A 144,179-nucleotide genomic window follows, 5' to 3' on the forward strand; every position below is an offset into this window, starting at 1 on the left:
GGTTTTCATGAGCTGTAAGCCATAATCATCCCAATTATGACAAATCATGGCTTGAACTATCTTGCTTTGCATGTAATGAGTCTATCTCATATATTAATTTCACCTTTTATGTTGCATCACTGAAATAAATGAACTTTTGCACGATATTCTAATTTTTCGAGTTTCACCTGTAATGTCACCGCTCCCAAATAACTGCAGCATTTGCCGTTGTATAAATCCCACTTCCACCTCACCTACATCACCCTCCTGCTACTACTAAATAACTAACTGGAGCTATCACCCCAAATCCTGGCCCTCCATCATCAAACTCCCACCTGCAGAAGCAGCAGTTTCCCTTCTCTGGCAGCAGCTGCAATCCTCACTCTCTTATCTCAATTCCCCTACTTCCACAAGCCAGCCCCCCTTTTATGTGCCCACTCCCTCAACCTACTTGCTGTTACCAAAACCTGACTCCAGGAATCTGACTCTGTCTCCCCAGCTGCCTTCTCCCATGGGGGCCTCTTCTGGACTCACCCAGACCCAGTGGACGAAAAGGGGACAGAGTTTTACACGTTCCAGGTTCTTCCTACACCTGCCTCTCTATCCCTCTGCTTTTTTGAAGTGCACTGTATTTGTCTTTTTTTCTCCTGTTTGTCTGAGGATCACAGTCATTTACTAGCCTCCTGGACCAGTGTCAAGCTTTCTTGATGACTTCTCTGCATGACTACCCTACTTTCTCTCCTCTGAGGTATCTGCCATCATCCTCAGTGTCTTTAACATTCCAGCCAATGTTAACACCTCAGCCACTTCTTAACTATTCAACCTTACCTCCTCCTCTTGTAACCTAACACAATGGACACAAACCACCACTCATTCCAATGGGAACACTCTTGGCCTTGTGTTCTCCCTCCTATGCACTCCCTGCAACCTCTCTAACACCCCTTTTCCTCTCTCTGATAACAATTTTATCAGTTTCACACTCTCCCTGTCTCTTACCTCCCATGCCTCCAACCAGCAAACAGTTACCCATAGAAACCTCAACCACCTCAGCCCTTCCCTTCACTCTGCTCCTAAGTGCCTTTATGATAAAATTGCACCCCTGTCCTGCCCAGACCTGGTCACATCTGTCTACAACAACTTACTATCGTCCTCTGTGGACAAACTTGCTCCTCTCTCTACACACAGAACTACAACAATGCAAACATATGACACCAGAAGTCTCAAGAGACACAGCCGTGCTCTTGATCAAGTCTGATAAAGGAAGTTTGTTTTTCTTCTGAAAATGCATTCCCTAGAGTCACACACACTCGCTTCCCCAGTGGTGTTACCAGGTTGCTCATCCTTTCCTGCACAGCAGTCCTTTCCAGTGAATTTTCAGTTCCAGTGATCTGCTGATCCACAAATTCACCAGCGCACACAGCAGCTGAAGCTCCTACACTTTTTGCTATGCTCCAGGCTTTGCATCCCGCTCTTTAAGGTGCCCATCCCCTCTTCATCTCCAGTGGCTGCCTTTCCATCCAGCTCCCAGTGGCTCAAGCCATCCATCTACCTGCAGTTATGAACTTTTGCGATAATGACATGCCTGCAAACACTTTCTCTCCCTTTCCCCAGTGCTCTTGATCGAGCATGACGTAAAATTAATCCCTGCAAGACATCGCCCTCAACAAATCTGCTCTTCTCAAATACAACTCCGGCCTCCACACTGCCAAACAAATCTACTACACCACTCTCTATCTTTTCTACCCTTAATTCCTTACTTCATCTCCCACTGCCTCTACCCACCAACTTACTTACTGCCCAGGAGATTGCCAGTCTTTTCAAGAACAAGACTAACACAATTCGTTGTGAGATCTCCAGTGTCAAGCTTTCTCCTCCAAACAACATACCAGACCCAACACCACACCCAACACTGTCCTCCTTTGACCCTGTTACCATGGAGGAAGCTGTCAAACTCCTTTCTAAGGCTCGACTCATCACCTGTCCTCTAGACCCTGTCCCCCTACAATTATTGCTGCCTCCTGCCTGCTCTATCTTAAACTATCTAACCCACATTTTCAACCTCTCCACTGGCACCTTCCCACCCCACTCAAACATGCACTAGTTACCCCCATGCTTATAAAAATGTTGCTTGACCCCATGTGTTTAAATAACTTAAGATCCATATACCTGCTCCCATTTTCCTCCAAGCTTCTTGAGCGCCTTGTCCACAACCATATGAGTTGCTACCTCACCAACAACTTATTAATACCCTACAGTCTGGCTTCTGCCCACAACATTTCACTGAAACTGTCCTACTAAAACTCACTAACGACCTTCTAACTGCTACAACCAATGGCCATTACTCCATACTCATACTCTTACACTTTTCCACTGCCTTTGACACAGTCAACCACTTGCTCCTCCTCAGTAAACTCCACTCCCTTGGCCTTTGTGACTCCTGGTTCCTGCCTTGATTACTGTAACTCCCTCCTCACTGGCCTACCTTTACACATGCTTTCCCATCTTTAGTCTATTATGAATACTGCTGCTAGACTTTTATACATCTTACCAACCAATCAGCGACTGCTGCCCCTCTCTGCCATTCTCTTCACTGGCTTCCATTAGCCAATGTATAATATTCAAAATACCAGGACATACAAAGCCATCCACAACACTGCCCCTAGCTATATCACCAACCTCATCTGCAGATATCGTCCAAATCGTCTGCTCCGCTCCTCCCAAGACATCTTGCTCTCTAGCTCCCTTGTCACCTCCTCCCATGCTCGCCTGCTGTCCAGTCAAACTCCACCCCTGTCCGCCTGTTGGTGATCTTTGAAAACTCACTTATTCAGGGAAGCCTACCCCACCTCCACCTAAGAACTGTGGAGCCATCTCCATCAGATCGTCCCCTGCAGCTATCACCTTTTGTAGTACCTGCCCCTTCCTTTAGATTGCAAGCTCCATGAGCAGGGCCCTCCTATTCCTTCCATATTGAACTGTATTGTAATTGTACTGTCCTCCTTTATATTGTAAAGCACTGCACAAACTGTTGGTGCCTTATAAATCCTGTATAATAATAATAATTTCCACATTACTGACTTACCATGCTTGGTTCTACATTGTGTCCCTGCATGGGGTGGCCTTCTTGGCAGTAGAGCATCCAGCAAGGAGAACAGCGATCAGTACAATAGTGATATCACAAGATGTCACTCCATATCTCCTGAGACTAGCAGTCAGAGGCAGCAGTACCGTAGATCTCACTCTGCAGATATAGAGCTATTTATGAATTGGCAAAGGAGTACGCAGGCAGAATTAAAGAACAGAAATTGCACTGCTAACTTTAAGGAGCATTTCAAGACAATAGGTACTTTTTTAAGGTATTATTTAGGCACAGTTGACACAGATGTTCTCTATAACACAGTGAACCCTCAATTCTGAAGTCCAGGTGAACTTCAAGTATATATGGGGTCATTGGAGATTGTTTTAATTTAGCTTTCATAAAACAATGACATACCACATAAGTAGTATTTGCAGTTTAACAAAAACAGCAGTAAATTATTAATCTAGTTAAATGAGCATTACAGATAAATGAGTCATGCTGTACAACAATAGCGTTTTAGTCACTGTGGACTAATATACAAGGAATAGATTATATTGTTTTAGAAGACATCTTAGAAATAAATAATAAGCCCAACAGCATCAAAATTTTAATTACTATCTAATTTATTGATTTTTCTAGTAAACCACTACATTTTGGATGTTGGAGACTGTCTGAATGCCTGAGAGTGAAAGAATATATACTGTGGCTAATGTTTTGCATCGTACAGGAAGAGTTTTCTGAAAATTAGATTAAAGCACATGTAGGATCTCTCATCAAACAGCAGCAATTTGCACGTAAAAAGTAATTTACTTTTTGGGTTATCTTCAGAGCCTAAGGTTCATGTGCCATATAAAGCAGAAACAGAAAATTATTCCTGAATCTGGTAACTATGTCCCTAACATTTCCAAATATGCTTCATTTACTGACACTTGGTAAAATAAAAGACCCTAACTAACCCTGTTTGTGAGTGTGGCAATGGGCTTGTTACCTAACCCATGCCATATTATTATTATTATACAGGATTTTTTATAGTGCCAACGGTTTGCTCAGCGCTTTACATTAAAGTGGGAGACAATACAGTAATAATACAGTTCAATACAAGAGGGATTAGAGGGCCCTGCTCCTTGGATGAAAATATAGTATATATACACACACTACTGAAAAAATTTGATCCCTGTGAAAAAAATTAAAAAATCAATAAAGAATGCATTTTTGTATACTGTAGAATGTAAGTGTTGTATAGGTGTTTTTTTTATATGTATAGGTGTTTTTTTTATACTGTTGAAAGTATAACTTTTTTCAAAACATTGTAGGGTTGATTAAATAAAAGTCTGTTCACTTTGCAAGTGAATTTTGACCAGCGATTACTGAGTGTGGTGAAAATTCACATCGCAAAGAATACCCGATTACATGCAAAAACAGCATTTGTGCTTACAAATGATTGGATGATGAAAATCAAAAGAGATCCACCTCATTCGCTAAACTCCAGGAAAAGTGCAACTTTCTTGCAAAATAAACAGCCCATTTGCTTTTAGTAAATCAACCCTATATATAGTATTATTATTATTATTATACAGGATTTATATAGTGCCAACAGTTTGCACAGCACTTCACAAAATGAAGGTAGACATTATAGTTACAAAACAATTTGGTACAAGAGGAAACAGAGGGCCCTGCTCGTTAGAGCTTACAGTATCTAGTGGATATTTCTACAAAGTTTGTAAATGCTAGCACTGATTAGTAACCCCCAAGTTCAGAATTGTCAGTTTCAACTGCTTTAATCTTCTATAATATTTTTCACATTGCATGTGCAATATTATAATATTTTAATATAAATAAAGTATATTTCATTTATAAATTTGTGTCCAGACATGGCTAAAGTTGTGCTTTATTTTTTACCACTCTCTCTCTATGGCTCTCCATATCATATTATTACAGTGGTTTCAAGATATTATTATTATACAAGATTTATATAGCGCTGGCACTGCTGTACAAAATAAAGGGGGACAGTACAGTTACAAATTAGATTGCATTATTTTTATATCAAATATCATGAGTATTCAACAACTGAGAGTGCCCTATAAACAAAGTTTTTATATATATTTATGTTTAATATGTATATAGATAAATAAACCACATCACTTGTTAAACAAATGTTAACCACTTGGCAACCCCGCTATAGCCGAATGATGGCTACAGTGTGGTTGTCCAGTTCTGGGAGGGCGTCATATGACGTCCTCCCTGAACATGCTCTCCCGTGTGCCTCCAGCTGCGCGCAGCTGGCGATCTCCATGATCACTGTGTCCTATGGACACAGCTGATCACATGATGAGGTAAAAGGCCAATCACAACATCCTTTTACTACGTGATCAGCTGTGTCCAATGACATGCTAATCACCGGGTAAATGCAATTGCTGGTTATCGGCTGCACTTTCCTCACGTTGTCACAGTGTGAGGAAAGTACTGCCGATAACCGGCAATTGTCAGAGAACAGATTGGCACCGATCATCAGGGCACAGATGATCAGTGCCCAGCAGTGTCACCCACCTGTGCCCATCAGTGCCTAGCAGTGCCCCCATCAGTGCTGCCCAGCAGTGCCCATCATTGCTGCTTATCAGTGCAGCGTCATCAGTGATGCCTATCAGTGCCCAGCAGTGCCGCCTATCAGTGCCCATCATTGCTGCATATCAGTGCTGCATCATCAGGACTGCCTAACAGTGCTGCCTATCTGTGCTGCCTCATCAGTGCCCATCATTGCTGCCTACCAGTGCAGCCTCATCAATGCACATCAGTGAAGGAGAAAAATTACCTGTTTGCAAAATTTGATAATAGAAACAAAGAAAAAGTTTTTTATTTTGCACTTTTTTTGTTTATAGCACAAAAAAAATAAAACACTCAGTGATAATTAAATACCACCAAAAGAAAGCTCTATTTGTGTGAAAAAATTCTAAAAATGTCATATGGGTACAGTGTTGCATGACTGCTCAATTGTCATTCAAAGTGCGACAGCGCTGAAAGCTGAAAATTAGCCTGGGCAGGAAGGGGGTAAAAGTGTCTGGTAGGCAAGTGGTTAATGAGATGTAGGGGTCTAATAAGTTGATTTATTCCTTAGTAGCTTTTTATTGATTTAAATTGAGATCATTAAGAAAAACAATGATTTTAGCACAACATAACAATTATATTAGTAGTCATCGTGTTTTTTCTTTAAGGGGATGCAGCTTCCCCAGACTTGAAGATAATTAAAGCCAATGGCTTCATGGTTAGAGGTCTTTTAACTGATGACTGCCCATCCAATGCAGAGGGATTTGCAAGCATTCCAGTGTAACAAGAGAGGTGGAGAATAAACAATCATTGTGTTGCAAACAAAGCAAGAAGGTGGTGAGGGCAGAGGGGGAGGATAAAAAGGATAAGAGAATAAAAACCCACAAACACTTTGCCTTATCTCAGCAAATGTTTATCAGAAGGCCAAGACATTATTTTCACATGAGGAAATCCCAATCTGTTCTAATGTAGCTGGAAATGCTATGGAAAACACATTATAAGACCCCTACTTCAAGAAACTGTTTAATAAGAACAATTCATTTAAATTGCAGATGTATGCTAATGATAAGATATACAGAAGCAAAGGTTATTTGTATACATTTACATGCAGTAATTTACTCAATGCCTATATGAAAGCTGATATGTAGTAATTGGTAGAGGTAGTGAGTCAGTCAACAGTAAATTATTTAACATGCTTAGGACAAACATAAATCTATACTCAAACAAAAAGTAAAAAAAAATGTATATAGTTGAGGCGACTGGTATTCAAGTGGAGCTTGGCACTGTTTCAGTTTATTTCCACATGATTTTCACACAAATTCTGTAAGCAGCCAGAATCACCAGAACCAGACAATGGTGGCAACACCTAGCATTAGAAACTATTGTTTTGGTCAAACTTCATTACTTGTATGAAAATACATTAGCATTGAGGAAATGGAAACCCTGGTCGACCTGGATTACCGAATAATGGCTCTAGTCTATATATACCCTTATAGTGTACCCTTTTTAAACTATTTCTTTTAAATGTGATGCTATTTGGACTCCTGGGGCCGTCAGCATTTACCCCAATTTATGTTACTCTATGTTGAATATATACTTGTACTCCTTATTTCCATGCTGCCTTTGGCACTTTACGTTTGTACCTGTTTTCAAAACCTAATAAAAATCTATTGAAAATTAAAAAATAAATGGAAAGAAAATACAGACTCAATGGACCTCTTTTTCTACCATAACTTTGTTATGTTTCTAGGAGTTTGCATGTGTGAAATAAACATGCAAACCAATAGACAAGTACAATCCTAGAAAGAAAGTTTATCACAACTGTAAGTTAAAGTAATATAAGTTAAAGAGTTTTTTTAAACTACTGTAGTAGGGAAATAACAACAGTTTGTGATTGTAGATGACAATAGAGGCAACAATATCAAATGAAGGTGGCACATTGGGGGAGAACTACTAAAACTGGTGCACTCAGAATTTGGTGCAGCTGTGCATGATAGCCAATCAGTTTCTAACTTCAGCTTGTTCAATTAAACTTTGGCAATAACACTTGGAAGCTGATTGGTTTCTATGTGGAGCTGCACCAGATTTTGCATTCTCCAGTTTTAGCAAATAACGCCCATTTTGTTCCACAGCCTGTACTATATTTCAACCAGAGGTGTGGAAGCCACTAAAAAAATATTTCATAGATAATTTCCTGGATTTGTCATCCAAAAAATGTAACAAATAAAAAAAACAAAAAGATAATAATGTGTTTTTCCATAACTACTCCAGAAAGATATTGATCAGACACTTTTCTCAGATATACTGAATATATAAAATAGTAAGCAATGCTTTATTACAACGACTAATGAGAGCAAGCCTGAGGTTCATTAATTAAAGAAGTATATACCATTCCAATAACACACTATAGTAAAGTTGTCATTGTAACAAAAAAATTATTACAAAAGAAAAAAACTTCCCACTAAATGGAGAAACAGTGGTTACCTCTAATGACTCAAATTGTGGCTGAATTTTAATAAAAAAGTATAAATCTTTATTTTCACATTGATCTAATATAAAATTTTACACAAAATTGTGTTCAATAAAAATGCTTTATTACAAACATCTAAAATCCATCTTTTATACAATAAAATAATTCAAAGGACATGTTGTAACCAAACATATCCTAACTTAAACACTGGTCTATGCATTTTGTGAATATTCTGCTTCTTCAGGACTGCGGTTACATTAGGACATTACTTGGCAAAAGAAGGTCAATCCATCTACAAAGAGGACAGAAGTACAATATAATATATATCAATCAGTTAAAAAATGTAATTCACAAAAATCAAACTATCAATCAAATTATATATAAACATCATAAATAGATGTGTGCGGCTGTCTGCCATAGTGCTTAGAGAAAAAAAAACACAATCATATTAGAAGCACATACAATACTTATATTAAAATTAATATTAACATATATGATTTATGGAATCATCTATTCCATTTCAGGTCATGGGGAGATATCAGGGGAAGGAAAAGAACAAAACCCTCCTAGGAGTGATTAATGAACAAAAATAGTATATATACAAGATCATACAACCCAAGCATATGGAATAATAATAATCCATACATTCACTCACTTTTTATACATTAGCCTGAGAAACCAGATCACCCTCCAGAAAGTAATCTAACTCCAAGGGATATGCATCAAACAAACAACAGGGTTCCACTTCGGTATATTCTCCTGATTGTCCATTTATCACTATAACAAATCAATCCATAAGACAAATGTATCAAAAAGTCGTTTTGGGGAAATATTTAGTAAATTAAAAAATGACATATCTGGTGCAGTCTGTCAATACTAACAACACAGCGTTTACTGTTTATTTGAGCCCCACTGTAACTCCCAGCTACTATGGTTTTGATGCTATCAGTAGATCCATTGATTGCCTACGTCCTTCACTGGTTTGACAGCACTGTTCTTTTTGCAGTGAAATCACTTCAGTGTTGTCACCCTGTGGACATGCAGTTTTAGGCCTCATGCATCCTGGGTTTACACCTTTACAGGTGTTTGGTTTTTTTTCAGCCTGTGAAAGCCCCTCTATGTAAGCCTATTGGGTTGCGTTACTAAAACTGGAGAGTGCAAAATCTGGTGCAGCTTTGCATAGAAACCAATCCAGTTTTTTGGGGGGGTTTTGTCAAAGCTTAATTGAACAAGCTAAAGTTAGAAGCTGAATGGCTACTATGGACAGCTGCACCAGATTTTGCACTCCTTGGTTTTGGTAAATCATCCGCTAATGTAAAATCACATATTCATTTCTACATTGTATTTCAATTGTTTCTAACATACTACATATTAATCTGAATGTTCTTAAAGTGGTATTAAAGTCTCCAAATTGAAACAAAAAAATTCCCCCTGCAAGGTAATATAGTATGCTAGTATGCATCCCATACTAGCACATTATGAAATACTAACCTTAAAATGAAGCCCTCCAGCAGTGCGCTGTCCCAACTCACAGGGCTTCCATCTTCACTTGGTCTTCCTTCCAGGTTCATGGGCTCCGGCCGAGTTAAAATGATGTCACTCCCACGCATGCACATGGGAGCCCTAGCCATGCCACATTGCTCTGAAGGAACGGCACAGATATGCCATTCCCTCAGACCACATGTACTGGTGAGGTCACCAGAAGCTGTTCTCTGGAATATCTTCTAAACGGTGCATGTTTAGGAGATATTCATTTTACCTACAGGTAAACTGTATTATAAGCTTACCTATAGGTGAAAAGGGCACACAAAAGTTTACTACCACTTTAAAGTTTGTAAAGTTACTTTGTGAAGATCCTCAGATATTTACATCCTTGAATTCTGTGACCCATATTCACTATACAACTATGACCAAAACTTTTGACAATGACACAAATAATAGTTTTCCTTAATCCCCTTAAAGTCATTTTTCTCTGATGAATCCCCCTTTCTGATTGTTTGGGGCATCCGGAAGAAACCTTGTCCGGAAAAGAAAAGGTGAGTGCTACACTCAGTCCTGCATCATGCCAACAGTAAAGCCTCCTGAGACCATTCATGTGCAAGGTTGTTTCTCAGCCAAGGGAATGGGCTCACTCACAATTTTGCCTAAGAACACAGCCATGAATAAAGAAAGGTACAAAACAATCCTCTGAGAGCAACTTCTCCCAACCATCCAACAACAGTTTGATGACGAACAATGCCTTTTCCAGCATGATGGAGCACCTTGTCATAAAGCAAAAGTGCTAAGTGGCTTGGGGAACAAAACATCGATGTTTTGAATCCATGGCCAGGAAACTCCCCAGACCCTAATCCCATTGAGAAATTCGGGTCAATCCTCAAGAGGCAGGTGAACAGAAACCCCCCCCAAACTTCTGACAAACTCCAAGCATTATTTATGCAAGAATGGGCTGCCATCAGTCAGGGTGTGGCCCAGAAGTTGATTGACAGCATGCCAGGGCAAATTGCCAATGTCATGAAAAAAAAGGTCAGCACTGCAAATATTGACTGTTTGCATAAACATAATGTTAATAACATAATTGTCAATAAAAGCCTTTGACACTTACGAAATGTTTGTATTATACTTCAGTATACCATAGTAACATCTGACAAAAAGATCTAAAAACACAGAAGCAGCAGACCTTGTAAAAATAAATATTTGTGGCATTCTCAAAACTTTTTGCCATGGCAGTACCCTGTGAGCAGGCACTGCTGTGTCACGCATTCCACAGAGCCTGCCTTCTGAACAGTCAAATGGAATTGGCAGACTGAGTAGTCTAAACCTTTTTATTCTTACATATGAGAATATGCTATTCTCTTCAGCAATACAGTTGTCAGGGCAGGGCTGTGGAACGGACAGGTAGGCCTAGTGGCAGGGTAACGCACTGGCTGACGACAACCACCACCAACAGACTGAAGTCCCTCAGGGCGCGGAGTCTAAGTCCCAGGCTGCCCTTCACCAGGGCCCCTGATGGTGGGGATGGACTTGACGCAACCAGGGACCAGGTCGCGGCCCCCGAGACACCCCAGCTGCGGTAATGGCCGCCGCCAATGGCGTGTAGCTGGTGAGAATGACAATAGCGTAGTCAGACAAGCCGGGTCAATAACAACGGGACAAAACAGTACAGAACAGTAGACAGAGAATCACAGGTCACGGGCCGGGTTCAGCAACGGAAGGTCAGATCAAAGGGAAACACAGAGAATGGTCTTAGTCACAAGCCGAGTCAGAATACCAGAAGAGTCACGAGCGTATACACAGAGCTGTAGCAAGACAAAGACACAAGACACAAGTGCAAAGAGCATGTGCAGATCCCAGGCTTATATGTACTCAGCCACACCCCTCTGGGGGATGGACCTCAGAGACCTGAAGGCATAAAAGATTCCCATCATGCTCAGCAGAAATCCAAGATGGATGCTAGCACATGAAGTAACATAACCTCTGGGAAAAGGTAGGACCTTGACAGTACCTCCTCCTCAAGGGCCCCTCCCCCTCCGCGGCTCAACAAAAGGTTTCTGAGGAAAGCGGGTATGAAACGCGCGGAGGAGGGCAGGAGCATGGACATCCGCGGAAGGAACCCAGGAACGCTCCTCGGGACCATAACCACGCCAATGAACCAGGAACTGTAATCGGCCGCGCACCAATCGAGAGTCCAGGATCCGGCTCACCTCATACTCCTCATGACCGTCAACCCGAATGGGACGGGGCCGAGGCAGAGAGGTAGTAAAGCGATTGCAGATCAGAGGTTTCAACAGTGATACATGAAAGATATTGGAGATCCGCATCCCAGGTGGAAGGGCAAGGGCATAGGCCACCGGATTCACCTTGCGGAGAATGCGAAAAGGACCGACAAAACGGGGAGCTAGTTTGGGTGTGGGCACCCGAAGATTGAGGTTACGAGTAGACAACCACACCCGATCGCCGACCTGGTATGAAGGAGCGGGCAACCGTCTGCGATCAGCCTGGAACTTCTGACGCTGAGCCGAGTCCCTCAAAGCCCTCTGGATCTGCCCCCATGAAGAACGCAGGGCAGCAAGATGGTTCTCCACAGCCGGAATGTCCTGTGGTGAGAACCTCTCAGGGAATACCGCGGGTTGGTACCCATAGTTGGCCATGAAGGGGGACATCCCAGAGGAGGAGTTGACCGCTGAGTTCCTGGCAAACTCTGCCCAAGGCAGGAGATCGACCCAATCGTCCTGATGGTCCGAGATATAACACCGAAGGAATTGTTCTAAGGCCTGATTGGAACGCTCCGCAGCCCCATTGGACTGCGGGTGGTAGGCTGAAGAAAAGGAGAGACTAATGCCCAACTGGGAGCAGAAGGCGCGCCAGAATCTGGACACGAACTGACTCCCGCGGTCCGAGACAATCACCTTGGGCAACCCATGCAGGCGAAAAATCTCCCTGGAAAAGATCGTGGCCAGTTCTTGCGCTGTTGGTAATTTCCTGAGTGGAATACAATGGCACATTTTGGAAAAACGATCGACGACCATGAGGATGACCGTATGGCCCCAAGACACAGGGAGGTCTACAATAAAGTCCATGCCCAGGTGTGACCAAGGACGCTCCCCATTGGGAATGGGTTGCAGAAGACCCATTGGAAGATGCCGTGGAGATTTATTCTGGGCACAGATCGAACATGCCGCTACATAAGAGGCGATGTCGGCACGGAGAGTTGGCCACCAGAACAACCGAGAGACGACCCAAGACAACTGGTTCCTCCCTGGATGCCCGGCAGTTTTGGAGTTATGGTAGGTACGCAGCAGACGGGTGCGCAACCCCTCGGGTACAAAACATCTACCCTCCGGTCTCTCGGGAGGAGCGTCAGTTTGAGCCGCCAAAATCTGCTCCCCAAGGGGAGAAGTCAGACTGGTACGAATGGCAGCCAGGATATGATCCGGAGGTATGACCGAGGTTGGCTCAGAGTCCTCCCTGGACAACTCAGAGTATTGCCGCGATAATGCATCAGCCCTGACATTCTTGGAACCAGGCAAATAGGAGACCACATAGTTGAACCGCGACAAGAACAAGGCCCATCTGGCCTGACGGGGTGTCAATCTTTTGGCCTCCGAAAGATAAGTCAGGTTCTTATGATCGGTAAGAATGAGGACCGGAACTGCGGAGCCCTCGAGCAGGTGCCTCCATTCCTTGAGAGCCAGAATGATTGCCAACAACTCCCTATCTCCAATCTGGTAGTTGCACTCTGCAGAGGAAAGCTTCCTGGAGTAGAACCCACAGGGAAGTAGGGGTCCATCGGGCGACCGACGTTGAGACAGGAGAGCGCCTACTCCCGTCTCGGATGCATCAACCTCAAGGACGAAGGGCAATCCAGGATTGGGATGAGACAGTATCGGAGCCGAAGTGAAGGCGGATTTCAGAGCCTCAAAAGCTACGATGGCCTCGGGTGGCCACTCGTGAGGATTGCTGCCCTTCTTGGTTAGGTCTGAGAGAGGTTTTGCCAGCGTGGAGAAGTTCCTGATGAACTTCCGATAGTAGTTGGCAAAACCCAAAAAGCGCTGAATGGGCCGAAGACCATTGGGACGAGGCCACTGCAGAACTGCCGAAACCTTCTGAGGGTCCATGGAGAATCCCTCCGCAGAAATGATGTAGCCTAAAAAGGCAACTTGGGATCGATGGAATTCGCACTTCTCAAGTTTACAAAAAAGTTCGTTCTCACGTAATCGTTGCAGCACCTGCTTGACATCCTGGATATGGGACTCCATGGAGGCAGAGTAAACCAGGATGTCATCCAAGTAAACTACCACGCACTGCTGCAACAAGTCACGAAGGACATCATTTATGAATTCCTGAAACACTGCGGGCGCGTTACACAACCCGAAGGGCATCACCAGGTATTCGTAGTGCCCGGTTCTGGTGTTAAACGCGGTCTTCCACTCATCCCCCTGTTTGATCCGTACGAGGTTGTACGCCGCCCTAAGGTCAAGTTTGGTAAAGACTGTTGCCCCCTTAAGGCGGTCGAACAACTCAGTAATCAAGGGAATCGGGTATGCATTCTTAGTGGTGATTCGATTGAGACCTCTATAATCGATGCAAGGCCTCAATTCACCACCCTTCTTCTTTACAAAGAAAAAGCCCGCTCCTGCTGGGGAAGTAGACTTACGAATGTGCCCCCGGGAAAGTGCATCAGCAACGTACTCCTCCATGGCCTTATTCTCCGCAACCGAGAGAGGATACACCCTGCCACGCGGAGGAGTGGCACCGGGTTGCAAGGATATGGCGCAGTCGTAAGGACGATGAGCAGGTAAGGCACCAGCGCGTACCTTATCAAACACGTCCTGGTACTCCCCATAATCAGTGGGCAACGCAGAGTCCGAGGAGGCACACAACACCTTAACCGGCCCACGGATGCACCCGGCCCCACACTGTGGAGACCACGAGAGAATCTCGGCAGTTTGCCAATTGAAGGTTGGATTGTGCATCTGGAGCCAGGGATACCCCAAAACCACCGAATAGTGCGGAGAAGAAATCACCTGGAAACAGGCCAACTCCCTGTGAACAGCCCCAACAGCTACTTCAACTGGCATAGTCTCGTGGGTAACCTGCGGTGGTTGCAGGGGCCTGCCATCTATCGCCTCGAGAACCAATGGGGTAACTCGAGCCTGCAGGGGAATGGAGTGCTGGGCAGCAAACGAGCTGTCCATAAACAACCCGCCGGCCCCAGAATCTACCAACGCCTGGGCCGTCACCGAGCCCTCCGCCCAAGAGAGGACAACGGTGATCAGTGGCTTATCTCTGCGGAACGCCGGGGACGAGGAGACTCCACCCAAGATCTGTCCCCGACAGGATCTCAGGTGCAAGCGTTTCCCGGACGGACCGGACAGGACTGCCGAAAATGCCCACCAAGACCACAGTACAGGCAGCGACCCTCCCGACGCCGAGCGACCCGCTCTCCCTCGGAAAGGCGAGCAAACCCCAGCTGCATGGGCTCACCACCAGACAATCTGTCCCCAGGAGGCGTGGGAGGAGAGGGAGGAATGGGTGGGATAGAAAACGCAGGTGCCAGTCGATTGGAAGGCCTCCGCAGGCGTTCCCTGAGTGAAGGCCTCTCCCTGAGCCTAGTATCAATCAGGATCAGGAAGGAAATTAGTGCTTCCAGCTCCACAGGCAATTCCTTGGCTGCGATCTCGTCCTTCAATGCATCAGAAAGACCCTGAGAAAACGCAGCCACCAGAGCCTCATTGTTCCAACCCACCTCTGCTGCCAGGGTACGAAACTCTATGGCGTACTCGGCCACGGTCTGTGAACCCTGATGCATAGACATGAGCAGCTTGGCAGCCGAGGCGGAGCGAGCCGGTACATCGAATACCCTACGGAAGGCATCGACAAAACCGGAAAACTCGTGAATCACTGGGTCATTCCTCTCCCATAAGGGATTCGCCCAGGCCAAGGCCTTGTCTGAGAGAAGTGAGATGAGGAAACCCACCTTTGACCTCTCAGTCGGAAAAGCGTAGGGGATTAATTCAAAGTAAATCCCCACCTGGTTAAGGAACCCACGACACTGACTCGGCTCACCCCCAAAGCGCTGTGGAAGAGGGGCGGAACCAGTCATACCTCTGGACACCGCGGGCGCCGCATCAGCCGCGGCGGTAGGCACAGCAAGCGGAACAGCAGCGGGAGCGACCACCGGCCTAATAACACCAGGAGTAAGGTGCGTGGTGCGTGCCAGCAGAGTTTGCAACGCCTGAGCGAACTGATCCAACAGGAGATCCTGTTGATCCAGTCTGGCGACCAACATTGGAAGTGAAGGCCTACCTGCACCGTCAGGATTCATGGCACTTGTGTAGTGTCAGGGCAGGGCTGTGGAACGGACAGGTAGGCCTAGTGGCAGGGTAACGCACTGGCTGACGACAACCACCACCAACAGACTGAAGTCCCTCAGGGCGCGGAGTCTAAGTCCCAGGCTGCCCTTCACCAGGGCCCCTGATGGTGGGGATGGACTTGACGCAACCAGGGACCAGGTCGCGGCCCCCGAGACACCCCAGCTGCGGTAATGGCCGCCGCCAATGGCGTGTAGCTGGTGAGAATGACAATAGCGTAGTCAGACAAGCCGGGTCAATAACAACGGGACAAAACAGTACAGAACAGTAGACAGAGAATCACAGGTCACGGGCCGGGTTCAGCAACGGAAGGTCAGATCAAAGGGAAACACAGAGAATGGTCTTAGTCACAAGCCGAGTCAGAATACCAGAAGAGTCACGAGCGTATACACAGAGCTGTAGCAAGACAAAGACACAAGACACAAGTGCAAAGAGCATGTGCAGATCCCAGGCTTATATGTACTCAGCCACACCCCTCTGGGGGATGGACCTCAGAGACCTGAAGGCATAAAAGATTCCCATCATGCTCAGCAGAAATCCAAGATGGATGCTAGCACATGAAGTAACATAACCTCTGGGAAAAGGTAGGACCTTGACAACAGTGTGTAGGCAGCTGGGTGTTAGCCCTAATATTCTAGGTAATCGTTTTCTATGCAGAAATCCAGCCTGGAATAGGGTTGTAAAATGTAGGGTGTGTATGTGAAAAACAAAATCAACCAATCGAAAGCCTCGCTCATCTCGAAAATCTCTACGAAAAGTATATTGGTTTACAAGGGCAGTAACATCTATTTTTTAATAAAGCTGCATATAAATTGTGCTAAATTTACGTGTACATGAATAATTAATTTACACTCGGATATGATATGAGTTAGCAAAAGCAGAAATATTTTGGCTACAACTAAAGGGCTTGCTAGAAAGAATAGACCTGAATTAGAAGCAAGAAAATATATGCACCTGAAAGAGCTTAGAAAACTTCTGACAGTCAGACTGGATATGTCAAAGTCCAAAAGGGTCACACATTGTTAGACCTGACTAAACCACAAATAATTATCAGTAACTTTAACATAACAGAAATATTACAGAACAAGAATAAAATATGTTGGTACAACATAAAAGGGTTGATTTACTAAAACTGGAGCGTGCAAAATCTGGTTCAACTGTTCATGGTAACCAATCAGCTTCTAACTTCATCTTGTTCAATTAAGCTTTGACAAAAAAAAACAGAAAGGTTTCTATGCAGAGCTGCAACAGATTTTGCACTCTCCAGTTAATTTGGAAATATATATATTAATTATTGAAAGTGAAATAAAAAGATCAACTCAGGCAAGTCTGCGCTCTGTTGCTTAGCTACTTCCCGCCTCTCGTCTCTCCGGGAGGGCATCATATGACGTCCTTCCCGGATCACACATTGTGCGTGCCTGCAGGGCAGCACTGTGGCGAGATCTGTCACCAACTGTGTACCTCGGACACGGCTGATGACAGATCTGTGCACCGGCTCTGTTGCCAGTACCATGTGACCTGCTGTGACCAATCACAGCAGGTCACGTGACAGTTGTATACAATGGATGGCTTCCTTTCATGCCATCCATTGTATACAAGTGTGTCCAGCTGTGAATGGTCACAGTGATCACATGCACAGGCTGGGCCAATCACAGCCTATCTGTATCATGTGATTAGCCATGGCCAATCACAGCTAATCACAAAAAAAACAAAAACAAAAAACTGCTCACTTCCCCAAAGTAGTACAATGTTACTATGGTAACATTATACTACTTTGGGCATAGTGTAAGATGAAAAAAAAATCTTAAAAAAAAGAAAACATTTTTTATAAAAAATAAAAAACAAATTAAAAAAAATTGAAAAAAAGAGATAATGTTTTTTTGTACTGTCACCAGTCAGTGTCACTGATCATTGCCACACCAGTTATATGATTATGCTGTAATGCACTGATGACAGTATGTAAAAAAAAATTTGTGAAAACATTTTTTTAAATTTCTTCACTTAAAATTATGTCAAATAAATTACAACTTCAAAAAACTTGCCATGCCTCTTATGAAATATGGCGGACTGTCTACTTTGCAAAAAGGGGTCATTTGGGGGATATCGGTACTGTTTTGATATTTTTGGGCCTCAAGAAATCAGATTGGCTGTCAGTACTTCAGGACTGATCAATTTTCAGATATATCCCACAGTTTGTGATATTAATACATATTGTCCTAAATTTATGAAGAACAATTATTTATTTGCAAACGTTTATAACAGAAACAAAAAAGAACGTGAGTTTTATTTCAAAATTTTGGTCTTTTTTTTGTTAATTTAGCAAAAAATAAAAACCCCAGAGGTGATTAAATACCACCAAAAGAAAGCTCTAGCTGTGTGGACAAAATGATAAAAATGTAATTTGGGTACAGTGTTGCATAACTGCACAATTGTCATTCAAAGTGTGAGCGCTCTGAAACCTCAAAATTGGCCTGGGCAGGAAGGGGGTAAAAGTGCCCAGTATTGAAGGGGTTAAAGCAGTGGTTCTCAACCTTTCTAATGCCTCGACCCCTTAATACAGTTCCTCATGTTGTGGTGACCCCCAACCATAAAATTATTTTCGCTGCTACTTCATAACTGTAATTTTGCAGTGGGAGGACTAGCGCCCCATCACTGATGTCAGTGGGATGAATAGTGCCCCATCGTTGGTATCAGTGGGAGGAATAGTGCCCCATCGTTGGTGTCAGTGGGAGGAATAGTGTCCCATCATTGGTATCAGTGGGAGGAATAGTGTCCCATCATTGGTGTCAGTGGGAGGAATAGTGCCCCATCGTTGGTGTCAGTGGGAGGAATAGTGTCCCATCGTTGGTATCAGTGGGAGGAATAGTGCCCCATCATTGGTGTCAGTGGGAGGAATAGTGCCCCATCATTGGCATTAGTGGGAGGAATAGTGTCCCATCATTGGTGTCAGTGGGAGGAATAGTGCCCCATCATTGGCATCAGTGGGAGGAATAGTGCCCCATCATTGGCATCAGTGGGAGGAATAGTGTCCCATCATTGGTATCAGTGGGAGGAATAGTGCCCCATCATTGGTATCAGTGGGAGGAATAGTGCCCCATCATTGGTATCAGTGGGAGGAATAGTGCCCCATCATTGGTATCAGTGGGAGGAATAGTGCCCCATCATTGATGTCAGTGGAAGGAATAGTGCCCCATCATTGGTGTCAGTGGGAGGAATAGTGCCCCATCATTGGTGTCAGTGGGAGGAATAGTGCCCAATCATTGGTGTCAGTGGGAGGATTAGTGCCCCATCGTGGGTGTCAGTGGGAGGAATAGTGCCCCATCGTGGGTGTCAGTGGGAGGAATAGTGCCCCATCATGGGTGTCAGTGGGAGGAATAGTGCCCCATCGTGGGTGTCAGTGGGAGGAATAGTGCCCCATTGTGGGTGTCAGTGGGAGGAATAGTGCCCCATTGTGGGTGTCAGTGGGAGGAATAGTGCCCCATTGTGGGTGTCAGTGGGAGGAATAGTGCCCCATTGTGGGTGTCAGTGGGAGGAATAGTGCCCCATTGTGGGTGTCATTGGGAGGAATAGTGCCCCATTGTGGGTGTCATTGGGAGGAATAGTGCCTCATCATTGGTGTCAGTGGGAGGAATAGTGCCCCATCATTGGTGTCAGTGGGAGGAATAGTGCCCCATCATTGGTGTCAGTGGGAGGAATAGTGCCCCATCATTGGTATCAGTGGGAGGAATAGTGCCCCATCATTGGTATCAGTGGGAGGAATAGTGCCCCATCATTGGTGTCAGTGGGAGGAATAGTGCCCCATCGTGGGTGTCAGTGGGAGGAATAGTGCCCCATCGTGGGTGTCAGTGGGAGGAATAGTGTCCCATTGTGGGTGTCATTGGGAGGAATAGTGCCTCATCATTGGTGTCAGTGGGAGGAATAGTGCCCCATCATTGGTGTCAGTGGGAGGAATAGTGCCCCATCATTGGTATCAGTGGGAGGAATAGTGCCCCATCATTGGTGTCAGTGGGAGGAATAGTGCCTCATCATTGGTGTCAGTGGGAGGAATAGTGCCCCATCATTGGTGTCAGTGGGAGGAATAGTGCCCCATCATTGGTATCAGTGGGAGGAATAGTGCCCCATCATTGGTGTCAGTGGGAGGAATAGTGCCCCATCATTGGTATCAGTGGGAGGAATAGTGCCCCATCATTGGTATCAGTGGGTGGAATAGTGCCCCATCATTGGTGTCAGTGGGAGGAATAGTGCCCCATTGTGGGTGTCAGTGGGAGGAATAGTGCCCCATTGTGGGTGTCAGTGGGAGGAATAGTGCCCCATTGTGGGTGTCAGTGGGAGGAATAGTGCCCCATTGTGGGTGTCAGTCGGAGGAATAATGCCCCATTGTGGGTGTCAGTGGGAGGAATAGTGCCCCATTGTGGGTGTCATTGGGAGGAATAGTGCCTCATCATTGGTGTCAGTGGGAGGAATAGTGCCCCATCATTGGTATCAGTGGGAGGAATAGTGCCCCATCATTGGTGTCAGTGGGAGGAATAGTGTCCCATCGTTGGTATCAGTGGGAGGAATAGTGCCCCATCATTGGTGTCAGTGGGAGGAATAGTGCCCCATCATTGGCATTAGTGGGAGGAATAGTGTCCCATCATTGGTGTCAGTGGGAGGAATAGTGCCCCATCATTGGCATCAGTGGGAGGAATAGTGCCCCATCATTGGCATCAGTGGGAGGAATAGTGTCCCATCATTGGTATCAGTGGGAGGAATAGTGCCCCATCATTGGTATCAGTGGGAGGAATAGTGCCCCATCATTGGTATCAGTGGGAGGAATAGTGCCCCATCATTGGTATCAGTGGGAGGAATAGTGCCCCATCATTGATGTCAGTGGAAGGAATAGTGCCCCATCATTGGTGTCAGTGGGAGGAATAGTGCCCCATCATTGGTATCAGTGGGAGGAATAGTGCCCCATCATTGGTATCAGTGGGTGGAATAGTGCCCCATCATTGGTGTCAGTGGGAGGAATAGTGCCCCATCGTGGGTGTCAGTGGGAGGAATAGTGCCCCATCGTGGGTGTCAGTGGGAGGAATAGTGCCCCATCATGGGTGTCAGTGGGAGGAATAGTGCCCCATTGTGGGTGTCAGTGGGAGGAATAGTGCCCCATTGTGGGTGTCAGTGGGAGGAATAGTGCCCCATTGTGGGTGTCATTGGGAGGAATAGTGCCTCATCATTGGTGTCAGTGGGAGGAATAGTGCCCCATCATTGGTATCAGTGGGAGGAATAGTGCCCCATCATTGGTGTCAGTGGGAGGAATAGTGCCCCATCATTGGTGTCAGTGGGAGGAATAGTGCCCCATCATTGGTATCAGTGGGAGGAATAGTGCCCCATCATTGGTGTCAGTGGGAGGAATAGTGCCCCATCATTGGTGTCAGTGTGGTGGAGGGGGGAATAGTGCCCCATCATTGGGGTCAGGGGGGGGAATAGTGAGCCATCATTGGTGTCAGTGGGGGGGGAGTGACCCATCATTGGTGTCAGTCGGGGGGGGGAAATAGTGTCCCATCGTTGGTGTCGGTGGGGGGAGGAATAGTGCCCCATTCTTGGTGTCAGTGGGGGGAGGAATAGTGCCCCATCGTTGGTGTCAGTGGGGGGAGGAATAGTGCCCCATCGTTGGTATTAGTGACACAAATGATGGGGCACTATCCCTTCCACTGACACCAATGATACTTACCTTGCTGACTCCTGCTCCAGCCTGGGCTCGCTCTCTCCCTCTCCCATCTACAGCCTGCATACCTGGCTGCAGCAGCAAAATTTGCACTTACCTGTCAGCTGTCTTCCTTCTCTGGCCTCTCTCTTCACTCGCTCCTGCAGCTCCCTCGATCTTCTTTGATCTCCGCGCGCTGCCGCTCGGCTCCTCCTCTCCAAGCTCCACCTCCTCGCCGGTGATTGGCCGCCTGTGTGCCTCTCCTGAGCTACAGTTCCGGTGGCCAATCAGCGGCGAGGAGGCGGAGCTGTTGAGTGATCCCGGAGGTGTGGCCAGGTTACAGGGGCAGCATATCATCCCGCCCACAGATCGCCTGAGACAGGAGCGGTGTCTCGGTTCCTAAGACCATCGGAAATATGTGTTTTCCGATGGTCTTAGGCGACCCCTGTGAAATGGTCGTTCGACCCCCAAAGGGGTCGCGACCCCCAGGTTGAGAACCGCTGGGTTAAAGGGATGTAAATATATATATATATATATATATACTGTTTATATAACAAAATTTTGCTAGACCACAAACTATGAAATAACGAACCACTATTCCTCAGCAGGTACAGGAATTCCAACTGTTTATGTACATTAAAAAGATTCAACCAAGAAATGCAAAATCTTATATCTGTAATGCTTCTTCTTGAAAGCTCATGATAATTTTATAATGATTAGTCCATAGGGAGCCAAACAAATTATAATGAAAATGCGAAATATTAGCATACAGTATGCTGACTGACCAGATTCAGTCTTTCTATGTTGGAATAGAATTGTTTTTGCTTTCAAGGGACTGGCAATTTTAATGAAATAAAAGATTAACAAATGAAAATGATCATATTAATATACATAATCTTATTGTGTAAAAATTTGTATTATTTTATTTATATATACATTGGGGAAGGCATATTTTTTCTACTACACTTAAAGATTTGTATTTCTGCTTAGTAGTGCTATTGACGTGCCTTACTGTATGTACCTCTCAGTTCCACAATTTCCCTTATTTTTTTTTTTATCAGTCTAAGGAAAGCTAAGTGGTTAAGGTCCAGAAAGGATAGTGACTAAAGGGAAAATCTATTTTACACGATATATAACACATTAAAGCCTAAGTGCAGCCAAAATAAAAAGCAGAAAAATCAGCACAAGGGACATAATGTACAGCCAGAAGGACATGTCCCTTTTGCTGATGCCTCTTCTTTTAGATGTAATCCTCTGCTACCTATGCACTTACCACTGCAATCTTCCATTGCTAAATGGCTGCCACTGACTCTCATCAAGAGACCCTGACCATGGCTGCCCTTTCTGCCCAGCTGCTCCATTCAGATGATCATACTGCAGCATCTATAAATTAAACACAATCTATAAATGGAGTAGGCAGACCTTTCAATCATCTGCCCATCCTCCATTCACAGATCGCTTTCCATTCATAGAAGCTGTAGTACAGCTTCTATGAATGGAGCAGCTGGGGAAAAGGGTGGGTATAGTTTTATTAACCTTTGCAGCACCAGAAGATTAGTGGCAGAGGTGGAGGCATGGGCATGGACGAAGGAGAAAAGAAGAGGCATCAGTACAAGGGACACATTCTACTGACTGTAAGTTATATCCCTTGTGCTGATCTTTTTGTTTATTATTTTGGCTGGGATAAGGCTTTACCAACATGTTATGTTGTTATGTTACATGTTATGCTACAGCAGGGGCCAACTGACCATTTAGCCACTCGGGCACTGCCCGAGGGCCCGGGGTCAGTAGGGGGCCCCCATGAAATGCCCCTGGTACCTTTCATAGGCTTTTTTGGGTGTGGTTTGAGTGTGGGTGAGGACACAGGGGCCCCATGATTTCCTATTGCTCGGGGGCCCCATGAGTTGTCAGTCCACCCCTGTGCTACAGATTAATGAACTCAAACATTAATGTAATTATACAGGATTTATATAGCGCCAACCTTTTGTGCAGCGCTTTACAATAAAAGGGGACTGTACAATTACAACACAGTTCAATACAGAAAGAGCGTATATGCACTAGATGGTTTCATCTATCTAAACTATAAAAAATATTCTTCACTCTATTAGCTCTCCACTTGGTTGTCTCAATTAAAAGCTGGAGACCTCTTTAGCGAAGCAAACATTGCTTACAAAATTATAAAAAACCCAAGTCCAACAAGGACCACTGTAACTGTGCACATTTATAACCCATCCCATAATATCTATACTAAACGACATGCTAATAGGTTTATTACATTCTTAGAAAGTTGTTAGCATATGATGGGCAGGTTTTGTGCCTAGACATCACAGGGTTTATTTATTAAAGCTGGAGAGTCCAAAATCAGACTCCCTTCTGCATAGAAACCAATCAGCTTCTAACCTCAGCTTGTTTAATGAAGCTTTGGCAATGAAACCTGGAAGCTGATTGGTTTCTATGCAGAAGGGAGTCTGATTTTGGACTCTCCAGCTTTAGTAAAAAAACCCCCACAGGTCAAACCCTACCCACAGGAGTTGATATGCTAATGAAAAATAGGATGTTCACTTTGCATGGGTATTTGCAAAGAACACCCAATGACATGCAAGGCAAAATAACAGTATTTTTGGCTTGCCCATAAATGGATGAAAGACACCAACAAAACTTCACCTCATTTCCTAAACTAAAGGAAAATGCCATTGTAAAAGCCCCTTGCAAAGTGAACAGTCTATTTGCTTTCATTAAATCACCTCCACTTCCCACATCCAAAGTCTTCTATACGACAGAAAAACCTAATTGTTATACCAGGCTTCTCTACCTTGACCTCAACAGTGTATTCAGCAGTCTTTAAATTCTTCAGAAATTAAAAATTGACAACGTATTTCTAAAATCTGTATATCTTTTACAACCAAAATCCCTCATTAGAGGCTATAAACCTGATAAAATAACATTGCATTATCCAGAGCTATCTCTTCCCCTATTTTATTCCTTATACCCATAGAATAATATCACACTATCAATAAATGAAGTATCAGCAACCATAAATGTTTACTTTTTGCCAATTACATTTTGATGACCATCACACCTTTCTCACTAATCCTTCAGATGTAAACAATATAAACAGATAATCCTCCAATGAGCCTTTAAATGCAAAAGTACATAACCTAACTTGAATAGCTAAATTTTGATTTAAAGTGGGGATCTTATTAGATCGTCTTGGCTTTAAACTCTCCAAAGCAAACAACAATCTATGTACTGTTAACTCTATATTCCTACTGTCTAATAAAATTACAGGTGATTTAAAAGATTGATCTGACCTTAAAATATCTTTGCAAGAGCTACTCTGTGTAATTAAAATGAATAAATTACCCATATTTCTATAACTCTATACTAATCCTACACAATGCATTTGTAGAAGAAAATGAAGTAGGTTTTATGCAGCCCAATTATCTCAATTTACATGAATCTACACTTGCTCAAAAACTCCATGGCTGGTTTACATAAGATCACTTATGTCCTTAACAACCAGTGCACAGCTGGTTATTATGGAAAGGGCACCCGGTGGCATCTTTAACAACCAGTGACTCATCACTGCTGTCAGCAGAATGTAAACTCAGATAGATCCCAGTTCCTCCATGTGAATAAGTAAGGTATACATAGTGCGCCTGAAAATACAAACACAGTTTTTGACCAAAAAACATTTAAAATGAAGATGATCGGAGGAGTGCACATGCGCAGGCGGCCAGAGTGGATGCAGTGTTAATCGCTCCACACATTCCCGGCGCCTTAAGGGGTATAAACAGCAGCTCCTGACCCCATTCCTCCCCGCCACTTACCTGGCCTAATTGCGGAGGATGTGGGGGACCTCCCAATGCCCACCTGTCCATCTGGAAAGTCTACGGGCAGCTCCCGCACTGCCGTGGTAAAGAAGGGAGGGGGCGGCAAGATGGCGACTGGCACTGGCTCCCGGAGCTCTTCAGCTGCAGAGGGATCAAAGCCTCCACCACAGTGGACCCAACCCTCCTCCTCTAGCCCTGGGACACAAAGTGATGGCTCTCCTGGCTCCCTGGCTCACATGAGTGTTCTTCCTGCTCCTCCCAGGTCTCTCTCTAGTCTTGCCACGTCTCCATCTCAGGCTGCAGCCCTGTCACCAGGCCATGATTCCCAGGCTTCTTCCCTGCTGGATAGGGAAATGGCTGATATATTCATCAGCCAAAGCAGCGGCCATGATTCAGCTCCTGATTGTCCAGTGGACTCTCCTGCTTATCCATCTGTGCCCCCGCACTATTCAGGGGATTCCATTCTTATTGCTCATTTTGCTGATTTACTTCAGAGGGAATTGGAAAAAGCTACCACTAAATTGGCCTCTGACCTGAAACAGGATTTTAGGGAGATTGGCAAACGTCTGGAGAACATTGAATCTAAAGTTAATGATACCATTCACAGAGTGTCTCAGAATTCCAGCAGGATTGCCAACCTACAAGATCGCCTAGATGAAGCTTATACTAAAATAGATGATCTTGAGAACCACACCCACCAGTACAATTTCTGGATTAGACGGTTACAGATATCTCTTCAGTTGCCCACTGCCTTATACAATCAGCAGTGCCGGATACTGACGAAATCCACATGGAAATAGACCGTATCCACAGAGCTCTGGTCCCCTTAAAACCAGATGGGCATCCTCGGGATGTTATCGTTAAACCTAATTTTTTAAGAATTAAGGAAGCGGTGATGCGACACGCCAGGGAATATCCATATTTGGAAGTAGACAGATACAAGATTCAAGTCTTTGCGGATCCAACGAGACATCTGCTATAGATGGAACTATGCATTTCACCTACAATTTTCTTACAATGGCAAATCCTACTCCTTTTTCTATCCTCCCCCACTTTCACCTCTGTGGTCCTCCTCTCCCAGGAAGAAAAAACCTGCTACCCCATGTCAGGCTGCCTAAGAACTCTGCTGGTTACTAGTTGACTTTCTGTTTGGAGGGACCTCTTCGAGGTCCCTTTCTGGGGCATTGGCCTCCGCCAGTTTTTGAGTTGTTTTTGTATGTTTTGCACCATAGTCATATTGACCTTAAACTGTTTATTGGCTTGACTGTTTATATGCTGGATACATTCGTTTTCCGTTGTTGGGAACCTTTAATGTATATGTCGTATGTAAACCCCATGGTCCCGGGAAGAGTCTATGCGGTCTCCCTAATCGAAAGACTCTCCTATTGCTTCGCTTTGGTGGAGACTCTTCCAGTCCTTGACCTCGTGTCTGGGATACCTGTTGCTTTACTGTTTTATGTTGCATATTGTTATTCTGCCACCTGGTTTGATGCTGGCCATTTTGTGGGCTCTGTATCTTTTGTCTCTTTTCCTTTCTATCTTTCTCTTTCTTACTTTTTTTCATAGTTTCTATTTTGAGGGTCATTTCGGGATCTCCTATTAGATCTTGGATACTCAGTATCTCCCATTGGTGGGTGTGTGGGTCTTACTATAGCTGCTTTGATTTTTTTCAATGTCTACTTTAAGATCTAATAGTGGTGCTATTTGCTTACTTTCCCATAATGTGCACGGATTGGGCTCCTCCAGGTTTTTTCTCGTTATAAGTCTCTTGGTGCTGATATATTTGCTCTACAGGAAACCCATTTTGTTTTGAAAATTGTGTTATTAGATGGACCACCCATGCTTACCGATTTCAAACTTCCATGCCAGAACAGAAATTTCTCTAGAGGCTGTATTTCTACGGTGTACGCCCTTCTTACTGATCATAGTTATAAACTTCCCTATATGGATCACTGGGAACAGGACCTGAATGTTAATCACAATCTGATTGGCAAGACATAGCTTTGGCATCATCTAAAGTTTCCATCAATACCACCTTAATTGAAACAAATTACAAAACACTTTTGCAATGGTATTTGGTCCCAACCCGGACTGCGAGGATGCATCCATCTGCCTCACCGATGTGTTTCAGGATTGCGACTAGATGGCCTCCATGCTTCACGTTTGGTGGCAATGTCCAATGCAACCAGATTTTGGATCCACATGTTTAACTTCATCTACACAGTGACGGGGATGAATGTTCGTAGATCCCTGGAGACGGCCCTCTTTCATAAATCTCTTAAATTACTCAGTTATATGCTGTCAGCAGCAAGAATCACTATTGCTAAACACTGGAAGAGATCAATTATTCCGCTTGAATATGTTAAGAATAAATTGAATTGGATCATGATTAATGACATTTTCACCTGTATTCTACACAACAATACTAACAAATTTGATAAAACGTGGGACCCGTGGATTCAATACATTTCTGTGCCTTGATATCTCCCGATTTGACCCTCTCTTTCCCTCATTCCTGTCTACCCTTTTTTTTTTACATTGTACTATCCCCCCTTTTATTTTTCTGTTCTCCGGGGCTAGTTGAGACTACTCCTTATTCGCCCTACTACGTTTGTCATGTTTTTAGCAACATTTGTTCTGTATGATTATTGGGTTTATGAACACTGGTTTTCTTCCCTTTCCCATTTATCAGGATCCCTGACCCTCCTTTTTCATCCCTCTCTAGCCTCCCTTTCCCCTTTGCCCTACCACTAACTTTATTACCTGTATATAGTCGGATTAATTCTGGAAACTTTCTACTTGAATTACCCAGTTGTTTGAAAGCAGATTCTCTAGTTTCCTAATATATGTCCTCTGTTTATTAAACCATGTGTTTCTTGCGCTGTTTGACAACTACTTTTATGACATGATATCTTTCTAATTATTGGAAAATAAAATGAAGATGATCGATGGCTACCGACCTGCAGGCAAAAAAAAAAAAAACATTGACACTCGACCACTCCCATTGCATGCCTAACGCCGAATGACATTCAGCTTCCCCCCCACTGCTGAAGTAAACAAAGAAGCAGGTCACCTTGTGATGTCACTTGATTATATATGGAATTATCTATATTTGGTCAGTAAGCTGATCCCAGCGCCTTATGACATCATTGACTAAGGCTTTAGAACTTCTGCCTGGCAGCACTATGGTCTTGGTTTGAATCCCAACCACGGACACTACCTGCATAGAGTTTGCATGTTCTCCCTGTGCTTTCATGTGTATCCTCTGGGTACTGCAGTTCCCTCCCACACTCCAAAGACATGCTGGTAGGTTAATTGGCACCTGTTTAAATTGGCCCTAGTATATGTATGTATGAATGTTTGTTGAGAACTTTAGAGGGTAACAGTGGTTCATAGGCAATAGGTCATGAGCATACAGATCAGAGGTCCTTGAAGGCTAAGGACTGATGTGAATGTACGGTGCTATATAAGTACCTGTAATAAATAAATAATTAAATAAATAAATATCCATTTGAAGAGCTCTTTTCTGTCTCTTTTTGTTTATATGTAACAATCAGTATTTTTTTACTAGAAAATTTCTTAGAACCTCCAGACATTATATATTTTCAAAGCAGAAGCCCTAGAGAATAAATTGGTGGGTTTTGCAATGTTTTTGTCACACGGTATTTGTGCGGCAGTATTACAAACACAATTTGTTTGAAAAAATACACTTTTTTGAGTTTCAATGCAAAAAACACACTACATAACTCAATTTTTTTGTAAAATATAAATGATGATGTTACGCCGAGTATATAGATACAAGCATGTTACAGTTTAAAATTGCGCACACCCATGCAATGGCAACAATCGATGTAACTAGCTTGTAGGTTGTAAGGCCAGGCTCCATCGTAAGAGGCGGCCATCATCCCCTGAGAGCCATACAAATAGTGTTAAAGTTTTTTCAATGCCCACACTATGGCCAGACACTCCTTCTCTATGGTGGCATAGGCTACCTCCCGGTCCAGTAGTTTCCTGCTAAGGAAGGCCACAGGGTGCTCCTTCCCCTCCTCATTTACCTAGCTGAGGATGGCCCCCAGACCATAAGCAGAGGCATCCATCTGCATGAGAAATCTTTGCTGTAGTTGGGAGCTGCCAGGACGGGGTCATGGGAAAGGGCCTCTTTCAGCAGGTCAAAAGAGGTCTGGTAGGCCGGGGTCCAAGTTACCATCCAGGGAATGGCCTTCTTGGTGAGGTCCATCAGTGCCTTTGCAGTTATGCTGAAATGGGGAACAAATTTGTAATAATAATTAGCACTGCCGAGAAAAGCCATAACTTGTTTCTTAGTTTTGGGCGTGGGTCATTCCCTTAATGGCTTCTATTTTAGCCAGTTCTGGGTACAGTTTCCCCCCTCTGGCACTTGTCTGGCCGGATAGTGAGGTTGGCCCTTGCAATTTGGTCCAGGACAAGGTCCACATGCCAGAGGTGGTCTTCCCAGGTTTCGCTAACCATGACGATATCATCAAGGTAGGCTCAGGCAAAGTCATGACAGCCCTACAACAGCTGGAAGGTGGCAGGGCATTCTTCATTCTAAAGGGCATTTTGAGAAACTTGAACAGGCCGAGGGGGGAGATGAAGGCGGAGCGCTCCCGACCCTCTGCGATTAATGAGATTTGCCAGTAGCCCTTGTTTAAGTCCAGGGTAGTGACATAGCGGGCTCCCAGCAGACGGTCCAGCAGGTCATGGATATGGGGCATTGGGTAGGCATCACTAACCATGTGATTGCTGAGGCGTAGGTAGTCTACACAAAATCGGATGCTGCCGTCTTTCTTGGGGCCAAGAACAACAGGGGAGGCCCATGGGCTTTGGGAGGGCTGAGTAATTCCCAGATCCAGCATTTTGTTCAGTTCCTCTCTCATAGTGTTCTTAACGGTTCCTGGGACATGGGGCTTGTTGGAGGGGCTGGGTCTCCACATGGTGAGTGGTGATAGTGCTCTTTCCAGGCCAGGCAGAAAAAACGGAGCTGAAGCATTCATGGCCATCTTTTGTCCCATGTTAAGCTGCAGACCCAGGGGAACCTGGTGCACATCAGTTGGATGGCACGCTGCTTTCAGGAGATCCAGCACGGCCTCTTCGTGATCCTCAGAGGGTATCGGGCAGATGACCATGACAGGGGGATTTCAGTCATGGTACTCCTTGATCATATTGACATGCACTGTTTTCTGCCGCCTCCCCCGATCATCCAGTGCAAGAACAAAGTTAGTCTCATTCACTTTCTTAATGATTCGGACCCTCCCATGTGGATTGCAGTTTGTTCTGAGGGTTTGGGACAATCATGAGGACCTGCTGGTTCTCAGCAAACTTCCGGGTGTGAGCCTTGTAGTCATACCATAGCCGAACCTGGGCTATTTTGAGATGGTCAGCTGCGAGGCAGGCTAGTTGGCCCATCCTTTTACGCAGTTCCAGGATGTAGGACACCACAGGGACCCCAGTATCCTGTAGTCGACCCTCTAAGTATTCTTTCAGTAGGGTCAGGGGGCCCTGTAGATTCCTGGGGGAGGTACCCCAGGAATCCTGTAGATTCCTGGGGTACCTCCCGGTAGGTAAAGAGGCGGTGGGGCAGGTACCATTCCCAATCTGGCTCTAGGTCCACAAAGGCCCATACCATGGCCTTCAGGGTCCCGTTGAAGTGTTCACACAGTCCATTTGTCTGGGGATGATATGGGGTGGTCCATATAGCCCGCACCCAAAGGTCTGCCAGAGGAACTGAAGGTCTGACATGACTTGAGTCCCATGATCTGATATGATTTTAGCAGGGAAGCCCAGACGTGTGAAAATGGTAGCCATGGCTTCCACAACTTTGGGTGCTGTGATGCTGGACAGAGCTACTGCTTTGGGATAACAAGTAACATAGTCTACGATGGTCAGGCTGTACCGCTTTCCAGATTCGCTGCGGCGAGCTAAGGGCCCCAGGATGTCAACAGCTACTCGTTAGAACGGCTCCTCAAAAATGGGTAAGGGCTGTAGAGGTGCCCAAAGGCCACCAGTTCTCCCGTGTCACTGGCAGGTATCACAGGTGCGACAGTAGCGAGCTACCGATTGGGACATCCCAGGCCAATAGAAGGCCGGGGCCAACCTCTTTTCTGTTCGTAGCTTTCCCTGATGCCCAGCCAAGGGAATGTCATGGGCAAGGTGCAGCAGTTGGGTCCAGAATTGTTGGGGCACTTCAGCTGTTTAGCAACGGTCTGGGTCCCCCCCACTCAGCAATGTTCTCTACAACTCGGTACAGCAACCCATTTTCTTGCACTATCCTTTTGCCGGGTTCCAGGACTAGTCAGCATTACCAGGGCCCAGAAGCTTGTCAGAGAAGGGTCAGTGGCTAAGTCCCCTTGAAACTTGTCCTCATCCCATATCACCCCAGTAATGTCAGCAGTCGAGTATGAGTCACTACGGGTAGCGGAGTTCTATCCACATGCTGGGGTGCCTCCTTCCTCCCATCGGCTTCCCAAGTGGGCTTCACTTTGCATGATGGCTCCAACAAAGTGACACTAAAGGTCGCCCACATCTTTCCCAAGAAGTACATCTGCAGGTAGTCCTCCCATTACTCCCACATTGCAGCATTTAGACCCCAACCCATAGTCCAGATTGACAGTAGCAAGAGGGATGAAGCGTTTGGTGCCTCCTGCTAGTTGGATCACTATCCCAGGGCCAGGCTGTAGAGCACCAAGGCGCACCTCCCGGGGGTCCACAATAGTGAGCAAGGCCCCTGAATCTCGGAATCCAACTGCCTTTTGTCCATCCACAGTAACCTCTTACAGGTGCTTTCCTTGGAGACTCGGGTAGGGGTTCCCACAGGCTGTAGGCCAAAGACTCCTGGGGGGATGTCCTTGTCAGTGGGAGCGGGACTCCAGTCTGGAGGGGGTGGAGGTAGTTCCTTGGGAGCCTGGTACAGATCCACATAGTGTACTGGCTTGGGCAAGCTAGTCTGTTTCTTGGCAGGGCAGATGACCTGAAAGTGACCAGTCTGCCCACAGCCAAAACAACACCTATCTAAGGCAGGTCTGGGGGCCTGTTGTGAAGTGTCTGGACAAGGTTGGAGCAGGGACCATGGGGCTGGCACTGTTTGGGGGCCCATCTGGCAATGGTGCAGGGCTGGGCATCCTGGCAGCTCGGGGTGCCTTGGCAGCAGGCTTCTTCCATTGTGGGTTAATTAGGAGTGACTCATCCGCTAAGGCTGCAGCTTCAAGACCACACAGGCAACAGTTGCAGGAAGAGGAGAGCAGAGTCAGTGTCCAGGGAGCCACATAGACAATATGAAACTACAAGTCCCAGCAGTTTAGAAAGTGAAGCAGAGCCCATACAAGACTATATTTCTCAGCAGTTCTGCTTATCTTCTAACTTCCTTCTAGGAAGACTTTCAGTCCTCAGCTCCTGTGTGTCCATCACAGGGTTGCTCTCAGGTGCTCAGTTAATTCCAGCATGCTACCGTGATAGGTTGCCACCTGTGCAATAAGTCCATCTGTGAAATTTCCTTGCTACTGAATATTCCACAGTCAACTGTTAGTGGTATTATAACAAAATGGAAGCAACTGGGAACAACAGCAACTCAGCCACGAAGTGGTATTCCACGTTATATGAGAGAGCGGTGTCAGCATATGCTGAAGTGCACCGTGCGCAGAAGTCATCAACTGTCTGCAGAGTCAATAGCTAGAGACCTCCAAAGTTTGTGTGGCCTTCAGATTAGCACAACAACAGTGCACAGAATGAGTTTCTATGGCCGAGCACCTGCATCCAAGCCTTACATCACCAAGTACAATGCAAAGCGTCGGATTCAATGATGTAAAGCACACCACAGCTAGACTCTAGAGCAGTGGAGAAGTGTTCTCTGGATTGACGAATCACGCTTCTTTGTCTAGCAATCTGATGGACGAGAAAGGTACTTGCCTGACTGCATTGTGCCAAGTGTTAAATTTGGTGAAGGAAGGATTATGGTGTGCGGTTGTTTTTCAGGGGTTTGGGTTGGGCTTGGCTCCTTAGTTTCAGTGAAGGGGAACTCTTAAGGTGTCAGCATACAAGACATTTTAGACAATTTCATGCTCCCAGCTTTGTGGGGACATTTGGGGATGGCCCCTTTCTGTTCCAACATGACTGCGTACCAGTGCACAAAGCAAGGTCCATAAAAACATAAATGAGTGAGTTTGGGGCAGAGGAACTTGATTGGCCTGCACAGAGTCCTGACCTCAACCCGATAGAACACCTTTGGTATGAATTAAAGTGGAGACTGCGAGTTAGGCCTTCTCGTCGGACATCAGTGCCTGACTTCACAAATGCGCTTTTGGAAGAATGGTCAAACATTCCCATACACACACTCCTAAACCTTGTGGACAGCCTACAGACTAAGACTGGGATATCATTAAATTTCATGTGCGTGTAAAGGCATTCATCCTAATACTTTTGACAATATATTGTATGTTACTGTGAATACTGGGAGTAGGCTAAAGCTGAAGCCCCTCCTACTGTTAGCAAATTTACCACATCCACAATTCACCATGGTGCACTGGCTGCATCGCCTAATGATTCCCCCCAGAAAAATAAATCTACAATCCTGAGCTATGAGCATTGCCAGAAACATTAATCTTTTGAGATATAATTATTAATTGTTTTCTGATGGATAAACAATATTTTTTTCTATTCTGAGATGATGAGACCACTGTACACACTACACATGTGCATTCCCTGTACCCGGAAGCATAATTCGGATACTTGATCTGATGCCCTTATAGGTATCTCAGTAGTACAAAGGTCAAGCAAATTAACAAAAAGACATGGAAAGCTGGGAAGCACAATCTAATGTAAACAATTACATTAAGATCAGATTGTGTACCAATATTGCCAGATTTGTGAGAGTGGATGAAAAAGTTGATAATTGGGTAGAGACACAGGCCTAAACCAGGTGCAAATAAACAGCTAATATGCAAGAGGAAGACAGATTAGTGGAACATCCTAGAAGTAGTGGAAATGCACAAATAGTAACAGGGTACAGAATCCCATCTAATTTTCAGTAAGGTTCACCATTTTACATGTCATACTTACAAATGTTTAAATCATTTATGTCATTTGAAGAACAGAGAATCTTTGAGCCACTGAAACACTTTGGTTACACTTGATCTTTTATTTGTTTTATTTGTTTTTATTTATTATCTTATTAAATACACATGTATTTTTGAATGTTAAAATTCAGGCATAATGCTCCTACTTGTCCTTTTGGTTTCAATCTGAAGTGCTCTAAAGATCCTTCTGCCCAGTATTAACACAGTTCAACCTTCAACTCTACATTAACCTGTGGAATGAGACCAGAGCCTCCTACCTATTGTTTTTTAGACAGCATCTAATCTGTCTGGATGTCTGATATATTACTAGATTTACCCTGGTAGGATTGAAAAGCTAAAGGGGAAAACCTTTCAGCCTTAATGAATCATTGACACTCTTATCTTCTACTGAGCTTGGTTCATTGTTTTTACTAGATTATAAAGCACATCACTTTTATTACATAAAACAGAGGCATTTTAACTGAGAAAATTAAAGCCATTTAAATAGAAAAATAAAATGTAAAAGACATAAATCAAAGCTAGTTTATATGCATATGATCTCCAGATAAAGTTCTTGGGCTGTTTCTTGATTAAGTTCAGTTCTAATTAATTAACTTTCCATGATCTAATTTCCTGAATTGATTTTTTTTAAATTACAAGTATCCCCATTATTGGAAATAGATATTATTTTATATAGTGTTTTTTTTATTATTGGTCATGGTGCATACATTTTCTAGGCTGGCCAGTAACATGAAAAATTATTCCATAGTAGTACCAACGCTCTCCCCATATTGATTCACCAGTGTGAGACCGGTATGCCAAGTAGTTGAGAGGATTGTCTTTTCCCAGTTAATGTGATGAGTTTTGTAGGAGATGCTCACCTCCTGGGTAAGCTTTCCCTACAGTGTGAGGATTGTTTCATTACAAACTTTAGATTTAGATAGCAGATTATTCTCTAATTTGGAAAGGAATTTATATTACCTGAAAGTTGAGTATAGCTAAATAGTGGAAAATCTATGTGGTAGAGTACATATGAGGTGATGGTGGTGGTGGTGGTGGAGGTACATATGATGTGGTGGAGTGATGGATTTGTATGTACCGCTGACTGCTGGGCAGATTTGTACAAGCTCTCTTGAATTCTCATACATAAAGTCATATGTTCTCTGGTAAGCGTATATACATTATATTGCCAAAAATATTGGGATGCCTGCCTTTACATGCACATGAACTTTAACCACTTGTCTACAGGACACTTATACCCCCTTCCTGCCCAGGCCAATTTTCAGCTTTCAGTGCTGTCACACTTTGAATGACAATTGCGCGGTCACGCAACACTGTACCCATATGAAATTTTGTATATTTTTTTTGTGACAGATAGAGCTTTCTTTTGGTGGTATTTAATCACTTCTGGGTTTTATATTTTTTGCTAATCAAACCAAAAACTGAAAATTTTGAAAAAAAAGTTTTTTCTTAGTTTCTGTTATAAAATTTTGCAAATAAGTGAATTTTCTCCTTCACTGATGTGTGCTAATGAGGCTGCAGTGATGGGCACTGATAGGCATCACTGATGAGGAGGCACTGGTAGGTGGCACTGATTGGCATTGATAGGCATCACTGATGGGCAATGAAAGGCAGCACTCATATATGGCACTGATAGGTGGCACTGACTGGCACTGATAGGCGGCACTGACTGGCACTGTTAGGCGGTACTGATAGGCAGCACTGATGGGCACTGATAGGCGGCATTGATGCGCACTGATAGGCGGCACTGAAAGGCAGCTCAGATGGGCACTGATATGTGGCATTGATGTGGCACTGATGGGCACTGGCAGGTGGCATTGACTAGCACTGACAGCTGGCATTGATGGGCACTGACAGGTGGCACTGATGGGGCTACACTGATGATCAGGGCACACTGATCATCAGTGCCCTGATGATCAGTGTACATATCCCCTCTGAGGAATGCCGATTACCGGCTCTCCTCTCCTCACGAGCTGTCAGCGTGACAGCTTGTGAGGAGAGAAATGCCGATAACCAGCATTTCCTTATTTACATGTTATCAGCTGTGATTGGAGACAGCTGATCACATGACAGAGCCGACGTCTTCGGCTCTTTCGATTGATCGGTGATCCGCTGTGTACGAGGGACACAGCACACCACCGATCACCACGCTGTGCGCCCCCGGAGCCACGCACGTGCGGTTAGAGTGGGAGGGCGTCATATGACGTCCTCCCAGAACGAGAGAACCACCTTGCACATGTCATTTCATTATATGGCGGGTGGGAGGCAGTTAAAGGCATTTCAGATTTAGTCTGCAGGGTTCAATATTGCGTTGGCCCACCCAAAACGATATAACTGTCTTGATGAGCTCATTGTGAAGCATGTATTTAGTGAACTGTGACATGTCTGTGTTTGGACTTTGGATGGACAGCTGTATTATAAGCAGAAATCAGAATGGCATGTAGTACTGCAGACAGCGTCCACTGTATACTGTACATATAGGATACACAACTTGTATAACACAGGTCCGTTAGAAAAATACTAGATTATTGATCTCTTTTAGGCTGTAGGATGCTACAATTACCATGCAGGCATGTACAGGCTTGTCTGAAAATGGCTGCACAGTCCTAAGATTCTGTATACCCAGAGTCCATATCACATCTCACTGTGTATTCCAGAGCTAAAGATGATTTTTGACTGAAGCTATAGTTTGTTTTTTGACTGCTCTGCTTCCCCAATTTGCAAATGTGATCACTATAAATGATCCAGTTGTTGTGAGATTGCTATAACTTACAATCTCAGCAGCATTAGCAGATAGTGACTTGATCCAAATGACATATTGCAGATCATAGAAAGCCTTATTCAAAAACTTGTGCAGATTCACAGATGAACATCAGATCAGGTCAAAAAATCATAGTATGTCCAGCTTCAGCAATTACATGTGCTAAGAACAGAAACTAAAGACACACTGAAAAGAGAGTGGGACCAGCTATATAGAGCATTTCCTAGCTATGGAGTGATGAAGGGACAAAACGATTTAAAGTTAAACAAACAACAATGCATGTATAACACGATATTACATCAAACAGGGACATAGTGCCATACAGAGTAGGGTCAAGTGAAGGCTTGGACCTCTGAAGAATTCTTCTACATTCAACCCACTGTCTCCAGCAGCATCTTTCCAAAGACCGTTGTCTCTTCCACAGCTCCCGGGGCAAAGAATAAACTGTTTCCAAGTCACCCCCATGCCCAGCTTCATAATGACAGCTTGGCAAAACTGTGAGCTTTGCAGATGCTCCCATTCTGACTTGTGGAATAAGCCTCCCTCTGTGAATGTATGACCTGTGCAACACCACAATGGCAGGTACCTAGTCACTATTATTTTGCCCCTCCACCAGCATATGAAATGTAATGTGTCTGTGTCACTGGACCATGCTGTTGCGCATTAGTGAGAGAGCAGTCACCTATACTCCCTGCTCCTTGATCTCATTCTCCAATTCATCAAGACCAGTTGTGCCCCTTTCCCCCCTCCAAGCACCCCAGAGCATATACGACATTCTAGTGGCCTTTTTTGCAACTTGTATGCCTGGGAGGAAGGAACCACACTGGACCAGGGCTTCTTGCAGCTCTCCAGTCCCAAGCTAAGGTGTGGCCAACTCCACACCATCTTCAGTCAGGCAAGGTTCTGGGAAACAGATTTTCTGTTCACTGAATCAGTGGTTCATCATTCAGGACATGTGTAGCATTTTGGCACCTTTTGAAGAGGTGACTAAAATGGTGAGTTGCGATGAGGAGCACACACTCTTTGAATCCCTGATACTAGGATAAAACGATTGATCTACTGACACTACCCCTGAGGTAGTCCAAAATATAGCACTTTGAGGAGGTGCTGCATTAGAACATTTTCCCTCTAAAGATCAACTTGTCTCCAATCCACTGATCCCAGAAAAGCGGAACAGAAGTGGTGTCTACTTTTAGGAGTTTTTTTTTAAAACACAATACACAGGTCCAGTTTCAGGCACCACTCACAGGTAGTACCTGAACCAAATGTTTGTTTACTACATCAGGTCCAGGACTGATGCAGTGAGGACCAGTATGCTGTCTGAGTGGGCCTTTAGTACAGCAAAAGGCTTTATTATTGAGCGTCAAATCTGCCTGTCCCCTAACAGTACAGACTGGTTCACTTTCATTAAAAAAACTCTGCTGGTGATACTAATAGGTCTGCACTGACATGTATTTCCAAACCCACATAGAATATTTTTTCCACTTACCACAACCATTACCAGCTCCTATCACCTCTCCTGGCCTATTCAAGCGCTCCAGCACTAGAAGTGGTAAACACACATTTGGCCTAATGTTTGCTGGGCTGTTCCAATTCTCCAGCACTGTAAAACAGCCACACAAATTTTTCACAACTGCAATCCACAATCTCATATTGCTGCCTACCCAAGATTCTTACATACTGTCCAGCCACTGAACAAAATGTGTGGCTATACACTCACATTTTTATTGCAAGTTAACACCTGCTTTGTTTTTTTTTACATTCTGCCTATTTTTACATTTTCTGTCTGTCCAAGCACTCATGAACTGTCCTGATTCTAACCAATTTCTACCAAATGCATACCTGAAGCCTATACTTTGATTTCTGGGGGAAATAATTAGTGATACAGAGATGGGAATGGGTTTAGGGAATGAGGGGTTGTGGCAGGGGAGTCCCTAGGCAGGTGCGAGGGATGTGCGCCGCACCAGGTGACACCTTTTTGCATGGGGGTGACACCAGACCCGCTCCACCAGGGGAGCACTGACCAAGGGCCCGGGGTCACTACAGGGCCCCTGAGAGACTCAGTCCATCCATGTATGTGTCGCTGCTGAAATAAGCAAGCATTGAGGGGACAGACAGTGAGGCAGGCACTTCGGACACCTCTCCTCCTCGGAGTTTCAGCAGAGGGGCGGGTCCACATCCCTGCCACGGGTGCTGAAGTCGGAGAGCTGGAGGGGCGGGCAGAGTATGCAGCAGGTCAGTGTGTAATCCCCGACCCTGGTGACAGCACTGCAGCTTCATGTAGTAGGTAGGGGGGAGAGAGAGAGGGGAGGGGGGGGAGAAAGAGGGCAGAGAGGAGGGGGGAGAACACGGGCAGAAAGAGAGGGGGTGTCACCAAGTGTTCCCGCACCGGGTGACACCAACCCTAGGGACGCCACTGAGTTGTGGTTTTGAGGTGTTTTTGTGCACTTTGTTTTGACATTTTATTAACCTTTTAGGCAATACATTGTGATACTGAGAAAAAAGCTCACAAACTATACTAATAAACTGTTGTGCTACTGGCTAATTGATATAATGTTGAGAATTGAAGCTTTACTTTTTTATTAAGAACAAACCCTCTATAGCTTTTAGCTTCGCTACTTTTTTTTCAATACAGGTCTATTAACTCTGAATATAAAAAAAAAACAGATGTCACAGCCAAAACTACCTAAAAAGGATTTTTTTAAGCTGAAATTAATCAGATTGTGGTGCTGTATTTAAGCCAAGATATATGTAACAGTTAAAACATCAATTACACATCCAAAATATCTGATGGCAAAATATGGTGTAACACCACTTACAGCTTACCCACTTTCCCACCGCCCTATAGCAGTACTGCTACAGGGCAGCAGGGCTGTACAAAGTCATGTATATATACATATATACAGTGGGGATCGAAAGTTTGGGCACCCCAGCTAAAAATTTGTATTAATGTGCATAAAGAAGCCAAGGAAAGATGGAAAAATCTCCAAAAGGCATCAAATTACAGATTAGACATTCTTATAATATGTCAACAAAAGTTAGATTTTATTTCCATCATTTACACTTTCAAAATAACAGAAAACAAAAAAATGGCTTCTGCAAAAGTTTGGGCACCCTGAAGAGTTAATATCTTGTACTGCCCCCTTTGGCAAGTATCACAGCTTGTAAACGCTTTTTGTAGCCAGCCAAGAGTCTTTCAATTCTTGTTTGAGGTATCTTTGCCCATTCTTCCTTACAAAAGTCTTCTAGTTCTTTGAGATTTCTGGGCTGTCTGTCACGCACAACTCTTTTAAGGTCTATCCATAGATTTTCAATTATGTTGGAGTCAGGAGATTGTGAAGGCCATGGCAAAACCTTCAGTTTACGCCTCTTGATGTAATCCCCCGTGGATTTCGAGGTGTGTTTAGGATCATTATCCATTTGTAGAAGCCATCCTCTCTTTAACTTCAGCTTTTTCACAGATGGCATCAAGTTACCATCCAAAATTTGCTGAAATGTTATTGAATCCATTTTTCCTTCTACTCGTGAGATGTTCCCTGTGCCACTGGCTGCAACACAACCCCAAAGCATGATTGATCCAACCCCATGCTTAACAGTTGGACAGAGGTTCTTTTCATTAAATTCTGTGCCCCTTCTTCTCCAAACGTACCTTTGCTCATTCCGGCCAAAAAGTTCAATTTTAACCTCATCGGTCCACAGAACTTGTTTCCAAAATGCATCAGGCTTGTCTATATGTTCATTTGCAACCGGGTGACACCAACCCTAGGGACGCCACTGAGTTGTGGTTTTGAGGTGTTTTTGTGCACTTTGTTTTGACATTTTATTAACCTTTTAGGCAATACATTGTGATACTGAGAAAAAAGCTCACAAACTATACTAATAAACTGTTGTGCTACTGGCTAATTGATATAATGTTGAGAATTGAAGCTTTACTTTTTTATTAAGAACAAACCCTCTATAGCTTTTAGCTTGGCTACTTTTTTTTCAATACAGGTCTATTAACTCTGAATATAAAAAAAAAACAGATGTCACAGCCAAAACTACCTAAAAAGGATTTTTTTAAGCTGAAATTAATCAGATTGTGGTGCTGTATTTAAGCCAAGATATATGTAACAGTTAAAACATCAATTACACATCCAAAATATCTGATGGCAAAATATGGTGTAACACCACTTACAGCTTACCCACTTTCCCACCGCCCTATAGCAGTACTGCTACAGGGCAGCAGGGCTGTACAAAGTCATGTATATATACATATATACAGTGGGGATCGAAAGTTTGGGCACCCCAGCTAAAAATTTGTATTAATGTGCATAAAGAAGCCAAGGAAAGATGGAAAAATCTCCAAAAGGCATCAAATTACAGATTAGACATTCTTATAATATGTCAACAAAAGTTAGATTTTATTTCCATCATTTACACTTTCAAAATAACAGAAAACAAAAAAATGGCTTCTGCAAAAGTTTGGGCACCCTGAAGAGTTAATATCTTGTACTGCCCCCTTTGGCAAGTATCACAGCTTGTAAACGCTTTTTGTAGCCAGCCAAGAGTCTTTCAATTCTTGTTTGAGGTATCTTTGCCCATTCTTCCTTACAAAAGTCTTCTAGTTCTTTGAGATTTCTGGGCTGTCTGTCACGCACAACTCTTTTAAGGTCTATCCATAGATTTTCAATTATGTTGGAGTCAGGAGATTGTGAAGGCCATGGCAAAACCTTCAGTTTACGCCTCTTGATGTAATCCCCCGTGGATTTCGAGGTGTGTTTAGGATCATTATCCATTTGTAGAAGCCATCCTCTCTTTAATTTCAGCTTTTTCACAGATGGCATCAAGTTACCATCCAAAATTTGCTGAAATGTTATTGAATCCATTTTTCCTTCTACTCGTGAGATGTTCCCTGTGCCACTGGCTGCAACACAACCCCAAAGCATGATTGATCCAACCCCATGCTTAACAGTTGGACAGAGGTTCTTTTCATTAAATTCCGTGCCCCTTCTTCTCCAAACGTACCTTTGCTCATTCCGGCCAAAAAGTTCAATTTTAACCTCATCGGTCCACAGAACTTGTTTCCAAAATGCATCAGGCTTGTCTATATGTTCATTTGCAAAGTTCAAACAATGATTTTTGTGGTGAGGACGTAGAAGAGGTTTTCTTCTGATGACTCTTCCATGAAGACCATATTTGTACAAGTATCTCTTTATAGTGGAATAGTGTACCACAACTCCAGTGTCTGCCAGATCTTTCTGGAGGGATCGTGCAGTCAAACTTGGGTTTTGAATTGTTTTTCTCACAATCCTGCGAGCTGTTCTGTCTGATATTTTTCTTGGTCTTCCAGATCTTGCTTTAACTTCCACTGTTCCTGATGACTGACATTTCTTAATTACATTCCGAACAGAGGATATTGACATCTGAAAACGCTTTGCTATCTTCTTATAGCCTTCTCCAGCTTTGTGAGCGTCAACTATTTTCAGTTTCAGTTTTCTAGACAACTGCTTAGAAGAACCCATGGTGCTGATTGTTGGGGCAAGGTCAGATGAGTCTGGGCATTTAAAACCTTTGAGATTGACATAACTTGGTCTTCCCAGACAGATGATTGAGAACAATCCATGACACTGGCAGGTCTCAGCTTGGCAAAGGGGGCAGTGCATGCTATAAATTCTGAAGGGTGCCCAAACGTTTGCAGACGCCATTTTTTTTGTTTTCTGTTATTTTGAAAGTGTAAATGATGGAAATAAAATCTAACTTTTGTTGACATATTATAAGAATGTCTAATCTGTAATTTGATGCCTTTTGGAGATTTTTCCATCTTTCCTTGGCTTCTTTATGCACATTAATACAAATTTTTAACTGGGGTGCCCAAACTTTCGATCCCCACTGTATATATATATATATATATATATATAGATAGATAGATAGATAGATAGATATCGATATATAGATATATATATATATACACGTGATTTTCATTTGCAGGTAGGGGGCACGTGCGCATACACCGCACTACCCACACCACCATTGGCTGCTGGACATGTCAATCACGGGGTCCCGGCCAGCGATTCTCCGGCAGGACTCGGTGATCATCGGCACAACTGACAAACAACACAGGTCTCTCTCCTGCCAGCAAGGACATGCTGCTTTGTATTTCTCTGCACAGCATAAAGCAGCATTTCTCCATAGTAAAACACAACATAGCACATACTGTAAAACACACACAGCATACAGTTAACCCAGATGTTAACCCCTACCTGCTCAGTGTCATTAATACAGTGTCAGTGCTTATGTTTTATAGCAAAAAGGTAAAAAATATTGGGTGGTTTTTTTTCAGAATTGTCGGTTTTTGTTTTTAGCACAAAAAATGAAAAAATGCAGAGGTGATCAAATACCACCAAAAGAAAGCTCTATTTGTGGCGGAAAAAAGGAAATAAATTTAATTTATGTAAAGCATTGCATGACCACGCAAATGTAAAGCAGCGCCGAACCACAAAAAATGGCCTGGTCAGGAAGGAGGGTAAATCCTCTGTAGGGTAAGTGGTTAAAGGCATCTCCCAAGATTGTAGTTTAAAGGATTGTTGTTTTCTCTGTTGTCCTTGAAGTTAAATTAAAAGGACTTTCTCCCATCTGCATGGTATAATCTTTTTTTTTTGCTTTAAAGCATAAGATCACCTTTATACAAAAAATAATAAATGCACATTTTTTGTAGGTAAAAAAATGTGCATTTTTTTATTTTTTGTTGCAGGAGCCTCTAAAGCATTGCATCAGCGATCAGCAGATTGCTGGTGCCATGCAAGTTTCCTACAGATCTCTCAGTATATCTGCTTGCTGGTATGGGATGTATGGGCAAGCAGATATACAGACAGGAAGACTCAATGAACTACAATGGTACTGCACAGCCCCGTGGTAGTTTATTGAGGACTACAAGCCGACAGCCACTACGGCTGTTGGGACTTGTAGTTTCTCATTCACAGAACACAGTGAATGAGTGACGCGGCCAGGCGTTTTAATTTGACAGCTAGTGATGCGGGGAGAAGATCCTGGTGCATTCATAACAAATTACAACGTGAATATGGGTGTAACATGTAACATGTTATGAAAGGTGAACTTAACCATCAAGTGTCCTCTTTGCAGTGTCCAGCTCCTCACGCCATTTTTTGAAAATGTAAATGGCCATAATTTTGTATCAATAGTCTCCCTTACAAACCTCAATAGGTTTCACTGCTAACTTCAGGTTTCATGGAGTTCAAGAAAGATTAAAAAAAACCTCAACAAAGCAAACCCAGGTAGATTTGCTTATCTGTAAATAAACAATAAACAGAACATCAGACAAGAAAACTCCAACTCACCTGATTGCCAGCAATGTCTGTTGATTGTGAGCCACCCTAAAGGCTCATGTGCACTGTAGCTCCTAAACTGACATTCAGGAGCTGTTCAGTGTTTTTTTTCAGCAGCCCCTGAACTCTCCCTAATGTTTTCCTATGTGTCCATGTACACAAAGTCGTTTACAGTCATTTACAGGCAGTTGAGTTTACAGTCATTTTTTTTTAACGCACCAAACCTTTTTTTAAATGTTCCATGTTCAGATGCTGTTCAGAGCCTTTTTTCATCATCAGAAATGCATGCAAAGCGTTTTCCATGTATTCCAATGGACCCGGTACACCAGCACAGTCAGTTCCAGTTTTCGAGTGAAGGAAAAAATGGTAGAACGTGCTGCATTATGCTCATGATGGGATCCATAGTGAATACAACCAGAAAAGACAGGTAATCTCAACAAATACTGCTCTATCTGCTTCTGCTCTCTCTATTCCTCTCAAAATGTCTGAAATAGTTAATTATTTACAATTTTTCAGTGCATTCTGGGCATTTGAGAAGGTCTCCTGAGGTTATCTTTTAAAAACGCTTCTAAACGCAAACGCACATAAATGCGCATAAACGCAGTATGCAGTCACGGCTTAACTGACTTTTTTTAACCTATGTTTTCCATCAGTCAGTTTCCATTGTTCAGAAGAGTTTTCCAAACGCCCCCTGTACATGAGCCCCAACAACCTTCTCATGAGTTAAGCAAATGGTCATTTGCTGGTTTTTCCTGCTGATGCAAACAACACTAATGGTAACAACATTTTGTCGCTTGTTTAAAAGCAAAGTACATTTTTTTCTCATTAATTTATGAATTCCATTCACAGAGAATAGTTTCCTCTGTTTTCAGCACCTTCAAGAATACATTAAAATAAAAGCATTTGTTTAATTTTTTTTTTTTCCACTTTAAATGACCTGGAACAAAGTAACTCACTGCCCATTATATCTATGGATGTGTTTTTAATATATATTTGTCATGATCTTAGACCCCAATTCTACATAGATAGTTTTGGGTGACCTTCCCACTTTGTGAGTCACATAATAAAGGCTCAATGGCTACAACAAAAAAATAATAGAGGAGCTCAGCTAGTGGAAAAACAAGATACACCGAAAGAGGAGTCAGCCTTTTATAGTAAGTTAACTATAGCAGCCAGAGGAACATATCTAATGAATTGAGAGATAATGATTTAATTGTATCTGGACATTTTATTCTGTTTCCATAGAAACTACAAGAATGCCCCAAGTACCAGAATGAGTTCATCATGCTAAAACAGAAAATAGTTGGAACTGCTGCAGTATATGCACAATTAGGCAAATATTTCTCATCAGCTCAAGTGTCATTACATAAAATGACACATTTTTATGTCTTACATATTATATGATCAGCAAATAATTCTTATTGAAATGTGAAAAAGGGCACAGTGGAATTGTCTTTTCCTTTTTTTTTCAGGAAAGAGGACAAAATGATAATAGAGGAAAGCTTGGTGATCGGGGATGCAACTTCAAGTACCAGGAAGAATTTGGATGTTCCACCCTCCACACACCATTATTTCCCCTTCAGCCTCTTATTGTGGGATCCATCACTTTGCACTAATGGGCTATGATCTGTATTGCACCTTTATAACAGACCCCTTTATGTCTAGTGGTCTGTGGTCCACAGATTCCGATTTTCATCCCCTTAACATTGGAAGTCATAGCCTATACGGAAGATATAATTAACTCCTTCTTTCCCCTCATATTGGTTATCAGTCACAGATATAATAATGCCCTGTTTCTTCATCTTCATCATGGTGGTCAGTAGCCGTTGCATCTCCCTTTGGAGGTAAGTAGCAGCTTTGAATAACCCCTAAACATTGGTAGTCTGTTGCAACTATAATGTGTCCATCAACTTTGCTTGGTAACGCGGGTGAGTAACATTTACAGTTATCCTGGCACCAAATAAGTTACTGCCAAGCTTGTGCACAGCAGGTAGAAAAATCAAAGACTTGACTTTATTTTCTGCGCCTCTGCTACTGTCTGCTACAGGTATCGGTATACCTCTCATTTTCTGCAAACAAGGGATCAGCTGCAGCTAAGCTCGATTTGGCAGTTGGATCTATAAGGATAAAGTCCCAAAACCAGCTACTTGCATGACCTTCAAAGCATGGGGTGATAACTGACTATTTAACATGGTGAAAACCATAATCATTCGTGTTTAGATGCTGACATCTGACTATATAGATATATATATATATTTATATTTATATACAGTATATATAGTATATTGAAAGGTCAACAAGTGTCCTTTACTGCAATAACCACAGGGCAAACCTCATTTGTGATGATCAATAAACTACTCTACTCCTTTACTCATTTATAACAAAATCTATACACTATATATTAAATTTGTCATATTTACATAGCTAGTCCACAACCCCACATGAAAAGAGGTCCTTTATATACTTACAGTTTAATGCCCAAATTGATATAAAGCTCAAAAATGTACACCAGCACATGACTCACATGTAACTGTCTTCCCAAAATCCCCTTTTATATACCTTGCACCAAATGAAACTTAAAACAGATCAAATGCATAGAGGAACCAAAGGTCAGAGCACCTAAAGGTATTCCCGAGAGCAAGAGCTCAAGCATTATGCAAGACTAGGAAATGGCAGATCTTACCATCGTATGCCTGCAACAGGCAAGCCAACGGCCAAAATCCAAGTTGCAGTCAGCAGAGGGCTACATGCTTTCATTCTACTTCAAGCCCTATTAGATCCCAATGGCAGTGCCACCAGATGCATCACTTCCAGTAGGTGAGGCCATTAATTTCCAAAGAGAGCAAACTGGGTCCCAAGTTGGAGCGCAAACCAGACATCTACATGTACCAAGCATGCCTAGCCATTACTCAGATCTCCCACATGTGGCACATGCTCTAAAAGGACCTAGTAACATGAGATATATTTTCCAAGAGCCAACCCACCTATTCCAAGAAAGTGAACATATTTTTGCCATAAATGTGAATGCAACAACTATTCTGGGAAAATAAGTTGGTATAAAGCGAGGGCTTTTACAGAGAGTAGATTTGGTGAGCAAAATGTCATCTGAGACATCAAAGGATATAAACAAGCCCTGAAGGTTTTGAAGGATTTGGTTGTTTTTCCAAGAAAAGACTACATTTGTTGCATTCTTCGCTCTAGCTATACATGCCAACTAGAAGCTTCCTTAAGCCAGCATTGATGAACTTGATGGTAAGCAATGTCAGAGTTATCCAGTGAAATGTTTTAGCAGAATTAAGAAGCATTTGGACATACAGGCATCCACATCAGCAGCAGATGATGTGACCACAACTGTCACAGCCATACAGTAGCATGATAACGTTAAGATCAAAGGTTAAGAAAAGAGTAAAAGCCGAGCTAGGATAAAATGTAGTACTTGTTGAAAGAAATGAAATACATGTAACATATTAAAAATTCATAGTGTTGGAAACCTGAAGATAACAAAATTGCTGCAATTGGAAACACGCCTGCAGCATAGGCCAGAATTGATTGAATGTGTTTATTAGGCATGACAAGGTACTTTACAAAATATATTAGGTATCTCTGACTGCATCACTGAGAATGCTACTTTAAAAAAAAACACATTCAATGATATTGGGACCAGAGCAAGTAAAAGCCTTAAATCTAAAGGAAGAAAAATCCAAAAGGAGGACCTGATTTAAGCTTTATTATCCCAAGCAACTAAACTACAAGCATCCAGAGATGAGAAAACTTTTATTTTATGCATCTAGAGCATTATTGGGTACAGAGAAAATTAGCACAGATTGAAAAACAGCTGCTAGCAACTACAGTCTATTCTGACAAGACTCATTGGTCAAGCTTGTTTTAAGAGTACAAAGAACATTGCTGCAGTTGCAGATATATGATTTGACGGTAAGCTATATCCCCAGAAAACTGATGGCCATTGCAGACACTCTCTCCAGAGCTGTAGGCACAAAAACATGGATAATGAAGAATAATGTTTTGATTAGAAATTAGTTTATTCCATGTATGCTACAGAGCCAATTAGTCTTGAACTGTTACAAACCTTGAAGCTCATCTGAATTCACAGAAATAGAAATGCAGTTAGATTACCATTGAACTAACAATCCTCCTTTTTTTCTTATCCACCATCCTTTTTTCAGCAGTTATGTAGTATGCCTAAATATAACTGGTAGACTAAGTGCATGTCATAATCAGCACTCAGTAGAAAGCCTGATACACGGCCTCCTCTTTTTATGCAAAATAAGTCTGGGTGAACACATTTCTGCAGAAAGGATATGCTGTTAATCAGCTATGCCAGCACAGAACACTGGAAATGGGAGGAAGGAAGCAACAAGTTCACTAAAAATTGGATTTGTGACTTACCAGTAAAATTCATAATGGGACAAAATATCTTTGATCATTTCACTGAAGTATATGCAGCTACTATCAGGTGACTGGACACTGACAAAAAAGAGAAGGCTTCAGGGACATTCCCTTATATAACCCTTCCCATCTAGCCTCAGTTTTGTAGCAAGCAATAGAGTGTTCAAAGAAAGGATCCATGTCCTGTAATGTATTCCAGGAAATGGATTTTACTGTTAAGTCAACAATCCTATTTTCTTAGTCGTACAATATTGGACACAAAATCTTGGAATGTCATTACGTCATTTCCGGGTCCGGGAATAGCTAAGTTAAAGCGCGGATTGAAGTGCAAAGCAGCCATCTTTAAAAACATATATGCCTGAAACACTGGTGCTGGTTTACAAGCACCTGTATAAGTGAGTGGAATCTGTTTGTCTATGTGCTTTTGATTCCTATTAAAGTACTACACTTAGATAAGCTATTCACTTGTCTGATTCAGTCATTGGCCGGCTGCATTCCCGTGGGAGGAATATCTAAAACCAACTTAAAGTATATTACTGAAAAACCTATTGGAATCCCTTATATCTGGCTATAATCCATGAAGATTTAGAAGGAGAAAAATGGAGAATCCAACAAGAAAGGGTGGTTGCCTATATAACCAAAGGCTAATTTGACCACCATAACTGGGGTCAAAGGATCTGGTGAGTGAGTCATCTACACTTCACGGTTATGAAGATCACAGTCACATTTATTTTTATATATATATATATTTATATTTTTTTATATAACTTTTTTTTCAAATTTTTTTATTTTTTTTTACCCTCTTTGGAACTTTCTATTACTCTGTTTTGGGACAGTTACAAGAGTTGTCATTATATTCATGTTTTTTTATTATTTACTTCACATGTTCACTATTGGTTGAATTGCTATACGGAGGAGTTACAATATCTTTTTTTGGTCTAAGCACACTTAGCCACCCATGGCCACATCACCCTGAATGCACCTGATCTTGTCTGATCTTGGACACTAAGCAGGGTAAGACCTGGTTGGTACCTGGATGGGAGACCGCCTGGGAATACCAGGTGCTGTAGGCTAAAATTTTTTGCATGGACCAAAATCGAGATAACCCTCAGGTGGTACTAATCTTGTACTTATTGCACTATATGAAGTTTATTGTTTGGGCAAATGTAGTGCCTATCTATTTATAATTTATTTACAAAATCTTTAGTATTGTTTAAACTGGGGTGACCAAAAGCAGCACAACTGAGGGTTGGGCAACACAGCAGTAATTCCTAAAGGCCCAAATAACCAAGAAAGCAGTCTGTAGTACCTAAAACTCAAAACTGGCCTCAGAGGAGGCCGAAAATCCAGTTGGTAAAACAACTGATTAACAGAAGACCAGGTCGCAGCTTTACAAATCTGTGAAACCTGGGATGTTGATGCTGAAAAGTCCATGAAACACTAAAAGATCTGATAAAGTGAACACAGAAGAGAGGAATCCTATCCTTTAGACCATAAGCTTGAATGATAACTTGTTTAATCCACCTAAAATTAGTGCAGGAACCCTCAGGAAGTACAAAAAGCGATCTGATAGCCTAAAAGAGGCACTAGCTGAGAAATAGATTCTCACAGAGTGTACCACTTCAAGACAGTGGAGAAACATTTCCTTGGGAGCAGTTTAGGAGCAGTACATAAGACGGGAATGACAATATCCTGGCTGAGCTGGAAGGAAGAGACACCTTAGGGAGGAAGGAGGATTTGGCCACAGGACAACCTTGTCCTTGTGCAGCACTAAGAAGGGCTCCTTACAGGATAAAGATACTAACTTAAAGACCTTCCATGCAGGAGAAGTGATAACAACAAGAAATGCCACCTTGTAAGTTCAGACAAGGTAATATTCCTAGCAGGTTCAAAGGGTGGCCTCTAAGGGGCCAAGAGAAATCTGGGTCATAGGGGCACATACAGAGAGAGAAATATGTGCAACATCCTGTACAAAGGCTTTAACTAGTCAGTGAGAGACTAAAGATCTCTGAAACAAAACAGCCAAGGCTGCGATTTTCCTTTTGATGGTACTTAACCACTTGCCTTTCAGAGGATTTACCCCCTTCCATTTTTTGTGTTACGGTGCTGCATTACTTGAACTGACATGCAACGCTGCACCCAAATGAAATTTACGTCCTTTTTTTCCCCCACAAATAGAGCTTTCTTTCTGTGGTATTTGATCACCTGTGCGGTTTTTGTTTTTTGCACTATAAAAAAAAGACCGACAATTGTGAGAAAAAAACAATATTTTTGACTTTTTGCTATTAAACACGTCCAGTAAAAAAATTTTAAAAATCAAATTTCGTCATAAATTTAGTCCAAAATGTATTCTGCTACATGTCTTTGCTAAAAAAAAAATCCCAAACGTGTAAATTAATGTTTTTTGTGAAAGTTATACTGTTTACAAATGGCAGTATATATACTGGGATTTTTTTTGTATTTTTTATTTTTACTAGTAATGGCAGCGATCAGCAACCTATAGCAGGACTTCGGGACTGCGGCAGGCATTCTGACACTGGAGGAAACTGACTTGGTGTCACTGGCATCCCCAGTGACACCAATACAGTGATCAGTGCTAATAAAAAGCACTGACACTGTACTAATGGCACTGGGCAGGAAGGGGTTAACATGTGGGGCGATCAAAGGGTTAACTGTGTGCTGTGTGTGTTTTACATAGTGTGCTGTGTGTGTGCTTCACTGTAAGCACGCTGCTTTGTATGGCTGTGCACAGCCATGCAACACAGTGTGCAGGAGCTGAGAGGGGAGAGAACTGTATTGTTTACAAACAGTTATCCCCCCGTCAGAGATGTTCGGCAATCACTGGGCACTGGAGAGTAATCACCAGCCGGGACCCGGAGATTGACAGCCGAGGCCACGAATGGCATGCGCACCTCCTACCTGGAACTGCAAATCCACGTATACATACACGTGATTTTGCACATCCATGCCGCCCTGTAGCAGTACTTCTGATGGACGGGTGAACGGGAAGGAGTTAAACAAGATGCTGATCCAAACCAGACTAGAATTTGGATAGGATGCATCCCACAGTGCATTGCCTAGGGCAAAATTTTCCTGACTTGCATTAAGCAATATAGGTCTTCCAGGTACAATGGTAAACGTGGAGAAAAGTCGACTTCCTAGTCTTCAGGAGGGTAGGGATGACCAAGTCCAGTAGGATCTCTTCACACCATAGCTTCAACAGCCATTCCATCAAACTCAGAGACTGAGAAATAGGATGATGCACTGGCCCTTGGTGATTACTTCCTCAAGTTGAGAGTCAGCTGAGGCTCTGCAGAGTTTAATATTTGCTGAAATGTGACTAACAGAGAGAGGTAGGACTGATCTTTAAGAAAATATCATCCAGATAACCAACAACATGAATCCATTGAGCACAGAGATGAGTTAAGACAGGGGAAAGCTCCTTGGTGAAAACTCGAGAGTCATGTACAAACCAAAGGGAAAGATCATTTGGTTAGAAACCATGGGGCCTCATACAGCTAACCTGAAAGGGCCCCCTTAAGAAAATGAAAAAAAAAAACAGTTTACTATGCTTCAGTTATGAATGAACACAGTGAGTGATCAGTACCGTAATGTGACATCATTATCGGACCATTCTCCCAATCCTGAAGGATCCTATTGTGTGCTTGCAGCTGCCTGTGGGAGGGAGAGGAGGGAAGCTGGCACCGTTGTGGCCCAGGCAGCTGGGTGAATCAGATGCACACAGGGAAGGTGATTGGCATAGTGGCAGGGGCAATTACTGGAATCAATACCCTGTATGGCTCTCTGCTGCAGCTGAAAACCAACGGTAGTGTCAGGAGCCGACTGGCGGTAGCCTCTAGCAACCCACAGGCCGGAATTCCTCAGGGCGCAGAGTCTAAGCCTCAGTCTGCTAGTTCACCAGAGCCCCTGATGGTGGGGATGGACTTGAAGAAGCCTGAGACCAGGTTGCGACCCCCAAGTACAACCAGCTGTGGTAGAGGTAGCTGCCAGTGGCAAGTGGCAGATGAGAGCCAGATGTGAAGAGGTGGTAGCGTAATCAGACAGGCCAGGTCGGTAACAGCGGAGGCAGATGGTACAGAGCGGCAGGCAAAAGGATAACGGGTCACAGGCCAGGTTCAGCAACAGGAGGTCAGGCAATCAGGATCAGGCAGAGAGTAGTAAGAACGAGCCAAAGGTCAGAGCAGGAGACGGTCAACAGGATCAGGATCAGGCTGGGTCGGCAACAAGGCAATCACTGGACAGAAACGAGCAGGAACACAGGAACAAGACCATACGGCAACTTGGGGATGCACAGGGCTGGTTTAAATAGTGGGCCCTGTGCTATCATTGGTGCCAGGCGTGCGTCCGCGATCGCGAGTGCACATGCGCGGCCGCCGCTGTTGCCTATGCCCTAGTGCCCGCTATCCCTGACAGGTAGGGAAAGGAGAATAATTCAGCTTGCAGATGCTGCAGAAAGAGCCATACAGGGGTTGGGTTCCAGTAATTGCCCCACCATGGTGCTGATCACCATCCCTGCCCACATCTGATTCACCCACCTGCCTGGGCCCCACTGCTGGCCTGGGCCCCCTACTGGTGGACTGGTGGTACCCCCTTATCCATGGTCCTGTTGATCATAAAACACAGATAGCATTAATGAGGAAAGATGTTAATGAAGAAAACATCCTGAATATCTATTCAAGCCAGATTAGTCCCCAAAAGGAGGGGGGCATTGAGCAACCTTGTAGTTTCCATGTGGAACTTTCAAACCTGTAGGAACAATTTGAGAGTCTTTAGATCCGGAATGGGCTGAAATCCTCCATTTGGTTTGGGAACCACAAAGGGGTTTGATTAGAACAGCAAAGCAGAGATAATCACCCCTTAAGACGGCAGGAAGATCCATAGCAGGGAGAGAGGTATGTTGAAAGCATGAAAGAGTCACACACTTTCATAGTAAATTCGACTTAATCTGATATTGTTTTGTAGTGCATTTCATAGTCAGAAAACTCTTCTGCGTGTGTGTGTGAGGCCTGTCCCTGTATAGGAATGGCCTGGGAAAGTCTTAGTAGGCTTAGGCAGTTTAGTGGACCCTATGTTGAAGACCTTGGCATTAAGTAACCCTAATTAGGAGTACAAAGTGTTAATATGCATTGGTATCCTAAAGTTTGAATGAAATTTCAGCCTCAAGTTTCTCATCCAAATCTGATTCCTCAGACAGAGAGGGGGATCATCCTCATCTACACTTCCTCCTGGTGTGTCTGGCTCATGAGACTGAGTATTGGGCCAAAGGAACAGGAGTCTGGAACTAGTCCTGGAACAAGAGGGGCACCAAGAAAGATGAAGTGACAGGTCATGCAGTCTCAGAAACTATCCTGAGAGTCCCTAAGGCTGTGAAGGCACACTAGAGCACCACTGGAGGATTTTGTGTAGGCTAGTTAGCACGACACAGGCCTGGACTAATCTAGAAAATGCCAGAAATTTCAGAATGAAACTGGCGCTTCCAGTCTCAAGCTGCAACACATGGTTGCTGACTGTACCCCACAACATCGTCTGGTCAGATTAGGTTAGACACCCTGGACAGAAATATTTAAAGGGCATCCGCCCTGCACTTACCACTGAAGTCTTTACACAGGCATGATTAGAGGGGGTCAAACTACATCCTGGCTTTGTGCTCTATGATGTTCATACCCCCACAAGGGTCTTCAGGGACAAGGCTCTGCCTGGCAGACCACTGTCCTGGACCTGTATAGTACCCTACAGTAGACATGAACATTTTTTTATTTGTTTTGTTTCTTTTCAATTCATTATTTGACTAATTTTGTTTCATTCCATTAGTTAAATTTTTTTAATTAATTTTTTTAGATTAATTTTGTTTATTTGAATTCGACTGAATTCAACATTTCAAACGGATTCCAAAATAATTCTAATAAATTTGAAAATAATTCCAACAGATTCGAAAACAATTTTAACAGATTCAAAAATAATTTGAATGAATTTGATAATAATTCAAACGTTACAATCCATATGTGTTTTTGATGGTATATGGGCTATATGAAGAGTTGCGTGACCATATTGGAAATTTCTATTTCAGCAAAATTTTCACAGTGCTTTTGTTGATCACTAATCACTTGACCATAGTACAGCTCACAATTTTTTTTAAAGTATTTTAATCTTTTCTAATCTATTCTACTATTTTCTATTATTTTATATTCTAATGTATTCTGTTTGAATTCAAATTCATTCTATTAAAAATTCAAATATAGGAAGGCAGTTATATTATTTTTATTTTAGTCTATTCTATTGTTTTTCTATACTATATGATTCTATTCTATTGTTTGATTCTTTATTCTAATATATTCTATTCTTTGATTTTCTATTCTATTCTAATTGATTCTATACTACTCCTTTATTTTCTGTTCTATTTTACTCTATTATTCTCTATTCTATTCTTTGATTTTCTATGCTAATCTTTTTCCATTCTATTCTAATTGATTCTATTATTTTCTATTCTAATCTTTTCTATTCTAATGAATTCTATTCCTTTATTTTCTATTCTATTTTGTTCTGGTTAACTCTTTTATTTTCTACTGTATTCTGTTCTATTATGTTTTTTTTCGCTATTCTTTTCTATTCTTTTATTCTCTATTTTATTCTTTTCTATTTCTTTATTTTCTGTTCTATTTTATTCTATCTTTGTCTTCAAATTCAAATTGGTTTTCGAATTTGTTTTCGAATTTGACTTTGTTTTCAAATGTGTTTTCGAATTCGAATAGATTAGAATTTCAGCTGAATTTCGTTTTATTATTTCAGATTTGTTTAAATTAGTTACTATTGTAATTCGGAATTCGGATACATCTGAATCTCTGAATAATGGAAACTTTGTCCAAAATTCGATTCAAAACAAACTGCACACGTCTACCCTGCATCTAACTTTGCACACTGCTCTACATGCCAAGGGAGTGCCTAAGTAGGTTCCAGTGCCATAAGCAACATTTCAGGCTGCCCTGCTTATTCTACTCCAGCAGAGTCTGGGTACAGCTCCCTAAGTCTCAGCTATTGAGCCAACCATTCCGTAAGCTACAGAAGAGGCCACAGTGGCTATGGTGTAGCCAGAGAACTTGATAGTAGAATCCTAAATAAGAAAACCTCCATGGGAAAGAGGTCAATATAGAGAAGGGGTTCATCAAGGACACTAGCAAAGTAATGAAACTAGCTGGGAGTAAGAGAGGTTATATAAGGGGGTGTCCTTGCAGCCCTTTCTTTTTGACAGTATCTAATCACCAGAAGGTGCCCTGTATTGTAGAACTAAAGCTGGCCCCAATGGGCCACATTCAAGGTAGATGGGGAAATCCTCCTCACTGTGCTATTGTATTTTGATAGCAGGACTCCTCCATTGCCAGAATGCACTGATCAATCAGCCGCATGCGCTGATAGAACACAAATAAGTAGATCGACTCTTCTCGAACAGGAACAGCCAAAGATGGATCAAAATTCAGCCGATCCCTGCTGAACTGGCCAGATTTGGATCCATCTATGGCCAGCTCAAGAAAGGTATTGTAAGCAGGGGTGGACTGACCATTTGGAAACTCAGGCACTGCCCGAGGGCCCGGGGTCAGTAGGGGGCCCCATGAGATGCCCCTGGTACCTTTTTCATAGGCTTTTTTGAGTTTGGGCAAGGACACAGGGGCCCCATGATCCCCTATTGCCTAGGGGCCCCATGAGTTGTCAGTCCGCCCCTGATTGTAAGGTATATTCAAGCCAAGAGGTTCAGTCAGAGATACATTGGGCTTTAAAGGATATGCATTTTTACGTTATAAAACACTATTTAAATTGTCCCAGGCTCCACATTATCAACTTTACTACAACCTAGTACTGTTTATATGCAGAAAGGTCTGTTTGTACTGTTGTGCCTGCACAGGGCCAGCAAAGTCTTTATTTTCTCGCAACTGTTAAAAAAGTATTTATTTTCTCCAGAATTATTCTTTTCTAACTAGAAAGGATGATTAGGAGATAGACTACTGTAATCTGGTTTATAGAAAATTATAGGCCAGTTTTCCGCAGACTACTCCTTTGAGTCCCCATGGTTATCTTATTGTAGGTATTCTCCAATATTCATAGGAGATGGACACCAAAGAAAACACATGCAGAGCAAGCACTGCTGAACAATATTTTGCAAAGTAAGAACCAGTCAGTACACTTTAAATCAAAAACACTAAGGCTACTTTCACACTGATCCGCTGCATAAATGCCTAAAAAAATGCATAGGCGTTTTTGCCTCGTTTTTTAAAGGACATGTGACTTAAAACTGCACAAAAACGCTTCTCGGAGGCATTTTTCAGGCAATTCCATTGATTTCAATGGGCAGAGGTGTTTTTGGGGTGTTTTTTTTAACTCCCCAAACATGCCCCAAAGGTGATGCAAGCAGGAGTTTTTACATCGCACCGCAAGCACAATGCCTCAGTGTGAAAACATATATAGATATACATTCACATACATAGAGAAGCAGTTTTCTTGAGCTTTTCAGGCGCTTTTTTTTAACGCAAAACTGATTGAAAAACTCCTCAGTTTGAAAGTAGCCTAAAAAAGGGTTAGGTGCTATTTACATAGATATTGAATAAATGGTAAAGAAAAATGGCTCAGTCAATGAGGAAAACAGACTAGCCAATTAAGAGACATGACACAGCTGAATAACCATGGCACATGCTATCCATGAATATGGTTGATTTTATGGAACATGCATGCTGCTATTTTTAAAAAATTCTAGAAGTTTTCAACCAAGCAAATAAACACTTAAAAGAGTAAAACCATTTCTGTGGGAATAAATAGCAAATAAAAAAAAATTTAAAATTTACATTTGCTGCAAAAGCCATACTGTAATTGAATATTATTAAAATTTCCTTTCCTTTTCAACCTGCAGCACTGTAATTTTCTATAAAATGCAATGCATTATGGCATCCTGGAGGCAATCTGTACAGAACACCCCCAGAAATGCCATTTCCTGCTTGTGTGATTGACTCACAGATTTTCCCAAAAGTCTGCACTAAGATGCAAGTCAGATTTTAGGCACCCTCTGCAACAAAAATTTCATTTTTGTTAAGATGCTTACAAAGGGTTAAGCACTTCTATCAATTCAGACCCTGCACTTTTCCACATTAGAACCCTGCAAGTGCATCAGCTGATTGATAATAAAAGTAACTCCTTTTCAGATTCACTTTGCACATTGACATGACCATACAAATAGCTATTTCTTAATAGCAACAAAAGGTAGGAATCTGTAACAAAATTTGTCAGATATTCTTGCAATGAATATTGATCACCTTAAGGGATATTTTTCTTCTTTTTCAGCAAAAGCGGAGTTACTCTTAAAACCCATCAAGCTAATCCTGCCTTTGCAAGGCGTATGCCCTACAAGATGTTCTTCAGCAGACAAATTTATATCTTTAAATCACAGTGGTGGATTTAACAAGATAGCTCTAGTCTTGGGAATTCATAATAAAATGGGCATGCAGTTCAACATCCAGCTGATCTATATTAGATTACCCAGCAGTAGAACTGTTGAAATCCCTGCTAAATTTAGGATTATTTATTCACTTGAACATATTTAATCATAATTAAATAAATAAATACTTTTGTTAAAAGACAGATGTGCTTTGTTGAGCTATCACATTAAGAGCTCTAGGTTACATGGTCTATAGGTATGACATATGTTGTGTGTTACTCCTAGAGTCCATTAGTTGTTTCTCATCTTATGTTATTCTGCATGGAGGTAACCTGTGATCTGTGAAGAAGTCTTCAGTAAAAGAGTTATATTTGTGTCACCATTTATTGCCCTGTTTATTTATTTATTTTATTTCAGGTACTTATATAGCGCCGTCAATTTACGCAGCGCTTTACACATATATATTGTACATTCACATCAGTCCCTAACCCTCAAGGGGTGTACAATCTAAGGTCCCTAACTTAGATTCATACATACACATATTAGGGCCAATTTAGAGAGGATCCAATTAACCTACCAGTATGTTTTTGGAGTGTGGCAGGAAACCGGAGTACCCAGAGAAATCCCACGCAGGCACAGGGAGAACATGGAAACTCCAGGCAGGTGGTGCCGTGGCTGGGACTCAAACCAACCACCCTAGTACTGACAGGCGGAAGTGCTAACCATTTAGCCACTGTGCTGCCCCATCTCTAACAAACCTTTAGTAATCTGCCCAACAGTATATGACCAAATTATTTCTAATTTCAACTTGTTCAGTGAAAGCATAAGAATACTCACTTCCGATCCCACAATGCGATGTCCCGGAGCTACCTACCTGGCCGCTGACATCTGCGGGTGGACAACTTCCGGGTCCCGAACGCCGGCCACTGTCATGGGCCGGGTGGGGATGATGTCACTCCCGCACATACGTGGGAACTCCATCAAATTCGTCATTGCCGAATTTGTACAGTGAGCTGTGCCTGCGCAGCTCACTGTACAAGGGTGGACAGGCAGGTAGGCAGCTTTATTCCAGAAGAGACAAAGCATGTCTTCTGCATTAAAAATTCTTATTTTTATTTTTCATCTAAAGTTCCATTTTATGCTTTACAATAAAACCTAGCTGATTGGTTTCTATGCACAGGCGTAGCAGATTCTGTGTGCTCCTTTTAGTAAATCTCCCTCATAGTGACCTACAATACAACAGATGCAACTCATTGAAGGAAGTGCAAGTACTAAAGTGCTTAGTACAGACTTCAGTAACCCAACATTACTAATCAGAATTCACCTTCCTGAAACAACTCTAGTAGAACAAACTACCTGCTGCATTAGCGAAATGCCAAAAGGTTTTTTGGGTCAAAGAGATAAGACAAGCACCTAGGAGGCAGGAAAACAAGCGCATGCTTTCATGTTGGAGAATTAGCCAAAGGATAATTGATTGTGAAATATGAACAACAAAGCGTCTTCTCTCCTTTAGTCTGGGCACTTGTTACTCCAAAATTATTCGAAGTATGGACCTTAATGGAGCAAAGTATAATTTTCTGAGTTCAGAAGTACCTGGGGGGGAAAAGATAACATTTAATATCATTGGCTTTATATTTTTTGACATTATGTTGCTGTGGGCAAAGTCCATTCGGGTTTTGCAAATATTGATTCTCATTTGTCTGTGTGAATGTCACAGTGCCAACCTAAGTAAACCTGTGTGTATTGTATTGAGATTCTGTGCAAGCGGGTTAGAAATCTCCAGTGTGATACAAGCAAATCATGAGTGAACTTGTGTTGAACAAGCCTTGTTGAAACAGTATCTGATATATTGGGCAGTATGGACCCTATAGAGTGGATCCCAAGAACATCACCTTGGTGAGAATTTAGCTCTGTTGGACAGCATGATCACTTCTGACTGCCTGAGCTTTTATGAATCCAACCCCTCCCGCACTACCAATGTGTCTTGCTTTTACATTTAACTTTGTTGGTGATCTTTGGTATAGCCAAGCTCAGACATGTTCTGAATGTTACTTCTATGCCACAAAAGGACGTTAGTGCAACTGTTATCAACTTCAGGGTTCAACGGTGTCTTAATGTTATTGTGTCCGTACACTACATTTGTATTTATTAGAATTCCTCTTTCCCAGCACATAATTTAAACATGGCTATTGTTGCTAGAGGTAAATCTCTATAGATCAATTATTCTCTTCCTTTCCAGTGATTAACTACTAAAGGGACACGGCACCAGTCATTATGTAGCTAGAGCACCAGACCCCAAAGCTGCTGTAGAAGCTGACCTATATTGAAACTAATTACAAGCAATCTCTTGGCTGTCTTTATATTGATTAAAGTTGATGTAACGTGCACACATACCGCAGGCAAGCTTGTACTATAGGGAAATCGCACCACCATGTGCTTTCATACCTTCTTCTCCTAGATCTAAGTGTGTATTGTATGTTTGAACTGACCAGTGATATAGAGGGGTATGTATTAATGCTTTTTATTTGCAGTGGTGCCTTTCTGCATAAAAAGAGACAGAGTAACTTTATAGTATACATATACAACCTTTTTGTGAATTATAGAAATAAATAAAATAAATAAATAAATTGATTTTAAACGTATATTATGCAACAAAGTCCCACTAATCAAAAAAGTGTCCAAAAAGAAAGTCCAAAATAGTGTCCACAAATATCCCAAATTTATTCACTCTTTTCATCCACTGAAAGGATTGGCTCCAATTTCATCCAAAACGCACCTCGAAGTAAAAAATATAATAATATCTAGTGCATTACCTCAATAATAATAATAATAACAATAATCTCCCTGTGCAACCAAAATACACTTCAAAAAAACCTTTTGTGCAAAACAAGAAAAAAACAAAACAAAAAAAAATCCAAATTATATTCTTATAGTGCATATAATCATACAAATCAAACTGTGAGCACTCTGTGGTCACTGCAATTCAGTGTCTACCATCAACCAACACACAGTAGTACTAAATACTATTACCCTCTATGAGTATTGAAATGCTCAAACAATACTATGGAAAAGTATTCCTCCACATTTTTCCAAGGTCCTCAGAGAGATAAGAAGGGTCTCAGAACTAGTATTCCAAGCATAGGGATAACTTTTTATTCATCACTTACATTAAGATTTAAAATTATCAGCTCCAGACATGGTTTCAAGCTTTTTCAACCAAACACCATAGAAAACCATGTGTTGAAAACCAACAAAATGGCCGCGGCGACACTTCCGGTCTACGTACGTGCGTCTTGACGTCACTCCTCTAACGCGTTTCGTCACTTTCGGACTTCAATCGTATTCCGAAGTCTGGAAGTGACGAAACGCGTTAGGGGAGTGACACCAAGACGCACGTACGTAGACCGGAAGTGTCGCCGCGGCCATTTTGTTGGTTTTCAACACATGGTTTTCTATGGTGTTTGGTTGAAAAAGCTTGAAACCATGTCTGGAGCTGATAATTTTAAATCTTAATGTAAGTGATGAATAAAACGTTATCCCTATGCTTGGAATACTAGTTCTGAGACCCTTCTTATCTCTCTGAGGACCTTGGAAAAAACTTCTTGGAAGATAATGTGGAGGAATACTTTTCCATAGTATTGTTTGAGCATTTCAATACTCATAGAGGGTAATAGTATTTAGTACTACTGTGTGTTGGTTGATGGTAGACACTGAATTGCAGTGACCACAGAGTGCTCACAGTTTGATTTGTGTGATTATATGCACTATAAGAAAATAATTTGGATTTTTTTCTGTTTTGTTTTTTTTTTGTTTTGCACAAAAGGTTTTTTTGAAGTGTATTTTGGTTGCACGGGGTGATTATTGTTATTATTATTATTATTGAGGTAATGCACTAGATATTATTATATTTTTTACTTCGAGGTGCGTTTTGGATGAAATTGGAGCCAATCCTTTCAGTGGATGAAAAGAGTGAATAAATTTGGGATATTTGTGGACACTATTTTGGACTTTCTTTTTGGACACTTTTTTGATTAGTGGGACTTTGTTGCATATTATACGTTTAAAATCAATTTATTTATTTATTTTATTTATTTCTATAATTCACAAAAAGGTTGTATATGTATTATTGTACTTTCTAGGGAGAAAGTATTGACTTTTTGAGGGTTTAAAAAGGATAAGGGTATACATTGATTGAATAAATTTATAGTATAGCTATTGTTTTAAAATTTCAGTATTACTGCAGCTTGATTACACGGTGAAAAGTATATTAAGCATCTGGATGAGGTTCAAGATAGAATCGATATAGGATTTGGCTTGAACTTTCACTGGTCAGTGTTTGGCGCATGAGCAAACGGATGGGGTGTTAACCCACCTGCCGAGCAGGACCTCCAGCTGCAGGGGGAAGTCAAACATTTAGTAGAGCGATTACTACTGCTGCTAAATGTAACAGCTCCCCCCTCAGGGTTCCTGGTTGCTAAGAAGTCAGTGGCCAAAGGAATCCTAATAACCAGTGATGCATCACAGCTCCATTCACCTGCTAACCAGGGCATTCCCAGCCAGCACCTAAATGTAAACAAATATCATGGCTATACCCATATTTGGTCATTGCTTTCAGCCAGCAACCCTGCCCCTTTGATTGCAATCAAATTGCTGACTCAGGGAACTGTCAGTTGCAGCCAGGGGAGCGAAGAGAGTGGATGTGTAGGCATTTTGGTTTCAATGAGTCAGTGGGCATCATCCATCGAGATTGACAATGGATTTACATCATTGCGCATGGGACTTTTTTAGCTACTTCCCACCCAGGCCAATTCTGACATTTCTGTCCTACATGTGAAAATCATAATTTCTTTGCTAGAAAATTACTCAGAATCCCCAAACATTATATATATATATATATATATATATATATATATATATATATATATATATATACAGGGTGATTGAAAAGTAACTCCCTATTTTAAACTATTTGTAAATTGTTTATATGAAGTTACTTTTTTCTCAATTTTTTAATGTATGTTCCTTAATCTATGACAATTAAATCTGTATTGTTGTTTTTCTTTTCAGATTGATTATTTTGTTTTAAAATTCGAAGCCCCATAAACATGCCCAGTGAGGGGCACGCTACGAAGTTTGGAAATCAGTTGTTCAAGTGCAAAGATGGTGGAGGACCATCAAAGGAAAACATGCTCAGATCGATGCAAAGACCATCAAGAACTGTCATGCAAAACTCATGGCGACAGGTTCTGTAATGGATGCTCAAAGAAGCGGTCGCCCTTCCAATGCCAGTGACCCGGAGGTAGTGAGAACAATTCAAGAAATGTTCACTTAGAACCCAAAAAAGTCCATTCGACAAGCAGCAAGGGAAAGTGGCCTCTCTTTTCACTGTGTATGAACTGTGCTCAAGAAGAATTTTAAATAAAACTCCATGTTATGCGTGTTCTTCTCATATTCATTTTTCTAAAAATAATAATTAAAAAATAAATTATAAGATTTTTAAAATAAGGAATTACTTTTCAATCACCGTGTATATTTAAGCAGAGGTCCTAGAGTACAGGTGTCAAACTGGCGGCCCTCCAGCTGTTGCCAGACTACAAGTCCCATGACGCATTGCAAGAATGACAGTTACAAGCATGACTCCCAAAGGCAGAGGCATGATGGGACTTGTAGTTTAGCAACAGCTGGAGGGCCATCAGTTTGACAACCCAGCCCTAGAGAATAAAATGGTGGGTGTTGCAAATTTTTTATGTTACACGGTATTTACATAGTGATTTTTCAAATGCAATATTTGGGGGAAAAAAATACACTTTAGAGGATTTTAATGCAAAAAAATCACAATACATAGCCCAATTTTGGTAAAATATAAATGATGATGCTATGCCAAGCAAATCGATACCTAACATGTCACTTCAAAATTGTGCACACTCGTGGAATGGCACCAAAGTACAGTATTAAAAAATCTCCATAGGCGACGCTTTAAAAATTTTTACAGGTTACCAGTTTAGAGTTACAGAGGAGGTCTAGCACTAGAATTATTGCTTTTGCTATAACATTCATGGCAATGCCTCACCTGTGTGATGCGAACACTATTCGCATATGCTGGCGTGACCTACATATGCGTTCACCACTGGGGGACAAGGGAGCTTTAAAAAAAAAATTGGTATTTGTTTGTATTTTTTTTACATTGCCCTTTTTTTTAATTAATTTTAATTCTTATCACAAAAAATTTAAACATCCCTTGTGATAGAAACAAGGCATGACGGGTCCTTTTTATGGAGACAGCTTTGATCAATAAGACTCCAGATCTCTACTCTAGTTTGGAAAGCATAGGATCAAAAATTAAAAAACAATTTTAAAAAATGGCAGTGTTTACATTTGTCAGAACCAGAAGTGACATCACTTCCGGCCACCCAGGACCATAGAGATGATCTATGATGACCAAGCAGCAACCCCAGTTGCACGGGAGAGCCCAGAAAGGAGCCGGTGGACCACTAGGATGGCTTTTTAAATACAGGGAATTGCTGGCTGAAAAAAAGATACCGAGATGATGCCTGTGGTTTCAAGCATCATCCCGATATCTCCACTTCAAGTGAAGGACGGCATATGACATCCTACAGATGAGAAGTGGTTAATGAAAGACTTGTCAAACATGTTTGTGTGTATTTTGTCTTTTTTTTTTGCTGTTGTTAATGGCTAATGAATACCCTCCTTACCTATGCTGAGGGAATGTGGCCTGGTATGATTTGTAGGGAAGAGGAGTGGCGTGCTTGCTGCCTCTTTCCTGGCTTCCCAGGCTGCATGCCTGGATTAATACATAACGAGATATATATATATATATATATATATATATATATATATATATTGTGTATTAGACCCTAATCAAGATTAATGGTGTCAGGAATGGACTGGCCAGCAATAGTGGGACTCACCTGCCTTATGAGCTGCAGTACCAGGGCTGGCCAGCGGGTGCTCCCAGCAATCAGAGACTCAACCTTGCAGCCAGTCAAACACCTGGAACTAATTATACTGGTGTATTTAAGGGACATTCAGACCTGCAGACTCTGCCTTGGTGTTGTGTTTCTCCTGGGCCCTGTATCCTGTTCCTGCTCCCTGTTCCTGTCTGATTCTCTGCTGACCCTGCTCTGATCCCTGGCTTGTCTGACCATTCTCCTGCTCCTGATCCCTGGCTTGTCTGACCATTCTCCTCTGCCTGACCCTCTGTACCACGCTGCCCGCTACCTGCTGAACCTGGCCTGTGACCCAGACCATTCTCCGCTTGCTCCCCCTGTACCTACCTGCCCGATTGATATTGACCCGGCCTGCCTGACGACGCTTGCATTGTATGTACTGTTATCTGTGGGTGGTTGGTTTGGTTTGTTTGCACTGTGTTATGTTTTAGTATTGCACTGCGTTTATGTTTGTATTGGTAGTGTTAATAAATTACATTGTTTATAACATATCTGAAGTCTGCGTTTCCCTGCGTCAGTCACACACCTCTGGTCATACCCAGGAGCCCTGACAAATGGTCTGGTATGGTTATTTAGGGAGAACCCCAATTTTTCTTGGCACAAGGTCCGCTTTAATATCCATACTGGACTCTAATCAAAGATAAGGGTCTGGTTATTGATTTTGGGGGGACACATGTTGGTTCCTCCCAAATGGCGCACCAGTAGAATGTGTAGGAAAAATCTTTGGCCTTGGGGTCTGGGAGATTTGGGGGGGTCCCCACATTTTTTTTTTTTTATAATTAAAGAAGGTCCTTAACCCATCAGCTGGACCAGTATTTGCTCCTCTGTGCAAGGAGGAACAGGATGAGCACTGCCAGAGCCCCACAAAATGACCTCCAGCAGGCCACTGGTGTGAATGTCTCTGACCATACAATCAGAAACAAACTTCATGAGGATGGCCTCAGGGCCGACATCCTCTAGTGGGCCCTGTGCTCACTGCTCGGCACCATAGAGCCCGATTAGCATATGCAATTGAACACCAGAATTGGCAGGTCCGCCACTGGCGCCCTGTGCTTTTCACAGATGAGAGCAGGTTCATCCTGAGCACATGTGACAGACATGAAAGGGTCTGGAGAAGCCATGGAGAATGTTATGCTGCCTGTAACATCGTTCAGCATGACCATTTTGGTGGTGGGTCAGCGATGGTCTGGGGAGGCATATCCATGGAGGGATGCACAGGCCTCTACAGGCTAGACAATGGCACCCTGACTGACATTAGGTATTGGGATGAAATCCTTGGACCTATTGTCAGACTCTATGCTGGTGCAGTGGAGCGGGGGTTCCTCCTAGTGCACAACAACGCCTGGCCTCATGTGGTGAGAGTATGCAGGCAGTTCCTGGAGGATGAAGGAATTGATAGCATTGAATGGCGCCCACGCTCACCTGACCTAAATCCAGTAGAACACCTCTGGGATATCATGTTTCGGCCAGGTTGCACCTCAGACTGTTCAGGAGCTCAGTGATGCTCTGGTCCAGATCTGGAAGGAAGTACCTCAGGATACCATCTGTCATCTCATTAGGAGCATGCCTCAATATTGTCTGGCATGCATACAAGCACGTGGGGGCCATACAAACTACTAAGTTCCATTTTGAGTTGCTGCAATGAAATTTCAGCAAAATTGACTAGCCTGCTGCATCATTTTTTCACTTTGATTTTCAGAATGTCTTTAAATTCAGTCCTGTGTAGGTTGATAATTTTAATTTCCATCAAATGATGGGGCAGCCTTATGTTCCTAACACATTACCCAGTCCATATCAGTATAGATATCCAGCATGATATTTTTCCCCATTGAGATCTGATGTGTTTTCAAAGTGTTCCTTTAATTTTTTTGAGCAGTGTATATACAGTTAGGTCCATATATATTTGGACACAGGCACAATTTTAGTTTTTTTCAAGTATTTACCAAAACATATTCAAGATATAGTTATATAATTAATATAAATTGAAAGTGCATACTTTCAGGTTTAATTTGAGGGTATATGCATCTAAATTGGAGGAAGGGTTTAGGAATTACAGCTCTTAAGAGTAGCCATCCACTCTTTTTCAAGGGACCAAAAGTAATTGGACAAATGAATATAATCATCAATAAAATGTTAATTTTTAATGTTTTGTTGAGAATCCTTTACTGTCAATGACTGCCCTAAGTCTGGAACCCATGGATATTACCAAAGACTGGGTTTCCTCCTTTCTGATGCTTTGCCAGGCTCTAACTAAAGCTTTCTGCCTAGTTTTGTCTTCAGCAAGTGAAATGCATCCTCAGCTGGGTTGAGATCAGGTGACTGACTTGGCCCTTGCAGAATATTCCACTTATTTTCCTTCAAACGCTCCTGGGTTGCTTTTGCAGTGTGTTTTGGATCATTGTCCATCTGTACTGTGAAGCGCCATCCAATCAACTTTGCTGCATTTGGCTGGATCTGGGCTGACAGTGTATCTCTAAACACTGCAGAATTCATCCGGCTGCTTCTGTCTTCTGTCACATCATCAATAAACACCAATGACCCACTGCCACTGGAAGCCATGCATGCCCATGCCATCACACTGCCTCCAGCATGTTTTACACGTGACGTTGTGTTCTTTGGATCATGAGCTGTTCCAAGCCTTCTCCACACTTTTTTCTTCCTGTCATTCTGGTACAGATTAATCTTAGTTTCATCCGTCCAAAGAATGCTTTTCCAGAACTGGTCTGGCTTTTTTTAGATGGTTTTTGGCAAAGTCTAATCTGGCTATTCTATTCTTCAGGCTTATGAGTGGTTTGCACCTTGCGGTGAACTCTCTGTATTTGCTCTCGTGAAGCCTTCTCTTGATTGTAGACTTTGACAATGATACACCCACCTCCTGGAGAGTGTCCTTCACTTGTCTGGATGTTGTGAATGGGTTTTTCTTTACCATACAGAGGATCCTACGATCATCCAGCACTGTTGTCTTCCGTGGACTTCCGTGCCTTTTTATGCTGATGAGCTCACCAGTGCGTTTTCCTTTCCTCAGAATGTACCAAACTGTTGATTTGGCCACTTCTAATGTTGCTGCTATCTCTCTAATGGATTTGTTTTGTTTTTGAAGCCTTACAATGGCCTGTTTAACTTGCATAGACAGCTCCTTAGAACGCATGATGTAGGTTCACAGCAATAGATTCCAACTACATATAGCACACTTAGAATCATCTCCAGACCTTTTAACTGCTTAATTGATGAAGAATAATGAAGGAGTAGCCCACACCTGGCCATGAAACAGCTTTTGATTCAATTGTCTAATTACTTGATTACTTGAAAAAGGGGGGATGGCTACTCTTAAGAGCTGCAATTCCTAAACCCTTCCTCCAATTTGGATGTACATACCCTCAAATTAAACCTGAGAGTGTGCACTTTCAGCCCATAACCATTATATAACTATAGCTTGAATATGTTTTGGCAAATACCTGAAAAAAATTAAAATTGTGCCTGTGTCCAAATATATATGGACCTAACTATATATATACATATATATATATATATATATACACATATATATATTACACAAAAACTTTCAAAATGTTTCAATGAAGCTCAGTCCATCTTTCTCAAGACAGTTGTCTGACTGTTGAGGAAGATGGACTGCGCTTCATCGACATGTTGAAAATTAAATCACTGCTCTTTATACACACAGTATATACATAGTACTATGCAAACGTTTTAGGCAGGTGTGAAAAAATGCTATAAATTAAGAAAGATTTTGGATATAGTGTTAATAATTTATTTTTATCAATTAACAAAATGAGTTAAAAATTTGTAAATGAACAGAAGAGAAATCCAAATCAATATTTGGTATGACCAAACGTGTGGAAGGTACACTTCCACAAAGTTTTGAAAGAACTTGGTAGGTAGGTTGTTCCAAACATCTTGGAGAACTAACCATAGATCTTCTGTGGAAGTAGGCTGCCTCAAATCCTTCTGTCTCTTCATGCAATCCCAGACACTCAATGATGTTACGGTCAGGGCTCTCTGGGGGCTAAACCAAGATCTTCTGAGGAAGACCAGAAGAGTTTATAGCCATTTTAGGTGGCCATACCCAACTAGTGTTCAGCTGGTTGAAATTCAGTGAGCTTCATTTCCCTATGCCATGGCTGCAGATACAGGATGCATTCCCTGTATTGTTACCGTTTTTGGAGGTTATAAGATTAGTGAGTTGTGACCATGCATGCTTCAGCTACAGTACTGTGCAGATGTTTTAGGCAAGTATTAAGAAATGCTGTAAAGTAAAAAAGCTTTCAAAAATATGTTTATATTTATCAATTTATGGAATGCAATGTGAGTAAACAGAAGAAAAATCTAAATAAAATCAGTATTTGGTGTGACTACCCTTTGGCTTCAAACAAGCATTGGTGCTTACAATTGCACACTTTGTACACTCGCACAAAATCAAGGATTTTGTAGGATTTGTGTCAGGTGAATGATTAATTAATTATACCAAACAAATGCTAATGATTATCAATTTCATATGTAGAAGGAAACACAGTCATTAACTGAAACAGAAAAACAAAAACAGCTGTGTTAGAGGAGGCTTAAAACTAGGCAAGGAACAGCCAAACTCTGTTACTAATGTGAGGTTTTGGAAGACAGTTACATGTCATACACCATGGCAAGATTAAGCACAGCAACAAGACACAGGTAGTTATACTGCATCAAATGAAATAAATATAAAAAATAGTGAGCGCTCTCATAAATGTCAGCAGCTGGAACACTTTAGGCAACCATAATGCCTCAAACATAAACAACAAATCTCAAAACAACAGAGTGCAGCGCTTAGAAAGATGAAAAGTCAATAAGGTGATAATCAAGTATCCACAATAGTACACTGTAGAAATACGAATTCCCACGGCCTCCACTCTGTCAAATTAACAGAAATGCGCACTCACCGGAAACGCATGGGTTATGCGCATGTGTGATCATGCATCACAGGCAATGGATACATCAGAAGTTAGGCAGCCAGGCATCTCCCTCACGGTGGGTCATCACAGACTCCTAAGCCAGGTCCAGGGGGTCCCCTTAAGGTCAGCCAGGTGTTTCATGAAAAAACCTTCTCTCAGGGTGGCAAAGTGCTTTCTCAAATCCCCTCAGCCACCACAGTGGCCCCAATTCGATGTTCACTTCTTATGCAGAATTCCGGAAGAATATTCTCTCAAGCAATCACTGCTAAGTCTCTTCCAATTATAAGCACTGGTCCAAAAGCATTACTGTCAAAGCTGTGCCCATGGTGGTCACCTTCCACCCATATATGCCCATTGGGAATTTTGACAAATCTTGTCTTGTGTCCAACTGTTTTTACAATATCTCCTTCCAGACCAATCACTTGTTTAATAATCTTCTGTTCTGGGTTCTTTGGAGACTCTTACAGAGTGATTTCTATATGTAGCTTTCTCGGGTTTAGCTTCCCAGCTGGGTTTTCTGGGCCACCTTGGCAGTGAAGGATCCAAGCTTGGTTTTGCTTCCCACTTGTGACCAGCAGCAGGTGGGATAATTAAGGAAGGACTGGAGTAAGAGGCTGCTCAGACCTGGGACTCAGGAAGCTAAACCCGAGAAAGCTACATAAAAAAGAAATGGCAGAAATGTTTAAAGAACTGGAGAAAACAATAAAACAAGAAATGGTAAATATTCGCAGTGATCTGGGACACCTGTTGGAGAGAGTTGAGGAAACGGAGGAAAAAGTTAAAGCTCAGACCCAGGCTATATCTGAACTTGAAAAAAAACTAACTAATATAGGGAAAGCCCAAGAAAAACTGCTATATAAGGTTGAGATACAAGAAAATAAAGACAGGAAGAGGAACATCTTGATACGTGGGGTCCCAGAAAACTCAAAGGGAGAAAATCTGCAAGAGGTGGTTTGTAAAATATTTAATACTATAACAGACAGCTCTGAAATGGATGGGTCTAAAATAGAAGGAACCTTTAGAAAAGGAAAATCTCTGAGAAACCTGGGGGAAGAAAGGCCGAGAGATATATTAGCTAAATTCTATGAACTTCGGGATAAAGAAAAAATCTGGAAGAAGTCCAAGGGAAAATCAGTAATTAAGTATGAAGGAGGAGATATACAGATATATGCGGATCTGGCTCCAGAGACTTTGTGGAGAAGGAGAATTTTGAGACCCCTATTGGAAAGGTTGAAAGAACAAAATGTGCAATATAGATGGGGGACTCCCGAATGCCTAATAGGATGGAAAAATGGGACTACAGCATACCTCAGGTTCCCAGAAGATTTGAAAAATTTCTGTGACAGTTTAAAAATCCAAAGAATGGAAATTTCTGGCTGGGAAGAAGAACAATGGGAAAATAGAATAAAGAGAAAAGAGGACTGGCAATGTGTGGGGGGGAGGAGATGGAGGGGAGGGGAGAGGGAGAGAGGGATAGAGGAAGAGAAATAGGTCTCCTTTGTCTTTTTCTATCCCCAACCTATCGCCCTCGTTTTTCTTTTCTGTGCCTATGATAAATCTGGGAGGGGCTTGGGGGATAATGGGGAGGTTAGACAAGGGGAAAGTCGTCCATGGACGGAGTCTTAGCCCAAGGATCAAATCAAAAGTGGACTTTATAATCCATAAATGATTAGTAGGCAAATGTTAGGCCTAAAAAGAGGGGGGAGGGGGGAGGGAGGGGGGTGGGTTGGGAGAATAGGAGGGAGGGAGGAGGGGATGGGAGTTGGGTGGGAGGGAGGGAGGGGAGGGGGGAGGGAGGGGACAAGAGTTGGGCAGGAGGGAGGGAGGGGAGGAGATATTGGGTTAATACTCTGCAGGACAGAAGGGATAAAGAGGAAGAGGCAATCCGGAAGAGAGATGGAGTTAATTGGGAATGATGGAAGAAATACAGTTTATAACCTATAATGTGAACGGGTTGAGTTGTCCAGGGAAGAGATTTAGGTTGTTTAATGAGTTACATCATAGGGCTACGTCAGTGGTATTTTTACAGGAGACGCATTTTGAGATAGAGGTAAACGTGAAATTGAAATCCAAACACTATCCAACATGGTATTATGCAGATTCTCCAATTAAAAGAGCAAAAGGGGTTGCAATAGGTTTTGCAAAGAATATGAGATTTGAGCTGGAGGATAGAAGAATCGACCCTGAGGGGAGGTTTTTATTCTTAAAAGGTAGACTCCAGGGGATTGAGTGTACTTTAGCCAATATATACTGCCCTAATAAAAACCCGGAGATGTATATGAAGGGTCTGCTGAAAAAATTAATGGAATTTAAAACAGGGCGCCTGATAGTAGCTGGAGACCTAAATTTCTGTATGGACCCACAAAAGGATAATACCTCTTCTGTGCAAAGAGAGGGGAGTAGGTCTCTGAGAGCTCTGAAAAAAGTGATGCATGAATATCAACTAGTGGACACTTGGAGAATAAAGCATATGAAAGACAGAGACTATACCTTCTTCTCTAATGCACATGAGATATACTCGAGATTAGATTACATCTTAATAGACCATCAACTTATAGATCATCTGGTTAAAATTGACATAGAGACAAGGACGTTCTCGGACCATGCCCCGGTTGTAATGAAAATGGGATGGGGAAGAAGGTGGACGGGAGGATTAGGGTGGAGGTTAAATGAGGGTCTTCTTCTGGATGAGGATGTAGTTCAGAAAATCGAGAAAGAGATTAAGATATACTTTAAGGAGAACGAAACAAAGGAAGTATCGATAGCTACAGTCTGGGAAAGCCATAAGGTATTCATAAGAGGAATCTTGATTGTGGCAGGAGCAAGGAAGAAAAAGGAAAGAAGAGAGAGGGTTAGTGGGCTCTTAAAAGAAATATTGGACTTGGAGCAGATCCATAAGAAGAAAATAACAAAAGATACGAGACAGAGGTTACACTGTTCAACAGGTAAAAAGTTTTGGGCATAAAATTAGCTAATCTTACATAATTTTGGGGTGCTGAAAACGAAAATGACCCTAAAAAATGTTGATTGGCTCTAGTTTCCATGATATATTCACCCATCTAATGACGTAAGCCATTCAAAATTATGATGCAACTTCAGCTGCATATTGCGCAATTGATACTGGTGACCAATAGAAAATTGCATGTATACTGAGATGATGCAATATTAGCCTTTAATTGCATCACTTCACTGCATAAAAGCTGCAGTATCTGTAGCTTATTGTAGTTCAACAGCGTCTTTACATTTCGTTTTATGCTTATATAGGCTACTCAGTAATGCCTCGAACTTGTGTGAATAAAGCAGATAATTTCTGCTATATCTGCGGTGAAATAACTTTTATCTCACAAAAAAGGAGGATAACAGGAATGATTAAGAAAGCCTACAACTTGTATTTTGGCTGCAAGATAGGAGACCAGGACAAGAGCTGGGCACCACATATATGCTGCAATTCTTGTGGGACGGCACTAGAGCAATGGTTGAATGGAAAAAGGCATCTATGCCTTTCGCTGTGCCAATGATTTGGAGAGAGCCAACAGATCATGTTAGTAATTGTTACTTTTGTATGGTGCCTCCAATTGTAAAAGGGCTAAATAAGAAGAAAAAGTTATCTGTGCACTATCCAAATATTCCATCGGCAATACGTCCAGTTCCTCATGGAGAGGGGCTACCAATTCCTAAAGCACCAGAATCCTTCGTGGTTGAGTCAAGTGAGGAAGAACCTGAAGCGTGTAGTCACGTGCAGTTGTAAGAGATAGCCCTTTCCTTGAATACAAGAGAAAAGCCAAGAGAAGCAAAACCGACACAAACTGAAGACAAAACTAGTGAGAATCCTAAGTATTAAAATGATTCAACTTAGCTTACGGCTATAATTTTTCTTGGTAATCCTATGCAATATATTATGCCATTTAGGCTTTGTTATGTAGTCAATATCACTTGCTTTATATTTGTGGAAAGACATCTATCTATATAATTATTGTGCATTATGTAGCCATTACGCCTATAGTAGAAAACTTTCCGTTTACAGAAAAACTAGAGCCAATTGACAAATTTCATTGTTATATTTGAACTCAGAATGTGAAATTCATTAAGAAATGGATCCTTTTGTTTCCAAAACTGGCAAAAAATAAAAATTTGTTGAACAGTGTTATCGGATAAAAAAGATGAGCTAGAGAGGTTGATGGAAGAGGAGAAGAGAAGAGTATACAACAGGGTTTTGAACGAAAGATATAGATGGGCAGACAGACCAGGAAGATATTTAATGAGAGCTTTGAATAAAAAGAAAAGTAGGAACTATATAGAAAAGATAAAAAGTTCAAAGGGGGAGTTGGTCCACTCAAATAAAGAGATTATTAAAGAGTTTACAGAGTATTACAAAAAGTTATATAATATTAGCCCCCAAGGCCCCCTAAAAGAAGCCCAAGAGGGAATTAATGAAAAAAAGATGACATACTTAAAAAATGCGGGATTACCAAAACTAAGTGAAGCAAAGTTGAACTCCCTAGATGCAGAAATCTCCCAGGAAGAAATTAAAATAGCATTAAGAAGCACAGGGGGGGGGGGAAATCCCAGGCCCGGATGGATATACAGTTAAATACTATAAGAAATTTAGTGAAGTACTGCTACCCAAGTTGGAGAAATATATGAATGCTTTGGGAGGTGGGATGGAAGTGAGGAGAGAATCTCTACAGGCCCATGTAGTACTTATTCACAAAGAGGGAAAAGATCCATCTCAGTGCTCCAGCTATAGACCTATCTCATTATTGACACTAAACTGTATGCAAAGGTGTTAGCAAACAGGTTGACGGATCTGATGCCTGAATGGATCCATGGAGACCAGGTGGGCTTCGTACAGGGGAGAGAAGGTAGAGATAACGGCTTGAGAACCCTGATGCTTATTCAGAAAAGTAGAAAAGGGAAAGCCCCGGTGGTGCTCTTGTCAATTGATGCAGAAAAGGCATTTGATAGAGTGGACTGGGGCTTTATGATGGACAACTTAAAAGTGCTGGGGATAGGTGATAGAATGCGAGAGTGGATAAGTAAATTATATAGGAAACCAACTGCAATTATCACGGTAAATGGGGAGAGATCAGAACCCATCGGAATGTCTAACGGTACAAGACAGGGCTGTCCACTGTCCCCTCTGCTATATGTATTGTCACTCGAACCTCTGTTGTCAATAATAAGAAATAGTGGATCGGTAAAGGGAATTCAGATAGAATCCATAGAACATAAAGTAGCGGCCTTTGCGGACGACTTATTGTTCTATGTGGGGAATCCCCGAATAACTCTCCCAAATATAATGAAGATTCTGAAGGAGTATGGTGAACTATCAAATTTAAAAATTAATCCAACGAAAACAGAGATCCTGAATATTAATATACCAAAGAATGAAAAAGAAAAACTACAAAAAGAATTCCCCTTTATATGGAGAGAAAAAGAGATAAAATACCTAGGAATAAAACTCACTGCCTCATCTAAGCATTTGTATAGATTAAACTATATCTCTTTGATAAATGAGATCAGGGAAGATTTAAAAAGACTAGAAGGAGGAAATCCATCCTGGATAGGACGTATAAACCTAGTCAAAATGGTAATTATGCCTAAAATACTGTATAGATTTCAAATGGTACCAATTAAAATTCCAGAAGCCTTCTTTAAGATAATGAAAAAAATGTTAACAAGATATATTTGGAAGAATAAAAAACCTAGAATAGCATATGAAACATTGAGTAGGACTAAAGAGAAGGGGGGATTGGGCCTACCAGATGTCAAGAGATATTATGAAGCAGTGGTATTAGCAAGAATATATGACTGGACATTTAACTATAAGGGGAAAAGTTGGGTAACAATTGAAAATGATCTTAGTGCCAATAGATTGAGTCAGATGATATGGGTTCCACCACAGTTTAGGGGAATTAAAGAAAGCACAAGTATTTACACTTTAAATGTCTTTAGAGTATGGGACAATTTACACAAAAACATGAAATGGGAATTTAATTCTATATTAATGCCTCTCACAAATACTGAGTACTTTCCCCCGGGAAAGAATGAGATATCAGGGAGAAAAAAAAAAAAAAAAGAACTATCTTCAGCATAAAGAAGAACAAGGAGTCCTGGAAGTGATGGTTTGGCCACCACAAAGCCCTGATCTCAACATCATTGAGTCTGTCTGGGATTACATGAAGAGACAGAAGGATTTGAGGCAGCCTACTTCCACAGTAGATAATAAGGAAAAAGTTGCAGAGCTCTTTCTGCCCTCACAGAAGATGAAACATCTGAACAATGTGCTACACAGGAACCTGTGTCGCTCATTTCAAACGGATAGCAGGATAACGTCTCACAGACAAGGTGTCTCAGAGCCTCCTGTCAGTGAAAGCAAGAGCTGCAGAGGGCTGGCTGCCTAAGTGAGACACCCAGGGTGGTTTGTTGCTAGCATCAATCATCAGCAGCTGCATCACATGGTTGGCAATTATCTTGGGTCAAGAATAGATGAAGAGACCCTCTGAATGAACAACTGAACTACTGGGTCATGAAGATGGACCACTGGCCAGAGCTCTGAACATGCAATCAGTTTTGTGGAAAGGCTTTGTGACAGACAAAGGTGTGCATCTGTTCACAGACACTGTTGATCAGCTGACATTTGTGAAAATGGACCAGTCTTTGATCAGCAGCAGATACCAAACCTCTGCTGCAGATGTTGCTGATTAAATATTTGGGGGATCCTACCACTCTGCATTTTTTTTTTTGCTGCATCCAAAGATTCTCCTTTTATCACAGAAGGCCACAAAAATTATTATACGTTTCAACCATTTCCATGTCTGATCTCCATGAGCACCATCAGACACCATTAGCATATCCCTCTACCTGCCACTGTTAAAATCTCCAGCCACTGTTGTAGGCCTGCCACTGTTACCATCTAAAAGATGGGGCCATGGCTGGTGTTCTTTTCAATTTCAATCTTAATGTGGCATCTTCAATTTTTTTGCAGCTGTTTCACAGTTGAAACTTCTGTGAACCCTGTGCATTGAAGGATTTTATCTGTGGGGTTACAGTGTTTAGGCACCATCAACACCCAAAATCCCATATTTTTTATTTTTTTTGCAGCTGTGTGATGGTAGCACAAAACATACAATTTTGGCCAGATTCAATCCTCTCCTCTGCAATAATATTCATGTTGGGTTAAAGTGCTTTGTCTTTATTAATACACAAAACCTACATTTTGCAAAGCTTCATCTACAGACATTAAAATTGTTCTATTGTTGAGCTGGGGACATATCACAATGGCCATTAATTTTTTGGTTGAATTGCAGTGTATCATCATTAAAAATGGATAACACATTATATTCCTTGTGTTGTTCCTCGGTTTTGAAATTTGGAATAAACACTCTTAAAAGCGGCGTGGCCTAAAAATGATCCCTTATATAAAACTGCGCAGCCCCACTATTTACCTCCTGAAATTCTAGCCTATAAAATGTGTTTTGATTTATGTGCAGATATTTATTCAAAGCATTTTTCTCCTCTGTCCCAGGAAGAAAAAAATTTTTTGTGGATTTACAGATGGAGGCATCCTGCCTGCTCTCTTTCTCTCAAATTGCTTCTGATGAGCCCTTTTTAAGTTTTCTATGATTGGTATAATTTCTAGATTATGTGTCAGAGAAATAACAGTATTATGGATTATTGCTAGGTGAACTGTAACATCCTTCTGCATCCTAAACCTCCTTCTCTTAAAAAAAAGCATTAATTTGCATCCAATCTGTTAAACAGTTATATATTAAATTTTAAAAAAATGTTTTATTTGCTAGCAGAAACAAGCCACCTCTCTGCCTCCATATTTGCCTAATTTCGAAAAGGATTAGATTATGTTGTTATAAATTTGTACAATTTCAATGACTGGTGTGCACCTAAATGCCGTTTCCTTTACAATTTCAGGCTAAAATAAGCAGACTCCACGGGGTTTATTTACTAAATCTGGAGAGTCCAAAATCAGACTCCCTTCTGCATAGAAACCAATCAGCTTCCAGGTTTCATTGCCAAAGCTTCATTGAACAAGCTGAGGTTAGAAGCTGATTGGTTTCTATGCAGCAGGGAGTCTGATTTTGGACTCTCCAGCTTTAGTAAATAAACCCCCACGTCTCCAAATTGGCTTTCAATTAAGGATTTAGGATGAAATTCCCTTTCAAAAACCTGTATATTTTTGTCATATCACCACAAATATACAGTCTAATTAAATGATTTAAAGTTATATATGTCCACCCTGTCCCTCGGAAATAGTGACCTCTCCAAAAAGGATATAGCAACTGTCCTGGCAAATATTTTAGATTTCCATCTGTTGCTTGAAAAAAAAATGAAATGCAAGGTGCAATCTGCTTGTTTTCTCTCTTACAAATAGTAGACAGTGTGAATAGGTTTTATTAGGTGGGCATCAAATCTGTAAAATGTGTCCTTCCTCACTCTATGGAAAAGCAACTATATTTTTTGGCAAATTCTAATCTGGTTCCTCTCTCCCTCATAAATTACATACCTGACAATGAAGGCATCAAAGTTGTGCAAAGTATGCTGTTTTATACAATTTACTGGTAAAGTGCCTTCCTGCTGTGGAATGTCCGTAACAGTCTGTTAGTTGTGTTGCTAAGCTGTATGCTTTTTCCATCCTCAGTGAGCTAATTTTTTACTTCCTGATAATAATTGCCTGCTCATTCTCTCAGAAATTGCAGCCTGTCCAGAAAGGCTTTCTAGCTGTGGTGCAAACCTATATGCTTTTATCATTGTCAGTGTTCAAGAAAAATACCTTAATATTCGTTCTTTGCAAACCTGAATGCTATTTCCTGCTGAAATTGCTGAAATTCATTGCTGTGTGCAAAAAAGACAATAATTTTTTTTACAGTTACTAAGTGCCTACTCAAGCTTTTGGAAATTACAGCCTGTCCAAACAGCCTTTTTAACTGCAGTGCAAGCCTGTGTGAGATATGTGGGATGTTGTCACCGTCCAAAAAAACACTAATTATTTTTAAGGGATGCTAAATGTCTGCTCAGGATCTCAGAAATTGCAGGCTTTCCAGCTATAATGCAAACCAGTATGCTATTTCCATTGTAGGTGTTCCAAAAAAGACTAATGTTTATCTTTTTTTGAAAGGATGCCTGCTCTATCACTCAGAAATTGCTGCCTGTCCATACCAGCTTTTTAGCTGTGTTGCAAACTTATATGCTATTTCCACAATCAGTGTCCAAAAATAAACACTAGTATTGTCTTTTAAAGGATGTTAAATGCCTGGCTAATATCTTTGAAACTGCAGTCTGTTCAGACATGCTTTCTAGCTATGGCGCAAACCTTATACTGCCATCAGCAGTGCCAAAAAACCCATATTTTTTCAGATGCTTAATGCCTGCACAATCACTCAGAAATTGGGGCCTGTAAAAAAGGCTTTTTAACTGTGATGCAAACCTGTATGTTATTTCCACTGCCAGCATCCAAAAAAGAGCCTATTTTTTATAGTTGCTAAATACCTGTTCAAGCTCTCAGAAATTGTAGCTGATCTGAATAGGTTTTTTAGCTTTGGTGCAAACCTGTATGTCATTTCCATCATCAGGGTCAGAAAAAAGATACTCTTTTTTATGGATGCTAAATAACTATGCTGCAAAATTATCAAGTTTTCTATCTTTAGTCTTCCAAAAATGACACAAATTTTAGATTTCAAGTTCCAAGCTGATTTTTCTCTCTGCTTACAAAATTTGCAGCATATACAATAAAGGTTTAAAAGGTGTCCTTTAAATTTCTTCCATTTTTTAGTCTTCAGAATAGCTCTAAATCTTCTTTTTTTTATGTGTAATCTGCCTGTTCCCTCCTTCTAGAATAGTAGTATAGCAAAAAAGCATTCACAATTGTATAGGTCTACAATCTTAGAAAAGAAGACATTGTGATTTGTTTGTTCCAGATCAGGTCTGCTGAATCCTCCTTTTGACATAGAATGTTAGCAAATGAAGAATACATACTGTCCAGCTAATCAGTTCAGTTTTTCTGGTTTATTTGTTGGAAAAAGCACAATCCAAGTGTGTGTTTAATATTGCCTCATTTGTTTCTCTTAGAATGATGCCTAAGGCCCCAAACTGCTTGACAGCTCTCCAGCTACTGTGTAAAAATGTTTACTTTTGTCTCTGAAACATGGCATTCAAATGCTCAATTATATCTGCTACAAGAAAAAATCAGCTGTTTTGGCAAAAACTACCTACTAAAAATATGGGGGTGGAAATTGGGTCAGATTGGGTTGTTGCTGCAGATTATGTTGCTTTATGTAAACCAAGAAATTTTGTAAAAGCAAAGTAAATGAATAGACTTGCAATTTATGTGTTACAGAATATGTTGTCACCACTGACACTGTCCCCAAGAGTCATGACATTGTGTAATTCCACATACAGCTTTAAATCATCTTCCAACCAATTTACAATATTTAAAGAAACTATTTCATTTTTGCCATTTGAGTTGCATTGAATGAAAACATTTAATATTTTGTTTCCTTTTCTACCTGTTCCCAGTTCACGACGCCCTTTCTTTGTCAATTCCTTGACTTTTAGCTTAGAAAATGGCCATTACTGAAAACAATCCGAACTTAAATAGCATTTGCCAATCCAAACCTGGATATGTGTGGCTGATCACTAGAGTTTCATTTACCAGCTGAAAAAAGGAAAAAGCATGAAAAAAAAGAAAAATAATGAGGACACCTCATCTAAGGTAAGATTCAATATATAACTATTTTGTTTTGGGATTCATATACACTTTATGTATTTATACAATCCCTACCAAAAGGGCCATCAATACAATAAGTCATTGCAAAGAGTGTTTTCATAAATACAAAAAAATAAAAAAAGCAGTGCATCTTCAGCTTTCAGCAGTTTTTGCCATTGGTAAATATATCTATTTTGCAAAAGGTACAAAGACACTAACCTCTTTTCCTGTCCTAACAAGAAGTGAAGGAAATTCTCCCCAGTAGTGACACAGGTGGAAATAAAACCATACTCTAACTTTTTGCACTCTATTCAAACCAAAATAAAAGGTTTCAGTTAGGCTGTAATGGAAACATGGTAAATGAAGACATTCATATTTTCTCAACTCATTACTGCAAAAACAGTATTTCGTGGCTAGTAATGCATTGCACAGCACCTCTAGTATGCCATCCCATTTAAATCCTCTTATACCTAAATAAATAAAATCTTAACTACCATTGAATCCCCCTGCAGATCTGCAGAGTAATCACACCCTCTAGAGACAACTGTCCACCACATTACAAGCTATTGTCAGTAATGGAAAGACACACAAAGGCAGGCCACTCTTTTAAACGTTTCTATGCTTTAGTCATGGGAGAACAGCAAATAAAAAAAATCAATAATTACTGACAAATATTCTAGCATTGCATTGCATTGTACTGCATTGCCCCATTGCGTCAATGCAGTTTGACTAAAAACAATACACGTTATGTGGATAGATGCTGACAGCATCACCTGATATAAAGTTAGCTATTGGAGGAAAAATCTACATACCGATACACAAAAATTAAACTATGGCAAAGAAACAAGTATAAACCTAAATTCTGTTAAGGTAAATAGAATATAGAAACCAGACCCAAAATACACACTCACTGAAATAAGTTACCTTTAACCATGCACTATCACCAACCTCTAGCACAAAGAAAAAAATTTAAACAAAAAGGAAAATTGTTTAAGTAACATGTTTCCAGAGCTATTCCTCTCTTTAATATGATGGATTTTACTTTCTGTACAAGAAGCAGCTATATTAATCTTGGTCACCAGACAGATTGATGAAAAAGCTCTTGGATTTTAAACTGTACTATATAATTTCTTCCAAAGCATGATAGCATCTTGTCTGAAAGTGTTATCTATTTTAAATAGACATGAAAAATAATATAATGTTTGTATTCATTTTTCAGGGTGATCAAAATTCCACTTTTTACTCCAAAATATTTACAGTGCATGTATTTATAATTAAAGGAACATTACTCAAAATAATCAAACCCCCCCCCCCCCCCCATTTTTTTGTGTTATTAATCCCTCCATGGAGAAAATAAGATGTAAGAGCATACCTTATGTTGATGCTTGTTTTCATTCCCCTTTTGGGGTCCGGCCTTGTTATGCTTGCAGCATAATTAGCTTTTGCAGTTGAGTGTTATTCATTTTCTCCTATAAGGGAAGCTTGCAGGTCTCCTTGAAGCAACCTTGATGCACGTGCTCCCAGCTGGGTCTTCATATTAATGGATTCAATAAAATTTCAGCAAATTTTGGATGGAAACTTGATGCCATCTGTGAAAAAGCTGAAGTTAAAGAGAGGATGGCTTCCTCAAATGGATAATGATCCTAAGCACACCTCGAAATCCACGGGGATTACATCAAGAGGCGTAAACTGAAGGTTTTGCCATGGCCTTCACAATCTTCTGACCTCAACATAATTGAAAATCTATGGATAGAGCAGTGCGTGACAGACAGCCCAGAAATCTCAAAGAACTGGAAGATTTTTGTAAGGAAGAATGGGCAAAGATACCTCAAACAAGAATTGAAAGACTCTTGGCTGGCTACAAAAAGTGTTTACAAGCTGTGATACTTGCCAAAGGGGGCAGTGCATAATATAAATTCTGCAGGGTGCCCAAACTTTTGCAGACGCCAGTTTTTTGTTTTCTGTTATTTTGAAAGTGTAAATGATGGAAATAAAATCTAACTTTTGTTGACATATTATAAGAATGTCTAATCTGTAATTTGATGCCTTTTGGAGATTTTTCCATCTTTCCTTGGCTTCTTTATGCACATTAATACAAATTTTTAGCTGGGGTGCCCAAACTTTCGATCCCCACTGTATATATATATATATGTGTGTGTGTGATTTTGCACACTCGTGCTGCTCTGTAGCAGTATTACTGCTATAGGGTGGACAGGAAGTGGTTAATATTTGGTAGCACACCCCTCGGAAAAAATAACTGATATCAATCACTTCCTATAACCATCAATGAGTTTCTTACACCTCTACTGGAATTTTGGACCACTCTTCTTTCCCCAACTTCTCCAGGTCTCTCAGATTGGAAAGGTTCCTTTTCCCCAACTACTGTTTTGAGATCTCTCCACAGGTGCTCTATGGGATTGAGATCTGGACTAATTTCTGGTCAGTTCAGTACTCTCCAGCACTTTGGCAGAAACCATTTCTGGGTGCTTTTTGACGTGTGCTTTGGGTCATTGTCATGCTGTAAGACCCATGACCTCTGATGTAGACTGAGCTTTCTACAACTACACTACACCCCAGAATTCTTTGATAGTCTTCAGGTTTCATAAAGCCATGCACACGATCAAGATATCCTGTGCCTGAAAGCAGCAAAGCAACCCCAAAACATCAGTGAACCTCCACCATGTTTGACTGTAGGGACTGTATTCTTTTCTTTAAAGGTCTAATTTTTTTTCTGAAAACAGTAGAATGATGGGCTTTAACAAAAAGCTGTAGTTTTGTTTTGTCAGTCCACAGCACATAATCCCAAAAGGATTTTGGCTTCCTCAGGTAAGTTTTGGCAAACTCCAATCTGGCTTTTTTAAGTTTTAGTGTCAGCACAGATTGCGATGTATAGTGGGAGCTGACACAGTTGTACCCTGTGCCTGAAGGTCAGCTTGAGTTTGTCTGGAAGTTGATCGAGGTTCTTTATCCACCAATCGAACAATCCTTCATTGATCAACGTTTTCTCTTTCATTCATGTTCAGGGAGATTAGCTACAGTGCAATGGGTTGTAAACTTCTTAACAATGTTGCACACAGTGGACACAGGAACATTAAGATCTGTCAATTGATACAGGAAACTTTAATTAAAAATTACAGGAGCATCACAACCTTGGAATACAATTATTTCTTACAATTTTGAGAAGGTGCCAATAATTTTCTCCAATCCATTTTTTGGGGTTTTGCATGGAATGTCAGATTTGGCTTTTTGTTTCTCCACTTTTTTTGTGCCATACCAATACAAACAAAGAAACAAAAATGAGAATAGCTAAACATTTGTAATTGCAACAATTTTCTGGGCGAAATGCAGGGGTGCCAATATTTTTGGCCATGAATGTACATTATAATTACCAAAAAAATCCTGTGCTTAATCCTTACAGCCCCTACACTGTGATCCTACAATACTGACATTTTGATGCTAAAAGAAAAATGAATCACTAAGAACCACTTGGAATCCTGGCCAGCTGCATTTTTCTAGTGCTGCCTAAGGCAGCCTGTCGTGATAATGCCTATTCTTGCAACAGCCTAAGTTACCATTACCAGTCAAGGACTTAGGATGCACCTCCAGTGAGATATATAGAAATAACTGGATTTTTATATTCAACTACAAAGAGTATTGCCCAGTCACTTGACACAAATAGAAAGCCATTTATTTTGCATAATAACTCATATTTGGTGCAGGGAACAAAAAGTCACTTCAACTAGATTCATAATTTGCACTCTGTGAGAATACCCCAGTGTAAACATAGATTGCAATACCGTCATTCTGAAATAAAAGTCAGTGAAAGAAATATTAGGTAAACGGAATCACTAACAAAGGTGTTTGGCCTGGCAATTTCAGTGTCAAATCACATTTCTGTAGAGACGTAAAGGTCCCAAACAGCGATTGGTGTTCCGGAGGACACAGCAGGCACCAGATCACAGTGCCGCATGCTCCCAGGGAATGCGCACAGCCAGAAAAAGTGGGTGCCATTTATGAATGGCAACCCACTCCTGCACTGCTCCATCCAGCCATTTATGTACATGGGCCGGACGGGAAGTGGTTAAAGCATTGCAGCTTTTTTTTTGCCAATATGTTCCTGTACCCAGAATGTTATGATTTTTTTTATCAAGTTTTTCTTGCAAATACACCATTTTATCTCAATTGAAATTTCCTCCCATTCCAGCCACACCCATACTGCACAATACACCCACATTAACTTTTAAAGCTACACAATCTGCTGACAAGAGATCTAATATACTGTATATTTTAGAGCTGACTTTGAGTCCAGGCACTGCTGAAGTTATATCGTTCTGAAGCCTTGAGGAAGTGGGATTGCCAGAGACCCAAACATGTTGGCCTTTTTTATTGCTAAATATTCCAATAAACTATCTTTCTGGACTCTCTTACCCCTGATGTAGTGCCTTTGCTGCATTCTGCATAATTGAATCTTTCACAAGCCTCCTTCCCTTGTCTGGGGGTATTCCTGCTGCATGCCTCACTAAAGAAATCAAGCCAAATAAGACAGCCATTAATGAAAGGAGATTTAGCACCTCTTATATATGTATCCACACCCTTACAGTATACCAAATACCCTCATGCAGTTTGAGGAAGAGAATGGTAGTGTCAGTCCAGGTCCGATAAATTACAGAATGCATTTTGCAGCACAGTCAAATTGTTGTGCAGGACTGCACAGACATATTTCGGGACAAAGCAACTGCTGTACCAGAAAATTGTCAGAAGGCTAAAAAATTAAAAGCTGTTAGTACAACGTCTGCATAGCGGAATATCTATTTATCTGACTACAACTGGGCTGGTTTTTTAGCTGGCCACAGATTGTTTTCCATGTCTACATTGTATTCATTTCAATTTGTCATATACCAGAACTCTTTGTGAGTGATTTACTAAAAGCAAATATACAGTTCACTTTGCAAGGGAATTTGCCACAGAGCTTAGTGAATGAGGTGAAGCTCTGCTGACCATCAACCAATAATTTATTTATTTATTACAGGTACCTAAATAGTGCCATCAATTTATGCAGTGCTTTACATATGTATTGTACATTCTCATCAGTCCCTAACCCTCAAGGAGCTTACGATCTAAGGTGCCTAACTCACATTCATATTGTAGGGCAAGTTTAGACAGGAGCCAATTAACCTACCAGCATGTCTTTGTAGCATGGGAAGAAACCCATACAGGCACAGGGAGAACATGCAAACTCCAGGCAGGTAGTGCGGTGGTTGAGATTCAAACTGATGGCCCTAGTACTGGTAGGTAGAAGGGCTAACCATTTAGCCACTGTGCTGCCCAGTCATATATGTTTTTTATTTCCATTGCACATGACTGGGTATCCTTTGTAAAGTGAAACTTTACCATTTTCATTAAGTTCTGGGGCAAAATTCACTTGCAATCTGCAACTTACTTTGTGAACACACACGCACACACACACACATATATATATATATATATATATATATATATATATATATATATATGTATATATAATTTTTTTTAATTTTTAATATTTTAAAAAAAATTATTTTCCTTTTTTACAAGTGATTACATAATCTCTGTTCTCTGTTGCATAAAGGGCTTAGAGAGCTGGGGGTGGAATAGCATTAGTACATTGATATTCCCAGAGAGTGCTTGTGCAGGGAGGTGTAGAAAATGTGATTAGTGGAGGACAAGCAGGCTATTCTCCCAGCACAGCCAGAAAACTGACCACACTTGGATGGATGTCCTCTTATGACTAGCGTGGTCAGTTTGAAATAGGAAAGCATGGTGACTGGCAAGAAAACAAGGTATTTCACACAAAGGAATCAAAACAAAGAGAACTGGATACTTTTAACACAAGTACATGGTACAACATACACACATCAGGAATATGAAATGTCAAGGTAACATATTCTTTAAGTAAATTAGCCCCTTTAGGTCCAAACCAGTACGGACTATTATATATGACTTACATAAAGGAAAAGACAGAACTTAATTTCCCCTCCCCTGAAGCATTTAATTTAATTTAAAATATTATTGTCAGTTTTAGAATACAAAATGCACCTATTATGTATTTTAAAATTACAGCTTCGGTTAGTTTTCAGTGGGCCTTACACATGCTTCTTAAAGCCGCAATTTTCATATCCTTTGTTTTGTTTGTCTGCTTAAAAATGCACTAATCATATTTTAATGACCATAGTAATCTACCGGCTGTTTCTGATACCCATTCACAGTGAAGTGCAGTCCTGTCAGGTAGCAGGAATACTGCAGTGCAGTGGATTAGCAAGTGCCAGGTATCAGAAATATACAGAAAGTCTGCATGTGAAAAACAATCATCAAGGTAATTCTGTCTATCAGGAAGCCTTGTTCATTATTGATCATTTGCACAGCTAATTTAGGTAATTAGTTATGCGTTTCTAATTAGTGAAATCTTCCCATTTTACATATATACATATATATATATATATATATATATATATATATATATATATATATATTGCTTTTCTTAACCCTTAATCAGCTTTTGGTAAGGCTCAGTATTTCCAGTAAAAAGATGCCGTCTTCCTAATAATTAAACAAGCAGCAAAAATAATTGACTGATATCAGCAAGTAACACATCAGGCAAAGATGGCGCTTGCAGTATTGTGAAGTATAAAAAAAGATGATGGAACAGCGCAGTCTTGTGGGGGTGTGAGCATTCATGATGGCGGGGGGAGGGAGCGAGATGGGGAACATCTTGCAGATTTTTTTTTTTTTTGCAAAATAATAAGGTGGAGGGAAAAAGGGCATACAAAGACTAGATTTCCTCATTGTCTGTAAAATATAAACACAGATGAATTCTGTCTTTGGTTGGTTCATGCCTTTCACTCTGCACAGCGGGGACTCTCTTAAGAAGTTTCTCTGCGAAATTTTTCTAAATAGGAACCGTGGACCTCTCGTGATGTGATTATAAGCACACATCGAACTCCCTTTTTTTCACTATAAATTTGCCATGGATGTAATACTATATTTATTATTAGTTGAGGTGTATACTGGAATGGTTATGTATACATATTGTAAAAAAACAACAGCGTTTATGTAACAATACAGTGTTAGGCGTGGATGGGTCTTTAATCAGTTCTAACCAATGCCACCTTATACTTTTGGCAAGCAGATGTGATGAACTGAATATGAACATTTTGAGCTGGGAAAACCATGTAAGCTGCCTGCAGTCAGTGCAATAGCTCACCATGTTGCCAGCAAACAAGATCAAAAATTATCGATTTCATGGCACTGCAGAGCGTCGAAGCCTTTAAAGAAAAAGCTTCTTAATAACGAAATGCAATTTGAGGAGGGAAAAAAAATCTTTTTTTTTTGCTTTATGTTTTAACAACACTAATCATTTAGAATGATCCCATTGTTTTGAAGATTCTTCCCCTTAGTGATAACAGAATAGAACTAATTTTCTCGATGAATTTTAGATTTTTGCCGCAGTGTGCATCTGCAGTCCCATAATCCTCAGCTGCAATAATACATACTGTGAGGGAGAACGCCCCTAACCTGCTCGAGAATCGCAAATGAGGAGCCATTTTGAAATATGTATAGGTTTGTGGTGCAATGTATGTTTAAAAATGATAAGGGAGAGAGGAAAAATAGAATTTTATGCATTGTAAATACATAGAAAGGATTTATACAAATAATACGAAAAATGCTTTATGTTAAAGCATTTATTCATGGTACCTATAAATGAATAAATGCAGATCCTTCAGTTCCTTTAGGTTCCAATACATTGTACTGTAGCTTCAATAATTAGAGAACACATGTGCAACCATGGCACAATTAATAGCTTAATAAAAAGATGTTGATTCATAGATGAGTATAACTGCAATCCTTGCTAACCACTGAAGTCATGGATACTCTTACAGACATCCTGAGATCTAAGACCCAGCTGATATACCAACTGTAGGCTGCTGTCTATGTTCTTAGTTCTATATGATGTCATTGTCTTTTAAAAACACCTCTTTCATTTTCTGAGCTAAACAACAATATTTAAAAAAAAGCTCACCAACGGCTATAATTCTCATATATAGGTGAATGTTTTATAACCAAAAAATTAGCTGGTGTGAGATATCCTATGTGCAAACAAAGAATTAAAATAATGGAAACTAACTGCTTTGCTTTGCATAAAATTCTTGTTTCAAAAAAACAAAGTAATAATAAAAAGTAATGTGGGCCTTTGGTAACTCATTTCTGTCATTACCACTATAGAGCTAGTTCCTTGAGCAATGGGGTATTTGATAACTTTGAATAATATCTAATGTTTCATATAAGCCAATAAATCAGCTATTGTTAAAGGTAATGGCACAATGCCAAAATGTTTACAGCGTCTTTTATACACTGGATGTGCCAATTATAACACTGCAGAGAAATGATCCAGCTCTTAGTTCTATGCCTTTTTTTAAATACATCTAGAAGTCTAGACAGCAGACTCTCACCTAGAGAACTGACTCAAAAAAGTTGTTAAAAGCTTTAATTGGGCCTTAAGTATGTAAGAACCTACAAAACTCAATAGAGCATTTGAAATCTTTCATTCTAAAGTAAAATCTAAAGAATATTTGCATTGTCGCACCCTAAGTCATCCCAGTCAAACATGATAACTTTGCAAACAATGTGAATCTGTAATGTGCATATCACAGTACAATAGGGCAGTCAGAAACAGTGTAGAAATAAATATAATATCATTTTTATAATTATCTTCTGTAGAACAAAGGTGTTGCCCTTAACAACAAAATAGAGAAAAGGCAAAAACCAAGGTTCATTAACGGCTCAAATTCTGCTTGTAGGCGATAAATACACATAATAATGAGCAAAACCATTTGAAAGTATATGGATGAAAATAATATCATTATCATTTTCCTGGAAAGTAAAAGATGGAAAAGGGTAATTTGAAAATGTCAGATGAAAGGCAAAGAATGCATAAGATAAAGAGAGAGCAAAAAATTAAATGCAAAATGAAAACCTTGACTAGGCTAGCGACTAGTCAATGAATTTTGGCCATACAGTTTAATTATACAGTTTAAGATACAGTTGGTCAATGTTAATTGAACCCTACAGAGCAGACAAGAGGGGGGTGATGAATTCAAGTGGATAGTAATAGTAATCCTTTATTGGATGGAAGGATGTTATGTAATGGGAATCTAAAAACCTTTGCCATGAAAATTTTTAGGTATCCCGATCATGAAGGTTCATTGTGAAGTCTTCTGTCTCTGAGCGAGATGACTTCTCGAATTCAGTCACCTAATTTCTGCACCATGGTCTTAATAGCTTCACTGCATGTATTACATTGCCCAAAGATTGAAAACTTGTACAGTGTGGCAGTAAAAACAAAAGCAGTCTGCTGGGCCATGCATTTAAATTTTAAATTATTAAGAAATTAGTGTGTAATGCAATGGAAGATCAGATGTTTGGCCTTCTTTTTAAACTTCTAAATTAAACAGGAATCTGTGTCACATCACAAGCTCTGAACATTGCAGGCATAGCTGTGTCCATAGTGAATTTTGTATTACGTTGTTAATCCAGACAATGATAGACTCAACAGAAGCATGTTCCTTTATCTAATTAGGGAAATGCTGTATGTCCAAGAGCTCTTTTCTTCATGACAGATTCCTTTTAAATTGACTCAGAGGACACAGCCTACCTCCCAAATGGTTCTAATGTTCATTTTGGCATTCGTCTTCTGCAGCTGGAAGCCCAGCTAGCTAGCTAAATTCCAATAGCTGCAAGTGAACCCATGTTTTGAATGACCCTAAATATTAGCATCCAAAAATGCGCCTTCATTTCTGTGGATCTACTGATGCCCCACCCATATACATTAGTGCATGATGTGATTTTGCATCCCTACTCAGCAGTGAAAAACCTTTTAAATCTGCATTGGAAGTATAAAGCCCAGACTCTGGTAACTTGAGTGAACTTTATGACTTCAGCCCATTGACAGATTTTCTTGAATTGCAATATTTTACTGATACCCAAAGTTGTCTTTCAAATCCACAACTCATCCTACTCTACAAGACAATGGGTAATTTGTGGCGTTTGTGCTGTATTTAGGCAAGAATGCCTGCGTAAACACCTAACACTACAAATATAAAATATTAAATCACACAGGAGACAAACCTAAAGGTGGAACTAAGCCTATGGCATTAGGTACAGCAGCTAACGACTCTGGTTTGGGGTAAATTATATATTTTTTTTAGGTAAAAATTAAACAAATATACAATAATTAGTAAACTGCAAAGCTTTTAAACTTGATTAAAGTCCCACCTATGGACCCAAACTAAAAACCCAAAATATAAGTAAGCGATATTTCATATTTACCTAAATAATAAAAAAGAATTTTTTTTTTTCTAACACCATAAACATCATTTAAAACAACACAATGTATTCTATTTAAATATTCTACGTACTACTGGCAACATTGAAGAAAGTTATAGATGGATACATTAATTTATTTAAAATTGTATGTTTTATTATAAGAAGTCTAACTGTCATCCATGCAAAAATAAAATTGCAGAGTTTGGAATAGATTAATCTGTCATGTCCTAAATCCACATGACACAGTGAAAACTGAGTGAAAACTGAGGTGAACCAATCTCTCCTGCAGCAAATACATACTAGGCTGTAGCAGAAGAGTGAAGTGCTCCAAAAAAAAGGTACAGACAGCATAAGAAGCACATAGAACACCTGGAACCTCAAACGCATAGCCAGTGTTTCAGAACTGAGCTCCCCAAGGCTTCAAGAGAATATTTGGGATTATTGATTATGATACATCAATGTAAACCAGGTTTATCACAGATATACTGTAACATAGGCAGTTGAGTTATTTGACTATATTCAATAAAGCTTGATCCAGCTCAAAGATACCCACTGATCAGTTGTTCATTAGAAAACAGAACAGTCAACTTGTTCAATATGGCCAGAAACTACTGAGCCAATAAGATGACCCTATTACCAATGCTAAAACTGATAATTTACAAACACACATAAGCAAACAAATAAATATGACAAATTATTTAAAAACCATAAATAAACATAGAAAATTAATTGGAAGCCAACTATAAAGACTAAATACAGATAGTTATTCACAATTATAATTCATATCATAAAAGGTATATCATAATAATTTTTCTCATTAATGTTTAATGGTTTTCCCCATTAAAGTTAATGGTCTGTAATAGCAGAATATATTTCCTGCCTGTTTGGACGTTTCTATAAAAAACAGCTAAAACAATGACACGTTGTACCAGTGTGGCTTTCTTAACTCAAAAACCCTTTCAGGCCATTTTTATGCAACTACCAGGCCAGGCTAATATAAAAATGACAGCATGTCCTTTTCAGAAATATTACCATGTCCTAAGAAATGATATTTAAAAGTGAGGCAATATCATAGAGTTTCAGGGTGGACACCACTTTGGTACCTTTTATATTATCCCCATAACAATTGAAAAAGCTGCAGAGAAACTGTTTTAAGAATATCTTACCCAAGAACAAAATTTTCAGATATTTCAGCTTACCATTCTGTAGATGTGGTAGCTGAATTAATTTCCTTTTTCAAGCTTTTTTTAACCTTTAATTACATCTGAAGATACTTCCAGTAAAACAATGTATGTCCTAGGGTGACAATGGTCAATAACTGTACTTTGTCACTGGTCACCTTACGAAGGACAGCAGAACACCTCTCCATCTCCTCTTCTAAATAACATAGAGCAGTGTGGTTCTGTAGTTCTCAGAGATAACAGGGAATAATGTAACTAATAAGACTGCCGCAAAAGCAGAGAGCACAGGAAGTTGTGAGCTTACTTCTTGTTTTTTTTTTTTAACATATTGGTGTAAATGCTTCCACTTGTATATTGAGTTGCCCAAACGGGACCAAATAAAGGAAGTTCATTGTTAGGGTTTACATGCCCTTTAAGTCACAATTATCAACACTGCATATAATTCAACGTGATTGCGGAACTTCTATTTTGTGAAACAGTCTGGTCACTGACTGACATGACAGAAACGTTTTACCTTATCTAATCAGTCTTCATGTCCAAACACTCTTTTGATAATGAGAACTATCCAGGTAAACAGGTATGGAGGAAAACTAAATTCCAGTAAATTTTTATTTCAAGTTGAATCCCACCCAAAAGTGATCTCTTTGTTTCTTTGCATGCCAGATATAAGGAAGACTAAGCAGAGAACAACACTGATGCCCCTGGCTTGAAGAAGAGTGCTTCAACCCAGAAGAAACCACCCTACATTTTAAGGTTTTGATATATTTTTACTAATGTACAAGTATGAAACACCTGCTGCAGAAACCTGCAGAAAGAAAATAAAAGACAATTTAGATGAAAGAACTTGTACATAGGTGTTGTAATGCAGGGTTTCCTCTTCTAAACATTGTGTGGAGCACCACAAATCAATCTACTAAGGGTACAATGGCAAGACAAAAGGGAACTTTTGAGGTTTTTTTATTCATTTTGTATATTTTATTCACAGTGATTTGATTTGTTACATCCATGTTCTTATTGTAGACATTCTGGAAAACATGGGGGTCTCATCCATCAAAATAATTTAGGCTTAGCACAGTGTTTCTTTATGATATTATTTATACAATCATACAATACATGTAAATTATAGTGTTTTTACCCTAAAGATCTATACACAATACCTCATTTGGGAATATTTATCAATAAAATTGCAGCTGTTGTATCTGTTAATGTTCCGGAGTTTGCTAATCTGTTGTAGAAATGGGACAGATTTATCATAATGTCGCATTTCATGTGATAAATGTGTTGTATCACTTTGCACCCATTGTTTTATCAAATTATGCAAAAAAGTGTGTCAGATTTACTGTAGATTTTCCAACTTGTCAAGAATTGACTTAAAAAGCTCTTTAGGAGCCTAAAAAAGCATGTACGGAGTAATTTTCATATAATTGCACAGACTTTTGAAAAATAGGAAGTAGCGCAGCATTCATAAACATTCAGCCACAAGAGGTATATTCGGAACTGTGAATGAGTTGCACACGTTTGCATGGTATAAAATTTTGAAATAGAGTGCAACAGCATTCACAAAAGTCCCTCGGTGTCTTTGGTGGATAATTAAGTAAATTGTAGACCACCTATATACTCCGTAGTTATAATACAAAATAAGACAAGAGAAAAAGAGTATCTCAAGTCACAATAATAGCAGCAGTCACAGTAACAAATATGACTTCTATATAACATTAAACGTCAGACAAAACTCATCACATAATTCTAGAATAACATTGTTACAAGAAGTGACAGAGCAGAGGTCTAGTGTATGCACTTACAAAAGCTCTGGGTCTTCTCCATCCTTCTTAAAGTTTGCCACACAAATCTTGGCTCAAATTAGGTCTGGTAGAAAACATTGTGCTCAACCTAGGTAAGAAGCATTTCACTGATTCCAGCTTAACTTCTACAGCTCTCTTCCCTGACCTGATTAGTGTTTTATTTTTTTTTTCCCCTCGATTCCCTAATAACTAACTCGGCAACTTGGGATGCACTCACACAGCATCTCGTTGTAAACCACTCCTTTCCCCCATGTTGTGCTTCTCCATCTGCTCTGTTCTGGCTGCCACACTTCATAATGGCACAATAATGTTATTCCAATGATTCCATTAAATCCCCTGAACACCTTCAGAAATGCAACAATGGGGGAATACTCTGCACTTGTCATTTTGGGACTCACTTCTTTTGGGCTGACCATATACTGTCAGATCTTTCAATGGATACAACAAAAGATCTAACACAAGCCTGTCTTCACTGCACGGGACAGAATTAAAATAATGACTGTTGGGTTTCCTGTCCCAAACCATAATTTGCTAAACAAATTATATAGGGGATTTTGTGCATGGTTTTATTACAAACTGATGCTTACCACTATTTTAAATATATCTACACATGTTCTAATCAGTAGTCACACTAGCAACATAGTATAGTAAACAGCAAGCTTTAGGTATTGTCTATTATTTTTTATTTGTAGCTAATGTAGCTAATCAACCATTAAACTGTTGTATTATTACTTGGTGAATTATAATTTCCCATGTTTTATCAGTTGATGCTTTCTATTAGCAATACCTTGTTGCTTCAAAAATATTGGGACACCCCTACAAATCATTGGATTCAAGTGTTCCAATCACCTACATGGCCACAGGTGTATAACATCAAGCACATAGGCATGCAGACTGCTTCTGCAAACATTTGTGAAAGAATGGGTCGCTCTCAGGAGCTTAGTGAATTCAAGCGTGGTACCGTGATAGGTTGCCTCCTGTGCAATAAGTCCATCCGTGAAATTTCCTTGCTACTAAATATTCCACAGTCAACTGTTAGTGGTATTATAACAAAGTAGAAGCAACTGGGAACAACAACAACTCAACCACGAAGTGGTAGGCCACGCAAACTGACAAAGCAGGGTAATGCTGAAGCGCACAGGGCGTAGAAGTTGCCAACTGTTTGCAGAGCAATAGCCAAAGACCTCCAAATTTCATGTGACCTTCAGATTAGCACAACAACAGTGCATAGAGAGCCTCATGGAATGGGTTTCCAGTTGCATCAAAGCCTTACATCACAAAGTGCAATGCAAAGCGTCGGATGCAGTGGTGTAAAACACGCTGCCACTGGACTATAGATTAGTGGAGATGTGTTCTCTGCAGTGACGAATTACACTTATCTGTCTGGCAATCCGATGGGTGTGTCTGGGTTTGGCGGTTGCCAGGAGAACAGTACTTGCCTGACTGCATTGTGCCAAGTATAAAGTTTGGTGGAGAAGGGATTATGGTGTGGGGTTGCTTTTCAGGGGTTGGGCTTGACCCATTAGTACCAGTGAAGAGAACTCTTAAGGCGTCAGCATACCAAAACATTTTGGACAATTTCATGCTCCCAACTTTGTTTGGGGATAGCCCCTTCCTGTTCCAACATTATTGCGTACCAGTGCACAAAGGAAGGTCCTTAAAGACATGGATGAGCGAGTTTGGGGGGGAGGAACTTGACAGGCCTGCATGGAGTGGATTTCCATGGGTGAGCAGCTGTATCCAAGCCTTACATCACCAAGTACCATGCAAAGCGTCAGATGCAGTGGTGTAAAGCACACCACAGCTGGACACTAGAGCAGTGGAGCCGTGTTCTCTGGAGTGACAAATCACGCTTCTCTGTCTAGCAATCTGATGGACGAGAAAGGTACTTGCCTGACTGCATTGTGCCAAGTGTAAAATTTGTCCTGACCTCAACCTAATAGAACACCTTTGGGATGAATTAGAGCAGAGACTGCAAGCCAGGCCTTCTCGTCTGACATCAGTGCCTGACTTCACAAATGCACTTCTGGAAGAATGGTCAAACATTCGCACAGACACACTCCTAAACCTTGTGGACAGCCTTCCCAGAAGAGTTGAAGCTGTTATAGCTGCAAAGGGTGGGCCAGCTCAACATTGAACCCTACGGACTAAGACAGGGATGCCATTAAAGTTCATGTGCGGGTAAAGGCAAGCATCCCAATAATTTTGGCAATAAAATGTGTATATATATATATATATATATATATATATATATATAATTAAGCTTAAAAAATGTTTACATCTGTTTGAAGTGTTTAAATAAGGGGGGGCGCTCGTGAGCAGCGTCCAAGATGGCCGCTCGGTAGGCACGCTCCTCGCCCGCCGGACACATCGGCCTCGGGGGGGGGGAGGGTCACTAGCATACCCACCAACCCCCCCCCCCCCAGATCACTGTCACCCACCCTAATGGGGAAAAAAATGGGGGCCACCCATGCCTCCAGCGCCTACCAACCAGAGGCCGCATCTGAAGAATTGGCCTCAACCTCGTATCCACCGCTGCCGCTACTCATGGGTAAACCGTATCCCACCAATTAAGTGGATTCTGCATCAGAGGCACACCTGCAGTCCCCCGATCCAGCTTTGCGGGATGCTGAACTCATGGGTTGCTTCAAGTCTATGCTACAGACATAATTGTCTTCCACTACTTCCAGGCTCTCAGAACGTCTCACATGAGAAATTAGAGAGCTGGGCAATCGGACGAACAATCTTGAGGATAAAATGGACGCTGCAACCACGGTCATGGAAAGCCATGAGCAGGATCTATGCAACCTTAACCTCCTTGGCGGTATTCCCGAGTGTAGCTCGGGGTAACATTTCAGTACCAAAAGCGGTAACCCCGAGCTACACTCGGGAATACCATGCGGCGCTGCTCCAGCATGTGTTCTTCACTTACCTTACCCTGCGCTCCCACGATGTGTCCCCTGCAGCGTCCCCGGCCATCTCCTCCGGCCGATGCCGGCATCCGGCTTCTGTGTCCTGTCCCTGTGACGTCGGGACGTACGGGCGCCGCCGCCGCCGCCGGCGGCGGGAAATTTAAAAATTTTAAAAAATGTCATTTTTTTTTTTTTTCATTTTACACAGTAAAACATTGCTGTTTCAACCTATTTCACATACATATTGTCCCTAGTGCTTTGTCCTGCGCCCTGCCTGCATTTTGTCTGTTCTTTCTGCCTGGAAACTGAGAAATGTCCATGGCGTCCAAAAAGTGTCCCTTTAGGTCAAAAGCGGTTTTAGATCAGCTAGAGAACAGCGATAGTAAATCAGAACCACTTACAGAATTGAGTGATAATGATTCGTGGGGGAAATTCGTCATCAGAAACTGAAAACAATTTTGCGACTTTGCTCAGCGATGTGCGAACTTGGCGCTCTATTTCACATTTCAGTGTTTTTGGTTTGATTATATTATTGAATTAAATTTTTTATTATTTTTATATTATTTTTATGATTATTTATTAAATTATAATTTATGATTTTGTGTTTCAAATTTTATCATACCCGGGATGTTTAATAGACTCTTGTTCGGACAGATTTCAGTGAGTTTTTCCTAAAAATTACAGCCTACAATAAAAAAAATACATATTTCCATGCAAAAAAATGGTACCGCTTTCAGCACCAAAAATCTGAAATAATCATACCGCCAGGGAGGTTAAGAAAGAATTGGCAGACGCTGCTCCAGCTTGAGGATTTCGAAAACTGTTCCTGCCGCGGCAACTTACACTTATGGGATATTCCAGAAACTGTTACGGATCTCACCTCAACCTCTACTGCCCAGTTTCAGGAGCTGAACCCCGCCATTCCCATAAACCGACTCGAATTTGACCTCACACACTGTGCATTGGGTCCCAGACAACCGGAAAGGCCCCCAAGAGACATTATCATCAAATTTACCTATTATCACACTAAGGAAACCATTCTCTTGGTGGTCAGGAACAACCCAGACCTCAGTTCCAGTTACAAGCTCTTCTCGGACCTCTCCCACATCACTCTTCAAAAGCGTCGCCAGCTAAAGCCCTTCAACTCGGTCCTGGTAAATCGCAGAGTTAAATACGTATGGGGCTTTCCGTTCCACCTCACCTTTGACTACCAGGGCCATAGCCACTCTGTTGCCATGCCAGAGGAGGCCCACTCTCTCCTGGAATCCCTACGCTTTATCCTGCCGGGAAGTGCTGCGCAGAGTCCGACACATTCATCTTGATCTCCGGCAGGGCCGCTTCCTCTGGGCCACCTCTGGGAGAAGGCATCCAACAGGAAGAGGGCCCTCCCTCGGACCCCTCTACGACTAAGTCCAACCTGTTCTTCCCTGGGCTGACTTTGTATCCAGGACTTCTTCCATTGTATTTCACCATTGGATCCTCTTGAAGGGACCATGAGTTTGGCCTCTTAGGCATTCTCAGTTTTGACAGTGTTCTATGAGTGGGACCTCCCTTGGGGTTCCATCTTTGAGCGGGGGGGTCTCCTCCTGGACTTGAGGTCTGTGCCTTTTTGCCACTGAAGAATGTCACAGGTCCCGGCGACATTGGTTGGGTTCCTGTTAGTGGAACAGGCCTATAGTTCCCTCGGGCTCTAGGTAGGGAGGGTGGGGCAAGTGGGCCCTTATTTGAGGCTAGGATGATGGCCTTGCTGGGGCGCTGGGGTAGGGGACCATCTGGCCTGTGTTGGTTGTGTTCCGTTATGGCCTGTAGTCATCCCCCCGTAGGGGGTTGGGCCCCCAAGCCTAGCTGGGTTTCCAATGTGGAGGTTCCGCGGTGTGACCTACTTACTGGGGACTCATATATTTACTAATGTGGGACTTCGTTATGTTATGTTTGTTGCCTTTTTGCCCCTTGGGGTCTCTGTTTTTGATGTATCTATTTGCAGCCATGTGTTCGGTGGTAGAGCCACCCCCAACTGGTATCCTTTGAGTGTAGGATGCATTTCACCATAGGTGTGATACGATTGTGCGATTGTATATACTCTTGTGTCTTTTTTCTCTTTTCTTTTCTTGTTTTCTTTTATGGTTTTTCTGTTTTTGTTTTATGCAGGGTTTCGGGATGCCATGGTCCTTGGGAGAGGAAATTGTTGGCCGGCTTATGCCTTTTCTGCTAAGCGGATTACAGTGATCCCGCCATAGCTTTGCCCCTTTTGAAAGTACATTCACAAAATATACAAGGCTTTAATTCACCTCAGAAGCTGTCTAAAATTTTTCATCACCTCAAATCACAACAAATTGACATGGTATGCCTGCAGGAAACCAGGTTTTCCCAGTCCTCCGCCCCATGGCATCTTTCACCTCATTATCCCACTGTTTACCGGCCTCAGCGCCAGAGAAACAATTAGATGTTCTGATAGCCTTCCAGCACAATCTCCCTTTCACCTATGCTCAGAATATAGCGTGCCCTACGGGTAGATACTTGCTCTTGCAGGGCACCCTCTGGGATCAGGAGGTCACTTTTGTCTCTTATTACGCCCCCAATTGCTTTCAGCACAAATTTTTCTCCCATCTTTGCACCATCATTTCCCAACATTCCAAGGGCCTTCTTCCTTTTTTGAGGGATTCAAATGTTACCTTGGATTCCACTCTAGATAGGCGCTATGCTCGGGGGGCAACCCCTTCTCACGACTTAGGGCAGGAGGAACGTATGCGCTCTCTCTTGCAGTCTGCGGGGCTGGCAGACGTTTGGAAGGAACTTCACCCAACTGAGCGCGACTTCACGTTTTACTCTAATCCCCATAACAGTTTCTGCAGAACTGACCACATATTTATGCATGTCCAACAGCTTTACTTAGTCAGGCGGATATCTATCCCTTCCTTGCCCTAGTCAGACCCTGGTTTTACTCCTTGCCCTTTCAGGGTCGGCACGGCACCATTTTCACTGGCATATTAAATGAGTCTTTATTGACAACTCAGGTCAACTGCCAACAAATTGAAACTTCCATACATACATATTTTGCGGAGAACTCAAAATCTGTTTCTTCAGCAGTACCCCTGTGGGAAATGCATAAAGCTACAGTGTGCGGCCACATTATACAGCTGGCTGCGGCTTGAAACGGGAGCATCGTCTTTCGGACCTTCACTCTCTACTAGCCTGTGCGGATGCTCGTTGGAAGTTGCACCCGTCCGCAGCCATAAACAAACGCAGGACGCCCTGGCTGCAGAGTTGGACTTGCTTGCTTCTTTGTAGGCTGAATGGGCCTTGCGTTGGACCAGACATAAATTTTATACATGTGCTAATAAACCCAGTCCAATGCTGGCTAGGAAACTCAATTCTGTGGGGAAACCCCACAAATCGGTCCAGTTGCAGCTCTCTGCAGGGGGCTGCACTTCCAATCCCCAGCAGATCGTTTCACGTTTCCTTTCACACCTGTACGCCAAACCAGATCCCTTCCCTGTAGCTCAGGCAGAAGCATTCTTTCAAGATCTACGACTCCCTGGATTGTCCAAAGCAGTGCGGGTAGCCCTCGATGCGGGTGTAACCGTATCTGAAGTACTTCAAGCTATCAAATCTTTATGGTCCACTGGGTCCTGATGGCTTTTTAGGTCTCTATTACAAGAAATTTGTGACCCCGTTGGTGCCCTTTTTGGCTGGTTACTTCAATGAATTAAGACAGGGTTCTTTGCCCTATCCAGACGTGCTTAGAGCTCATATCTCCATGATTCCTAAGACAACAGAAGAAGTGCAGGAACCACAAGCCTTTCGACCCATTTCTCTTCTTAATGAGGATTTAAAGATATTGGGCAAGATTCTCAGTCTTTATCAATAAATATTTGCATAGTCTGGTCCACAGGGACCAAGTCGGTTTTGTCCCTGGGAGGCAGGCGGGTGATAATGTTTGTAAAGTAGTCCACCTTATACACCTTCTGCAACAGGGAAAAATCCCAGGATTCTTACTGTCTTTAGACATATACAAAGCTTTTGAATCCCTATCCTGGGAATATCTGCGGTTCGTGTTGTCCCACTGGGGCTTTGGGGATTCCCTTCTGTCTTGGATTCAGGCCTTGTATTCTTCCCCTTCAGCTTCGGTTAAGTATGCAGGGTATTTCTCAGACCCCTTTCCTATTTGGCAAGGGACAAGACAGGGATGCCCCCTGTCCCCGGCGCTCTTTGTCCTGGCGCTTGAGCCGCTGGCTTTGGTGCTCTAGGCTGATTGTAATATATTAGGTGTTCCTTACGCGGGAAAGGAATTTAAGTTGAATCTTTTTGCAGATGATGCTACTCTCACTAATTGTTTGACGTCACTCCCAAGCTTGCAACAGGTTCTTGTGAGTTTCTCCTTGATTTCGGGTCTCCGTATTAATTTGGATAAGACTGTCGCTCTCAATATTACTTTGGCCTCAGATTTGGTTGCGTGCTTACAGTCCCACTTTCCTTACAAATGGGCTTCCTCTTCGCTTGAATACTTGGGCATTCGCCTGACTCCTAACTATGGCTCTTTGTTTGCTGCAAATTATTATCCATTTCTTTGCTCTGTGTCCTTTCTTATGCACTCTTGGCAATTCCCGCACCTGTCCTGGATAGGACGGGTTAATTCGGTAAAAATGACCATCCTTTCTAAATTGTTGTATTATTTTTGCACCCTCCCAGTGCGGGTTACTCCTCATTTCCTCTAGTTGATTCAGACAAGGATTATGCGATTTATCTGTTCTGACAGATGCCCCAGAGTCTCCAGAAATATGCTTTTTGTCCATAGACTCCAGGGAGGTCTTGGGGCGCCTAATGTAGCTAAGTATTACCAGGCGAGCCAGATTGTCCACTGTCTATGTTGCACGTTTCCTCTGATGTTCCTCTCTGGGTCCTTTTGGAACTACCTAACTGTGCCCCCATTGCTCCCCCCTGCCCTATGCCCAATGACATTGAGTTCGATTTTGCTACATGGCCTCCAAGTGTGGTATTCGGAAAGCTACTTAAGTGGCTTGATGTCACCCTTCCTACCTTTGCTCCCAATTATTAATAATCCTCTATTTCCACTGGGTTTAGATCAACCAGGGGTGTTCTCTTGGTGGGTGGCCAATGGTTTTTCACAGGTGCGACACTTTTTGACTTCTCGGCCCTTCCCCACTTGGAACTCTCTTCGGGAATTACGGGATGTCCCTCAGGCAGAATTTTTTCGTTACCTTCAATTGCGGCACTGGCTGACCTCACTGCGTGGCACTTCCATTTTTCCATATCAGAAATCTGCCTTCGAACAGCTTTGCCAACAGTGTCCGGGCGCTCCAGGCCTTATTTCCCTACTCTATGCATCTTTGAATAGACGCTCAACACGTACCTCTCTATCATTTGTCACTCAGTGGGAGCGAGACCTAGGGGTGCTTGTGGATCTGGGGGCCTGGAATAAGACCTGGTTATTTATAGCTAAATGTTCATTTAATAAAGCCACGTTAGAGGCAGCATACAAGGTAATGTTTCATTGGTATTGGGTCCCAGCTCGTTTAGCCCAGGCAAATTCTGTCTGTAGTGATCGCTGCTTTCGGGTTGTGGCCACCATGGGGATGTGTTGCATATATGGTGGTCATGCCCGAGACTGATTTGTTTATGATCTTGTGTATTTGGCCTTCTTTACACCTTGTTTCAGCTCTCCATTTGCTGGGAAGCTCGGTATGCTTTGCTTCATTGTCCCATGCAGGGTGTTCTGTTTCTCCAATCTAAGCATTGATAGTGTGATCTCTGTAACTTACAGTTGTGATGAGATAGCGATAACTTCAACCTCAGTTGGATACCACAGTCAGTGACTCAATCGATAAGACATCTTGTAGATCTTGTGAAGTTTATTCCATAAATTGAAAGAATCTTACAACAATGAACATTCAATAGGTCAAAAGATCATAATGTGATCTACTTCATGACATGAGGCTAGAGCTGCAATGCATTTCTGGGAAAGGGGGAGGGCTATCTATACAGCATTAACTAAACCAAAGGAAAGGGAGGAGCAGAAACAAAATATAGAAACACTTAAAGGCATATGACAGCCAATATGACAGTCATGTGAAACATGACACTCCCCGTCGAAATCTATGATTTCTGTTATAATAAACTTTAGTTCAAGTCCAATATAAATAATGAAGATTCTTTCCAGGAACATCTGCAAAACAAAAGGGAAGGGAAGAACAAAGGAAAACAATGCAAACATTTAGCATAATACTTGCAGATGCTGGTCTCGAAAGTCCAGGCTGAGACATGGAAATCCATATTCAGAGGGGAAGGCAGCAACATGCACAATTCCTTCTTACCTCTCTTTAAATCAGGTTGATGACTTGTCTTCCTCTTTGGGCAAAAAAAGTACTAGTTCCTTTATAGGCCTGAAGTAAAGGTGTGCAGAACCTTCTTTCATGGTGGATATAGCCAAGATGTGTCCCCAAATGCAGTAGTAGGTACTGCACGACTGCCGCAGTCAGCAGGGATAAGGCTAGTGAGAACACAATGCCATTGTTCAGGCGTAGAGAACTTCCTTATGCGTTCCACTCTGTTGCTGACATACACGTAGAACTGTCTTGTGTGATTGTCTATATATCCTAGCACTATTTTGCAGTCTGTATAAAAGTCAAAAGAGTCTATTTCAACATCTGTTTCAAGTTCTAGAAGCTCAGCAACTTCCACAGCTAACACAGCTGCACAAAGTTCAAGCCTTGGAATAGTATGTGCAGGTTTTGGTGTGAGCTTGGTCTTGCCCATGATAAATCCTACACCCACTTCACCGCTGGGATCCAAAGCTCGAAGATAAGCCACTGCAGCAATGGCTTCATTGGAAGCATCAGAGAAGACATGAATCTCTCTTCTGGTGGCATTCTTTAAGGATACTTGGGTGTAAGAGCGTGGTATCTGGAGTGGTTCTAATGCTTTTAGAGACTGTTTCCAGGATTCCCACCTTTGTTGTTTCTCCTTGGGTAAGGGGGTATCCCAGTCCGAGCTTTCAGAAGTAAGTTGTCTCAGCAGTATCTTACCCTAAATGGTGAGAGGTGTAATGAAACGGATCATAAATGCTGTTTACTGTAGACAATACTCCTCGCTTTGTGAAGGGCTTGTCACAGGCCGATGCTTGAAATGTGAATGTGTCCTGTTTAACATTCCAAAGAAATCCAAGACTGAGTTGTATAACAAAAAGGTCAAATCCTAGTTGGAACTTCTTCACACTGCATGGTCATCAGAAGGAAAGGCTATCATGACCATGTCGCTGTTAGAGATGATTTTGTGAAGTCTGAGGTTTGCAGTGGCAAGCATGTTCTGGGTTCTAGTAAGAAGGTCAATAGCTTCTTCTTCATTGGGTAGAGATTTGAGTCCGTTGTCTACATAGAAATTCCTTTCAACGAACTGTCTTCCATCAGATCCAAATTCTTGCTCACCCTCTTGAGCTGTTTTCCTCAGTCCATAAATTGCTACTGCAGGAGAAGGACTGTTACGGAAAACATGTACCTTCATTCGATAGTCTATGACTTCATCGTTGACATCATTATTGCGGTATCATCGGAACCTGAGGAAGTTTCTGTAGTCTTCACGGACAATGAAACAATGGAACATCTGCTGAATGTCAGCCATAACAGCAATTGGCTCTTGTCTGAAGCGAAATAAAACTCCTATGAGATTGTTGTTCAGATTAGGCCCAGTGAGAAGATTGTCATTGAGGGAGATACCTTCATGATGAGCACTTGAGTCAAAGACCACCTTAATTTGATCAGGCTTGCGAGGATGGTAGACAACAAAGCATGGTAGGTACCAACATTCTTCTCCTTCCATAAGAGAAGGTGCAGGCTCAGCATGATCTCTCTCAAACACCTTCTGCATAAAGTCCACAAAGTGCTTTTTCATCTCAGGCTTCTAGTTCAAACTGCGATTTAAAGAAACAAACCGTGATTCTGCATGTACCCTGTTGTTTGGTAGTCTCTGTCTTTGGGTACGAAATGGTAGAGGTGCTACCCAACTGTTGGAATCATCTTGGTAGAACTCTTTACTCATGGTTTTCAAGAATTCTTTGTCTTCTATGGTAGCTACCAACTCATTGCCTTTAGTGGTTACCTCGAACACTGTGTTCATCCCAGAGATTAAGAGCTTTCTTATTGTCTTGTATGATGTGCTGTTGTGCACCTTTTTCAAACAGTCTTTCTTTCACAATATATTTATGTGGTCATTGTGCAGAACAAGTTGTTTGTCCATTTGACAGGAAATGTGTTTTAAAGGAAGCGACTGAGCCTCCTGTCCTTGTCTAGGCAGACAATGCCTATGATGACCCATCCTAGATCCGGACGCTGAGGCCTGTCTTAACAAGCTCTCTGCAGAGCATGTATTTAGCAAACTGTGACATGTCTGTGTTTTCAGATTTTGGGTGCATGACTGCAGGTGGAACAGAGTTGGTTGTGACGGTTGGTGGACTTACGTGGAGTGACTTGGGAACACATGTTGCTGCTAAGGCATTCAGTGCCGGAGCTGGCTTAAAGTCCATTGGCATGTTGGTTTGTAGAGTAGTGGTTTCTAGGAGGTACTCTGTTGGTGCCAAAGTAAGGAGGATGGTCTGTTAAATACTGTCAGGGCTCCCAGGTATGACCAGAGGTGTGTGACTGATGCAGGGAAACGCAGACTTCAGATATGTGATAAACAATACAATTTATTAACACTAACAATACAAACATAAACGCAGTGCAATACTAAAACATAACACAGTGCAACCAAACCAAACCAACCACCCACAGATAACAGTATATACAAGCAAGCATCGTCAGGCAGGCCGGGTCAATATCAATAGGGCAGGTAGGTACAGGGGGAGCAAGCAGAGAATGGTCGGGGTCACAGGCCAGGTTCAGCAGGTAGCTAGCAGCGTAGTACAGAGGGTCAAGCAGAGAGATGGTCAGGGTCACAAGCCAGGGATCAGGACAGGTAGCAGAGAATCAGACAGGAACAGAGAGCAGGAACAGGATACAGGGCCAAGAGAAACACAACACCAAGGCAGAGTCTGTGGGTCTGGCCATCCCTTAAATACCCCAGCATCATCAGTTACAGGTGTTAGCTGGCTGCAAAGTTGAGTCTCTGATTGCAGGGAACACCCGCTGGCCAGCCCTGGTACTGCAGATCAAAAGGCAGGTGAGTCCCACCATTGCTGGCCAGTCCATTCCTAACAGTACCCCCCCCTCAAGGAGCGGCCTCAGGACGCTCCAAACAGTCCTAGCTGGGCAAAATGTTCCACCGCCCGGGTCTGGCAACTGGCGGGATATCAAAGACTGGCACACCGGGCAGGACTCCGGGCAGCGGCACACCGGGCTGGACTCCGGGCAGAGGCACATCGAGCAGAGGCACACCGGGCAGAGGCACACCGGGCAGGACTCCGGGCAGAGGCACATCGGGCAGGACTCCGGGCAGAGGCACATCGGACAGGACTCCGGGCAGAGGCACATCGGGCAGGACTCCGGGCAGAGGCACATCGGGCAGGACTCCGGGCAGAGGCACATCGGGCAGGATTCCGGGCAGAGGCACATCGGATTACCAGGCGAAGCAGCAGGCAGCGGGCCACCAGGCGGAGCAGCAGGCACCGGGCCCCCAGGCGGGGCGACAGGCATCGTGCCCCCAGGCGGGGCGACAGGCATCGTGCCCCCAGGCGGAGCGGCGGGCGCCGGACCCCCAGGCGGAGCGACAGGTCTCGGGCCCTCAGGCGGAGCGACGGGCGCCGGACCTCCAGAAGGAGCGACAGGTCTCGGGCCCTCAGGCGGAGCGGCGGGCGCCGGACCCCCCGGCGGAGCGACAGGTCTCGGGCCCTCAGGCGGAGCGGCAGGCGCCGGACCCCCAGGCGGAGCGACAGGTCTCGGGCCCTCAGGCGGAGCGGCGGGCGCCGGACCCCCAGGAGGAGCGACAGGTCTCGGGCCCTCAGGCGGAGCGGCGGGCGCCGGACCCCCAGGTGGAGCGACAGGTCTCGGGCCCTCAGGCGGAGCAGCAGGCGCCGGACCCCCAGGCGGAGCGACAGGTCTCGGGCCCTCAGGCGGAGCGGCGGGCGCCGGACCCCCAGGAGGAGCGACAGGTCTCGGGCCCTCAGGCGGAGCGGCGGGCGCCGGACCCCCAGATGGAGCGACAGGTCTCGGGCCCTCAGGCGGAGCGGCGGGCGCCGGACCCCCAGGTGGAGCGACAGGTCTCGGGCCCTCAGGCGGAGCGGCGGGCGCCGGACCCCCAGGAGGAGCGACAGGTCTCGGGCCCCCAGGCGGAGCGGCGGGCACCGAGACACCAGGCACGACAGTGGGCTCCGAGTCAACTGGTATGACCGCAGGCACTGGGTCAGACATTGGATGGTCTGGCTGGACAGCGGGCATCGGGTCACCAGGCATCAGGTCATTTGGCTCGACAGCGGGCACCGCGTCATCTGGCAAGGCAGTGGGCTCCGAGTCAACTGGTATGACCGCGGGCACTGGGTCAGACATTGGATCGTCTGACCGGACAGCGGGCATCGGGTCACCAGGCATCAGGTCATTTGGCTCGACCGCGGGCACCGCGTCATCTGGCAAGGCCGTGGGCTCCGAGTCAACTGGCATGACCGCGGGCACCGGGGCAGACATTGAATCGTCTGGCTGGACAGCGGGCATCGGGTCACCAGGCATCAGGTCATTTGGCTCGACCGCGGGCACCGCGTCATCTGGCAAGGCAGTGGGCTCCGAGTCAACTGGTATGACCGCGGGCACTGGGTCAGACATTGGATCGTCTGACTGGACAGCGGGCATCGGGTCACCAGGCATCAAGTCATTTGGCTCGACAGCGAGCACCGCGTCATCTGGCAAGGCAGTGGGCTCCAAGTCAACTGGCATGACCGCGGGCACCGGGGCAGACATTGAATCGTCTGGCTGGACAGCGGGCATCGGGTCACCAGGCATCAGGTCATTTGGCTCGACAGCGGGCACCGCGTCATCTGGCAAGGCAGTGGTCTCCGAGTCAACAGGCACGACAGTGGGCACCGGGTCATCAGGTACCGGATTGTCTGGCTCGACAGCGGGCATCGGGTCATCAGGTATGACAGCGGACACTAGGTCGCCAGGCATCAGGTCATTTGGCTTGCCAGCGGGCACCGCGTCATCTGGCAAGGCAGTGGGCACCGAGTCACCAGGTACGACAGCGGGCTCTGAGTCAATTGGCACGACAGCGGGCACCGGATCAGGTACCGGATCATCTGGATCAACAGCGGGCATCGAGTCAACTGGCCTAATAGGATCGTCAGGCTGGATCAGTTCATCATGCTGGGTAGAGGCATTAGGCCGAGTAGAGGCTTCAGGCCGAGTAGAGGCATCAGGCCGAGTAGAGGCATCAGGCCGAGTAGAGGCATCAGGCCGAGTAGAGGCATCAGGCTGAAGAGAGGCATCAGGCCGAGTACAGGCATCAGGCCGAGTACAGGCATCAGGCCGCGTAGAGGCTTCAGGCTGAGGAGAGGCTTCAGGCCGAGTAGAGGCTTCAGGCCGAGTAGGGGCTTCAGGCCGAGGAGAGGCTTCAGGCCGAGGAGAGGCTTCAGGCCGCGTAGAGGCTTCAGGACGAGGAGAGGCTTCAGGCCGCGTAGAGGCTTCAGGCCGAGGAGAGGCTTCAGGCCGAGGAGAGGCTTCAGGCCGCGTAGAGGCTTCAGGCCAAGTAGAGGCTTCAGTCTGAACCACGGAAGGCAGGCTCACCGGTTTGGATACTGGCAGGATGGTATTGGTTGGAAAGAATTTTCGCTTTTTTCTGGTTTTAACTACTGGAGCACTGCAAGTAAACGCAGGTCTGCAAACGAATGGAGCAGCTGGAGACAGAGAAGAACTGGAGGATGGAACAGGAGAGGGAGCAGTTGCTACAGAGGGCTTTTTTACAGGATTAAAGGCAGGATAGGTGCAGCGAGTGGGAACAGGGTACTGACATGCGGTAGATAGCCAAGTATACTGGGCTGTAACTGGAGGAGCTGGTGGGAATACAGGAGTAGAGTTAGAAGCAGGACTGGGTCTTTGTAAGCTGACTGAGGCTGGGTGCAACAAGTCTGTCCATGTCTGCAGTAGGGGTTGAACAAAGCTGAGCTTACACAAAGCCTGTCTGGTCAATGACTGCACTGCGTTTATACAATCTCGCAGTGTCAGTGGTGAACATGTGGAATAACGCTCCAGAAAGTAACCCACATCATCCTCTAATAACCACACCAGGGACTCTACCTGGTCTGCACTAAATGGTGGCAAAAATTCATCCCTGCATTCGGGGGAACCAGATGAAACCAACTCTGCACAAACCTCAATCAATGGCTGCACCTCAGAGAACACTGTGCCCTGATCTACTAGAACATGAGCGAGCCGTATACATTCTAGCAATTCATCCCGGGTATACTCCTTCAGAGTTTGATAAGCATACTCCCTGTCATCAAACACTAGCAGATATAAATACTCAACCTCATCAAGATCCATCCTTCCCATCAACAAGCCAAGATGGCTTCCCTGTGCAGCCACTTCTGGTCAGGATTGGCCTTGGTGTAATGTCAGGGCTCCCAGGTATGACCAGAGGTGTGTGACTGATGCAGGGAAACGCAGACTTCAGATATGTGATAAACAATACAATTTATTAACACTAACAATACAAACATAAACGCAGTGCAATACTAAAACATAACACAGTGCAACCAAACCAAACCAACCACCCACAGATAACAGTATATACAAGCAAGCATCGTCAGGCAGGCCGGGTCAATATCAATAGGGCAGGTAGGTACAGGGGGAGCAAGCAGAGAATGGTCGGGGTCACAGGCCAGGTTCAGCAGGTAGCTAGCAGCGTAGTACAGAGGGTCAAGCAGAGAGATGGTCAGGGTCACAAGCCAGGGATCAGGACAGGTAGCAGAGAATCAGACAGGAACAGAGAGCAGGAACAGGATACAGGGCCAAGAGAAACACAACACCAAGGCAGAGTCTGTGGGTCTGGCCATCCCTTAAATACCCCAGCATCATCAGTTACAGGTGTTAGCTGGCTGCAAAGTTGAGTCTCTGATTGCAGGGAACACCCGCTGGCCAGCCCTGGTACTGCAGATCAAAAGGCAGGTGAGTCCCACCATTGCTGGCCAGTCCATTCCTAACAAATACATACCAGTGTCTGCGGCTAGCTGAGATGCTGCAGTCTGATGTATTGGAGAATATAAGGGCAAATGGTCTTGAGGTACGGTAAGTGCAAAGAGACTTTGATTGAGTACTTTGGCTGTTGTGACATGGAGTTGACGTTCTGGAGAGGTGTGTGAAGAATCTGAGACATAAGATACAACTGAGTGTCTGGAACTGTTGTCTCTTTCGTTTTCACTAACGGCTTGTTCTAAGACCCTTAACCTTGCCATGGCTGTGGCATGCTCACATTGTTTTTCCAAAACTTCAATTTCTTCCTTTTGGCGTGTGGCTTCAGCTTCTCTGCTTTCTGATGTGCGGCCTGAGTCTCCTTTTCTGCTTTCTTATATGTGACCTGAGCCTCTATTTCTGCCTTCTTATGCGCGGCCTGAACCTCCATTTCTGCGGCCTGAGACTCCATTTCTGCTTTCTTATATGCGTCCTGAGCCTCTATTTCTGCCTTCTTATATATGTCCTGAGCCTCTATTTCTGCCTTCTTATGTGCGACCTGAGCCTTCATTTCTGCTTTATTATATGCGACCTCAGCCTCTCTTTCTGCTTTCTGATGTGTGGCCTAAGCCTCTATTTTTGCGGCCTGAGCCTCTATTTCTACTTTCTTTTGGGCGAAAGCTGCCTGAATTTTAGAAGCTTCAGCATCAGCACGGGCTTTTATTAGTTGTTGACTGAGTGTAGAAGACCTTTGTTGTATGGATTTGGAAGATCTTGAGGAGCATCTAGTAGATGCAGAGCGATAAGATCTGGATTCATGGAGCTGTGTTATTCTCACTTCTGCCTTTGTCTTTGTTCGCACCACTAAATTGTCTCTTTCAAGATTGAGCTCCTCAAAACTCATTAATTCTTCCAATGACCTTTGAGTGTTGTACCGCTTTAACAGAGCAATATATTTAACACACAGTCTTTGATAATTCTCATGAGCAACATTCAATTGCTGGATAGCACCGTCTAGTTGTATTGGCTCATGGGATTGTTGGGAGAGAGCAGACATGCAATTAACAGTATTAGACCATAAGTCATTAATATTAGACAGCAATTCTTCCTTGTCAGCATTAATATTTTTCTTGCACTTTCCAGGTTGAATTTCTTAAGTGTTTTTCTCTTTTATCTAAGTCTTGCTCTGGATGAAGCTCTGATTGTGGTTGTGTATTAGTTTCCCCAGACTGTATATTACTTTCCTGAAACATCATGTTAGCAAGGAGAGGGGTTGATAGAAAGTTTACAGAGAAATGTATCACTTTTTCTGTGGCTGAGTTCAGGTTTCCTAGGCAATGATTGCAGAAAGGTTTTCTTTTTCTTTCTTATAAGTTCACAGACAAGCCATGTGGTAATGTATACAGATGCAGTGAATAAACTTGCAGTTGTAAAACATTCACATCAATAATTTGTCCTGACACTGATGAGTGCTATGCGGGATATACTTGGAGACATGTACAGACTTGTGTAGAGGTGGCTGCACTCTCTATAGCTGTTATATCCAGTATCCATATAACATCTCACTGTGTATTCTAGCTAGCAAGGATTCTTATGAAGACATTTCACTGCTCTTCTGACTAGCCAGGATCCTATGAAGCATTCCACAGATCTTTTGACTAGCCAGGATCCTATGAAGCATTCCACAGATCTTTTGACTAGCTAGGATTTTATGAAGCATTCCACAGATCTTTTGACTGTTCTGTCTCTCCAACCTAAGCATTGATAGTGTGATCTCTGTAACTTACAGCTGTGATGAGATAGCGATAACTTCAACCTCAGTTGGATACCACAGTCAGTTACTCAATCGATAAGACATCTTGTAGATCTTGTGAAGTTTATTCCATAAACTGAGAGAATCTTACAACAATGAACATTCGATAGGTCAAAAGATCAAGATAATGTGACCTACTTCATGACATGAGGCTAGAGCTGCAATGCATTTCTGGGAAAGGGGAGGGCTATCTATACAGCAAAGGAAAGGGAGGAGCAGAAACAAAATATAGAAACACTTAAAGGCATATGACAGTCAATATGAGAGTCATGTGAAACATGACACCGGGCCTGTTGGCTCACCAGCAGAAGCTGGCTTCATATTTGTTCTTGTCGGTGACTAGAACAATTGCTCGGGCCTGGAAAAGTACATCTGTCCCACTTCAGGAGGTGTGGGACCGTATGACCACTCTTATGCTTAATGAACAGATGTCGAGTATCCGTAATGACTCCCAATAGAAATTTTTTAAAATATGGGAGCCGTGGTTGACATATGCTTTTCCCACACTCCCCCCTGCTAGTCTGGGTTTGTGATGCTGTTCGGTATTGGCATTCCTGGACCCCTGCTTCTGGTCTTGACTTCTTCTTCTTTCTTTACTCCTTTTTCTTCTTTATTTCTGCTTGATTTTTGTGAGGTGGTAGATATCTGCCTTTGAGTTACTGTTGGTGTTATATCACTGTTTTTGTATTTTATGTGCCATTGATAGCCCCTGCATGGGCACGCCTTCTGCTCTATTGGTGTTAGAACACTGTTCTCCTTATTCCTTATGTGCTATTGATAGCCCCTGTGTGGGCGTGTTTTGTTGCTCTTAATCTTGTTAAAACGTTTAAAAAGTCAATAAAAACCATTGAAATACAAAATGTTTAAAGAGATGCCATCATTTATTTTGGCACCAGAGGTACTGAAAAGCCAAGAGCCCATCAGCAGTGGGCAATGATGCTTTTTGAAAGCAGTGGGTCCTCTGTTAAACACTCCCAGTGCTGAAGAGCATACAGAGTGGTATCAGAAAACTAGAAGGCTGTATTCTCACTCCCCTCATGGGAAATTCAAGCACAAGTCATAAATGGCATATTTTTACCCAGGCAAATTGGTATTAAAGTAAACCTGTGCTGAAAAAAACTATTCACTGTGAATTGCAGCCATCTTCAGGTATTAGCTCACCAAGTCTGATATACTATAGAGCACCACAACAACCTTAGAATCTGGGGAACTCTACAATTCAAATACCAACCAGCTTCAATGGTTGCTAGCTCTGGCCTGCTCCTTCTCAACCAAATACTGTTGGTTAAGCATGCCACCCATCAATGTGATGGACATGTGATTATGCTTTCAATTACTTCATGTAGGCTTTAAAATACATCACAATTCCATTTTTTTCTTAAGAATTTATTTCATTTTCTTCTTAAGATTTATATACACAATTCAAGGCTGCCACACATCCATTTTCACTATGATGCTGACATAAAGAACTAAGCTCCAATGTCAATAAAAACTAGTATTAGATGTAGCTTTATTGAAGGTCATTGCGATAAACAAATAACCTAAATGACATACACAAAAATATACCAATCGACAATGCTGGGGGTGGGGGTTCGGATTGTGTGATCCTGGCCTTGTTTCCAGCTTTCTAAAAAAGGGCCATATTGTCTAGAAAAGACATTTTAAGGAAAATATTTCCAACTGTAGAGATGGCATAGAAAATTATTTTTTGATCAGCAATACATTTCAAGGATGCCAAAAGCTCAGAAACTATTTCATTTTAAACAATTTTAGTACTTTGTGTGCACTGAACAGTTTAAATACACATGACTGATCAAATAAAGGCTATTACAGTGTATAATAATGTACAATATGCTGAATGCTAGGCAAGGAATCCTGGACATAGTGTTATTGAAGAATAACAGCTTTAGGACAGGAGCACATAAAATAAAGGGAGAAGGTAGTCTAGAGTGTATTTGCCATAATGCACTTGTGGGCCAGTGCCTAGAGCAGTAGGATTAGACAGAGTAGCACCAAGCATTGAAATTCACAAGTTGCTATATTTTATTTCCCTTATCTGGACAATTTTAGGCATTTATTATGGCATTGGAGGTGTCAGAAGGCTCTGTATAGTTCAGGAAGCAAAAAAACATCACTCATGTTTTTTATAAAGCAGACACCATTGCTGCATCTTACAGCAAATTCTATCAGCAGTTTTTACAAAAGGAATAGCTTGCACTATGCATTATCATTATTCAGGTGTGCCTAGGGCACCATGATGTCTAAAAACAGCTGGGGCACTGACAACAGATTGGCTCTGCTGGAGCAACAACACAAGCTAAATGTCCTTAGAGGGCTCTTTGTAATTGTGGAGACAACCCATGACCTATGCCAAAACGTTAGACCATATATAATTCACATGGCTGAGTGATAATTCTGACATGCTTACAGGCATTAAAGTAATATCGTCAATAATAGGTATTCCCATTTAAATGACAACATGCTTTACAAACACATTTAAAATAAAATACTAAATGACTCCCCCCCCCCCTTTCCATACACACACAATTCTAAAATGTGCAATCAGTCACCATGTAGCGCACTTATAACACATCCATCATACTGTGGCTCTAAAATCAGTTGCATCTAATCATCTATGATACAGTGTGAATTGTCCTCATTTGTTTTTCTGGAAATCATACTACACCACACAGACTAGGAAACCTAGAAAAAACATCTTATTTATTCAAGTCATGTATTCATTAAGAAAAATCCTTAAAAGTATTTTACATAAGGCTGGCCATGCACTGAGCAAATATCAGCCAATTCCTGATGAATTTTCTGAAATTCACTCCGTGGATTGCTCTCTTGGCACCACCTGGCTCAACAAAAGATGATTTTTCAATTGACTTTTGTTGAAGGAGTCAGATGGAAAATTCTCAGCCGACCACACCTGCATCCAATCAGATGCAAGGGCTGTATGACTATCCTGACAGCAGTTGGTTTCGGCTGTCAGAATACAGTAGCCAAAAGGGAGATATGTCAACCAATGCTGTTTAACTGTACAGGCTGAACGAGAGAAATCTGAATGTGTATAGGCTGCTTACAATGTACATAAACACCCAAATCTGTCCTGACAACAGCCTCTTGTAACCTTATGCATATCTCTAAACAGTCCTGCATTGTGTGGAACTAACTGGCATTTTCACCCTACTCCTGCTGTCCCATGTACAGGGGCTTTGTCCTGTAAAGGCTGTGCCACTGTACACCTTGTCGGCATGGGATTTTCATACAAATTATCAGGATTCTGATTTCCATATGAATGTGTGAGTCTGTAATGGTGGAGAGGGTGGAATTCTGTACTGGTAGTAGAGGAGTTCTGTACCGGAGAAGAGGGATTCTGTATTTGAGGGATGGTCTGTACTGGTGGGAGAGGAGGAAATATGTACTTGAGGGGAGGTCTGTACTGGTGTAGGCGGGTCTTTACTGTTGGGAAGGGAGGAGGTCTGTACTGGAGGAGGGGTCTGTACTGGTGGGGGGGGGGGGGGAGAAATTTTTACTGTTGGGTAAGGAGGAAGTCTGTACTGGAGAGGTGAACTGGTGGAAAGGGAGGGGATCTGTATTGAGCAGGGGGCGGGAGTTGGTCTGTGCTGAGGGTGGTTTAGGCCTGTGGGGTTGGGGGGGAATCTGTACTGCTTGGGGATTTGGGGCTGAGGAGAAGATCTGTACTTAGGTAAAATTGGCTTGAAGGATCCATGCATTGTGTGCATTATGCATTCCTGACCCCTGCACCCACTGCGATATCATCTCTCTGTACATTGCATGCTCCTGACCCCTGCACTCTGTGCTACTAGCACTCCTGAACCCTTCACTATAGACACTCAAGGGGATTCAAAATGGCTCTAACACCACTTTTCTGGTCGTAGATCCCTTAAGAATCTATCACTATAGCATCGACAAATTCTTAAAGAATTATTGCCAGTTCTTCATTTAGGAAACTGGTGGTAATTAAGACCAACTCTGTACTGGCTAAGCATGCTCTGCCTGTGCTGGGAAGCTGACATGTACAGTATGTGACAGCACAACGCACGGGGCTGCATCCCCTGCCTCATTTAGCTCTCAGCTGGGAGATTACTTAGCCAAAAGCTAAATGAAGAGCCAAAGATACAGCTGATGTCATCACCCAAATATGGACAATACCCATAAATGGCATATGACTTGCCAATGGGTAGGTGGAACCTGATGGGGAACTGACAGACTAGTTCTCCATCAGGTTCACTCCTTTTTCAAAAGCTGCTATTGGACTGAATAGCAGCTCCTAGTCTCTCAGTTGCCCATCAGCCTCTACCCACCACAGCATAAAAATCTTCTGCCATAGGCATGTCAATGGGATGGGCACAGTGGCCAGGGAGGAAGGGAGGGCAGGAGAGCAATGAAGAAGGAGTGTGCAGTGTGGGCACTCCTTCCCCAGAGTGAACACATTTCGGTGCTGTGCCCATATGGAATTTTAGAGGGAGTCTTTAATGCAGTACTCAGCAGAACAGTCAGTGCCAAATGATGTTTACTATATATTTGATACCAAATGTGTTTGCAGTGTAATTCGTGTTTATGACTGTATTCTCTGCAAGAATTGTTGGGTTGTTACACTATAATTTGATTGTATTATTTCGGCAGCACAGTGGCTAAATGGTTAGCACTTCCGCCTGGCAATAGTAAGGTTGTTGGTTAAAATCCTAACCACGGCACCACCTGGAGTTTGCATGTTCTCCCTGTGCCTGTGTGGGTTTCCTCCAGGTACTCTGGTTTCCTCCCCCACTCTAAAGACATGCTGGTAGGTTAATTAGATCCTGTCTAAATTGGCCCTAGTATGTGTATGTATGAATGTAAGTTAGGGACCTTAGATTGTATGCCCCTTGAGGGGTAAGGGACTGATGTGAATGTACAATATATATATACAGTCAGGTCCATAAATATTGGGACATCGACACAATTCTAGCATTTTTGGCTCTATACACCACCACAATGGCTTTGAAATGAAACGAACAAGATGTGCTTTAACTGCAGCCTGTCCGCTTTAATTTGAGGGTATTTACATTCAAATCAGGTGAACGGTGTAGGAATTACAACAGTTTGCATATGTGCCTCCCACTTGTTAGGGACCAAAAGTAATGGGACAATTGGCTCCTTAGCTGTTCCATGGCCAGGTGTGTGTTATTCCCTTATTATCCCAATTACAATGAGCAGATAAAAGGTCCAGAGTTCATTTCAAGTGTGCTATTTGCATTTGGAATCTGTTGCTGTCAACTCTCAAGATGAGATCCAAAGAGCTGTCACTATCAGTGAAGCAAGCCATCATTAGGCTGAAAAAACAAAACAAACCCATCAGAGAGATAGCAAAAACATTAGGCGTGGCCAAAACAACTGTTTGGAACATTCTTAAAAAGAAGGAACGCACCGGTGAGCTCAGCAACACCAAAAGACCCAGAAGACCACGAAAAACAACTGTGGTGGATGACCGAAGAATTCTTTCCCTGGTGAAGAAAACACCGTTCAGGACAGTTGGCCAGATCAAGAACACTCTCCAGGAGGTAGGTGTATGTGTGTCAAAGTCAACAATCAAGAGAAGACTTCACCAGAGTGAATACAGAGGGTTCACAACAAGATGTAAACCATTGGTGAGCCTCAAATACAGGAAGGCCAGATTAGAGTTTGCCAAACGACATCTAAAAAAGCCTTCACAGTTCTGGGACAACATCCTATGGACAGATGAGACCAAGATCAACTTGTACCAGAGTGATGGGAAGAGAAGAGTATGGAGAAGAAAAGGAACTGCTCATGATCCTAAGCATACCACCTCATCAGTGAAGCATGGTGGTGGCAGTGTCATGGCTTGGGCATGTATGGCTGCCAATGGAACTGGTTCTCTTGTATTTATTGATGATGTGACTGCTGACAAAAGCAGCAGGATGAATTCTGAAGTGTTTTGGGCAATATTATCTGCTCATATTCAGCCAAATGCTTCACAACTCATTGGACGCCGCTTCACAGTGCAGATGGACAATGACCCAAAGCATACTGCAAAAGCAACCAAAGAGTTTTTTAAGGGAAAGAAGTGGAATGTTATGCAATGGCCAAGTCAATCACCTAACCTGATTGAGCATGCATTTCAGTTGCTGAAGACAAAACTGAAGGGAAAATGCACCAAGAACAAGCAGGAACTGAAGACAGTTGCAGTAGAGGCCTAGCAGAGCATCTCCAGGGATGAAACCCAGCGTCTGGTGATGTCTATGCGTTCCAGACTTCAGGCTGTAATTGACTGCAAAGGATTTGCAACCAAGTATTAAAAAGTGAAAGTTTGATTTATGATTATTATTCTGTCCCATTACTTTTGGTCCCTTAATAAGTGGGAGGCACATATGCAAACTGTTGTAATTCCTACACCGTTCACCTGATTTGGATGTAAATACCCTCAAATTAAAGCTGGCAGTCTGCAGTTAAAGCACATCTTGTTCTTTTCATTTCAAATCCATTGTGGTGGTGTATAGAGCCAAAAATGCTAGAATTGTGTCGATGTCCCAATATTTATGGACCTGACTGTATATATATATGTGTGTGTGTGCGTGTGAAGCGCTGAGTATATTGACAGCCCTATATAAGTACCTCTAATAATAGTACCTATAATAGTATTGAAAGTTGTAGCAAGCTAAACAAATCCATAAGTCATTTTAATAGAGGCCATTAGACAATAGTGGATATAGGTAATTATTTAAACCACAACTATATGACCACACCCACTTTCCACTGGCCACACCCACTTTTACTCACAATAAATTCCCCCTTTAAAAATGTACCCTTTTTGTCAAGTTTAAGAGTTGTGAGGTATGCCCATGTGCAGCACTCATGATTAGAGAGGGAAAGAAAGACTCAAAGAAAGCCAATCAAAGCTCAACTGCATTGCATAGTGCTATACTTTCAGCATTTGATAGCTCTGTAGAATACCTAGAATGTGTAACAAGCCCAGCCAAGCATATTTTCAACAAAGTCCAAAATATTTCCATAACTCTGCCAGCTTGTACCATATGAACTCAATTGAGGAAATGTAAATTAAGCAGGCTGACCTCTTAAAGTGTTGCTAAACCCAGGACCCTGCATTCACTATATCTGATCTCCCACAGTACACAGAACATGGAAGTACAATTATTTTAGTAAATATAAATTGCTAAATACCTTTTCTCATCTGCAGTATATAGCAATCTTGTGACTTCTATCCAGTAGTGTATTAAATTTTGTGCTGCCCTAGGCAACACAAAAATGTTGTGCCCCCCTCCCCAAAGAGAGAGCGAGAGAGTTCAATAAGTGTGTGTATGTATATATGATTCTCTTCCTTTCTTTCTGTTCTCTCTCTCTCCCTCTTTCTCTCCCTTCCCCCCCCCCCTCTCTCTCCCCCCCCTCTCTTTCTCCTCCCTCTCTCCCCCCCTCTCTTTCCCCTCCTCTCTCCTTTTCCACCTTCTTTCTCCCCCTCTCTCTTTTTCTCCCTCTCTTTCTCCCCCCGCTGTCTCTTCCCCCCCCCCCCTTTCTACCTCTTTTTCTTTCTCTCTCCCTTCCCCCCTCTCTCTTCCCTTTCTCTTTCTCCCTCCCTTTCTTCCCTCTCTCTTTCTCCCTCCCTCTCTCTCTTATCCCCCTCCCTCTCTCTTCCCTCCCTCTCTCCCTTTCCTCTCTCTCTTCCCTCCCTCTCTCCCTCCAACTCTCTCTTCCCGCCCTCTCTCTTCCCCCCCCCCTCTCTCTCTTCTCTCCCTCTCTTTCTTTCCTCCCTCTCTTTCTTTCTTCCCTCTCTCCCTTTCCTCCCTCCCTCTCTCTCTTTCCTCCCTCTCTTCCCTTTCCTTTCTCTCTTCCCTCCCTCTCTCTTTTCTGCCTCTCTCTCTTCCCTCCCTCCCTCTCTTTCCTCCCTCTCTCTCCCTTTCCTCCTCCTCTCTCTTCCCTCTTCCCTCTTCTCCTTCTCTCTCTTCCTTCCTTCTTTCCCTCCCTCTTCTCTCTCCCTCTCTCTCTTCCCTTTCTTTCCCCCCCCTTCCTCAGATTGTATGGGACCACACACCCACCCACCCACCCCTCCCCCCTCTCCCCTCTCCAAGGGCTGCTGATCTCCGTGCAGCAGGAAGGGGGGAGGTGTGTGCAGTCCCATACGATCTGTCAGTGATCAGTGTCAGCGTAATCTGCTGGATGGATGACAGGAGGGAGAGCCCACAGAAGACAACACAGCTCACCTTAGGGGGGGGTGCCGTCCCCCTAAAAATGCCGCCCTAGGCAAACAAATTGTTTGCCTCGTGGTAGATATGCCCCTGCTTCTATCAGTGTTCAGCAGAGCACTGATTACAGCTTGTAGGAAGAGTTTTCTTTCTGCTCTAGGAGGATGGAAAACCCCTGACCTCTGTTTTGACAGTGTTGATTGGCCCTGTGCGGATCACATACACTCTCCCAAGAGAAAAAAAAAAACCTCTCTAGCAATACACACTAAACTGAGCCTGTGCAGAATGGCTACGGTTCAGTCTGTTTTATCAGGAGAAAAGACCTGGACATTTGAAGAAGAGGAGGAGCAGAGAAGACAGTATCAAAAGGCCTTTTTACACAAGGCAGAGGATTAACCCCTTAGGTTCCACAGTGAGTATAACAAGCATGCTTTTCTGCATATACAGACTGACTTTATTATTGGGGGTTTAGTAACACTTTAAAGCAAATGTAAACCATTTGGTGGGGCGAGCTTCCAACTTAACTTCCAAGTCTGCACAGCTTGCTTGCAGATTAGGGCACACAAGTACCACCAATTGGGCTGTCCTTCAGTGATGACAGGTTCAGGTTCCTGACAATGTTGCGCCCTCCCCTTGGTGCCATCTAAACCACTGTTTCTTCCAGGTCCAGCAGTCATTCTCTTTGTCCATTGGCTGACCACTGATGATTGCTCATGCACACAAAACTCTAAACTCTACTTGCTGGTGAATTTTTGTTAAAGTGAGTTTAGTTATGCTTTAAAGCAGGGGTCTCCAAACTTTACAGTCCTTCAGACTTTAGGGGGGGGGCAGACTGTGGCCATTGGGAGTAGAAAATGTCCCAGCATCAATGGGAATAAACAAAGCTCCATCATTGGTGTCATTGGGAGAAATTGTGCCCCATCATTGGGAGGAATTGTGCCCCATTGTTGGTTTCAGTGGATGAAATATTGCCCTAAGGGTCAGATATAGCCCCACAGTCCGCAGTTTGGAAACCACTGCTTTAAAGAACCTTTTATTTTTGTCAATTAACTTGTTGCCAACCGCAGATAGCCGAATGACGGCTGTACTGCGGCCGGCCAGTTCTGAGTAGACGTCATATGACGTCCCCCCAGATCGCGCTCTCCTACGCGCCCCAGGGGGCGCGCACCCGGCGATCTCCGTGATCGCTCTGTCCTACGGACACAGCTGATCATGTGATGTGGTAAAAGGCCAATCACAGCGGCCTTTTACCACCTGATCAGCGGTGTCCAATGACACGCTGATCATAGGGAAATGCAAGTGCCGGTTCTCGGCTGCACTTTCCTCACGCTGTCAGATCTCTGAGGAAAGTACTGCCGAGAACCGGAAGTTGTCAGAGCGGGGATCGGCACCGATCATCAGGGCACTGATGATCAGTGCCCTGATGATCGGTGCCCAGCAGTGCCACCCGCAAGTTCCGCCCACCTGTGCCCAGCAGTGCGCCCACTAGCTCCGCCAACCTGTGCCCAGCAGATCACCCACCTGTGCCCAGCAGTGCACCCACCTGTGCCCAGCAGTGCACCCACCTGTGCCACTCTGCAATATCACACACCTGTGCCCAGAAGTGCCACCTACCTGTGCCCAGCAGTGCCACCCACCTGTGCCCACCCACCTGTGCCCACCAGTGCCACCCACCTGTGCGCACCAGTGCCACCCACCAGTGCAGCCCAGCAGTGCTGCTAGTCAGTGCCACCAGTCATTGTCCAGCGGTTGTGCCAGTCAGTGCCACCAGTCAGTGCCCAGCAGTGATGCAAGTCAGTGCCGTCTATCAGTACCCATCATCAGTGTCACCTATCAGTGCCGCCTATCAGTGCTGCATATTAGTGCCGCTTATCCGTGACACCTCATTAGTGCTGTCTATCAGTGCCGCCTATCCGTGCCACCTCATTAGTACTGCCTATCAGTGCCCTTTAGTGCTGCCTATCAGTGCCCATCAGTGCTGCCTCATCAACGCACATCAGCGAAGGAGAAAAATTACCTGTTTGAAAAATTTTATAATAGAAACAAAGAAACTTTTTTTTTTTTTCAAATTTTTGGCAATTTTTTATTTATAGCGCAAAAACTAAAGCGCCCAGTGGTGATTAAATACCACCAAAATAAATCTCTATTTGTGAGAAAAAAATGATCAAAATTTCATATGGGTACAATGTTGCATGACCGCGCAATTGTCAATCAAAGTGCGGCAGCGATGAAAGCTGAAAATTGGCCTGGTAAATAAGGGGGTATAAGTCCCTGGTAGGCAAGTGGTTAACAAATCTTAGTTATTAAATTAGTTGAAAAGCCAAATTGATGTTAGGACAAAACAATTTGCTGTGAGCATAAGCTGCATAGTTATATCAGTAATGGTTTCATAATTTACTCATTCTGTTCTCTGGGTGCATAGTTGAAATCCAAACCTTTCACTAGACAAGTGTATGTATCTAACTATACGCTATGACCTTGGTTGAAATAATGAACAGATTGTTGGTAAATGTTTTGACCTCCACTTTAGATATATGGACAGTTTTACTCATATAAGCATGCAATAATTTAAAGATTTCTTCATTTTACTGTATCAATCATAATATCGTCAAGCCTTTGACCAGGCTAACAGCTGAGAATAACATTACCGAAATTCATTTGTGGTATATTCTAGCATGTTAGTCATATACAAGCTAATTTTCTTCTATGCAAACTAAAGTGAATTATCTCAACATCAATGTCTCCCTGTGGTATAATCCAAGTGCTTGCTGATGTAAACTGACTAAGAAGAGGATATAATGAAAATAAACGCCCAAATAGAACAAATATTTTGCGCTCCAGCTTGCTATACAGAAAACAAGCAGCTGGATGATTGACCTCCATGCAGTAATTGTGCTGACATTATAAGATCAGAAGAACATCTGTCTTTATAATTTTATAAGAAAGTGATTTTTTTTAAGGGAAATAAATCAATGTTTTGTTATTTCTATAATGTAACCATTAATGGTGTTAGCATATAATTATACTGAATCTGTGGAAGCATCCGTGCAAATGGGAAGTAATAAGGTTACAGATGATAACTTTTTAATTATGTTAACTAAAATATTAGCATAATAATTAACACAGAGCATGCAGTAGGTTTAGAATTCAGGAAGTTGGGAACATAATTTGAAGGGCAGCTTTTGGAAAGTAAAATATAACATGGCTGTGTGAATGACAACCTACAAAGTTACTGCGGGATTCCAGGTCACTGTGACTAAATGTTTGAAGATGGCTGGCGCCATTAGTTAGCTGTTAGTACACTGATGTATTCAAGATAAATTGGTGCAGCAGTAAGGGAACAGAGGTGGACGTAGTCACAAATGAAGTTAGACTCAAGACAGCAGACGGTCCACAGTGAGAACCTCTGAACCAGCAAACTACTGCCAAGCTGCAGCTCAGGTCTCAAAAAACTCAATGATTTGAATGGGCTACAGAAGACAGAACTATACAGCACCTTAACAAAGAAGCATCTGCAAATTATACAGCAGCCTGACAGCTGCTAGAAGAGTGAATCTCCCAGTATCCTAAAGTACTGAACAAATTACTTCTATAGGAGATCCACAGGATGCCTCAAATACCAAGCCATTATAATATGCAAATTTCAACACTTTCTAAAAGGGTCAAGAGTTTGCCCATGTCCTCCTGCCTTTCCACATATCTATTGGTCCACCATTATAATGAGGAGCTTTATGATCCAACATGAAAAGGGAGAACGTGGCCCAGTTCTTAAAGGGCAGTTCCATCCAAAAGTGGAAGCTCCGCTTATTTGCTTCCTCCCCCCGTCTGTTGTCACATTTGGCACCTTCTGGGGGGGGAGGGGGCACAGGTACCTGGCTTTGACAGGTACTTGCTCCCACTTCTAGCTCAGTTCGCCTCGATGAACTGATCCAGAAGTTCGAGCAACCCTGCAGCCCTCTGGGACATTTCACAAGTCCCAGAGGACTGCAGCCCATTCATAAAGCGCAGCACGCTTCGCACATGTGCAGATTCCCGTAGTCAAAATGGCGGTGCCAGCACCTGACAGCCAACTGAAGAATCGGCTCAGGATGAGGATACCGCTAGATCCCTGGACAGGTAAGTGGCCCAATATTAAAAGTCAGCAGCTACAGTATCTGTAGCTGCTGACTTTTAATTTTATTTTGGCAGGGGGACGAGGGACGGAACTCTATGTCCTATGTATAATTGGACATACACAGCCATATAACAGCAAGCAATGAGGCAGATTTCAGTAATGATTGTGACAATTAGGCTTTTAAAAGTAGTCATACTGTAGGACAAGACATTACTAGACAGTGTGAGAAAAGAAACTCTTGGTCTTTGGGACTTTTGGTCTGTGTCAAAGGCATCAGTTTGATATCAGGTCGGGAAGCATCAAAGATTATTAGAATTTATTGACCTGCAGTTGGCCTCCTTCAGATCTGCATTTAACCTGCTTCAAGTGGGTTTTTCGTTCCCATTGTCTTGTATAAAAATGCAAAACTTGCTTAAAGGATACATTCACTTTAGTAAGAAAAAAAATAACACACATTTTGTTGTAAATAAAAAACTGCATTTATTATTTGGTTGGGAAAGCATTGCATCTGCAATCAGCAGTTTCCGGGTGCAATGTTAGGCTCTTGCAGATTGTCAGTGTAGCTGTCTGCCTGTGCCTTCGATATAAGCAAGCTGTTACTGCAGTCCAGGCAGATCAGTGGACTACCAGAACACTCATCAGCGCCCAAGCAGCTCATTGAGAACTACAAGCCCTCAACTGCAAAGGCTGATGGTATTTATAGTCGTTAAGTCACAGGAAACTATTAATGGCACACCCATGTGGGCAGAACCCCACATGGTAGTGTTATTTTAAATTGTGACAGCAGGTGAGGAGAGAAGAGTCCCAGCCCACTGTCACAGGATGGGGAGAGGGGGGAGAGGCAGCAGCTGCTGGAATATGTTACATATTCCACTCTAAAATGGGTGGAACATATAATATGTTCCAAAAGGTGAACTTATCCTTTAAAGCCAACAAAAGCCCATTGATACGAGTCTTTAAGAAGCCAAAGTTGAAATGTTAGCTCTTTTACATGTTTACTTTATCTGCTAGATGATATCCAAAGCCAGTAATGTCTATATGTGGATATTACAGCAAGCTAGATAGACTTATTGGCACCAATGAAGGTGTTGTCCCTGCAAAAGCTTAGCAATTTTAATTCAGAACATTCTAAATGTATGCAATTACTTTGTGGTAACACATAGTTAAAACTTTGATCTACAGTGAAATGGAGGAAAAACTTTGGTGTACTAGGGAGAGAAAGACTTGGAAAATGTACTTTTTTTAAGACAAACCTGCCACTGGTCTGAGACAGAAGACTGGGAACATTTTTCACCCATTCCATTATTTTCTCCATCTGGATTAATCCAACCATTTTTTTTCAGTTAAACCATGATGGGCTTTTGATAAGCCTGATCTCTTCCTGGCTGCCTTCAGCAAAAATTGAGGGGTTGCTTTGAAGATGTAGAGCAGTTTTCCTCAATCAGGGTGCTGCCTAAGGTCATCAGGGGTGCCGTGGGATCCTGGTTGAGAAAGGTAGTCAAATCCGACTGAGCTCCCTGCTACTCCACTGAACTGTACATCTGCAAAGCAGGAGCTTGGTCAGGACAGTGAAGTGAAAGCAGTGGCAGGGGTAGGTGGCTTCCTGAGTTTGGAGCTCTCTGCCCCCTCATACAGGGCAGTACCTGGTGCAGGTACTTTAGTTTTTAAAAAGACTATGTGTGTGTGTATGTACTGTATGTATATGTGTGCATGCATGTATGTATGTATGTATATGGGTGTTTGTATGTATGTATATACTGTATGCGTGTATGTATGTATGCATTTGAGGACTCATTCATTGCGGCAAGGATTTCCGAATCTCTGAAGTGAGTGTATATTGTTAAACTACTGAACCATCCCACTCTCAGGTCCCTACTACATTTAAGCAAAACACTCCATAATCCAAGATAAGAACTAGGAGGAATCTTTGAGATAACACTGGAAAGCTTTCACTTATCAAACACATACTGTATACCAAAACATTTCCAACTGTATATTTAGCAGATAAAAAGGGAGAAAATAACAGTAGTTCATTATTAGGGTTTACATTACACTTTAAGCCATACCATAATGAAAGCAGTGGGTAATGAGATGCCTTAATCCCTTATATGATTTCTGTGATCAAAAGGTGGTTAAAAATGTCCTAAAACCTACAGAGCCAGAAACCATCTTGATCTGCTTCAGTATCTCATGTTTCCTAGATGACTGGTAAGAAGAGACGCTGGCCATTGGGAAAGGCTGTGGATGGACAGCTACAAACTTTACTGGCATCTTTCAGTTACAAATATGCTCCACAGCATCACTCTATGTTTGTAATTGCACATGGACCAGGCTATTACCAGGTATATGGATGTGCAGAGAAGGCATTGGTGCTTCAATATAGAAAACTATATCTTTTTTTCATAAAACCCTGGAATGAAAAAAAAAATCAGTCCCGCAATCAAGGCATTGATAATGTGAATTACCAGACTTTGCCAGTGGTCTGAAGTCATTTAAAATATATACTATGTGCATGTACAGAATGTGAAATTACTTACGCTTTCATCGAATTTCAATATTTTAAAATTAATCATAATGTAAAATATTTATTTTCTGTATTTATATGCATATTAAAACCACAACTGAACAGTTAGAGAGTAAAACTTAAAATGGCAGAACAATTTTTATGCAACATTCTATGCAATAACCACTTCACAACTGATTGACGACTGCAGTGTGGTTGTCCAGTTCTGGGAGGGGGTCATATGACATCCTCCCAAAACAGGCCTTCCCTCGCGCACCTAGCAGCGAGCACCCAGCGCTGTCCATGATCGCAGTGTCCTACGGACACAGTTAATAACATTATGAGGTAAGCAGATCACCGAGTACATACAGTTGCCGGTTATCGGCAGCACTTTCCTCACGCTATCACAGTGTGAGGAAAGTACTGCAGATAACCATCAAACATCGCAAAGCAGATCGGCACTGATTATCAAGGCACTGATGATCAGTGCCCTAAAGATCAGTGCCCAGCAGTGCCGCCCAGCAGTGCCCCTCATCAGTGCCCCCTATCAGTGTCGCCCCTCAGTGCCCATCAATGTCACTCATCAGTACCCATCAGTGCCGCATATCAGTGCCCATAAGTGCCACCTATCAGTGCCCATCATTGCTGCATATCAGTGCAGCAACATCAGTGCCTCCTCATCAATGCCCACAAGTGCTGCCTCATCAGTGTCACCTCATCAGTGCTGCTTATCAGTGCCCATCAGTGCTGCCTATCTGTGCCACCTCATCAGTGCCCATCAGTGCTGTCTATCAGAGCCCATCAGTGCTGTCTATCAGTGCAGCCTCATCAACACACATCAGTGAAGAAGAAAAATTACCTTTTTGCAAACTTTTATAAAAGAAACAAAAAAAACTTTTTTTTATTCAAATTTTGTGCTCTTTTTTTGTTCATAGTGCAAAAAATAAAACACCCAGTGGCTATTAAATACCACCAAAAGAAAGCTTTATTTGTGTGAAAAAAATGATACAAATTTCATATGGGTACAGTGTTGCATAACTTCTCAATTGTCATTCAAAGTGCAACAGTGCTGAAAGCTGAAAATTGGCTTGGGCAGGAAGGGGGTATAAGTGGCCGCTAGGCAAGTGGTTAAGGTAAAAAACCTTCTGCATGAAGTTCTCCCACCAGCCCCCTATAAATACTTACCTTAGCTATGGGACAAGTGGCTTGCTATGGGGGCACTCAGCAGGGGGGAGGGGCCAGGAATGACGGCAGGGGACCAAAGAAGAGGAGGATCAGGGGTGCTCTGTGCAAAACCATTGCACAGAGCAGGTGCTGTAAGTATGACATTTTTTTTATCTTTAGAAAAAAAACTGTGCATTGAGAATCACTTTAACCACTTGATGACCGCAATATGTTCAGTTGGTTTACCGGGTTTATGGCTGAAGATATCAGCCATAACCCTGGTAACTTTTTTTCAGCTTTCGGCTTTCTGATGAAAGTGGTCCGAGTAGCTAATTAGCCACTGGAAGGCTTTCAGTAGAGGTGCGAGGGGACGTCCCCCTCCTCCTGCCACTCGCTGGTGTTTCTGGGGCTTACTGTTAAAACAAGCATACCCAAGAAACAATCTGATGGTGAGGCCTTCTGCTTCCAAGGGGACGAGAGACTCTATGGTCTCTGATCGCCTCTATGGCGTTGGAGGACCAGAGCGACGTAATTTCCGGTCCGGGGCAGATGTAAACAATTTTTTTAAGGCAAAAGATCAAATTTTTTTTTTACCTTTTGCTTTTAAAGGTAAAGGAGAGATTTGGGGTCTTTTTGACACCAGATCTCTCCTTAAAGAGAACCTGTCATGCATATTTTTATTATAAGGGATGTTTACATTCTTTGTAATAGGAATAAAAGTGATCAACAAAACAAAAAATACATGCACAGTGTAAAAATAAAAAATAAAATAAATAAGAAAAAAATTTGTTTTAAAGCACTCCCATCCCTCTGTGCACAGAAGTGAACGCATATGTAAGTCATATGTAAACCGTGTTTGCAGCACACATGTGCGGTGTCGCCATGAATGTTAGAGAAAAACCAATAAACCTAGCATTAGACCTCCTCTGTAACTTTAAATAGGGAACCTGTAAAAATTTTTAAAGAGTTGCCTATGGAGATTTCTTAAGTAGTGTGGCAATTTTAAAGTGTAACATGTTAGGTATCTATTTACTTGTTGTAACAACCTCTTTCATATTTAAAAAAAAATTGGGGTATATGTTATTTTGTTTTTTTTTAATTCATTAAAGTGTATTTTTTCCACAGAAATTGTGTTTGAAAAATCATTGCGCAAATACCATGTGACATAAGAAATTGCAAAGATCGCCATTTAATTCTCTAGGGTCTAAAATATATATATACATAATGCTTGGGGGTTATAAGTAATTTTCTAGCAAAAAAAAATACTGATTTAAACTTGTAAACAAAACGTGCCAGAAAATGCTTTGTCTTCAAGTGGGTAACATTACAAGTTAAAAAAAGGTAGTGTTGTGTTTCTTACAGTTAACCGCTTGCGGACTGCCCACCCGCAATGTACTGCGGATAGGCGGCAGCTACAGGCACTACAAGGTATTTGTTAACCACTTCTAGTCCGGACACTTTTACCCCCTTCCTATCCAGGCCAATTTTCAGCTTTCAGCGCTATCACACTTTGAATGACAATTGCACGGTCATGAAACATTGTACCCATATGAATTTTTTTGAGACAGATAAAGCTTTATTTTGGTGGTATTTATTCACCACTGGGATTTTTTTTTTTTTGCTATGTAAATGAAAAAGTCCAAAAATTTTGAAACAAAATGTTTTTCTTATACAATTTTGCAAATAAATAATATTTCATCATAAATCTTGGCCAAAATGTATTCAGTTATCTTTTTAGTAAAAAAAAAACCCCAATTAGTTTATAACCAAAAACTATAATTTTTAAACATTTACACTGTACTACTTGTGGGGGGTGATGAAGATTTTTTTTTTTTTACACTGATTGCTTTTACACCCATAAAGGCTGTAAAAGCAATCATTTCTCCTTTTCTCTGGCTGCCATCGTGCAGCCATTAAGAACTACTGTGTGAGCTGTGATTGGTCACAGCTTGTCACATGGTACAAGGCTGTTGTGAATAGCCTCCTACCATGTGACCTCTGTGATCATTCACAGATTTCACACGTAGTAAGCAATGATGTCAGAAGTGACATCTTGCTTACTACTCTGCATGTGATCGCTGATTGGCCAATCAGTGATCATATGATCGGGACCTCGCAGAGAGGTCCCGTATGACGATCGGTGTTCCACTGTGTCCGGAGGACACAGCGGGCACCGGATTGCGGTGCTGCGCGCTCCCAGGGAGCGCACACAAGCAGGGGGCAGGAAGGCCGTTTATAAACGGCCACCCGACCCTACACTGCCACCGTCCATCCGTTTATATACAATGGCGTATGGGAAGTGGTTAAGGAGCATGGTGAGTATTTTGCAGATCTCATTTGTTGCCACAAATTTTTGGAAAATGAACAAAGCAAACAAAAATGTATTTGCTTTTTTTTATTTTTCAAAACCCTGTGACAAAAATGATATCTGCAAAATACTCACCATGCCTCTTATCAAATTCCTTGGGTTGTCTACTTTGCATCTGGGGAGGGTGTTTGGATTATCCTAGCATTTTAGGGCCTCCAAAATTGTGATAAGTAGTGAGGAAGTGATATGAAAAAATATGCCATTTGAAAGCATGAAAGTGGTCATTGGATTTTGGGGGCCTGTATCTGGATAGGCTGCCAAAAAGTCTCTCAGATGTGGTATCCCCATACTCGGGTGAAGTAGCAGAATGTGTTTTGGGGTGTTATTCCACATATAGCCATGGCATACATGAGCAATAGATCATTTAAGTAACAACTTTGTGTAAAACAAAAAAAAAAATTTTTTTCACAAATTTGTGGAAAAAAAATAAAATCTTCCATGGATTCAACATGCCTTTCAGCAAATTCCTTGGGGGGTCTACTTTCCAAAAATGGGTAATTTGGGGGGGTCTTTGTACTGCCCTGGCATTTTAGCACCTTAAGAAATGTGAAAGGCAGTCAGAAAGTAAAAGCTGCGTAAATTCCAGTATCTATACCATAGTTTGCAGACGCTATAACTCTCACACAAACCAATTAACCAGTTCCCGACCGCGCTATAGCCAAAAGATGGTTACAATGCGGTCTGCTTGTTCTGGAAGAGCGTTCATGGACACCCTCCAAGAACCACACCCCCCTCGCACCTCCTGAACCATAGAACCACACCCCCACGCACCCCCCTGGCGCACTGCACACGATATGTCCTTTGGCACGCGATCTGTCCTTCGGACACAGTTGATCACATGCCTAAGTAACTGACAGCGCATGAGGAGAGGAGAGCCAGTAAGCGGCATTTCGCAGGGGGACATCTACACTGATCATCAGGGCACTGATCATAAGTGTCCTGGTGATTAGTGTAGTCCCATCAGTGGGGTCAATAGTGCCCATGTGTGCTGGCTATCAGTTGAATCAGTGTCCATCAGTGGGGCCTATCAGTGCCCATCAGTACCACCTATCAGTGCAACCTCGTCAGTGCCACATGTCAATGCAGCCTATCAGTGCCCATCAGCGGAGAAAAATTACTTATTTACAAAAAATTTTAACAGAAACTAAGAAGAACTTTTAAAAAAAAAAATTGGTATTTTTTTGTTTGTTTAGCAAAACATAAAAACCCCAGTGGTGATTAATTACCACTAAAAGAAAGCTCTATTTGTCTAAAAAAAATTAATAAAAATTAAGTTTGGGTACAGTGTTGCATGACCGCGCAATTGTCATTCAAAGTATGATAGTGCTGAAAGGTGAAAATTGGTCCGGGCAGGAAGGGGGTAAAAGTGCCTGGAAAGTGGATAATATACAAGTATAGGGGGGAAGGGGGTTTACCAAAGACATGTAGCAAAATACATTTTGGCATAACTTTATGACTAACTTTATTGGATATTTTTTGTGACCGAAAGTAGAAAATATTTTTTTTTTCTAAATTTTCTGTGCTTTTTCATTCATATCACAAAAAACCCAATGGTGATCAAATACCACCAAAAGAAAGATCTATTTGTGTGAAAAAAAGGACACAAATTTTGTTTGGGTACAGCATTGCATGACCGCACAACTTCCAGTTTAAATAGCACTATGCTGAATAGCAAAAACAATGGCCTGGTCAGGTAGGGGGTAAATCTTCCAGAGGGCGAATGGTTAATATAAAGACTGTGAGTGTTTTTTAGGGCTCATTCACACCAGGTGCATTGAAGTGCTTTGATCTGTATTGATCAGTATAGGCTCAACACAAGGACATTGATAAAACAATTGTTTTCTATGTGCCTTTTCCATACCATAGAAGTGATTTGATCTCTATATATATTTGTGCAACGCAATGCACAATGATGTACTACAATGTATGTCAGTGCATCTCAAGGCACTATTGTACATTGAATTATATATTTTTGTTGTTAACTTTCAATAAAGTTCAAACAGAGGAAAAAAAGGTAAGTATGTGATGCATTGTTAAATTGCATTGCAGTATGGGTGCACAATGCACACCAGCAAGCACATGTTATACACACCATAATGCAGGGGTGTCAAACTCCATTTCATTGTGGGCTGTATCAGCATTATGGTTGCCCTCAAAGGTCCAGTTGTATCTGTAAGACTAGATGTCCAGGGCACCCCACCTTCCATTACATCAGATGTCAAGATTCCCACACCCTCCCTAACATCACCGTGCACCCCCTTTGGGGGAAGAGCTGGAAAGCAGAAAGTGCATGGTCTGGAGGAGGACAAGAGGAGGAATGGAGTCAGCTACCAGAGTCTGCTGAATGCTGAGACCAGGGGAGGCAGAGATAAGGGGGTGCAGCAGCTGCACTGAGAGGTGCAGGATTTGGCAGAGGAGTTCTATTCTCCTCTCTGTAGCCGACTGCTGAGGCAAGGTGGAGGTGGAGACAAAGGGGTACCTACAAGAGAGGTGCAAGGGCTACATGAAATGGCCTGGCGGGCCGGATTCGGCCCGTGGGCCATGCGTTTGACACCTGTACCATAATCCATACTTGCTGGTGTGAATAGGCCCTTACAGTCAGGTCCATAAATACTGGGACATCGACACAATTCTAACATTTTTGGCTCTATACACCACCACAATGGATTTGAAATGAAACGAACAAGATGTGCTTTAACTGCAGACTGTCAGCTTTAATTTGAGGGTATTTACACCCAAATCGGGTGAACGGTGTAGGAATTACAACAGTTTGCATATGTGCCTCCCACTTGTTAAGGGACCAAAAGTAATGGGACAATTGGCTCCTCAGCTGTTCCATGGCCAGGTGTGTGTTATTCCCTCATTATCCCAATTACAATGAGCAGATAAAAGGTCCAGAGTTCATTTCAAGTGGGCTATTTGCATTTGGAATCTGTTGCTGTCAACTCTCAAGATGAGATCCAAAGAGCTGTCACTATCAGTGAAGCAAGCCATCATTAGGCTGAAAAAACAAAACAAACCCATCAGAGATAGCAAAAACATTAAGCGTGGCCAAAACAACTGTTTGGAACATTCTTAAAAAGAAGAAACACATCGGTGAGCTCAGAACACCAAAAGACCCGGAAGACCACGGAAAACAACTGTGGTGGATGACCGAAGAATTCTTTCCCTGGTGAAGAAAACACCCTTCACAACAGTTGGCCAGATCAAGAACACTCTCGGTAGTTGTATGTGTGTCAAAGTCAACAATCAAGAGAAGACTTCACCAGAGTGAATACAGAGGGTTCACCACAAGATGTAAACCATTGGTGAGCCTCAAAAATAGGAAGGCCAGATTAGAGTTTGCCAAACCACATCTAAAAAAGCCTTCACAGTTCTGGAACAACATCCTATGGACAGATGAGACCAAGATCAACTTGTACCAGAGTGATGGGAAGAGAAGAGTATGGAGAAGGAAAGGAACTGCTCGTGATCCTAAGCATACCACCTCATCAGTGAAGCATGGTGGTGGTAGTGTCATGGCGTGGGCATGTATGGCTGCCAATGGAACTGCTTCTCTTGTATTTATTGATGTGACTGCTGACAAAGGCAGCAGGATGAATTCTGAAGTGTTTAGGGCAATATTATCTGCTCATATTCAGCCAAATGCTTCAGAACGCATTGGACGCCGCTTCACAGTGCAGATGGACAATGACCCAAAGCATACTGCAAAAGCAACCAAAGAGTTTTTTAAGGGAAAGAAGTGGAATGTTATGCAATGGCCAAGTCAATCACCTGACCTGAATCCGATTGAGCATGCATTTCACTTGCTGAAGACAAAACTGAAGGGAAAATGCCCCAAGAACAAGCAGGAACTGAAGACAGTTGCAGTAGAGGCCTGGCAGAGCATCACCAGGGATGAAACCCAGCGTCTGGTGATGTCTATGCGTTCCAGACTTCAGGCTGTAATTGACTGCAAAGGATTTGCAACCAAGTATTAAAAAGTGAAAGTTTTATTTATGATTATTATCTGTCCCATTACTTTTGGTCCCTTAACAAGCGGGAGGCACATATGCAAACTGTTGTAATTCCTACACCGTTCACCTTATTTGGATGTAAATACCCTCAAATTAAAGCTGACAGTCTGCAGTTAAAGCACATCTTGTTCGTTTCATTTCAAATCCATTGTGGTGGTATAGAGAGCCAAAAATGTTAGAATTGTGTTGATGTCCCAATATTTATGGTCCTGACTGTATATAACACAATTAATATGTGTGTATTGTCACAACAATCATCCAGAGACTGTTTCTCATCAGTACGTCTGTACTGTAGAAAGGTCTGTTGGTTGCAGGTTCCTTATATTATTGATCTATATTTTGATTTTGAATAAGTTTAAATACAAGATGATCGATTAGATAGATAGATAGATAGATAGATAGATAGATAGATAGATAGATACCTTGTGCTGAAAGCTTTCATGTGTTGGATGAAATGTTGTGCACAGTTTGGAATCCCTAGAATTTCAAAACCCAGTGTGGAGGTGTAGGAATTCCCACCAGGCCATCTTCAATGTAATAAATCTTCAGTATGGTCCCAGTCACAATGCACACTCATGTTTTTTGTCCTAAGTGACAACTAAGGACTGTCACACCTGCTCACTGTAAAGAAATTCTGCTCAGCACTGAGTCATTCAGCCTGAGGGAGCCTATCTAAACAGAGAAAGTCAGTTTCACAATTTGCTGTGACTCACAAAACCTATACACATCTAGTGACTGAAAAGGTTATCTAGACATTGTTTAGGGGCGAGTGAAACCAAAACCTTTAAAACAGTCATATCACATGAGTTTCACAACAACAAACAGAATATTTATTGAAAGTCAAATCAGTTCACTTCTAATTCTCAAACAGGATTTTTTTACTATCATTATAGTACAGTTGCAAAACGAATTGCCATTCATCAAATATCAACATTTCACATTTTAAGCATCACTTCCCAACTCAAGATTATGTTGTCTGCAGTAGGGAAAAAGAAGAGAATTGAAAGAGAAAAAAAACAGTCCCCATTTCCCCATCCACACATTTGAGTCGAATAGGGGGATCACCCCCAAACTTTGTATTATGATGGCAAAGAGACTTCCCTGCTGTCAGAATACACTGATCCAGCTATAGCCCGTGGCGTTGATCAAGTGAGGAAAAACCTGACAGGGCAGTTGTACAGAAGTCGATCAGTGGATTGACTTCTGTATAACCTCCCTGCCCATACATGGATCGAAATGTGGCCAGTTCAGCAGGATTTTGATCCATGTATGATTGTCTTAACAGCACAGTCTTTATGCATACCAGTTAGAATGGTGACTGGCAAGCAGAGAAAAGAGACCTCTTCTTGGATCAGGCAATGACAAAAGAGAACCTGGGGACTTTATCTCTCTTTATTCCAACATTACAATACAATACAATAAAATATACAATATTTGCCAGCTTAGTTTGGTCTAGAGGAACAGTAAAAAGGGATTTACTTACCTGATCCTTTGATGTTCCCTTCAGCTAGAACTTCTCCACCCCCACACTCTAGCAGTCTAAGAGTCCTGATGTCATCAAGACTAGAGCAGGGTCTTTAGCCCTACTCTGGATTTGAGGATGCCAAGGGTCAGTCCATCGCCAGATCATGAGGTAATGCTGTCTGCTGGAGACTTTGGTAAGAAAAACTGTTTCTCCTCTCCCCTGGACAAAACAAGCTATTAACCCCTGTATGGGCACAGCACCACTGCAAAAGATATTATTTTTGGACAGTACCTGATGTTGGCTTTTAAAGAAAACCTATCACAATTGGGCAATGCAGTTTGGCCAAATTATGAATCTGTAACGAGAGGATACTTTCTGTGAATAACATTTGTTAACATGTTTAGTAGATGAACACGCAAGTAGCTACATCTAAATCTAGACTTCTCCTATAAAGGTTGAACTTGGGCCCAACCTTTCAATCTGTCTACCCTCCCAAGTGGTCATTGAGCCACCCCATCACAATTATGAACCAATAGGGGGGCTTTGTAGGAAGGAGAGTAGTAAAGTAAAACTAATGGCAAAAGTTTTTTCCACTTTTGATAGAGTATGGGAGGGTTATAACCTCTTTCAGATTATTTTTTGCCATCTGTGTCCCATTGGGGAGATTTATCTTCACTTCCTGTCCCATAGCCAAAACAGGAAGTGAGAAAATCTCTGCAAATTAAAGCAAATTGCTTGGGGACCCCAAGGTCATCAGAACTAGTGTCCCCATTACAACATTTCCTTTCTATTACTTTTCTGAGGACAACCCAATTTTTTTCTTTCACTTTCACTTTTGATCATATTGGTAAACATGACAATACAAGCGGGTGAATCTCCCTAATGGGGGCACAGACAGCAATAAAAACCTGACAGGTGTTCTAATCACTCTCCACACTGAAAAAAAAGTTTTGCCTTGAGTTATACATTAAATCAAGCTGGCCATACACTAATAGAAGTTCAGATAGGTCAGCAGGGACCAGATGAATTTTCAAACAGTGTGTGGCTGTCTCTGCTCAATAGAAGTCAACTGATTGATTGACTTCTGTCAAAGGAAAATGTTGAAAAATATTTCTCGAGCAGCGGCTGCAACCTATTCTCTGTATTCTGACAATTGCGGGTGCAGCTGCCACAATACAATGTCCTTGCTAGGATGATTCCTACATTCATTGGCTAGACACCAGTAGCATTTTTGTTCAAAATTCTGAAAAATTGTACATCAAAGCATTTGATCTTGCCATAATTGAGTCAACTAACTTTGAAAATCCTTAAAATTTCATCTAGACCTGCTACTTGAATGGAATACCAGATGTATTAAACAGATTTCTTTTGTGCCTAGCACATGCGTATTATGATACATATATTTATTCCAAAAGTGAACCACATTCCCAATTAGAATTTTGTTCATTCAAGAAACTCTTGCATTCTACTCCTTTGAATTTTCTTGTTACTAAGGTTGAAAACAACTGTCAATTTAACCCCGATAACCAATAGCAATCAAACAAAGTTCAGAAAACGAACATTTTACTGGAGTACAGCCATCTAAGACGAGATCATTTGTGCATTTGTGAACACTACCTCGTCAGCTCATTTAAACTATAGATTGATTACATTGCTGGTGAAAACTGAGAGAAGACTACCATTCAATATGAACATAAAATGTAAATAACAAAGACTAAAATATGTTCCACTGCAGAAGTAAAGTCACAGGTTGCTTGACTGTGCTATGAGATAAGAAACGATTATACTTCTATATGAGAAACATAATTGCAGCATTTGCATAAGACAAAATCAGGGAGATGCAACAGCCATGTGGCAAATCAAATTTAACCATGTTAAATTATCATTTTAGATGTTTCATCACCATTTCATAGTTTAGAGTTTCTGCTAAAACTGGAAGAAAAAAAAAAAAAAAAGAGTATGTACAACAGGCACGATACAGGAGATTTTAAGTGACAGAAACACACTTTTATATTGCAAAGGTATAATTAAAAATGATGTATATTTCAGAGCTACCTTCATGGCAGCCATGTTGGCCTAGAACTCCAGTATGAATGTAAATTATGGGTTCTTTTAAGATAATACTTTACTGTAGTTGAACCCGCTGGGGCAGAAAATACCAAACCCGAAAATTCTGTGAGGAATTTGTAAACAAGAAAAAAAGTTGTAGAAAAAAAGTAGGAAAAAAAAGAAGAAAGGAATTAGAAACGTGCTGACTCATGATGCTCAGCTTCTGTGAAGCAAATATTTTTATGGTGGTGGAATGAGACCTTCAAAAGTTGACTCTGTTGACTCTTGTCTTTGATCTTTCAAAGTGCTGGTACCAGATGTTAAATACGGTCCTCAAATTTGCTCTTCACAGGTGACATATCCATTCATTTCTAGCAGCTCAAGCTTAAAAAAAAACACCTGCAATAAAATAATGATTTCACAAGCCTCTCTAGAGATACTCTTCCTGGTATCTGATTTTAAAACAGAATTTCACCCCTTTTGTGTAATTTTTTTTTACATCCCCTCTTACCTTTTTGGTTTTTCACAATAAACATCATCCCATACCTGGAGAATCCAGTGTTGTCCTGCTATAATCCACTGCTCCACTGCTGCACCCTTGGTCCTGCGCCTACAACCTCTTTTCTTACATCATTGGGAGCCCATTTTCTCTTCTGGGTTCTTCCTGTTGGCCCATTGATGATGCTCCACCAGGTTCACCCTCCTTTAAGCCAGCAATAGATGGATTGAATCTTGGCCAGTTTAGTAGGGACCAGCCAAGATTCGATCCATCCATTTGTGGGTTGGTTGTACTGAAGTCAATCCATTGCCTCTGTGTTTATTTTTTGCCCTATACGAAAAAAAAGACCAATAATTTTGAGAATAAAACAGTATTTTTTACTTTTTGCTATTAAACATGTCCAGTAAAAAATTCATCCTCTTTTCTTATGTCATTGGGAGCCTATTTTCTCTTCTGGGTTCTTGCAGCTGGCCCCTTGATGATGCTCCACCAGGTTCATTGCTTTGGCCAATCACAATGCACTGTCAGGGTGCAGTGCATTCTGGTGCACAGTGGGCATACAGCCTGGCAAACGCCCTTACCGCTCATGTGTACACAAAAGCAGCCGACGATCGAGTCGAACTTATGTTCGACTCGAACATCAAGCAACACACTAGTGAGCACCACTCTCTGCATGATTACACTGTGAATAAAGGACAATGCAGTACTGCTGGGCATCACAGAAGCAGGATAACCTAGGACATCTTTTGGAAGACAGCCTGAGACTAGCTAGGTTCTAACCTATTAAAGATGCGGATGATGCATTTTTCCTGTGCATTCTGCGGTGTGGTTTATGTTTTCCACACGCTTTTTTGATGCATTTTGCGCTTTTGGAATGTGTTAGTGCTTCTGGGGGGAGATGTATGTTGTCATACAAGAAACACACAAAAAATGCACGTACATGCATTTTTTATACGTTTTTGATACGGTTTCATTAAAGTCTATGGAACCAAAAATGTAATCTGCTGTTGGCAAAAAAGTCCCTGACCCTTTCCAAAAAACGCACTGGTTATAAACGCACAGATGTGAACGTAACCCATAGGAAATAATGTTAAAGCGGTAGTAAACTACAGGAAAGGAGAAAAAAAAAAGTCCCTTGCAAGGTAATGTCATATTATACCAGTATGCATTGCATACTAGCATATTATGCAAAACTTACCTTCAAATGAAGCCCTCCAGTGGCATGCTGTCACCACTATAGAGGCTTCCACCTTCTCCCATATTCCTTCCAGGCTCATGAGCTCCGACCATCTGACAGACAGGGACATGATGATGTCACTCCCGCGCATGCAATGGCACAGATATGCTGTTCCTTTAGAGCGCATGCGTTGGCTTAAAAAAAAGAGAGAATATCTCTTAAACGGTGCACATTTAGGAGATGTTAATTTTACCTACAGGTAAGCTTTATTTTTAGCTTACCTGTAGGTAAAATAAAAAACGAATATGTTTACTACCACTTTAAATAGACAGCAGTGCGTTTCTGCAAATCTGAAAATGCACTGCAAAACGCATAGATGTAAACAGATAGTTGTAAACCTAGCCCAATGATATGCATTGCAGCCAAAGCTGCCAATGCAACCTTTTTGTAAATAAAAAAAAAATACCCTGGATTTGGGATTTAACAGAGCACACAAATTAGTAGAAACCTTAAAATGTACGGAAAATAGACATTTAGTCAGTTAGTATACAATCATTTATCATTTTATTGTATTGGAGTGTTACTTTAAAAAAAAATTAGAGAGTAATAAAATCTTGTTTTGGACACCCTGTTGCAGCCCACTTGCAGGGAAGGAATCCAGCTATGTCCCATGTATTTCCCAAGATAGACTGCGTTCACATTAAATAAATGAAACAAATTATTGATGCATTTTTGCCACATTTTCTGGACTCCTGACTCCAATTGTGGACCTAAGAAACTTGGACATGTGATTTAAAAAAAAAATTGCACCAAAATCGCAATGCAGGTGCATTTTGTATGCTTTTTTGGTGTGTTTTCTATAAAATTCAATAGGAGATGCATTTTGAAAAGCACACCAAAGATGCAGCATGCAGGACATTTAACCATTTGCCCTCCAGAGGATTTACACCCCTTCCTGACCAGGCCATTTTTTGCGATACGGCGCTGCTTTATTTTAACTGACAATTGTGTGGTCATACAACGTTGCACCCAAATGAAATTTATATCTTTTTCACCACAAATAGAGCTTTCTTTCAGTGATATTTGATTGCCTCTGCGTTTATTTTTTGCCCTATACAAAAAAAAAAAAACAATTTGAGAATAAAACAATATTTTTTACTTTCTGCTATTAAACATGTCCAGTAAAAAATTTAAAATATCTAATTTCATCATAAATTTAGGTCAAAATGTATTGTGCTACATGTGTTTGCTAAAAAAATAACAAAACTTGTAAATTAATTGGTTTACGTGAAAGTTATAGCGTCTACAAATGGCGGTATAGATACTGGATTTTTTTTTTAAATACTAGTAATGGCAGCGATCAGTGACTTATAGCGGGACTGCGGCGGGCAATCTGACACTGGGGGGAACTGACTAAGGCTACATTCACACTAGCTTTGTCAGCAGGCGTCAGACAGGAGTTTGGGAAGTGTTTTGAACGCTTCTCAAATGCCTATGGAAATCTGCACATGGCAGCACACAGTGCTGTTCACACTGAAGCGTCAGCGTCACGTCTTATTGCGTCACAGCAAAACTGGCGCCTCATGTCGAGTCAGAAGGAGTTGAAGCCTCCCATTCAAGTCTATGGTGCCGCTCCTCAAACACCTGGCAGGCATTTGCGGGGCATTTGTGAGGCTGCGGAGCGTTAATACCATTTAACTTCATTATAGGCGTTTGTGGTGCGGTTTTAACGCTTGGCAAACACCTAAAAAATGCGCATAGGGCATTTGGGGGGCGTTTGGGGAGTGTTTGGGGAGCGTTAAAAACACTTCCCAAACACCTGTCTAACGCCTGTCAAACGCTATAGGGGCGTTTGGCAAGAGTTAGAAATAAGTCACGTGTGAACGAGCCCTAACTGTCACTGACATCCCCAGTGATACCAATACAGTGATCAGTGCTAATAAAAAACATCTGACACTGTACTACTGACAATGGGCAGGAAGGGGTTAACATCTGGGGCGATCAGTGGGTTAACTGTGTGCTGTGTGTGTGTTTTACAGTGCAAGCACATTGCTTTGTATTGCTCTGCTATGCAGAGCAATACAAAGCAATGTGCAGGAGCTGACGGGAGAGATCTGTATTGTTTACATACAGGTCTCTCCCCCGTTGGTGATACATGGCGATCACCGGGTACTGGTGGGGAATATCCTGCCCGGCCCCCGTGATTGACAGGTGAGGCTGCCAATGGTGGCGCAGTTAGGCCCCTACCCAGAAATGCAAAATCACGTATATACCTACCCTACCCTGCCGCCTTGTAGCAGTATAGGGCAGCGGGAAAGCGGTTAAAAATGCACCTACAGCACACTAGTGTGAAGAGTGCCATAGGATTTAAAAGGGATACATTTTTCATGTATTTTTCTTCCTCTTTTTTTTTTGCATCAAAAACAGATCAATGTGAAAGGGCCATTAATGCAAAAGTTTACATTTTCTTTACTTTAAAAAATAGAAAATACTCTAGGGGCCCATTCCCACCTGCAAATGGGGCAATCGGCGTTTACATACAGGAGACTCAAGGGCCGTCAATTAGCTATGTGTGCCAGCCCCATAAATGGGAGGCTGAGAACTTCCGCAACTGCAGCTGCTCACATGTAGCCACTATCGGAACAAATACCTGCAAATCTCCTAGATTGTAAGCTCCAAGGTGCAAGGCCCTCCTTTCCCTCTTGTATTGAACTGTATTGTTGCTGTATTGTCTCCCGTTATATTGTAAAGCGCTGAGCAAACTGTTGGCGCTATATAAATCCTGTATAATAATAATAATATTCAACTCAGGACAAAAATCAAACTGTGTATGATTTTTTCAGTCATAAGAAATACTTCTCCAATAGTTCCTCTTGTAAACAGAGTTGTTACATCCATTTTCAAGCTAAATTGCATTTACTAACAATGAAACCACTTGTCTGTCCATTATCAGAGTATTCAGTGACTCATTGCTACTTTGTTTCCAGGAATTGGTGACAGCCTACCCTGTATCATGCACAAGCCCCTGATTCAAAACTGATAAATCAGACATGGCCAAGAGAGAAATTCCTAGGTTTTGTAGTTGGAAAGATCAGGTGTCTGAACACAACTTTGTCTGAAGCACTAACCACTCAGACTTGGTCATTCATGACAGATCGCTGTAAATACGCAACAGCCATCTCTAAGAAGGCTGCTCTGATACTGTACACTAGGGTGTATAATTAGAGGTCAGCATTCCCAGCAACTCCAGAAAATTAGAGGGAGAAATCTTCCCTGGAGACAATGACATTCCTAGACTCCAGGGCGAACCTAGACAGCTGAATAATCCGAATACACAAGTCTCCATTAAGAAATGAGCATGTTTTCTACATAGAACAAAAGTGAACCTTTATTGTATTTTATTGTCTAGTTAAAGTGTTACTAAACCCAGGACCCTGCATTCACTATATCTCGTCTCCTGCAGTACACAGAACATGGAAATGCAATTATTTTAGTTAATATAAACTGTTAAATACCTTTTCTTATGAACAGTACATAGCAGTCTTGTGACTTCTATCAGTGTCCAGCTGAGCACTGGTTAATCCTGTAGGAGCAGTTTTCATTCTCCTCTGACTGTCCTATGAGGCTGCATAACCCCTGACCCTCTGTCTGGACAGTGCTGATTGGCCCTGTGCTGATCACATGCACTCTCCCAAAGAAAAAGAAAAACTCTCTAGCATTGCACATTAAACTGAGCATGTGCAGAGTTACCCCTAGAGCTCTGTACTATCAGCAGATGGATTGGGGACAGTAGAAGAAGGGGAAGATCAGATAAGACAGGATCAAACAGCCTTTTTACACAATGTGGACGATTAACCCCTTAGGTTCCACAGTGAGTATATCAAGCATACTTTACTGCATATACAGACTGATTTTACTGTTGTGGGTTTAGTAACACTTTAAGACAACACTTTAATGTACTTCACTTCTAGAAACAGATGTAAAAGTAAGGGCTTCTATCTACCTTTAAATCTTATTATAATTGAGTTTCATGTTCATTTTCAGTAACTTTATCAAAGCCAAATTTGAAATTGAAACAAACTTTCAGGTTGAAATGTTTTGTTATAGGGAGGTTATAGATTTTGTTGTATTATTGAACAATTATGGCTGATTTTGATTTATTAAAGCATTAGAAATAGAAATAAAGTACCTCAAAGAACTTCTAGATCCAATTACTAAAGGCTCCTTCACATGGATGGCCCAGGGGAGGTAATAGCAGGATGTTGAAACACTTAGGGATGTACAAATGCGGCAGCAAAAATTAAATGGCATGTTGCATTTGGCAGGCGGT

At 42.1% G+C, this 144,179-nt stretch overlaps 1 long non-coding RNA gene and 1 pseudogene across 1 annotated transcript; one reads left to right on the forward strand and one right to left on the reverse strand.

Annotated features, from left to right (window-relative positions):
- Nucleotides 1-8,171: 8,171 nt before the first annotated feature.
- Nucleotides 8,172-94,673, reverse strand: LOC149466414 (uncharacterized). Its single transcript, XR_016312071.1, has 3 exons — nucleotides 94,445-94,673; nucleotides 8,725-8,846; nucleotides 8,172-8,361 (listed from the first exon to the last, which is right to left on the reverse strand). It is a non-coding gene; the product is annotated as an uncharacterized LOC149466414 (long non-coding RNA).
- LOC149466415 (5S ribosomal RNA) lies at nucleotides 49,990-50,108 on the forward strand (annotated as a pseudogene).
- Nucleotides 94,674-144,179: the final 49,506 nt, after the last annotated feature.

This window comes from Staurois parvus, unplaced genomic scaffold (genome assembly GCF_062004578.1).
Source record: "Staurois parvus isolate SC_StPar_1 unplaced genomic scaffold, SC_StPar_1.0 ptg000130l, whole genome shotgun sequence".
Classification (NCBI taxonomy): Eukaryota; Metazoa; Chordata; class Amphibia; order Anura; family Ranidae; genus Staurois; species Staurois parvus.